This window comes from Gopherus evgoodei, chromosome 6, assembly GCF_007399415.2.
Source record: "Gopherus evgoodei ecotype Sinaloan lineage chromosome 6, rGopEvg1_v1.p, whole genome shotgun sequence".
NCBI classification, from domain to species: Eukaryota; Metazoa; Chordata; order Testudines; family Testudinidae; genus Gopherus; species Gopherus evgoodei.
The window spans coordinates 10,362,081-10,506,259 of record NC_044327.1 but is presented as its reverse complement, the minus strand read 5'-3'; the positions used below and the strand labels follow the sequence as shown (position 1 = coordinate 10,506,259).

The 144,179-nt window shown below is 44.9% G+C and overlaps 1 long non-coding RNA gene across 1 annotated transcript; it reads left to right on the top strand.

Annotated features, from left to right (window-relative positions):
• The first annotated feature begins 26,932 nt into the window (after positions 1-26,932).
• On the top strand, positions 26,933-28,405 carry LOC115653283. Its single transcript, XR_004000898.1, has 3 exons — positions 26,933-27,031; positions 28,152-28,159; positions 28,395-28,405. It is a non-coding gene; the product is annotated as an uncharacterized LOC115653283 (long non-coding RNA).
• Positions 28,406-144,179: the final 115,774 nt, after the last annotated feature.

The following is a 144,179-nucleotide window of genomic DNA, read 5'->3' as shown; positions in this document are numbered from 1 at the left end:
TCTCGTTGCTTTTTGTGGGGAGGAGGGACTTGACTCCTGAATTTTGGATACATGATGTTGGCAATAGTGCAGCTGTGACCTTGTAACCTGGGGCGCCAGTTCATAGCGTCATGATGTGCAAGACCTGTGAATGGTCCCTGTTAGCCTTCACTCAACCTAATTAAATAATCGACCATCGCTACTTTTCTTAGGAAACACAGAGAAAGCACTTGGCCAGGCAAAGCGGAATCTCTTGACAGTTCAGAGTGCTTCATCCTGTGAAAAGCCTTCTCTAAGAATCCCTGCTGCCAGAGACTTTGATTTTGGGGGCAAGGAGCTGCCTCGTCTCCATTATTATTTTCTATCCATCCCGAAACACCTGCTGTCAGGATTCACACTGGACAATAACATGAGAGGTTTCTCAGCCTGGACCAGAACAAAGCTCAAACTGAGCCCAGTCCTGCTTATCAATGAAAGCTTTGCCACTAGCTTCAATGAAAACGAGATCAGGCCATGTAGGGAGACAGTGGGCTAAATTCTGCATTACATGCAACTCTCCCAGTGAGCCACCTGCCTCATTCCCAGTTCAGGGCCCAATCCTGCAAGCCTTGACTCACCTGACCATTCCTGATTCCTGGAAGCAGTCTCGTTGTCGGTGTGGGCTAATAATCAGCAGGGAGATACCTATTAGATGGCAGCATGGTCTAGGCTAGGGGACTCTAGGTTGTATCCCTGGCTCTTAAATTGTTCTTAATGACTATTATTATTATGTGAATACCGGTGTGTGGAATCCAGCTGACAGAATGGACGGGGGCACGAGATACTAGTTTTCAAGCATCCTAAATGAAGCAATATCTTACTCTATTAAAAGTGAACCATGAACAGGGGGAAAATGGGCTTGTTTTTTTTTAAATGATGTATAAAGAACCAAATTATTATTTTTCTGCTTAGAATTCTCAGAACTGGCAAGCCCATTGCTCTCGGAACTTGCTCAGGTTCTCCAAAGCTGTGTGCTACTAATGCTCACACCTGAATTGGGGTGAGAATGTTAAACGTTGAAGTTCAGGCATCCAAAGTAAATTAAAAAATAAAGAGTTACAGAATCCCTTTCTCACTCATTTGCACTCTCTTGACTCGGGTGATGTCCCTAGCTGTCTGGGCATCATAGAATCTTCCAGGGAAGACAAGAGGTGAATCTCTAATGTAAAAAACAAGCAGGAAAAGATATTGGGGGGTGGCGGGATCTCTTTCAGGCCTTTTTTACATCATATATCAAAAAGGGGCATAAGTCTGATTTTTTAAAAAGTACCTTTAGCACATCCTGAGGTGTCATTATTGCTATTAAGATTAAATCAATTAAACAAAGGGAAAAAATTATTGCAGATGTTTTGCATCTCAATGGGATTCTAAAGGCTATGACTTACGATCACTATGACTTGGACTTTTGTAAACACCCTTTTATATTAAAAAATAAACGGCATTAGTTATTTGAGAAATTAGGTGGGGGGCAGGGGTTCTAGCTGCATTAACAGTAGACTTTACAAAGGAAAAGTATTTAAATGTGTTTCTATTGATGACAAAACACATCAACCAGCTCCAAATTTGACGCATGGATTCCCTGAGGAAACTGATCATGTGATTACTATCTAAAGGCACTGAGCCAACTCCAAAAGCAGACGCTGTTTTGCTAAGGCTTCTAAAACGACTGCAACTAACGCTTCTGTTCTTCTTTGAGGAGCATTGCAGTGTACAACACAGGAACTGCCTCTCTTACTTGCTTTACAACTGTCTCAACCTCAAAGAGTGAAAATATTTAAGGTCAGTTGAAACATTCATCAAAATAAAAGGCCTCACTCTCGTTTTGTGCAAATAAAAATCAGGGTATCTGGGGAGGAACATAAATCCTCAGAGCCCTCTAGTTGCACACCAAACATTAAAAAGGGCTCCTTCTGTGACTGAAGGCAAGGAGAGCGCTGCCCTGATGCATCAATTTTTGTGGAGCTGGAGAGAGGCGGGCTTAGCCATCTCATTTACACATACACCCACTGATGCATGAGGCTGCCATGGCATCACCTAGTAAGTTTGCAAGCTGATAAGAGAAAAGGCACTAGCCATGTGGCAACGGAATGACAGGGACAGTAATCAGAGGTGGCCACTTTATGTTAACCCACATCTTTTCTGGCACGCCTCATTTCCCCAATACGAAACTGCTAGTCTCTTTATTGTTGTTGCTGTCAGTTAGCCCTTGCATCCCAACTCTACAAGCTGCAGTCTGCTTTGTTCTCCCCCTTATCTGATGCTGATTTCTCTCTCACCTTTGCACAGTTGTAAACAGTGGGGAAATTTGCTCCATTGTGTGGGTTTAAGGCTGAAGCCAAGAGTAAGAAAAAGATCTGTATTTGTTTACTTAGATGCTCTAAGGTGCTCCTGTCCCCGTGCTCCAGGCATGCCTGGCATAATGTCAACTTCCATCCAGAGTGCTGTAGTACAATACAACGTAACACAACCCGCCACCAGCGAGCCAGGCAAAGAGGCCTTGTCTTCACTGCCAAATAAAGCTGCGCTTTTTACCTTGGGGTAACTAATGTGCACAAATTACCCCCAGGTAGAAACACTGAAGACCTGGAACCTGAGTTTTTACCTCTCAGCAAAACTCACTCTAGCCAAAGCCAGGAAGGGATGTTGGGCTGCCCTTGGCAAATTTACTGTATGGTTAGACTCAAGAGCTTGGTCTTCGCTGTTTTCACCTCAGGATAGCGCATGTGTCTGAGGTAAAACACAACACCCTTCTTGGCAGTAAAGCCATGGCCTTAGACACCCAAATCCTCCTCCCCTCCCTTACAACCTTCCTCCACCCCTCAAAAAAATGTCTGTGGGGGGGGAAAGCTGAGCTTTGCAGCATACCCTCAGGGGCATTCATCTGGGGCTATTTCTGAGCAAGGGAAGGGGTGAATTCCAACATGGGGCCAAGCAGGCCCTTCTCATGTATGCCAACTGCACTCCAGCTCAAGCACCCAGCTGATCTAATGTGTGGTGGAACAGCACAGAGAGAGAGGCCTATCTCAGGTAGGCAGGTTAAAAGCCACCTAGGGCTTTCATGGTCCAACCCAGCACGTTAGACTCCGCCTAGAAGCCAGGGGGAGCCAGTGCAGATCCCAGAGCTCTGGGCTCTTACACTCAGGGTGACACACTCCACTTACCATGCATCCAGTCCACACTGGCTTCAGTTTTCACTCTCCACACTAATGGCCCATTGACTTCAATTGAAAGCTTCCCACTGAGTTCAGTGGGGTTTGGATAAGGCCCTAAATAATTGTCCTCAGATAGCATTTCCTCCTGCTACAACAGAAGAGACGATGGAGGGTCCAACATTGGTCTCTCTCTGGCAGGACCATGAGCAACCTGGGAATTCAGCAACAAATCAACAAAATGCTTTTGACTCTCTGCTAGGAGTTGAGCAAACTGCTACGTCACTTTATTTCACAGAGTACATATAACCATGCAACTATTATTGAATTGAATTGCAAATACTGTGCATAGTAATTGCTTGTCCCTGCAATTTACTTTACAATTACAATTTACATTACTAAGGAAACCAAAGCTTATTTACCATGTATCTTGCATTTTTCAGATCTCATAATCCTCTACTTTACAAGACAGCAATAACTGCACAATGAATTATCCTGAGAATGCATGGTAATCACCATGTACTTACATGGTTAGTACCAAATAATATAATTCCAAACAGATCTATTTATCAGTGCTGTAAAATGCATGGCTCTTACTAGGAGTATAATATGTAGCATTAAAGAAGTTTAAGGAGCCTAGATAACTACGGACACACATCTAACTTAGATTCAGTAATTGTTCTACACGAGTTTATTGAAAAATTATCTACTCTCTGTCTTCTTAATGTGCACAATTGGTACACACAAATACACCCCTTATCCTAAGATCTTATAACAACAACGATCATGGCACTTGGTGAAATGTGGCTGAATTTATATTACTGAACTTTAAAAGGAAAATTGTTCAATTTAAAAAAAAAAAAAGAATCTTTCTAAAATTGGAGGTTTTTTCCTGGAAAAAACACTTTTAACCCATTATAAAGTTCTTGATTTTTTCATTATTGTTAGAAACACGCAGCCTGTTCAAATTCGTATTCCTATAACAGAAGGGGGCAATGATTACAAAGGGGACATGAGATGCTGACTGCAGGGAGAAGATAGGAAGCCTTGAGATGCTGGGGGTAATAAATTATTAGAATCAGAAGCCAAGGCAGGGGCAACAGCAGTCTCCAGAGAGCTATCATTTGGTTTCTGTGAAGCGAGGTGAAATGACAGTTCCTAATACATTAGTGAATAGGAGTCCCGCATATTTTCCAGCTGGGCCTGATTTCCAGCTGATCAGCAGCGAGAATGGCAGCAAAGGTAATTGTGCTTTAACCCAGTATATTGCACATGTCCATGCTTGTATTTCCTTTCTAAATTCACTTCTATTCCATGGTGGTGGATTTTCATTACTCCTCAGAACGAGTGTCCCAGTGAACAATATATGTTTTTGACTTATCACTAGCATAGCCTTCTTTATTCTAATGGGATGGAACTTGAGATCACTGAGCGTCCTTGTGTTTGAGGCCTTGTCAGAAGACCTGACAAATAGCTATTACACCTGAGACTGGGTTTTTGCCTGATTGCTGACTGACAGTGACTTCTGCCAACTTGCAATAGATATGTTGATGCATCACATACCGCTGTTGATGCAGCTGTTTTAGACGTTGATGTATCAGGTTCAGTAGTTAATGTAGCAAGCTTGTCTTCCTGGATATTTGTTTCTGTAAACTTTACACCACCTTTGGCACTGGCCGTTATGCTTCACCTGGTCCCACATAAAGATAGTGAGGACATATATACCTATACCCCAGAGTGACTGAAGAATGTCCAGCTGCATTGATACAGCAGGTACACTTCTGGGCTTTGCTATAGGTAACAGACTCTACTCCGGCATTGGCCGGCGTGCTTCTTTGGATGCTGACAGAGGGAAAAATTAAAGAAGTGGCCACAGATAGCTGGCATTGTGATGCTATGTCCTCCTTATATGCTCTAGCCCAACAAGTTATGGGACTGACGCAGGAATCACTATGGCTTGTGTTAAGCAGGTGATCAAAATATTCCCTGCTGGCCTTAGAATTCATGGGTGAAATTTTGACCCTTGAAGTCATTGGCAAAACTCCCATTGTCTTGAATGGAGACAAGATTTCACCCTACACAAACATGGAAATGAAAAAAAAGAGCTGAAGATGGCAGAGCTTGCAGATCGGAGATACAGGATGGTACCAATTTTTGTGTTCCAAAAGATGGACTGTCTAGGCTACTAATGTTAGTATCCTGAAATTCTTTTCAAGTCTGATAAAAAGCCACGTATCTCACATTGATTCTTTTCATCAAACCCATCAGTGGGAAGGTCAGGCAGAATACTGAAGAGTTCTTTGCACTGTCTGGGGCTGATGTGACATGGAGGGGTAGATATCCATTGTATCACTGGTCTGCAATAACTGGTCTGGTGGAAAATATATTTCTTTCAGGGACAGTGTAGCAACTGTGATCTAATATTAGAAATAATTGGTTGCACAGATGCTATATTTCTTAGCGTGAGGGAAGAATTTATTTCAAGAGGTAGTTAACTATTGCAGCATATTACCCATAGGAAACCCAGTATGCAGAGATTCAATGTGTTTTATGAAGGGTATGAATCATGGAGTGGATCAGTCATATATAAAAAATAATATATTCACTTCAGTGAATAACGAAACTTCCAAATCATTCTGCATTATCCGTCAGATTCTGAAGGGGTGGGTAAGGTTCTTACTGTACATGTCCTCTCATTAAGGTGCCATTGCTTGTTCTAAAGCACAACAAGGAACAGGTCATGGTACAAACTGAGAGGTGGGGCTATCATTTAGAGTGCTTTGTTAGCATTGCAAGTCAATAAAAATATGCCAGAAGAAAATTCACAGAGAGACACACAGAGACAATTTAAATTAAAATAGTTTGCCATAATTTACATTTTTAATTAAAAGCTTTTAAGGTTTAATTAAAAACTTTAATGCGTTTGCTTTATTGAAAATGCATTTGTGCTTGCATGATAAACCCAGTAAGCTCTGTATTTAACTAGCTCCTCTCCCTTTCCCATACAACTCCCTTGACCCTCCAGTTAAAACTGGAGAAGAGGCTCAAATGAACATTGTAAAATGGCATCAAGACATTCTAAACTTTTTATCTATCATCAGCTCTGGCAATAACATCTCCTAGCACCACTGGCTGGAAATGTAGCATTTCTGGAAAAAACAGGATTACGGGCTTGACTACATTACCACACCCACAGAGCCCCCTAAGTGCGATGCAATTTATCCCAGCATAAGGCAATCTTTTGTTGGCAGAGTTAACACATCACCACAAACACAGAGTCCTGTCTGTAACGGTCTTGGGGTTCATTAAATAACAAACCAGTGAATGATAAAAGAATAAAACTTTCATAGAACAAACTGGAGAGCCGTTGCTCCCAACCCCCACCTCCAGGGCACATCTCCCATTTCCAATGTTCATAATACTGTCCCTTATGAGGGAGCATCTCTAAATTATAATCTCTACAAACATATCTCTACCTCTTCCCTCTTAAAGAAAAACAAATGAACTCTTACATACATACATATATATAAACAGCTAACGACTATTTAATAACACATGCATTAAATTCTCAACCCATGTTGTACATTTTCATAAACCCAATGTCTCAACTACCTAGTAAGGAGAGGTTACCAGCATATCACTCTCGATTGAGTCTTTACCACTCACTTTCCTCAAATATCCATTCTCCAGGCAGGTTAGCAAGTCTCTGAGTCTTTCCGGGTGTTTAATCTCCCACTCTGATCTTTCATTAGAGTTGTTCTCTTGTTCCCTGACAGTTTCTTCTTTGTGCACTGATGAAAAAGGATCAGTCAGATGGGAAAGGCCAGAGTCCACTCTACTGTCAATGTGTTACTCATAAATACCTTTGATTACATCAAAATGTGTCCTTCTGGACTACATAATACCTTAGATGTACCTGTTCTTTAATGGTACCCCTTCAGCCCCAAGTATTAGAGGTATGATTCCTCCAGCACACTCTATTACCTAGGCTAAGAGATGGGAGATCATGGGCCCATTTGTCAAAATAATATTTCTACTTCCGCTTCTGATTTTCCTTCATCTACTGTATGGTTTTATTGTTATGAGATTTCAGCAAGTTATCACTAATTGGTAAATTACATCAGATTCTTCTTCCCATTACCAGCTGAGCTAGAGAAAAGCCATTCTCCAGAGGTGTGCTTTGGTAAACCAGTAACACTTCATACAAATCAACCCATACTGTCAAAAGTCTTTCATAAGGTTCTTTACTGTCCATAGTAACCATTCCACAAGTCCATTTGATTGGAGGTAATATGGACTTGGGGTTTTGTGATGAAAATCCCAATCTATGGCAAATTGCCTAAATCTGCAGCTAATTATCACTAAAGACTTCATCTGGAATTCCATGTCCAGAGAAGATTCCCTTCATGCCGGCTATCACTGACTTACTATTAGCATTGTGCGGTGTACAAATTTCTGGATACAGAGAATAATCTGTGACTATTAAATAATCCTTTGATTGCCAGGTAAATAAGTCAGTGTTGACCTTCTCATAAGGCCTTTGTGGAACTGGGTGAGGTCTCAGTGGCTCTGCCTGCTGGCATGGCTTGTATCTCAAGCATGAAAAGCAGTTTCCTACCACATTAGTAATGTCATGATTGATCTGTGGCCAATACAGAACTTTTCGTGCTCATTGTTTGCACTTCTCAATTCCTAAATGACCCCTGTGGATCTTCTGTAGCATTTCTTTTCAGAGGCTCATTGGAATTACAACCTTACTGCCCTTGAAAACCACCCCATCTATCACAGTAAGTTCATGTCTGCAGTTCCAATAGTCTCTTATACTAGGAGAGCAACTGTTTATTTCTTCAGGCCACTCTTTAATTATCACTTCTTTAAGGATTCCCAACGATTCATCTTTTTCACTTCCTCTCTCATATGTTGCAGTTTCCTGTTAGCTATGGGTATTGACTTTACAATCAAATCTAGATAGGCTTGCATCTGTGTCTCTAAAGTCTTCTCCGGTTTTGTAGTGGGAGTCACTGCTCTGGAAAGAGCATCTACAGTGAACATGAATGTACAGGGCAGGTAGGTCACAACCAAATCATACTTTTGCAGCTTTATCATTCTTTGAAGTTAAAATGCCTTCATGGAGCAGTCTCTCTTAACACGTTGTCTTTAATGACACAAATGATTCTACCTCTGGCCAGAGGCTCTGTCAGCTCACCAAAGTCAGAGGTTTTACTGAGTTTCCTTAATTCTGTGACATTCTGTCCTATGCTGTCTTCAGTTTTTTGCATACATGTAAAAAATTTGTCTCTCTCAAAGGTTTCATTCCTTGTTGGCACGCAATGTTCCTCAAATTTAGTCAGTATTTTACTTAACTTCAAGTTTTCTCCTCCTTCAAACTTACAGGTGTCATAAATATCCAGTGCTTTCTCCCCAATAACATGCAAAAAGATCGATGATTTCACGTCATCATTTTTCTCCTCTGCCCCTGTGGTTGCTAAATACAATTCAAATCTCTGTCTGAATTCTTTCCAGTTCTCTGCAATCTTGCCTGACAATTGCAGACTGGATGGAGGTTGCAACACACCCATTTTTGGCCCCATCCCCTTCTTAAGCTAGTCAAGCTGCTCTTGTGCTCACCAAATACTTGCAAAAGCCTCTGTGCCTGGTGCTTCATGTGCTTCTCTGCTGTCTCCCTTTGTCTCTGCTTTCAATAGCAAACACAGGAATTACCACCAAAATGACTGCAGTTTCCTTCTCATTTAACACTTCTGACACCATGTAATGATCATAGGGTTCATTAAATAACAAACCAGTGAATGAGAAAGGAATAAAACTTTAATCAAACAAACTGGCAAGCATCTCTGGTGAACTGCTGCCCACAACCAGGGGGTGTTCCCAACCCCTGCCTTCAGGGCACATCTCCAAATTCCTATGTTCATTATACTGTTCCTTATGAGGGAGCCTCTCTAAATTATAATCATCTACAAACTTATATCAACACTTTCACCAATATAGCTGCATCTCCACAGGTGCTTCTGCCAGCGACTTGGCTTTAGTTGGGCTCAATTCTCCTTTCCTTACTCAGGTGAAGCTCCAATTCAGTGGAAATTTTGTCTGAGGGCTTGTCTACATGCAGAATTGTACTGGTTTCACCAAAGGTGTTATTTTAAATCAATTTAGTTTAACCGGTGCAAGAGACTGCATGGATATTATCGATATAAACCTGACATATCGATTTAGCTTAAGTCAATTAAGGACAGGTTTAAGCTTTATGGCGGAAGCATCAGCACTCTTCAGTAACACCTCCGTAACAACTGCCCTGACTGCTGATCTGCCAAACAGGTTAGCTACTAAGTGATCACAATCAGGAGTAGTGAACTTCTGGATCACTTCTGGACCTGGTGGAGGGGAGCTCTCATGTAGGGCAGCTCCAGGGTGGGCACCACACAGATTTCTAGGAAAGTGGTCTTTGTCCTCCTACGGTTCTGTCACTACTGCTGGTTATCCCAGGTCTGCAGCACTTCCCTGTCCCACCAGTCATTGCTAGCTGGCCAAGCCCAGAAGCAGCATGTAAAGCCACTCCAGGAAAAGTCAGCTGTTACGGGCAGCAGTGGGTGTTTTATTTCAGTGTGAACACATGCTCTAGTCCTTGGCTCCAGCTGTCTGGCTTAGAGCAGCAGGTAATCCCTCTGCTGCTCCTTCTGCCTCCAGCCATCCCCCACATCCCAAACATACAGTCTCTGGCAGCCCCCCATGACTCAGGCAGCTCTGATTCTCCAGCTCACTGGATCTCTTCTAACTCACTGGGTCTCTCCCTGGATCTGATTCTCTCTCGTGCTTTAGAGCCTCAGGTGCTGACCCACCCTCTTAACTGGCCAAATGGGAGCACCTGTCCTGCCACAAGTGTGCTGGACCTACTTTGGACCCTGTGCCAGACCACCTTTGCACGCCACAATGCCTCCAGTTGCAATTGCCTTCCTGTGTAATTTAGAGCAACCTTTGGACAGCTCCAACTTGTGACAGCTTTCAACTGCACAAGGGGAACCCTCAACAGCCTGTTCAGAGCACCGTTAAGGCGGGAGAGGCCTCTGCATGAGCCAGAATCTGGCGAGATGAGTTTTTATTTCATCCTGCCTTTCGATTAGAGAATGGCTTTCTGGTGGCCAGGATAACTGGCTTTCTGGCTCAGTGTAAAGCCACTTCCCCAGTACAAGAGCACGACAAGGCAGCGTTTCGTTAGCATAACAGATCTAGTATTGATGTTTGTTGAGGGCTGCGTGGATCTGCGATCTAGCTGACACCCACCTCCTCTTCCCCTTCCCCTCACCCAGGAATAGCTTTCAGAACACTTTTACCCATGGCCAGGCTAATTTTAACTTCCACTCGCATTCGAGCAAAACTCCCAGATAAGCCCTTATGAATGCAAAATGGACTATAGAATGAATCCTTGCCTAGCCACGTGGAGAAGCCATTTAAAGCTTTCAGCACCATTCTTCTAACCAGCTTTCTTTGTCTTATCCTATCAGCAACGCTGGCTACACCTGCTCAGAAAATGGGGTTCATTGACAAGCCCAAGGTTTAAAGATGAGTATGTTGAAGGAGGAATTTCCTTGACTGAATGGTAAATATTTCGAGCCCAGCTTTCACTCCCTGTTGCACAGGTCCAACTCGAGTGAAGCCAATAGGTCTTCAGCAGTGTCAAGGAGAGCTGTACTTGTCTCTTGGGGACACTTTTGGGGGGGCAATATTCATGGTGAGCACACAGCTACTGCCTATCAGGAGTGGAATGGTCCCTTGGGCTGATGGAGACACAAGCTTAGTAGTGGGACAAAACTAGCTTTAATTTTCTTTTGTTGGCTTGAGGATGAATGTGGGATAAACACAGCTGGATGACCAAAACTCAAAGGGAAGATATTGGCAAGCTTGTGCCTCTGAGGACCGGTGCACACTGTAAGCTGCTTACCCTGGAAGGTGAATTTTGACACCTAAAACTTGCACATGCTGCATGCTCCTGGCACTGTTATCAGAGAGGAAACAGAAACCTCAGCTTCTGCAATGCACAGGACTGTACATTGTCTGCATCTATCGATAGGTTTTGTTTAGCTGACGTCTTCCGACGCCTTTGCCAGAGATTTGTTTAGGCTGCCACATAGTTTGAGAGGATGCAGTAAGCAGGAGATAATGCAGTGCTCAGCATCATGTCAGTGACTGAGGAAATTGCATCAGCACCTGTATCTTATGCAGCTTGATCTAGTGGATCGGGCACTGGAATGGGAGTCTGGAGACCTGGGTTCTATCCTGGGTTTTTTGCCATTGACCTGCTGTTGACTTTGCATGAGTCGCTTCATCTCCCTGGGACACTTTCCTCTCCCAAGCTTTGTCGGTATTCCAGTGCCAGGCGCTTCAGAGGGAATAAATAGAACAGGGTAATTCCAGGATCGGCGCCAGGGTTTCTGGCACCCTAGGCAGAATTCAGGGGGCAGCATTTTGTGCGCTCCCCACGGGGCACGCGGGAGCTTCCGATTCCACTCCCATCGCTCTGCCGAAGAAGGTCCCTCTGCCGAAATGCCGCAGGCGACAGTGGCAGTCATTGAGCTGCTCAATTGCCTGCCACTGTTTTCCGCAGCATGTCGGCAGAAGGTCCTTCTTCGGCAGCACAACGGGAGCAGAACTGGAAGCTCTCGTGCACCCCGTGGGGAGCACACAAAATGCTGCCCCTGAATCCTGGTGCCCCAGGCGAACACCTAGGGTCACCTAATGGAACTGCCAGCCCTGGGTAATTCCATCCAGTCCCAGTTTCTGGCAGTCAGAGGCTTATAGGAACCCAGAACATGGGGTAGCATCCTTGAACATCTTGGCTAATACCCATTGCCCTAGCCTCTATGAATTTATCTAATTCTTTTTTGAACCTAGTTATGATTTTGGCCTTCACAACATCCCGTGGGGATGAGTTCCACAGATTGACTGTGTTTTGTATGAAGAAGTACTTCCTTTTGTTTGTTTTAAACCTGCTGACTATTAATTTAATCAGGTGACCCCTGGGTCTTGTGTTATGTGACGGGGTAAATAACACTTCCCTATTTACTGTCTCCACATCATTCATGATTTTATAGATTTCTATCATATCTCCATCTCCCCTCCCCAAGTCATCAGTTTTCTAAGCTAAACAGTCCAAATCTTTTAAATCTCTCTTTGTACGTGTGACGGGTTGGATCACAGAAACTCCCTTGGGAGCTGCCACCTGATGTGCCAAAACTACTTCTACCTCTGCCTTCCCTGCCAGCTCGGGACCCCAACACCCTGTCCTGCTGAGCCAGACATTCCTGTCTGCTCCAACAAAGACCCAGGGTCTGAATTACCTGTCCCAAAGCTGCAGGTTTACTGAAAGCAGCTGACAGAAGTGTTCCTGCCTTTAACACTCAGATGCCTAACTCCCAATGGGGTCTAAACGCAAATAAATCCGTTTTACCCTGTATAAAGTTTATGCAGGGTAAACTTATAAATTGTTCGCCCTCTCCAACACTAATAGAGAGATATGCACGGCTGTTTGCTCCCCCGGATATTAATACATACTCTGAGTTAATTAAGAAGTAAAAAGTGATTTTATTAAATACAGAAAGTAGGATTTAAGTGGTTCCAAGTAGTAACTGACAGAACAAAGTAAGTCACCAAGAAAAATAAAATAAAATGCACAAATCTATGGCTAATCGAACTGAATACAGATAATCTCACCCTCAGAGATGCTTCAGTAAATTTTGTCCTCAGACTGGACCTCTTCCAGGCCTGGGCACAATCCTTTCCCCTGGTACAGCTCTTGTTCCAGCTCAGGTGGTAGCTATGGGATTCTTCATGATGGCTCCTCCCCCTGTGTTCTGTTCCACCCCTTTGTTTATCTTTTGCATAATGAAGGATTCCTTTGTCCCCCTCTGGGTTTCCACCCCCTTCTTCTCAATGGAAAGACACCAGGTTAAAGATGGATTCCAGTTCGGGTGACATGATCACATGTCACTGCAAGACTTCATTGCCCACTTGCCAGCACACACATATACAGGAAGACTTACAGGTAAAACACACCCATCTGCAGTCAATTGTCCTGGTTAATGGGTGTTAATGGGTGTTAATGGGTTTAATGATTCCAAACCACCATTAATGGCCCACACTTTGCATATGTACAATAGGCCCTCAGAGTTATATTTCATATTTCTAGTTTCAGATACAAGAGTGGTAAATTTATACAAATAGGATGACCATACTCAGTAGATTATAAGCTTTGTAATGATACCTTACAAGAGACCTTTTGCATGAAGCATATTCCAGTTACATTATATTCACTCACTAGCATATTTTTATAAAACCATATAGACTGTAACGTCACAGTATGGAAGCTGTTCCATACCTCTGATCATTGTTGTTGTCGTCCTTCTCTCTGTCTCTTCCAATTCTAATATATCTTTTTTGAGATGGGGTGACTAGAACTGTACACAGTATTCAAGGCGTGGGCATTGTGACGGGTGCCACCTGGAACTGGGGTACCACTGAGCCCCTTTGACCCACCAGCCTGTGCTCTGTTTTACACTGTACTGCTTTGACAAACTGCCTCCAGCCTACACTTTCATCAGCATACATACAGGTAGGGACACATCCAGTTGCAGTTACATGCACACTCCCTGACTAGCCCCTGCATAGGAAGGCTACAGCCAAGGCAACTCCCAGCTCCCCAGGCACGCGCCCCTTCTGGAGTGTAAACCTAAAATTATACCATCTTGTGCAGCACAGGGAACTGTACAGCGTAAGCTCATAAAATTCACCCCCTCCGTCAATGTGGAGAGGAATATGCAACAGCCTTTTGCCCCTGAGTTATGATTCCCGTGCACTGGTTCAGATTAAGCAAAAACAAATTTATTAACTACAAAAGATAGACTTAAGTGATTATAAGTGATAGCAAACAGATCAAAGCAGACTACCTAGTAAATAAACAAAAACACAAACTAAGCTTAATATACTAAAGAGATTGGATATGAATAGCAGATTCTCTCCCTAAGTGATGATACAATCAGGCTGCAGATTCTTAAGGGCACAGAATGATCAGACACATAGATGAACATAATTTGGGGAACAGTCAACATGGGAGTGTGACAGAGGTCTATAAAATATGACTGGTGTGGAGAAAGTAAATAAGGAAGTGTTATTTACTCCTTCTCATAACACAAGAACTAGGGGTCACCAAATGAAATTAATAGGCAGCAGGTTTTAAACAAACAAAAGGAAGTATTTTTTCACATAACGCACAGTCAACCTGTGGAACTCTTTGCCAGAGGATCTTGTTAAGGCCAAGACTATAAGAGGGTTCAAAAAAGAACTAGATAAGTTCATGAAGGATAGGTCCATCAATGATTATTAGCCAGAATGGGCCGGAATGATGTCCCTACCCTTTGTTTGCCAGAAGCTGGGAATGGGCAACATGGGATGGATCACTTGATGATTACCTGTTCTGTTCATTCCCTCTGGGGCACCTAGCATTAGCCACTGTTGGAAGACAGGATACTGGGCTAGATGGACCTTTGGTCTGACCCAATATGGCCATTCATATGTTCTTATTGTCTAAATTTTTGGACTTAAAAATTTTCCTATCAAAATGTACCCCATGAACTGTTTGCTAGTGACCTTTCTGGAGATGGTCAGTAGCCAATATAAATAGTGAGTTTGATTCCCCAGCCCTCACTTGCTCTTCAGTTACCTATGATGTAAAACTGAGCATATGGCTACATATATTTATTGACTAATAACTAGAAATAAAGGGTCAAACCTAGTACATTACTATTAGGCAAGGGGGGGTTGGGGATTTCCTCCAATGCTCTCCACTCCCATTCTCCGTCCATTTTATTGTAGTTTAAATAAATTACCAAAATAATTGAAATCAGAGTAATTATATTGCATTATTTTGACAAATAAAATATTTAGAATTTTGCAGAATTTTAAAATATTGTCTGCAGAATTTTTAATTTTTTGGCACAGAAGTTCCCCAGGAGTAAAGTGTGGGGTAGATTTACATCCCAGCTTGCCACAAACTAAATGTTCATGTAGACAAGCCCTAAGCTACTGAGGAGTTCTGCTAGTGCCCAGGCCCTAGCAAATTCACAAACTTTTTAATGTGATTAAGCCACTAATGGAGGAAACACAGACCCAGACTATGTTGCAGTGGCTGATGTTATTTGGAGAACTGGTCGAAAAATGAGGAAACAATTTGGCAAAAATTTCAAAGCTGCTTTCATTTTCCTGGGGTCAAGGTGCACTCCTTTTCCATTTGTTCGCAAAGGTTTCTGCAATGTATTTTAACCCACATTTTACCATTTTACTTTAATGTGTTTTCAGTCAGAAAACATGGTTTTCAGTAAATTAAAATGTCCATAATAATTATGGTAAACATTTCAGTAAAAACCACTGTGAAAATGTCTTATGCTGACTTTTTGTGTGAAAATTTTAGGTTGGTTTCTTTTTAAAGGCTATTTTTCTGTGAAAACACTTTTCATGTGAAAAATGTCAATCTCCTTTGTGCCAATTTATATCACAATATTTTTTGACCTTCAGATGGATTTGAGTGGTGCATGATCTGCAATGAAACTACATTCTTTTCTTTCTTTACTCAGACCCTATGCCACCAGCACTCCCAGCTAATTCTGTGACACCACTGATTTTCTGAGAAAACTACAATGCATTGGTGACCTTCCAGACAATACCATCCTAACCACCATGGATGTGGAGGCTCTCTACACAAACATCCCACACACAGATGGAATATAAGCTGTCAGGAACAGTATCCCTGATGATGCCACAGCACAACTGGTTGCTAAGCTCTGTGCCTTTATCCTCATACACAACTATTTCAAATCTGATGACAATATATACCTCCAGATCAGTGGCACTGCTATAGGCACCTGCATGGCCTCACAATATGCCAACATTTTTATGGCTGACCTGGAACAATGCTTCCTCAGCTCTCATCCACTCACGCCCCTTCTCTACCTATGCTACATTGATGACATCTTCATCATCTGGACCCATGAGAAGGAGACTCTGGAAAAATTCCACCATGATTTCAACAGCTTCCTCCCCACCATCAACCTCAGCCTGGACCAATCTACAAAGGAGGTCACTTCCTAGACACCACAGTTCAAATAAGTGATGGTCACGTTAATACCACCCTATACCGAAAACCCACTGACTTCTATGCCTAACTTCATGCCTCCAGCTTCCATCCGGAACACACCACAGGATCCATTATCTGCAGCCAAGCACTGAGATACAACTGCATCTGCTCTAACCCCTCAGACAGAGACCAACACCTACAAAATCTTCACCAAGCATTCTCAAAACTATGATACTCACATGAGGAAATAAGGAAACAGATCAACAGAGCCAGATGTGTACCCAGAAGCCTCCTACTGCAAGACAAACCCAGGAAAGAAACCAATGGAACTCCACTGGCCATCACATACAGTCTCCAGCTAAAATCCCTTCAACGCATCATCAGGGATCTACAATTCATTCTGGACAATGATCTCTCACTTTCACAGACCTTAGGTGGCAGGCCAGTCTTTATCCACAGACAACCTGCCAACCTGAAGCATATTCTCACCAGTAACTACACACCGCACCATAGTAACTCTAACTCAGAAACCAATCCATGCAACAAACCTCGATGCCAACTCTGCCCACATATCTACACCAACACCACCATCACAGGACCTAACAAGATCAGCCACACCATCACCGGTTCATTCACCTGCATGTCCACCAATGTAATATACGCCATCCTATGCTAAGAATGCCCCTCTGCTATGTACATCGACCAAACTGGATAGTCCCTACGGAAAAGGATAAATGAACACAAATCAGATATTAGGAATGGCAATATACAAAAACCTGTAGAAGAATACTTCAAGCTCCCTGGCCACACTATAGCAGATTTAAAGATAGCCATCCTGCAGCAAAAAAACTTCAGGACCAGACTTCAAAGAGAAACTGCTGAGCTTCAGTTCATCTGCAAATTTGACACCAATAGCTCAGGATTAAACAAAGACTGTGAATGGCTTGCCAACTACAAAAGCAGTTTCTCCTCCCTTGGTGTTCACACCTCAACTGCTAGAAGAGGGCCTCATCCTCCCTGATTGAACTAATCTCGTTATCTCCAGCCTGATTCTTGCTTACATATATATACCTGCCTCTAGAAATTTCCGCTACATGCATACGACGAAGTGAATATTCACCCACAAAAGCTCATGCTCCAATACATCTGTTAGTCTGTAAGGTGCCACAGGACTCTTTGCTGCTTTTACATTCTTTTGAATTTGCATTGATGATGATGATGGTGTGACTTCCTCCCTATTGGGAAATTCACCAGTAAACCATGACATGAACATCCTGCCTTCCCCCAATGCTCCTGGTATCACCCTTCCCTCCACCATTTAAACTCCAGTATAAAGAAGTCTGATCCCCCACTCCCCAAGCCTTTGGCAGCATCTTCCACCAAGGTAAGCAGAGATTCTGTTTCTCATTAATGTAAATGTGCTGCCCGTTTACTTCCTAGGTGGAGGAGAAATGGGGAGTCTTTTTGCCTTCCATTTAGATCCCCAAAGTTCATTGTCTGTCTGTCCTGAAGGACAGTAAAATCCCACATCACTTGTTTTTGTATGTGTCCTACTGATTTCATCTCCCCCTGTTGACTTTGTATGTAGATGTATAACCATCATGTTGGCTTACAATGCTTAATCTCCATGTCAAACCTCTTTTGTCTAACAGTAAACCTGCTTCTCCACCCCTGCTATACCACAGAATTAAGAACAACATATTTTCAGTAGACATACATCACTCCTCATACAGTGTCTGTACATAGACTCACACTGTTGGTTAATATCGTTGTGAGCGTTTCATTGAAGACCTCACATGACAATCTTTGATGAATGGGATTGTCCATACTAGGATCAGGATATTCTTGTCATCCCCTTGCCAGCTGGCATGGAGGTGTTTTTAGGTCACATCCAGCCAGGGACATAATACAAGGACAGACATCCTGACCCTGCAGGGGCTCTGGCTATTACCACAGCAGGGTTCTCCATCAACACGACGTGGCTTGTTTTCTGCAGGACATGAGTGGAAAACAGAACCGTAGCATTTCTGCATGGTGCTTGTGATGTGGGGCCTGAGAAACCATGGCCCCCTTTGGCAGCAGGATCTGGACCAATCTTGGTGAGAGCAACAGCCGCTGTATAGTCTGCCTGGAACATGGCAATGCATAACCGCTCTCCCCTGAGAGCAGCCCTGAGGACATATGATGACTCGGAGTCACAATTCCTCCCCTGCTAGTGCCTTTGCTCTGGGAGGGCAGAGTCTTTCATCCTTCCCCGTGGGGCAATTTCCTCCTCCCAGTATGTGCCTAGCAGCTGCTGTGCATGTGGAGCAGCTGTGGTGGACAGATGCAGGTGTGAGGCCAGAGTGGGGATTGGAAGGCAGGGCCTGGGGATGCCAGCAGAGGGACAGTGAGCGGCTGGCTGCAGCGAAGAGCCGGCTCTGGTTTCTGTGGGGTTACGTAACTTTTCAATGCAGTTGTTCAATATGAGCTCTGTCAGGAAGCAGGGCCTGCAGCAGAGCCAGGCTCCGGAGAACCTAACAAGCATAGAGGGCCTGTTGTGGGCTGCCTGGTTGGTTACCCCACCAGATTGGCTGGAAAAGTCAGCAGATCGGCTCTTAAGCCCAGCAGCAGCAGTTTGGCAGCTGCTCAAAGAAAGGCTGCAATAGCTCCTGCAACTGCTTGTCCCCAGCCCTGCTGCTGTCTTGCCTCACTCCAGGTAAACCAGTCCTGAGCCTTGGTTCCAGTTGCTGACCCTTGGCTCTAACCACGGGGCCCTGGCCCCAGCTCTAATCACTGGGCATGACCATCCACATCCTGGTCACTACACCCTCGTAGCAATGAACAGCACACTCTGCCCAGTGTATAGGAGTGGGTGGGGCAGAGCCCAGCTCCACCCATTCCTACCCCCACCCATCTACCTCCCTACCATGGGGAGAATCAGGGAAGCCACCCTTGCTCTCACCCAGGGCCAGAGTCTTACTCTGAGCAGAGCTCAACAGAGGCTGTGCTCCCTTAACTGCCCAGCACAGCTAAAAAGGGGCCATGACCATCTGGCCCAAAGGGAGAAACTCAAGTAACAAGAGGAGGTGGAAGAGAGGTGTAGGTTGTCTCTCCAATGTCACATTTCTCCCATGGCAGATGGTGTCCAACATAAGATGAAGGCAGAGGAGCCCCTGGGATTCCCAGGCTGCTGGGGCTTTTCCTTAATACTCTAGGTTATTAATAAACCGCCTTTTCCCATCCACGTCAGTCTAGTAACTTTTCCCCTAGTGAAACATAATCAGTGTGATTTCCAAGGCCTCTGATCCCCACAGGCTGCAGCATTCCCAGCCCTCTCTCGGCAGCCACACACTGCCCGCAGTGTTTGCTAACAGAGTGACTACACAGCCCGGACACACAATAAAAACCGTTTGCAGGAAGGGTCAGTCACAAAAGGCTTTACTCAGGTTTCATGGGCTCCTCTAAAGCCCTCAATTCAAGGATTTGTCTTTTGTTCCCATTTTATTTTATGTGGAGCAGAAGGAAATAAACACCTTGGTTGGGAAACAAAACACTGAAGGAGCCAGCGGGAACAATAACCCGAATTAAAGGTTCCATTCCCCCCAGAGAGGGGTGAAGTGCGTCGTGTAGAAAGGCGAAGGGCTACCTTCATCCCTGGTACAACTCCACCACAGTCAGTGAGGTTACACCACTGATGGGCTTGCCTCAGGCTCTCCGTTCAGTCCCCAGCACAATGCCAAATTGTGTGATCTCAGAGCTAGGTATCGAGCTTCTGACCCCATAGGGGAGCTGTGCTGCCCAGCACCAGCAGACCGAAAGGTGCCGTTTGGCTGCCTTCTGTGACCTTCTATGGCACTCCATAACAAATAACCTAGCTCTTATATAGCGCTGTTCACCAGAGCTCTCCAAGTGCTTTTCAAAGGACGTCAGTCCCATCCGCCCTATTTTACAGATGGAGAAACTTAGGCACAGAGCAGGGCAGTGACTCACCCAAAGTCACTCAACAGGCCATGGTCCATGCCAGAAATAGAGCCCAGGTCTCCTGAATCCCAGTCCAATGCTCTGCCCACTAGGACACAGAGCTGCAGTTTTTTAGTAAAGGTGACACATACAGCAGTGCTCTACCAAATGCAGAATTCAGTGTGGGAAGGGGAGCCATTAAAGGGCCTTTGCAGACATGGTAACAGCGCACATCACTGCAACTGTGGGGCTGAGCAGGGGTTAATGCTGGCAATGGCAGATCCCCCTTCTACACACACAGCGAATGATAGTTAGAGATTCAAGACGAGATTGCAGCAATGGGAGAAGAGCCAGAGACTCCACGAAGTCCTCTAGGGACTTTGGGAATAGCAATTTTATTAAAGTAGAAGGCGCCCAGATGCTATGATGAGGGGCAGAAGTACAAAACCATATGACTAAGCACGAGGACCCTATAATTCCTGAGTGCGAATACTGCTCTGATGGTCCCATGAGTGTAAGGCTGTAGCTAACAATGGTGCTAAGCTGGCAAGTCACCCCAGCTGCCCTCCACACTGGCCATGGGGACTGGCCCCAAATGGATCAGAACACTCACTATGATAAGGAGCAGCAGAGCCCACCTTCTGCAGTGTTTGCCTCAAGCCCCTACTTGCCTTCCTTAACTTATGCAGAACTTTCTGCCCAGGTGTTTAAACTGAGCTGTGATGTAATTAAGCTCCATGAGGTTTTGCTGAATCAGGCATGTGAAGGGAGCTGGGAAATTGAAGGAAAGCAGCGTGAAGAGCTTTACTGAAAGGCTAGTTCTGACAGGGGGAGAAGTAAAGAAACAGGCAGGGGAAGGCACTTGTCTGAAGGGGAAATAAATGGCACACGCAGTAGCTGTGGTTTGAACTGAGGTGGAAGAGATGATAATCATAATGAGGAGCAGTCATGGACCTGCAGGACAAGGTGATTAAAGCAAGTCAGTTAATGGTTATGCAAATAATGGAGAAGCCTTTCAAAGGTTACAACACGGCTCTGTAGGACTTCAGAAGCTCTAATGAGGACATAAATGAATAGCTAAGAAAGGGAGATCATTCCTGGAGGCAATACAGGGCTGTTTGCAAAAAAATGTAGTACAGCAGCTAAGAAAATTTAGAAAATATTATATCTTAGCTGGTAAGCTAACAATTACCTAACCGAGGGCTTCCCAACTGCTGCGCCATCAGATGTGCCGTGGAATTTTGGAAAAGTCACTTGTGAGGGGGGAAAAAAAATCTCATTTATTTTAGTGTCAGAACCAAATGGCATTTTGTGTTGTTGCTCTTCAGGTGTAGGTGTGAGAGACAGACGTTACACCAGGCTACGCTCAAATGTCCTTGCCGGTCGAATGGTCTTACATGTCTTCTTGTCAACCGTTAAGTTAGAGTGGTGAATTTTGAACTGAAGACTCAAAAATGGACAAATATTTAAAGAAAGAGATTCTGGAACCTCCACATCTACATTCATTGATGAAGCAGAATGTGAACTCAGAACAGTCAAAGCGGTGAGCTGATGTTCCTGTGAGAGTTATTTGCAGCTTGGATTGTCATTAATAGGTGATGCCATCTTGTCATCTTCCCCTGTCTTGTGTGCAAGGAGAAACTCTCAAACCATGCAGTGGTGCCAAGTAAGTTCAAATGACACCTTACAAGCAAGCATCCATATCCCTTGCCGATAAGGAGAAATATTTTTTTCCTGCGTTTGAAGGATCAGAATGAAAAATAAGTGCAAATGATGAAAGACTGTGCAACTGTTTCTGATAAAGTGCTGGAAGCAAGCTACTTGGTCGCTAAGCTTGTAATGAAGGCAAAAACGCTGCATATAATTGCAGAGACATTAATTTTACCACCGTGCAAAGAAATGGTGAGGGTAAGGTTACATCAATGAAATCGCAACAGTTCCCCTTTCAGATCATAGTGTTACCTGGCAACCTTCCAGAAAGAGAAAAAACTATAGACACTCTAACTTCAGTCCGTATGCTGTGAGCATACCAGCATCAAAACTAGAAATGAAGGCAAAGCTCTAACAAATATATTAGCTCACAAGATAAGGGTTTAAAGTTCAGCTATATTTATTTTCACTTTTAATTCGCCTTTCTAGTGAGTATAGTGACATTCATAGCTGCATGTGTCTCCATCACGAGAACTTCTTTCTAACCTGGAAATACTCTAACCTCACCAAATCATATGCAACCAAGGCACATGGCCAGACAGCTAGTGTGCGGAGATCGCTTCTTATTATACCAGACATGATTTGTGGAGAATTCTCCCCATTTAAGTGGACTGCAGTACTTCTCCACAGTGGGCCTCAAGGCCTTTTGGAAAAGAAAGGGATACAACAACACAAAAACTTGGGGACACTTGGGCTGTAGACACAAACCAATATGCTGGGTGTATATTATCTAGCAGCAATGTTAGAGTTAAAAAAACAAACCCACCTAAAATACTAGAAATCCTGGAAATCTGGGAGTAAGGTCACACCCTCACAACACATTACCAAGAACACTCAAATAATCACCATCGCTTTAACTCTACCCTAGCACAAACTGCAAAACCCAAAATAAACCTAGCATTCCAGTAAACGGGGATCAGGAAAAGCAAGAGAAGTGGCTGGGCATTTCTGCACATCTTGCTCACCTGGCTCCATTAAGGAGATCCAAGCCATTGACTCCAATGGATATTGATTCATGATCCTGGTGAGCAAAGTTCCCCTCCCCACAGTCACTTCCTGTTTGCAAAAAGGAGAACTTTAAGGCTCTAAATATGTGATTTTTACATAGTGAGAAAAAGGCATAGGAATTTGTAAGGTGGAGACATGCCTATGCTCCTTATAACAATAAGGATGAGGAGAGTCTTGCTTACTGGAAATGCAATACCTGAATAGTTAATCACAATCTCTCTAGGCTGTTGGAAACCCAGGTCATTCTGAGCTATTGTCAAAAATAGATTGCAGAACAATTGGTTTTCTTTCCATCTACATTTACAAATTAAGCAGAGAATTCTCCCTGAGGTACATAAGAACTTAAGTTTCATTAATGCTAACAGGCACACATGGAGGGAGCGAGAGTTTAACTGTAGACTTGCAGAAGCATAAAATGAGGCCTGAGAAGGTGTGGGCATCTTTTAGAAGGAAGAAGTGAGAGCAGAGACTTCTTTAGAGAGTGATGGGCACTGGTGAGCAGGCTCGCCAACTCTTGCAATTTTATTGTGAGTCTTATGACACTCAATGTTTTTCTCAAAGCCCCAGCTCCTGTAGTCTTGTGATTACAAGAAACCCTCAGCTTCCATTTCTTTACAAAAGTAAGTGATTATGGAGAAGAGCTTGAAAATATGAACACTGAAGGCTCAAAATCCAGAAAGCAAATAAATGCTTTCAACATTTCTTTTTTTTTTTTAAATCCTATGATTTCTACAATGCTTGAGGTTGGCAATACCGTGTAACTTCCGTTTGGATCAGCATCTCAGAGTGCAAATATTTATCTCAAGTTTCTCCAAATGTATCTGAACGTCTTTGGTTTGCATGTGAAGCTAGAAATCCTGTGAGATCAGGTTATCTCAGGAGACTTCTTGATTTGAACCAGTTCTGAAATTGCCAAGAAAAGTTTTTATAGCGGATTTCTGTACCCTTTTCTTCATTGCTGCTGAAAGCAGGAAGTTATTGAAGGAGAAGAACTATTAATGAGCTAGTCCTTCCCCCCTTCCAAAGGCCTGTTCTTTTAAATGTTGTCATAAAATGTGAAAAAGGAACATACTTTTTCAAACTTCAAAAATAGTTCAGTTCTGGGTTGGCTGTCATTTGATCTGAATCAGTTTTTGCCTAGCCCTAATCATAAGCTCATTAATGTTTAAAATTGAAAAGGTGCTATGAATAGAAAATGCACTTCCAAGTGTGCTAAAAGAAGTGGGAGTAGAAAGTGGAGCAGCTTAAAGAGTAATTGTTGCAAGCTCACTCAGCTTGGGAGAGATCTTTGCAAACTTAAAAGCAGGCAGCATTACATTATTCTTTTTAAATGACCTCGAGGACCCACCTGGAAAGCTACAGTCCAGTTAGTCAGTCAGAAAGAACATTAAAAGTGCAAATAGGCAAACATTTGAAAAAAAGCCGCATTTAATTAAAAAGCACGTGGTTTCAGGGAAAGTAGGTTGAGCCCTAATTGCGTTTTGGAATCCTCAAGGCTGTCACGGCTACTGTAGAAGACAGAGATTCAGTGGGAATCATGAAACCCTTAGGTTTTCTGAGAGCTTTCAACATTTTGTACTAGGAGGGTAATGTCAAAGGTGGAACATGACAGAGCTAAGTGCCAAAATTTGCAAATGGTTGTTAAAATCAGACTAAAGGGAAAGTAACACAGGATAGCCAAATGGGAGTCTTTGCAAGCCAGACTGATATTTTCAAGACCATAGCAGTCCACTCCAATCTATGTAGAAATCCTTACAATCAATTCCACTCTGATCATGGCAACCTCAGGAACATGTGGTGAGCCCCACCTGAGGGGACGCAAAGCAGCTTTGAATGGTAACCAAGGGAAAAGTATAAAAGCATGAGGCCGTGAAGAGGAAAAATCTCTGCTCCTGAAAATGTTTCTGTAGCTCAGGCAAGGCTAATGTCACTCACTGTGCAATGTGCAGTTGACAGTAAAGAAAGCAAAGTGGACGTTGGTTTGGATAGCTCAGAGCATAGGGATGGTACAGATCAAATCAACAGAGGTACTGCAGCACACTGAAAAGCTCCAATTACCTTTCCCTTTGAGCTCTGGAAGCTCACGCCTGCCCCATTTCATGGACATACAAGCCTTTAAAATCAGCCTCTGTGCACATGCGGCTGCGGCCCTGGAAATTCACTCTGGTGCGGCAGCCACAAAACCCAGTGCGCCATTAAAACCTCCCAGTGGGAGAGATGCAAGTGGAAGAGAGCTTCACCACGATTAAGTGACTCCGGTAGGCAAGTGGAGGGGAAGGGATGTTGCCACGATACCACACTGTACCTGCCTCCTGCCTCTAGGCAGGGCACGTGGATTTACCAGTTCTGCTAGGGCCCTTCTGTGGGTGGCATGAATAGCGGCCTGGCTGCTTTGACAGCTGACTGACTGACTGTCTGTGACTCCCCACCTCAGTGAAGAGGAGCTCCCTCAGTCTGGGTGGCAGGGCAGATGCAATGGCTTTGTTTTCTCCTCGTAAAAAAAAGCCAGAATCCCCCCTCCCCTTAGCATGATATCAGGGGACCCCACAGTCTCACAATAGGGCAGTGCCATGATCCTCACTGGTCAGCTGGGGAACTGAACACAGAGAGGGTAAGGGTCAGATTTTTAATGCTATTTAGGAACCTAAGGGAATTAAGCACCTAAATGCCTTCAAAATCTGTCCCTAAAGGACTTGCCCAAGGTCAGGCAAGGAATAGAAGCCAAGGGCCCACTCTACCCACTGGGCCCCTTATACTCTCTGCTAAAATGAGGGGGAAAGCAGGAGTGACTTGGGCTTGTTCTCAGGACAAATCAAACGCCTCTTTTGGAGGAAATCTCTGTTCTGAAGGCTTGCAATGAATCCCAAGGGCAGTTAAATCAAATGCAGGCACCATCAGATATCACACAGGCTGGAATGTTGCATGCATGCAGCACCCAACAACCACATCCCTGCAGCGGGTCAGGCTGGTGGCTGACTGGCCTAAAGGTCAGGCAGTGGCTGCACAGTTCTTTTCAGTCTGTTCATTCTAGAGGGGTCCTGCCAGGGCATATACAGCTGGCCTGTCCCTGCTTCTCCCCTTGGGGTTCTGTCGGGAGGGGGAACAGGGGAGAGGGACCTGGGCTCTCCCACTCCACTAGCTCCCCACCGAGGACCCTAAGTCATTGTGCTACCCCAAGTTACACTCCCCCCGTGTGGCTTCCTACCAGGATCTGCCTCCTGCGTTTGCAGCATAGTCACCATCTTTGCAGTGTCCATGTCTCCTCCCTCAGGGCTTCTCCTGGGTTCCCAACTCAAAACAGGGGGTGGGGAATTTGGATCATCACTTCTAGAGTGGCCTTACCAGTGCTGAAGTAACTCTCCCCACATCCCCAGGCATCGGCCTCACTCCCTGGTGCAGCTGGCACCTCTTCCTCTGCCCCTGGGCTACCAGTTACTCTTTAAAGCCACTCTCCTCCTGGTGCATGCGGCTGAGAGGTGGGTGTGACAGATTGTCACCCCTGGGGTGCAATTTGGGAGCTGTGGGAGCCACTGCACCCCTTTAACCTGCCAGCGGGGCTGGCCTTTCCTACACTGCTCTGTTGGTGACTCACAACCTCTTGAGGCCCTGTCATCGCCCAACACAACAGCAGGTGGTGCCACACATCCAGACTGAGCTACCTGAGTGCCTTACGCAAAGACAAGCAGGAGACAACAGCCAACTTCCCAGCTCCTCCCCCCTGCACCCTTGCTGGAGTATAAACCCAAAATTGTACCGTCTTGCACTGCACAGGGATCTGTACAATGTAAGCTCCTAAAGTTCAATGGGGGAAGGATATGCACAATACGCTTGTGTTAACCAAGCTGAGATTTTTCCCCAGACACTTCACTCAGAGGTACCCTGGTTTAGATAAAGCAAAAACAAGTTTATTGACTACAAAAGGATAGATTTTAAGTGATTACAAGTGATAGCACACAGATCAAAGCAGATTTCCTAGTAAATAAACAAAACCTCAAATTAAGCCTAAAATAATAGAAAGATTGGATATGAATCAGCAATTTCTCACCCTGACTGATGATACAAGCAGGTTTGCAGATTTTCACGGCACAAGCTGCACTTGCTTTGCAGCTTGGGATCCCCACCCCCATTCCAAGTCCTTTTCTTTTGGAGCTTCTCTCCGGTGTTGAGTTGTGAGGGAGTGAAAAACAGCCGATGACCTCACTCCCGGCCTTACATAGCTTTTCCATAGGGCGGGAACCCTTTGTTTCAAACTTGGTTCCCAGAACAGTTTGTGGAACAATACAGGTACCCAAAATGGAGTTCAGAGTCATGTGGTTTGGTCACATGCCCTTGCGGAGTCAGAGCAGCCATTACTTACAGGCTGTCTGAAACATTTACAAGAAGGCTAAGTAATTCCGCAGCTCATTGTCCTTGTTGACGAGCCATTCAAACTAAAGATAGTTGGCAGTTTTTCAAAGAGACGTTATTAAGGGCACAAGAGCAAACTATTCCACTGCGCAGGAAAGATAGGAAGTATGGCAAGAAACCACTGTGGCTTGACTGGGAGATCTTCAATGATCTAAAAATAAAAAAAGAGTCCTACAAAAAGTGCAAATGTGTTCAAATTACAAAGGATGAATATAAACAAATAACACAAGTAGGGACAAAATTAGAAAGGCCAAGGCACAAATTGAAATCAAACTAGCTAGAGACATAAAGGGTAACAAGAAAACATTCTACAAATACATGAGAAGCAAGAGGAAGGCCAAGGAGAGGGTAGGCCCCTTACTCAATGAGTGGGGGGAAAAATAACAGAAAATGTGGAAATGGCAGAGGTCCACTGACTTCAATGAAGCGACTCTGATGACACTAGCTGAGGACCTGGCCCTCTGTGTTGACAAGTGGGGTCAGGTACTAAGGCAGTTAAAGCATCCTTCACAAGTGAAGGCGATATCATCTAATGGCACAGAGTTCACAGGACTCTTTGCCACTTTTACAGATCCAGACTAACACAGCTACCCCTCTGATACTTTTCATTTGGTTTGCCAGAGAAGCTTGTTGCAGGTTATTCTGTCCTTTCCATATTAGGAGATTCTCCACCCACTTCCATTGTCACTGTTCTTTACCTCAGTTTGAAATTCCTCTTTCACGGGTGAATCTAGCTTCATAGAATCATAGAATATCAGGGTTGGAAGGGACCTCAAGAGGTCACCTAGTCCAACCCCCTGCTCAAAGCAGGACCAATTCCCAACTAAATCATCCCAGCCAGGGTTTTGTCAAGCCTGACCTTAAAAACCTCTAAGGAAGGAGATTCCACCACCTCCCTAGGTAACCCATTCCAGTGCTTCACCACTCTCTGAGTGAAAAAGTTTTTCTTAATATCCAACCTAAACCTGCCCCACTGCAACTTGAGACCATTACTCCTTGTTCTGTCATCAGGTATCACTGAGAACAGTCTAGATCCATCCTCTTTGGAACCCCCTTTCAGGTAGTTGAAAGCAGCTATCAAATCTCCCCTCATTCTTCTCTTCTGCACACTAAAAAAGCCCTGTTCCCTCAGCCTCTCCTCATAAGTCATGTGTTCTAGCTCCCTAATCATTTTTGTTGCCCTTCACTGGACTCTTTCAAAGTTTTCCACATCCTTCTTGTAGTATGGGGCCCAAAATTGGACACAATACTCCAGATGAGGCCTCACCAATGTCGAATAGAGGGTATGATCACATCCCTCGATCTGCTGGCAATGCTCCTATTTATACAGACCAAAATGCCGTTAGCCTTCTTGGCAACAAGGGCACACTGTTAACTCATATCCAGCTTCTCGTCCACTGTAACCCCTAGGTCCTTTTCTGCAGAACTGCTTCCTAGCCATTCAGTCCCTAGTCTGTAACAGTGAATGGGATTCTTCTGTCCTAAGTGCAGGACTCTGCACTTGTCCTTGTTGAACCTCATCAGGTTACTTTTGGCCCAGTCCTCTAATTTGTCTAGGTCCCTCTGTATCCTATCCCTACCCTCCAGCGATCTACTACTCCTCCAAGTTTACTATCATCTGCAGACTTGCTGAGGATGCAGTCCATGCCATCCTCCAGATCATTAATGAAGATATTGAACAAAACTGGCCCCAGGACCGACCCTTGGGGCACTCCACTTGAAACCGGCTGCCAACTAGACATCGAGCCGTTGATCACTACCCGTTGAGCCCAACAATCTAGCCAGCTTTCTATCCACCTTGTAGTCCATTCATCCAGCCCATACTTCTTTAACTTGCTGGCAAGACTACCATGGGAGACCGTATCAAAAGCTTTGCTAAAGTCATCCAGGACCTCCCCCATTCGCCATGAGTTTTCAAAGATAATAGCCAATGGCTTTGCAATCACATCCGCCAACTCCTTTAGCACCCTTGGATGCAGCGCATCCGGCCCCATGGACTTGTGCTAGTCCAGTTTTTCTAAATAGTCCTGAACCACTTCTTTTTCCACAGAGGGCTGGTCACCTTCTCCCCATACTGTGCTGCCCAGTGCAGCAGTCTGGGAGCTGACCTTGTCTGTGAAAACAGAGGCAAAAAAAGCATTGAGTACATTAGCTTTTTCCACATCATCTGTCACTAGGTTGCCTCCCTCATTCAGTAAGGGGCCCACACTTTCCTTGACTTTCTTCTTGTTGCTAACATACCTGAAGAAACCCTTCTTGTTACTCTTAACGTCTCTTGCTAGCTGCAACTCCAAGCGTGTTTTGGCCTTCCTGATTTCACTCCTGCATGCCTGAGCCATATTTTTATACTCCTCCCTGGTCACAGGGTCTCAGGTTGTGACTACGAGGGGGAATCCAATCTTTATTCTGGAAGCTCTCCCATTCCCTTCAGTGAGAATCCAGGTGTGAGAGACTTGAAAGAAGGGTCAGATCCAAAGTCCATTGAGGTCAGGGAGAAGATTTCTACTGACTTCAATAGGCTTTGGATCAGGCTTTACGTTTTTGCAGGATCAGGGCCGTATTTTTTTTTTTTAATGGAAGCTGAGAGTTTCCTCCACAAGGCCCAAAGGTCAGCTCTGCTAACAAGGGGCTCACACGAGCCCCCACAATTCATTAGCAATCAGTCTCTGGGTTTACCAAGATTTCCACTGAGATCAAATTGCCTGTAAAGGCAGAACAGAAAAAGACTCAAACCTTTTGATGAAGACAAACAGGAAGGCATCTTCGCTCTCCATTTCAGCTGGAATTTGGGTCTGGTGGTTTTGGGGGGGAAGGTGACGGGTTTAAAAGGAGGGCCAGCAAAAGATGTAGCCTCTAAGGATGAGTTGCTGTTAATAGCAGTGAATTTTTAAGCCACGACTAAAAAAAAATTCTCTGACTTCACCTTGCACTCGCAGCTCCGCAGGGAGTGATAAATTCATTAACCTTCTACAGTACCCAAACATCTCTGCAATTAGAAACATACTCAGCACCTTGAGAAAGCACCTTGATGTAGAAATGATCTAACATTCACAACCACATTCAGCCATAATCCAGAGACAAGGGGCTGGCAATTTATACATTTCTATCTCCCCAGAACACTGTTTCTCAGAGTTGCCAGTAGTTTTCTCAGCTGAGGAGAGGTGTACAGCAGTCATTTTAGTTTGCATTAACGAGCAACTGACAGACATGCATTAGTTTTCACTGATGACACGATGGACCAAATTCACTCCTTGTGACCCCACTGGAGTTGTGCATTCTTACACTGCAGCTGAATTTGGCCCAAGCTACCTAATTAATTAAAATTAAAGCTAATTTCAGGCAGAAACATTCTCCATTTCAAACACTCTTTTATTTGCCTTTCATGTCTAATATAATGCAGCCACTCTGAAGAGCTGGCAAACACATGCACAAGTACAGCAAATTTCTGCAGTAGCATCTTTATTAAGGAAACCAAAGAAAGGGCATATCTTCCTCTGGACGAAATTCTGACCAGCACTGTGACAGTGAGAATGTTTCCCAGCCCAGTGTAGGCTGAGTGCTAATGCTGCATCAAATATCTGAAAATCAGGTAAGGAATGAACATACAAGTCAAATTAGTTACAGTGTTATGGTTGATTCAACATTATCATCAGGTCTCATGATTTCCTTGTCCTTCTTCCTCTGCTTCCAGACATGTCTGCTCTAAGATAAAAAGGCTTCAGGAAATACAAGGTTGATTATTTGAGGTAATAGCATGTTTTTATGTCCTCTGGCAATAGCATCTGAATGTCCTAGTCATACAATTTTTTCTATCAGCTCTGATATCAGCAAAATTCTCTGAGCCTCATGCTCTATAAACTGCATGTAATAGCTTTAGGACAACATAAAGATAGTTACAAAATAGATATTGATTCAGCAGTCCGTCCCTATTCAGTAAAGCAGGTACTTTATTTTAGGCACATGCTTTCCAATGGGACTTAAGAGCATGCTTAAAATTAAGTGCTTTGAGGAATAGGAATGGATTTAAGCATGTGCTTAAATGCTTTCTTCAATGGGGGCCTAGATGAATCATTTGCAGGGGATAACCTAGTCAAGGAATTTCATCACTTTTTCTGTTCGCAAATTGTCTGCAAACACCTTCCAGTTTTCTTCTATTTGCTGATTATTCACTGACTAATTTTGTGACTAGTTCTTTGGTCTGTAAGTCACCTGAGAGAGGTTCATTGTGGGCATTTGGAATTCAAACTCTGTTGGTTAGTTTTGATTGGTTATTTAGGTCCCATGCAAGGTTTATTCCCTGAGTGGATGAGCGTAACTCTAACGCTCAGGACTCCAGTGCAAATATTCCCATTTATAAATTCAATCTTCTCTTTCCCCAAGCAGTCACCAACATTTCCTTAAAATTTACTTTTTCCTTGAATGATCCCGAGAGTAAAATTGTCAGCTAGATTATTTGTGGAAAGTGAATTCAAAAGGGCTATAAATAGAATCAAAGTGACTGTGTTTAAATCTGCCATAGAATATTTATTTAAAAACTTGTTTTGCAATATCCACCCAGTCTGACTTATATCATCCTTTGGATTTGATTTGCAGACTACCATGAATGGCATTTGGCGCTCAACACCTATTATTAACAGAGAAAGCTGTTCTCCTAATTCCCCAATCACTGTGTTAATTGGTACATTAAAGTTAGAGGTATATAATTGAGGCCTAGATCAGGATCAGGACCATATTCTGCTGGAAATCACTAGTGTTTCAGTAATAAAAGAGAATCTCACTGGGCCAGATCCTCAGCTGGTGAATAGCTCCATTGACTTCAGTGGTATTGTCACAGTAATGATGCTATGGTGCTGCAGGATAGTTCAGGTTGAGAGGTCTTTTTTATTTCTAAACTCAGGTTCTTTCCAACACATTTTTTTAAAAGGAGGAGAAGGGGCTGAAATTTATTGTGGTTTCTTAGCAGCTAAATAGATTTTTTTAATATAATACAAATCTGTTCAGCTCTTATCTAAATGTGAAGAAAGATATTCGTCACCTGATATTTTTCAAATGCAGTTTGTTTGTTTTTTTGAGCTCAGGTAACTAAAAAACAGCTTTCTGTGAAGACTTTCAGAGTGGCATGTAGTACATCCCCTCCTGAATGGAGTAGATATCTTTTTTCCTTTGTTTCAAGAAATTTGGCCCATTGCAGGATCTTTGCTGTGACGCGCTCTGTTTGCCTGACATGAACAATGAATGATTGACTTCAGGCAGACACAAAATGGCAGTTTTCTATGACCAAAGCCTGCTTTGCAAATGTGCTCACTGAGGTTTGTGATATGCTCTCTGTGGTTGATGTGTGACACACAGGGTGCCTAAGACAGTGCAAACAGCCCACCAGCCTTCCATGGGATACTCAGCTTGTGTGCTAGAGTGAGTGATGTCAAACAAGGGAATTCATTATGGAGTTAGATGCTTCAGAGGGAGTGAACAGAACAGGGGAATTTACACTGATCCATCCCCTATTGTCCAGCACCAGCTTCTGGCAATCAGAGGTTTAGGGACGCCACTGACCATCTTGGCTAATAGCCATTGATGGACCTGTTTTCCATGAATTTAGCTAATTCTTTCTGAACCCTGTTATACTTTTGGCCATCACAGTATTCCCTGGTAACAAGTTCTCTGGTTGACTGTGTGTTGTGTGAAGAAGTACTTCCTTCTGTTTATTGTCAACCTGCTGCCTGTTCATTTTATTGGGTGACCCCTGGTTCTTGTGTAATGTGAAGGGGTAAATAACACTCCCCTATTAGCTTTTTCCACACCATTTGTGATATTATAGACCTCTATCATAACCCATCTTGGTCATCTCTTTTCCAAGCTGAAAAGTCTCAGTCTTATTAATCTATCCTCAGATGGAAACTGTTCCATGCTGCTAATCATTTTTGTTGCCCTTCTCTGTACCTTTTCCAATTCTAATATATCTTTTTTTGAGACAGGACAACCAGAACTGCATGCAGTAGTCAAGGTGTGGGCATACCATCGATTTATATAGTGGCCTGATGCTATTTTGTTTTAATATCTATCCCTTTCCTAAGGGTTCCTAGCATTCTTTTCACTTTTTGACTGCCACTGCACACTGAGCGGATGTTTTCAGAGAACGATTCACAATGACTCTAAGATCTTTTTTGAGTAGTAACAGCTAAGTTAGATCCTATCATTTTGTATGTATAGTTGGGAATATGTTTTCTAATATGCATTACTTTGCACCTATCAACGTTTAATTTCATCTGCCATTTTGTTGCCCAGACACCCAGTTTAGTGGGATCTCTTTGTAACTCTTTGTGGTCTGTTTTGTACTTAACTATCTTGAGTAATTTTGTGTCATCTGCAGATTTTGCCACCTCACTGTTCAACCCCTTTTCCAATCAGGTTCCAGTACAGATCCTTGGGAGACCCCACTATTTACCTCTCTTCATTATGAAAATGAACCATTTATTCTTACCTTTTATCCTGTCTTTTAACCAGTTATTGATCTATGAAAGGACCTTTGCTTCTACCCCATGACTGCTTACTTTGCTTAAAAGCCTTTGGTGTGGGTCCTTGTCAAAGGCTTTCTGATCACGCTTGTTCACATGCTTCTTGACTTCCTCAAGGAATTCTAAAAGATTGGCGAGGCATGATTTCCTTTTACAAAAGCCATGTCGACTCTTCCCTTGCAATTTGTGTTTATCTAGGTGTCTGATAATTTTGTCCTTTAGTATAATTTCAACCATTTTGCCTGAAGTTAATCTTACCAGCCTATAATTGCCAGGATCACCTCTGGAGCCTTTTAAAAAAAAATTGCATTACATTAGCTACCTTCCAGTCATCTGGTACAGAGGCTGATTTAAGCGATAGGTTACATGCCACATTCATAATTATTAAAGTGAGCCCCATCTATGTACAGAGCACAGATGAAAACATGATTCCTGCCTGAGAGCAAGCAGTACAATTCACACTTGTGACACAGAGGGCCTGAGCCAATGCCTAAGGAAGTCAATGGAAAGGCTCCTGGGAACTTCAATGGGTTTTGGATGACACAATCATGCCCCAGAAGCTTCATTAATTTGTACTGGAAATGTATTATTCATCATTCACCCTTCACTAACTTGCATTTTAATCAGGGAACAGAAAATATCCCATGTGATCAATCACATGCCAGGAATAGCCAATAATGAAAGCAAACAGTCTGCACACTGAAAGTTCAGCAGCCTGAAAATTATGTGCTGAGCTCTTTAGCCAATACTTAGGAGTACCGAATACATTCACAAATCAGAAGAGCTTAGAGAATGATTCATAAGCCCAAAATAAGGCTAAATTCATCACATTTTGGATTCACTGAATATTATTTACCCTACTTGATTCTCAAGAACACATAAAAGCAGCAAAGAGTCCTGTGGCACCTTATAGACTAACAGACGAATTGAAGCATGAGCTTTCTTGGGTGAATGCCTACTTTGTCGGATGCATGTAGTGGAAATTTCCAGAGGCAGGTATAAATATGCAAGTAAGAATCAGCATGAAGTTGATGGATTTCCACTCCATACGGCTAAATGTTTAGTAAGCTCCACATTGCAACACTCAACAACCACTCCCCACAGACAGTGATAGTTGTCCAGTGAACAGGATACTTTCATTTGGTGCATTGTTAAGCTCAACCAGTACTTCAAAACCTCTCACGTAGTGTGGCCCAGGACTGCAATGCCAACAGACCCCGGTTGTCGGCAGGCAGGATCGAACCGGGGACCTCTGCGGCTTAGTGCATGAGTCTCTACCACATGAGCTAAAAGCCACCTGGCCAGTAGCTGAGGCTGTAGAGCAGACTCATTTTCTCTCTCTCTCTAAGTGGTCTCTGTGCCACTAGATGGGACAGAACCCCACACCCAGAAGGTGTGTGGGTTATACAACTATATTACAAGAAATTCACTTAATCTTTTGGAATCTCCATATTTATATAGATTAGTTGTGAGCATGACTGGTGAACCAAGGATGACATACATTTCTAGACTGGCCTACACAGACTTTCTAACTCTTTTGAGATGCCCTTATCAGGACCAGGGTTCAGCAGTATATTTTCTCCACTTACTTTTCTTATGATCATACTGCTATTGAAATTATCTCCAGCACACTCTGCCATTTGAACAGATGTTTCATCAGTTTAAACTCTCAACATTTTTAACAGATGACATGTATTTTATGGTGCCATTTAGAGATGCTGTATTCTTAAACATAATCAGAGTGATTAACTGTTGTTTCTTTTGTGAGCCTTTATTTTTTTAAGTTTGACATTTGAATAAATATTCTCTTTCACACCATAAAGTAATAATGAATGCAGAACAGAGCATCTCTAATTGGATTATGTGGCATATAAACCAATATTGGATCACCTATGTAGTCTAAATAAAACCAATAAAATATGCCTCCGGACATAAAAAGAGCAAACGTACACTTGTGTGCTAATCACTGACTCTGCATAGTCCCTGTAGGTTCTGATCCTGCAGCGTGAGTAGCTTCTCCTGCTCCTCCAAAAATTCTCAGCATCCTTGAGGAGACTCACCTGGCTGTGAGCCTTCGAAAGGATCTCAAAATATATGTTGCGCTCCTTCTTCAACACCTTGTCTTTCTGAAGGGGTGTCTGAACATTCCTGGGGTTCAGATGTGCTGGGAAATACTGAATCCACTCTGCTTTACTGTGTTCATTGTCCCCAAGCGGTGATTTATAACATCGATGCTCCCTCCCTTGTGCCTGGGACATCAGGGACAGAGACGGCTTGGCCAATTTCCTAAATCCACAAGCACCATCAGCCAGCAAACAAGCTCGACTAGGGCAAAATCCGAACACTTTCACGTGATCACCCAAAAAGCAGTGAGTGCTGGATCCTACCCACAGTCGCTCAGACCTCACTCAGCTGCTCAGCACCCATGACTGGAGTCAGATTTTTAGAAGAGCTCAGCACCTAACATACTAAACGCTTTTGAAAATCTGGCCTAGGGCCTTGTCTCCAACAGGGGGAAAGCGGTGTTCCTAACATGAGTTAGCTAGCTTGAGGGAAAATTCCAGCAAAGATGAAGTACTAGGTGGCCTTAAAGACAAAGGATATGGCTTCACTGCACTGTTAACTCAGACTTTTATCAAGGAATTACCGGTCCCTGCCTGCTTTCCAACCACACACAAAACCCCCTCACATCGGTGTGTGGTGCTTTCAGCCTGGGCTAGCTGGTCCATCTGGGGCTTATTCTTATGCTTATGCTCAGGCTGGTAACCTGCAACCCCTGCTGCGTGAATGCAGGCTAAACGACCGGAGTGCTGATAGTCCTCCAATGCCTTCCCACAATTCCCCTGTTTGCTGAGAAGGACAGACAAATTCTCCCACTATTCACTGGGAAAGAATCATCGAGCAGCTCAGCTTAGTGCAGTGCTGAGAAACATGGTATATGTCCCCAGAAGTCCTAGCAACACACACAGGGGAGAGCAGCACCATCGGGTCTGTCTACTCAGCAATTAGACACCCACAGCTGGCCTGTGCCAGCCGACTCAGGCTCACACTGCAGGGCTGTTTCATTGCTGTGCAGCTGTCTGGGCTCAAACTGAGGTCTAGGCTCTAGGACCCTGCAAGATGGGAGAGTCCCAGAGTTTGGACTGCAGCGCAGACCCAGATGTCTGCACAGCAATGGAACAGGCCCACAGCCCATGCCCCTGAGCTCAAGTCGGCTAGCACAGGCCAGCTCCAGGTGTTCCTTTGCTGCGTAGACATACCCAGTGAGGACACCCTAACTCAGCACTGGCTCTGTGGTGTGGCTGTTCACACCTTTGCTCGGCCTATCCAAGTGCTCAGACCCAGGGGCAGATCACCCAAGTTAATTCTGCAGTGAAAACAGACTCTAAGGGGGAGCCTGGCGCTTACCTACACTTGCAAACATATGAAAACTAAAATCTGCCTTGTCTTCACTAGGATTTTATCTTGAGTTAGCAAATATGAGTTAAGAAGACATCTTTTTCATTAGTGAAAACAAGAGCTTAGGACATGTCTAAATTAGAGTTTGTGGCACTTTTGGGGCTCAAGTGAACTGACTGACAATTAACTAACGTCTTTGTAAATGCCAGTCTAGACATTGCTGAAATATTTGTCCCTAGATACAAACGTTTCTGGTTTACCCCAGGCTTCTGATCTCACTTGATTCTAAAGATGGCCACAGTTTTAGGGCAGAGCGATCTCATTTCAGCTGAACCAGTCTTCCTATCCATAATAACCATAATACACTGGCGACAGTACTAGGGTGACCAGACGTTAAGGGGAAAATATCGGGACCGCCGCAGGAGGGGGCATTTTTTTGTTGTTTATTTTTTACACTCACCCGCCCGGGAGTTCAGTGGCAATTCAGCAGAGAGCCCTTCAGTCGCGGACGGCCTTCAGTGGTATTTCGGCAGCAGGTACTAAACCTTGGTGCCAAAGACAGAAGCACCCGCTGCCGAAATACCGCCAAAGACTGTCCACGACTGAAGGACTCTACGCCAAATTGCTGCCGAAGACCAGAAAACAAAATATCGCCACAAATGGCTTCCTGACCGTACTTTAGTCGGGATGTGGGACAAACTCCTCAAAATCAGGACAGTCCCGATTTTATCGGGACGTCTGGTCACCCCTGATAGTACTTAGCACACAGTCATGACATTTCATTTGAAAGGAATGGCTGCTGTAGTGTGATATTAGAGCCAGAAACTAAACCAGTTTATGATTGTTTACTTGTATCACTTTAGTGCCTAGAAGCTCGCATCATGGAACAAGACCCCACTGTGCTAGGTGCTGTACTAGCAGAGAACAAAATCACATCCATGTCCCACAGGGTTTATAACTGAAGTATATGAAAAAAGGCAACCGGTGGCTAGAGACAGACAGGTGGGAGAGAGTTTAGAGTTTAGATAAAAGAGGAGGTTGCGCTGTTTATGGTAGATACTGAATTTCAGCACCCCTAAACCTAATGCCCACAACCTTGGGGTGGGAAAATGTGAATACAAAGTTTGGGGGCACCAAGTGCATTTATGAGGGCCAAATGGGTCACTCTGCACCCAGTGGCTCAGTCTGCACACACAGTTACTGTCCACAGACATACCCTATGCTTTGTGCATGAGAAAAAAATGTACCCGTGAAAGAAGCATAGGTGGAGTGAGGCAGAACTATAGCTCCCCCTTCTCCCCATCCCGAGGGGAGGAGCTGTTATTCTGACTGGCTCTTACACAGGAGAGAAGGGGTCTGTGGGTTCCTTACCGCAAAAGGATGCTAACCTGTGACTGGTAAATTACACTGAATAAACCTGCAAGGAAAAAGTAAAAGCACATACACAGAGTGGAAATACATGTCTTGTGGGCCTTTTATGGCTAGTTAAGATGAAGGTCAAAAAATATAATGAAGGAAAACACTATACCTCGCCCTGCATGTCCATGCGGATGAGTGAGAGGGGTGCAAGGTACCCCTGCCTCCCCTGTGCAGACTACCCACCCAGGAGGGCCCCCAGTCTCTGTGGAACTGCCAGGTCCCCTATTGCACTGGTTGATTAGGAGTGAGCAGGGCCTCTCAAAGCTCCAGGCAGCACAGCTGAGCTGGCAATCTGCTGCTAGCAGAGACCAGAGGCAGCTTATTTCCCCCAGATCAAAGAGGGAGCCGAGGAGAAAATTCTGACTGTTAGAGGAGAGTCACCAATCCCTCTCTGTTCTGCTCCTTGGGCAGCATAGTTCAACACTGCCCCATGCTCAGAGCAGGTTACAAAGTAACAGTTGAACCCAAAGTTAGGATAAAGAATGATCATTTATTCCACTGAGTTAGGATACCATGGAAACAGAATTTTTATAATTGAAGGTATCTCATCGCTCACCCTGGCTTCCCGACGCCACAGGTTTAAAAGCAGGTGTTTTTGTAAAACAGACGGCATGTGTTAAATATATATAAAAATCCAGTTGCAAAGTAAAATGGCGAGTTCCTCTCAATGTTGTTGGCCGGTCTCTGATGATGAAAAGCAAGACACTGCTGTCTAACCTTCCACAGTCAGGTGATCTAACTGAAAACATCGGTCCAAGGAAGCATGTGAAAAAACAAATGTTTTTTGCCACTTTGGCAAAAAATACAAACTTTTTTTTTAATGCAAATAACAGAGGCGGAAATAACCTTTTGGCATGTGATCTTTAGAAGAAGTCACTCCACATCAAACTCCCCTGGGCTTTGTCATACGGTAAGACACTGAAAAGTCCAGTTATTTAATTTATGGGTTTTGCCCTCAAGGTTCTCAATCAGATCTGAACTGAATGCAATCCACTCTGTGAAAACCAGCGCATAAGTTCAACAAGATGAGAGAATACTGCTTCAGAGACAGAACTCTGCTATTAGAACTGCGACCTGTCTGTAATCTGAGTTGTATTGTACGTGTAAATTCTGTGAGCGCAGATCTGACATCAGGCCTCACTTGACAATCTGCCAGAACTCTGATGCCTTCCAAACCGTGCATCTCTGTGGGTCCACTCGTTATCTGTGTTTGTAGCAGATCTCCAAAAAAAGGAGCATAGCTTGACCCAAAACAGGTCAAATTACCAAAATGTCGAGAACCTGATATTGATAGTTCAGTGTAAACTCAGGAGCCACGCCATTGGAATCAATGCAGTTGCATCAATTTAAAACTAGTGTGAGTGTCAGGGAACAATGAAACCCACAGCTTACCAGATGTTGCCAGTTCCCAATGGGGCAATTAGGTGCTATTGTAGATCAATAAATGGCAACTAACTTTTGATGAAACAGTGTCTGTCTCTGAGCCTCCTTAAAACTATTGTCAATTGTTGTCTAAGTACACATACGTGTGTTTTTAAAGTCCACGGGGTCTGATTTGCATCTGATATCTGCTTGATACTGGAGGCCATTAACTTCAGTGGAGTTCTCCCTGATTTACACTGGTGTAAGTGAGATCAGAATCAGGCCCTTTGGGCTATATGTATAGCTTAAGAGCTACTTTATTGACTACACCATCTTTCTAAGGGCTGTAGCATTGGGAGTGCGTCCAAGAAGGAACCCATCCAAATGGCTGGCATCCACTATTATGCATGTGGGATTGGGCAGAAGACAGAATTATAGAGGAAGGATGCCACCAGAGCAGGTATCAGAGGCATAGCCGTGTTAGTCTAGATCTGTAAAAGTGGCAAAGAGTCCTGTGGCACCTTATAGACTAACAAACATATTGGAGCATGAGCTTTGGTGGGTCAATACCCACTTCGTCGGATGCACCAGAGCAGGGACTTCCGAATGGAACGGGTGACGAGAAGGCCAGCTGCAGAGGGAGATACCCATTCCACATCTCCAGTTGAAGGGATTGAAAAGATGTCATTGAAAACAAACAAAAGCCTTTTTTTTATGAGAATTTTCCATGAAAATTTTTGTTTCTTTCAAAACTTCATTTTTTTCAATTAACACCCGTCTCCCCCAGTATTGGTTTCTGATTCAAATATTCAAAATGTTTTGCTTTCTGGTTTTTCACCTTTCTCTCTCCTTTTTTCCTGTTTCCATATGGCCACCAGAAAAAAATGGGAAAGGAGGAAGAGGGAGGGCACAGAGAGAGACGGGGAAAAAAAACAGAAACATTTGAGGGTTGGGGGGGGTTCTTTTGTTTTTCCTTGAAAAACTGAAAAATTTCCACAGAAATTTGTGAAAGTAAAACTGAATTTAAAAAAATCCCACGAAGGGAAAAAAATCTGGTTGAGCAGCTCTGCTTTTTCAGAGATGGTGCAATGGCCGCGCTCCACGGATCTCTCTGAAGCCACTCTTGATACCTTCTGCCACCACCTTCATCTCTTCACACCCTCCACTCAGGTCAGCACCTGATACGCACGATCTAGCTCCAAGAGGGAGAAGCCAGGAAGACACAGGAAAGGGGCCCAAATTTGGAGCTGGGTTGATTCTGAAATGCCGGCTTGCCTCTCTCCCAACAAAATTTCACTGGTGCTCATTTCTGGGATTTTGGGGCAAGTCCATTTTTAGAAGACACCGCAGGGCAACTCAGCACTGCGAGGAGCAAGACTGAAATGTAATGCACCCAAGAAATACATATGAAAGAGTAAGCAAGGTGCCACAGTACAAACAAATGGACGGAGAACATAAAGTAGGATATTGTAAGGCTAATTTGGGAGAAGAGAAATAAGAAAAACATGGAGAAGAAAGATAAGCATAAATTATTCATTGACTGTGTTTCTTAATACTCCCCTGTACAGTAGGACTTCAGTGCTGATCATATATTTGAATGCTGAGAAGTAGAGATATGTAGTCTTCAGTCGTTTTTATGGCAGTATTTATAGTGATCTCGTCACACCACTCGCTTTACTTTGCATTTTCATAAGAACCATTTTATACCTCTGTCATCAAAAAGTGCCCCCAAATTAAAATGTAGCTGATGAGGTCTTAGCCAAGCCAGAGTACATTTCTAGTTAGGAAATTTGGAAACAATCAATTTGGATGTTGTTGAGTTAAAATTCTGAGCTATTTATTTGGGATTTGTATATTATTTTTAATATGGGCTTAAATCCTTTAAAAAAGAAGTCTATATTCAGAAACTGCAGGTAGGAGCTGTCCCTGGCTGAGCAGGGGCTGGCGTGGGTTAATGCCCCGGTGCGCCCCCCCACCCCACAGTAATCAGGTTTTGGGGGAGCAGGGATGCCACAGAACAGGGTGACACACATTTACTAGGCCCTCTTGCACCATTCTAGCAGTGTACAAAAGCCTGAAAATAGATTTAGGTGTAATTTCAGGAGACCTTGTTCTGCCACAGATTTCTTGTCTGACCCGTTAGCCTTTCTGGGCCTCAGTTCCCCATCTGTACAATGGGGATAATAGCACTGCCAGACCTTGTGAGGATAAATACATTAAAGATTGAGGATCTCAGAGACCATGGTAATGGCATCTAGATAAATACCACCAAGAGAACCTGGCTCAGGGGGGTGTGATTCTCCATTGCGCTGCCATTCATCCCAGAGCAATGCTGCCATTTAGAGCTGGTAGCCTTTCCCCACCCATTTTCCACAGGTGTGACAACAACAGGAGTTGCCTCAGACCCAAATTATTCATTTCTCCTTGTGTAGCCATTTACACTGGCTCTTTTCTATAATCTGCTGCTAGACCGAAGCGTGTGTCATTTATTAGAAAAATTCATTTTTAGAGTCTTATCGGGTTATATTCTGAGTACTGAGCTCACTTGTTAGTATTGGTTCGTTGCCCACGTTCTATCTGGTGTTGCTGGAAAAGACATGTATGGCTGTGTAGTTAGCACCGCGTGTGTCATGACACTGATTCTAAAGCTACTACCAACAGCTTTTGAATTGGGTGCAGGTGCAAAGCAACACATTGCAGGGAGAAAAGTTTTTAAAAGGAAAATAGGTGGGTGGTAGGGGACCTGGGTCTTGAATCCAGCCCCAGGGGGGGTTTAAGGAAGCAGCTTTAACCACCATGACACATGAATGCATTAGGTTACCTGGGAATGCACAGACTTGGGTGGGCCAATTTCTAGGCTCCCATGACCTGCTTCCTGATTGGCCACATGGTCTTGACCTTGATTGGCTGGTGACTATATATAAACTTCCTGCTTCTTTTCTGGTACCATACCTGATCCTTCCAGCCCCCTCGCTGTACTTTCCCCTGGGATTGGCTCTCCGGGCAATTAGACCCTTTGTGTGAACTCTGACCACCTGAGTCCATGGGTAAGCATGGTGACAGATTTAATCAAGATCCTTCACCCATATTGCTCAGGCAGCTACAGAGCTAGCAAAATAATAGATGTTTGAGTCATTGGAAATTCTGAAAAGTCAGGAAAAAATTGTGATTTTATTTTAATTTTCAGAGGATCAAAATGACAGCAATTTTTTTGTTTCAGGTCAAACAAAATGTTTTGTTCCACTGAAACAAAACACTGAAATTTGAGTTCAAGTGGATTTTTTTTTCAATTTCTTTAATGAATTTTAATGAAATTTTGAAACAGTCATTTCAAACTGAAAAAAAAACCAAAAAATATTTTTTGAAAATATCAAAATGAAGATTTACTGGCATTTTTGTTTGTTTGACAAGAAGAATTTGTTGAAAGTGACACACATTCATGAAGTGGTTGAGTGTTGGTGAATCTGCAACTTTTGCCTAAAAAACTTTCATCAGAAAAATTTCGCCCAATTGTAGGCAGCAGGATCTTTTCCCCTGAGCTCTGGGAGAGATTGGGATTCCCTGTTTGCCTCCTCACGAGTTACACGAGTGCAAATCCAAAGTACCAATTCACCAACACAGCAGTCAAGGTTAGACAAGATTAGGGAGGAGTCCCCTAAACCAAAGAGCCGAATCGCAGTTATACCAGGATATCCCTGCAGTAAGTCCACCAACTCTGAATCTGACCCTTTGGTTATACAGGAGTCCTCCACTGGTCCCCTTTGTCCGGTCTAAACTGCAGAGGCAGCTCTGTAGGTCCAGGGCCCACCCACCACTTTTATGTAGGACCCATAATACCAGATAGACTCACCTCTTGACTTTCATTTTACCAAAGAAGAAGCAGATATACATGGCATGCTGGCCAATATTAATTTTCTTAACTATTTTTGCAGAGGGAAGTGCCATCAGAGAAATTCACTCTTCCAACCTTCTTTGGCACTTGATTTTCTTTCCTATTTTATTGGGTTTTACATGGTTTTGTTAGTTTTTTGATTGCTTGTTTTAACGCTGAGTCTTATGTAAAATGCCTTGAATTAGAGATGGGGCTGGACTGAAAAGTTTGGATGTAGATCCAGGACTTTGGTTTGAGCCTATTTCTTCCTAGAACACCAATAATGGACAGGCACCAGGGGCCAATTTCAGGACTTTAATGCATGCTGACAGTAGCTACAACAGGTTCTGCACATGTGCATTCAAAGCAGAATTGGGATCCATTCAGAGAAAGGGCCAGGTGCTCAGCTGGCATAAACTGGTGTAACTCCACAGATGTCAATAACACTACTGTGATTTACACAAGCTAAGGATCAAAATGGGCTAAATGATTTCACATCTAATTCTTCAGACAGTACTAGCAGTGGTACTCTGGAGATTTACCTTGTCATTTCTGGACAGACACATTCTTGCTGTTACCAGTTTTCAAGGTGAGAAATGTAGCTTGCTTTTAGAGCAGCATTTCAAAAGAAAAGTGAGGGGAAAACAAATGGCAAATATTCGTCCCCAAGGTTCACTGTATTTACTAAAAAGCAGGGCAGAGCAACCTTCACGCCATGACAATATCATCAGAACTTGGGTTTTAATCACTTGTATTTTTATTGATTTGAAAACCAGATGCTAAATGTTAATTTCTACAAGCCTCCCAGCCATATGGGGATTTAAGAAATTTTTTAAAATAAGCTGGAGCTTTCATATTTGAGAACATGGTTTCCGAATGTGCGTGGCTGGATGATTTTTCATGTATTCAATGAAATTCTTCTTTTAATAAAATTGAATTCCAATTATTTTAAAAGCAAGCCCCATCCAGACACAAGCTGACTTCCCTTTCCTATGCTCATCATGCCTCGAAATCAGGAGAAGAAAAGACAAAACTTTTGTTTTTGTAAAATTTGCAGCTCAAAATCACAATCCTCATTCCCTTGGACAGTGTCAGCTGAATCCAATGATGGCTCTGGCCTGGAATCTTGATATTGATGATACATGTTGCTCTCCCCAATACTTGGAAAAGCAGATCTCTTACTCATTCTCGAGATGTCAAATCCCATCTCCTATCAGCTGAAGATGCAAGCCTCCAATGCTCAAACAAGCCCCTTTGTGCTTTCTCCCATGATGCCCCGCACACTTGGGAGGAGCTCCATGTAAACATTGGGAAAGTCAACTTATTGTCCTCCTTCAAAGTCTCCTTTGCTGTAATGCCTACACAACCTTGAGAATGGTTTGGCTGCTGGTGTGTTGACACCCTTGGCTGTCATGCTGACCAACAGAGTCTCATTGTGTCTTTGTACCCCCCCATCTGTCTGCATCCATGTGTTGTTTCTTGTAGACAGTCAGCTCTTTGAGTCAGGGACTGACTTTCTGTTCCGTATTTGTACAGCACCTAGCACAACAGGGTCATGGTCCATGGATGGGGCTCATAAGCACAGCCACACTATAAATAAATAAACAACAACAATAACAACTTCAACTTGCATGATCTCTGCAGTCCATTACTGCGTTTCAGGACTTACACGCAATCGGGTGACTTCTGCTCTTTTATAAATGTCCCATCTTGGTGATCTCAGCTGAGAGCAGACTCTGGCTGTGTGCTCAAAAAATTTAACAAGCATTTCAGCTCCATTCTACCCAACCCTAAAATTAGGGAGGATACAGGTCGATAACAAGGGGAAGAGAAAACTGAGTATTTTGAGATGTCTTATTTGTTCTGCATTGACTGCTTTAAATGTCATGCCAGTACTGGCCTCCTGGATGACCTCGGAAATGTCACTTCACCTCTGTAATCCTTCTTTTCCCCATCTGTAACCTGGGGACAAAGACACTGACCTCCTTGGTGACGCACTTTGAGATCTGTCAATGAAGCGTGCTATATAAGAGCTAGGGATTTATTATTTGTTATTATTAGCATTGCCTGTAACTCTGTGACAACGCTTTGTGGTCCTGCTACCCAATGACTCTTCATCCTGGTGCTGTGAGTCTTTTTATTACTCGTACCACAATACAAATGTTTTAAAAAATAGAATTTTGGCATTCTCCTTATGACCCCCCTCTTCCTACCACCTGCCCCCCAAAAACAGGCAAAAGAAAGTTGCTCACTAATCATTGCATCCATTGTAGCCTCCTCTTCCATGGTCCTACAACAGACCAGTCGAGGCAGTTGAGTTTATTGCTCCACTTACCAGACAAGAGTTGTGAGTGTGACTCTCTCTCCAAGTGCTTCAGTGCACTTCCCCTCTATCCAGCTAACAAAATTTAGAACACGAGCAGACTAGAGGAACAGAAATGTTGCAAGAAGCAGCTTTTCTAGAGCAGGTGAAGGTGGTACATCGCATGTGAGGAGAGATGGTCACCTGTGAGCAAACTTTCCTTGCTGTTCTATTTCTCTTCTCCCTTCCAATGACAGGGACAGCTGGCAGGGCTGGCAAGCGGTACCCCAAGGAAGTGAGTTGACCTAACTGTGGTGCTTGCAAAACCATAGGGCCAGAGAAAGCACCTTGCACAGCAGGGACTCCAACTCATAGTGCTTTACGAATGTGAGGGCACACCTCTGAGATGCCTACAGACACCTCACTACTCACTCCTTAGGAAGCAGAAACACTTCCAGTGTGCAGGCTGCATTGCACAAGGACCCAGGGACGTGGGTGATGTCTGTAAGAGCACTCAGAGCCACACAGTCGGGTTTGGAGAGAGGGGATACCAAGGAGGACAACTAGGGCTGTTTGGGGCTCAAAAGTCCAATGTCTAGTGATTCTTTGTGTGATTTGTCATAGGCCCTGAGAAAGGTCAGCCCTGGATTCCTGTCAGTGATGCCGGGTGGGCAGAACACCAAGTCGGAAGGGACAGCGTCCTTCGATACTGAGCTACAAAACATTGACCTGAGAGACAGGAAATGTTCTGTCTGGGTCTTCAGGAAATCTGTGAGATATAGGAGGCCTTGGCCCATAGGCCTCTACCCCTCACACACTGTTCCAAGGATGGCTGAGTGTAAATGGGAGACAGTCTGAGGTTTAGCCAAAGAGAGGGTGAGGGTATGTTGGAGACAGAGTTCCTTGGTTGGGCCTTTGGGGCCCAGATTGATGAGAGACAGAAGGGCAAAGGATTCTTGTCAGGAGATGGCTCTAAGACCTGATCTGCGTCTTGGCCAACTCCAAGAGGGAGATAAGTCTAGATCATGATCATGACAGCCCAAATCTGAGATCTCAGAAGAAGGGGTTAATTCTGAGGGAGAGCCAAGAGGACTCAAAGGAAGACAGCGCTTTCAGGGAGTAGGGGGTCCCATAGGAGGCTGAGCTCAAGCAGGCCATATGCCAGGCAGAGCCACCAAATCAGCAGCAGGCCTGCATTTCAGGGGCTGCAAAAGCAGGAAGGAGAGGTTTATTCTAGATCTGCCTGAAAGATTTTCATTGAACACAACATTGATGAAAAATGGTGTTTTAAAGCAATCATAATGGTTTGTGAAACATTACTTTAGCGTGCTGATCATCTGTTTTGACCTCCTGCATAGCACAAACCAGAGAACCTAGCGCTATAATCTCCGAAGCATCCAGCCCATAACTTCTGGTAGAATGACATTCAGTCTTGGCTTAATGTCTGAAGTGATGGAGAATCCACCATGTCCTTAGGGAAGGTATTCCAATGGCTAACTATCCTCACTGTTAAAAAATTACCCCTTATTTATGTTCTGGATTTGTCTATCTTCACCTTCCAAACATTACCTGTCATTGTGTCTTTTTGTGTTAGATTAAAGGCCTGTCTACTATCAGAAATCTCTCTTCCATGTGGATACTTATAAGCCATGATCAAGTCATTTCTTAACTTTTTCTTTGATAAACAAAATAGCTTGAGCTGTTTTAGTCTCTCCCTATAAGACAGGTTTTCCAAACCTCTGATCATTCTTGTATCTCTTTTTCTGAACCCTTCCAAATTTGTCATAGAATCACAGGATTAGAAGGGACTACAAGGGTCATCAGGTCTAACCCCCTGCCAAGATTCAGGATTTGTTGTATCTAAACCATCCAAGGCAGGTGGCTCCAGCCTCCTTTTGAAAGCCTTTAGGGAAGGAGCTTCCACAACCTCCCTAGGTCTGTTCCATTGTCCTACTTTTCTTACAGTTCGGAATTTTTTCCTGAGATTTAATCTAAATCTGTTGTGCTGTAGTTTGAACCCACTGCCTCTTGTCCTGTCCTCTGTGGCAAGAGAAAACAACTTTTCTCCATCTTTTTATGGCAGCCTTTCAAGTAACTGAAGACCGCTATCATGTTCCCCCTTAATCTCTTCTTTTCCAAACTAAACCTACCCAGTTCCTTCAGCCTTTGCTCATCTGGCTTGCATTCCATCCTTTGATCAACTTTGTTGCTTACCTCTGGGTCCTTTCTAGTTTCTCTACATCCTTTCTATACATCAGTGACCAAAACTGGACACACTACTCCAGTGGAGGCGTAACCAGCTCTGAGTAGACCAGTATAATCATCTCCTGTGACTTTCATGCTATGCCTCTGTTAATGCAACGTACAATTGCATTGGCTTTTTTTGCAACAGCATCGCATTGCTGACTCATGTTGAGGTTGTGATCCACCATAACTCCCACATCCCTCTCATCAGTGCTGCTCCCAAGCCAGCTATCCCCCATCTTGTAATTGTGCGTGTGGTTATTCTTCCCTAAGAGTAGCACCTTATGTTTGTCTTTGCTGAATTGCATTTAGTTGTTTGTAATTTAGTTCTCTAATTTATCAAGATCCCTCTGAATTTTAGCTCTGTCCTATTACTGTTTTAAAGCAACTGCATTTAGGACCAACTTCCAAATTGGTGAAAACTGCTGCAACTGTTAGTGAGGTCTATGGGAGTTAGCCCAATCTACACGAGAGCTGAATGGGGACCTTTGTCTTTGTGTGTAGACAGGGCCCTGTTGAAGATCAATCAGTTCCTGCTGCTAGCCTAAGCAGCGCCCTGGAGCTCAGTAAGGGGCTTATCAGCAAAGGCTGCACCATCTTGGCACCTTTTCTCCTCTCCCCCAACCCCTCCCAGAGAAAGGAGGGCAGAATGCCTCAAAGAGGTGCCCTGTATCCAGCTATGAATGTGTTGTGGAATAGTGCCTATGCCAAACAGGAAGTGAGCAGACACATGAAGACATACCAAGCTTTGGAGAATGCAAGTAAGACACTGTATCCTGTTTAATTCATTATGCTGATGATATAATCGATGAAGAAAAGCCCACTAATTCCAAATAGAGACTGAACACCTTTATTATTGCCCATTTAGTTGAGGTGCTGCAGTCAGCTTACAGTGCTCTCACTAATCATGCTTGCCAGTTTTCCTTCATCAAGGACACCAGGAAGTTGATGGCCAAGTGAATTTTTTAGGTTAGTTTATCCTCATGCCTGACTGTCACATCTAGACAAAGCACCTTCTTCATTTGAAACTTGATGTTCTTAGGTTAACCCCTCCCCTAGCTTTACGTCATCTGCAAATTTGCTCAGCACGCTCTCTATTCCTGTATCCAGGTGATTAATAAGCATAATAAACAACACCGGACCCAGAACAGATCCCACTTGAGACCTCTGTCCAATCCAACATCAATCCATTAATGGTTACTTGCTGTTTGCAGTTGTTTAACCAATTATGTATGCATTTAAGGATAGTTCTGCCGAGCCTGCATTTCTCTAGCTTACCTATTGGAATGTTGTGGGATTGTCAACAATCTCCTTGAAGTGTGAACTCCGGAACGGTACCGACTATTCCAGGAATGGTCTCAGCAGTGATGAACATAGAGGTAGTACAACTTTCCTACTTTACTTGATTTACCCCTGCGTGTTCCTCCCAGGATCGCATTCACACAAGGATCACACTGGGATCCAATGTTCAATCAGCTCTCTGCCATGACCCCTAAGTCCTTTTCAGCCTCACTGCTTTCCAAGATACAGTCCTCCACCTTATAAATGTGGCCTATGTTCTTTGTTCCTTTTTTGTATACAGCTGCAGAAGTGAATTACAGCCCCAGCCAGCAGCCAAACGTGATTAACATTTCCCTACAAATAACATACCGCTAATAGAATCAGTTCTGAGAAGGGACATCATAATTCTGCTGAACATATTGACAGTACCGAAGGGATGACCAGATTACAAAGGAAAGAGTTCCAGACTCTAGGATGTACCATCCTCAGTTAGTGTAAATCAACATAGCTCCATTTACTTCAGTGTTAATAAGCCAATTTATAACAGCTGACGATCAGGCCCAATGCATTTTCAATGCAGAATGCAAGGGTTTATCTATAGCACTCCCATTATAACATCAGTGTGAGTAACTGCTAAATTCCTGTGTGCTGCTTTGGGAATACATCCCTAGGTTATAAGTTATAACACCAGCAACATATTACAGGAGATAGCAACGCAAAGAAAACACAAACAGATTTGGCATTTAAATCCTCAGAAGAAGAACCAGTGAATAAGGCTGACATCTGTTAACAAGAAAAGAAACATAAGGAACTTTTCTAAGGATTTATATATTTATATCTGGCTGGCATCATTCTCATTCCAGTCATGTTCATCTTCAGTCTGCTCCGGTGAGAGTCTCACATATGCCCCCATGATGGTGAATCTGTTTCCTCTGAGTACTGGGGTGCATCAGTTGCTATTACTCACTGCTTGTCTGTTGGAAGGTCCCAGCTGAGATCAACGACCCATTTTACCAGGCACTATATGCAAATGCATAGTTCACTTTCTGTATAGAGACTCTTGCATTTTTGTCCCAGGTGACATGTTTCTGTCTCTACACCAATACCCCTGGCTTTTGAGATGTTGGGGTATTCTTGTGTGTGCATAGGTGGATGTGACCATCATAGCTGGAAAACTCAGGCAGGCTGCATACTGCAAAAAAAGCATTCACAAGCATTCTTTGGAACACTAAACAGCTGTTTGGTTTAACCATCGTCCTACCTCTTCTTCACCCACTGAAGGGGTCAGCAACCTTTCAGAAGTAGTGAGCCGAATCTTCATTTATTCACTCTAATTTAAGGTTTTGCATGCCGGTAATACATTTTAACATTTTTAGAAGGTCTCTTTCTATAAGTCTATAATATATAACTAAACCATTGTTGTATGTAAAGTAAATAAGGTTTTTAAAATGTTTAAGAAGCTTCATTTAAAATTAAATTAAAATGCAGAGCCCCCCGGACCGGTGGCCAGGACCCAGGCAGTGTGAGTGTCACTGAAAATCGGCTCGTGTGCTGCCTTCAGCACGCGTGCTATAGGTTGCCTACCCCTGACTCACTGTTTGCATAAGGCTGTTTGTTCATGCAAATATTTGGGGGTGCCTGTGTACTGTGATTATTTATATTACAGTAGCACCTAGAGGTCTCATGCAAGACCAGTGCCCCACAGGCCTGAATGCTCTACACAGTCCCTGCCTCTAAGAGTTTGCAATCTAAATCGGCAAAGGGAAAACAGAGAGGTGAAGTGACTTATCCGCACAGCAGGGCAATGGCAAAGAACATAGGTCTCCTGAGTCCCACTGGACCACGCTGCTCCCACAGCAGCAGTGAGTAAAATTGAACCATGTGAACAGCGACCACTCATAGTTATGGTTTCAACCCTGCTGAGCAGGCACGGGGTAGAGATTCTAAATGGCTTTACCGCGTTATTGAATGGCTCCAGGGGCTTCTCAAAGGCTGGGTGAGAAATCGACCCCGGTATCAGTGGAGCTATAACTAATAGGTTCCTGTTCCTAGCAATGAAAATATGGGTCTCTAGGAAGGTGATTCACATGTTGTCTTCTCCCTATTCCCTTCATTGTGGGGCAATCCCTGCCTGCCGCACTGGTGGCTTCCTTCTGATCTGACTAAGGGCGCAGGGAAGGTTTCCGTGGCTGGCACCCTGCACCAAACCCATCTCACCTGGCAAAGTGGGAGCTCTAGGGAAGGAAACAAAGACATCCCCCTTCCGCCTCACATCCAGCAAGAAAGCACAGGCAAGTGCATGAGCGTCAGGGATCCCTTTCCTCATTCGGTGGGAGCCTGGAGGGAGGAGCCAGAGGAAAGAGAGATGGGGAAAGATCACAGACACAAGGCAACTCCACCCATCTTCTGGGGCTTCTCCTGTGGCCATGTGGGAAATGAGGGTGACTAAAGTCAGGCGGGGAACACACACACATGCACACACAAAAGAGTGTCAGCATTTTCTTCCCCTGGCATTCTAGAGGGTCTGTTCCAGAGCCAAGGTATCTTTCAGCATGTGTAGTGGATTCCAGGAGGAATGGGCTGTTACTAGCATGGGGTGAACAAAGCATCACATTGTTCTCTCAGTGCTAAGCCACCTCTTTTTCTCTCCTCCCTGACCCAATATTTCTGTGCTGCCCTGGAAGGATGCAGAAAGAAAGTCTGCCCGCTGGAAGCAGAGGAGAAAAGGGAGCTTGGAGTATCTGCAGAGGACTTTGCCCAGGGTTCCATGTACTCCCAGCCCTGGTTACACACAGCAAAGAACAGCATGTCAGAGATGTTTTCCTTTGGGTGATAAAAATGAATCAAACATTCCTTCAAATGATCACAACACGCAATGGAATCTGCACCCTGAAAAGAAAGCCAAAACCCAGGGTTGTCCCAAACCTGAGATGGTATGTTTTGGGGAAGAGGGGAAATAAGTGTACTGCCTCATTGGTGTGAAGATGACTTGAAAGCTGAGAAAGAGGGAAGTAAATATTTCCTCTCTAGCTCCCTGTGATAGGATGTACCAGGCCTTCATGGCCCCCTGCTGGAGGCCTCGTAGTCTTACCACACCCTGCCCCAGGAAAGGAGCAGTGAAGGTAGGTCCTCCAGGCTTGCCTAGAGAGGCAGCATAAAAGCAGCCAATCAGAGACCAGCAGGCTCAGATAAAAGGAGCTGCCAGGCCTGAACAGGTCAGTTCCTGACTGGGACCAGAGGACAAGGGAGGATGTTCCTTGTTTGTCACAGGAGTGTGAGAGAGAACCAGATGACATGTTCTGATGGCATTTGTCTCCGGTGAGGAGGAAGAGAATCTGACAACTTCAGCCCTGAGGTCAAGGTGAAGAGAAAGGGGCTATGTGGGGAAAGTCCCAGAGAATAGCAGCAGCAAACTGGAGGCAGTGGTATGTGCTGCTGTTTATAGTGGAGTAGTGGGTGAGCCCGGGTTTCCTTAGGTCACTGGCAAAATGGCCAAAGCCCCCAGAATATGAAAAGGCTCTATTAGGAAGCTCAAGTGAAGGGCTGGATATAAAGGGCCGAGAGGTGGGGCTGTAGACCCTGGTGAGGGTTGAATGTGTTGAACTCTTTGCAACCGCAGAGAAGATTCATCCATTTGACTGTGTGGCTTGACTGGAGGGCTGAGCCAGTGAAGACCTACCAAGCAAGGCTGACAACCTACAGCTGATGCCAGGGGCAGGAAAGATTGAAGTACCATGCCCAGCCAATAGGAGACACTCAGGAGGTGAATGCGGCTCCATCACATTCCCACATAATGGAAATCTTGGGGTGGGGCTACCCGGGCTAATATGGGCACTTGAATTTATCTTCACAAGTGAGCTGTACTAAAATGAGAGCATAAGAAGCTGGGCTAAGAACTTTGCTGTATTTGAAAACAGGACAAGCCAACTTTGACAAAATTGTTGCAGTAACTGGTGTCTGACAGTGAAACTGATTTTGTTCATAATTTCCTCCAAATTAACTCTACTAGTAAACTATTATTATTTGTATTACTCTAGCACAGTGATTCCCAAGCTTGTTCTGCCACTTGTGCAGGGAAAGCCCTTGGCGGGCCGGGCTGGTGTGTTTACCTGCTGCGTCTGCAGGTTTGGCCGATTGCAGCTCCGAGTGGCCACTGTTCGCTGCTCCAGGCCAATGGGAGCTGCTGGAAGCGGCAACCAGTATGTCCCTCAACCCACACCACTTCCAGCAGCTCCCATTGGCCTGGAGCAGCGAACTGCGGCCACTGGGAGCCACAATCAGCCAAACGTGCAAACACGGCAGGTAAACAAACCGTCCCGGCCCGCCAGGGGCTTTCCCTGCACAAGCAGTGGAACAAGTTTGGGAACCGCTGCTCTAGTACATACGTGCCCTAGTCATGGACAAGGATCCACAAGGTCATAGGATGCAAGAAAATTGATAGACATCAGACCAGTTCCTGGGTTTATGCTATGGACAGACTCAGTAATGGGCTTGTCAATATAGACTGTGATGCAAATTATGCAGCTGAGACAAAAATCCATCTAACCCTCAAATCAAAATATAGACCTTGAGAAAGCATGTGTGGAGATTAAGGAAACATGAGCAAGTAGGCTATCTGCATCTGCCTCCCATAGTTCAACACAAGGGGTTCATAGTGCAATACGAATAACGAAGGGCTAGAAATTGTTGATGCACAAGTGTTTCAGAGAGTGTATTAACCATTTGAAGGCAATTAATTGTGATCTGGGGAAATCCAGTGAGGGCACCATTCAGGATGAATGTTTTTTAGCAGAGAGAATGAAAGCTGTCCAGGAAATCCAAAGGAGAGAGGACCAAGGCCTTTGCTATTTTAGGACTGTTACAATATCTGTCGTGTAGACTAGAGGAATAGTATCTATAGAATCACGGGTACTGATTTCATATAAAAAACAAGTGGAAGTTAAGCTAAAGGACTGGGTAAATGGAGGCAACCACATGGGCTTTTATATAAAGGAAAGAGTTGGAATATTTTTTATTTGCCTGAACTCAGGAAAAGAGAGGAGTGTACAAGTTTTCCACCTACTTAATGATGCCAAGTTTCATTTGATGAAGGATGACAAACATATGTTTCCACTTCATCCCATCAAACACCTTCTGTTCTTGGCATCCAGAGATGAAGCCAGTAATGGATGAGAGCAGGTATTAGCCCAGTTTATAACTTCAAAGTAAATCTCTGGGTGTTGTCAGGAAGATAACAATTATGTATGAAGACCATTTGATCAGGCTGAATAAGCTTAGTTACAGCTTTGTCAAGTCTTTCAGACACAATCTTCATGAGAATATTAAAATCAACATTGAGCAATGAAGTAAAGTGAAGAGAAGCATATTCTTCAGCTGCTTTTTCCTCTTTTCAGGGAATAAATTAGGGAGAGGATAGAGAAATGAAATGAATTATGAAAGGATCAAGAGAGTTACTTCAGCTGCTCTGTTGAAGCAGGCACTCATCGTGGATTGCTCTGGGATGAGGCTTAGCAGCATACAGGGACACTTTCAGAAAGGTTTGAAGTTAGTCAGTCATGGTCGACCAGAACCAAAGCCGCCTAAGTCAGAGGAGCCTTTCCATTGGCTTCAATGGACTTTGGATCAGGCCCACTGCCAGTTCTTTCACTGGGATACGGTTCTGCAAGAAAAATGCTTTGTGAGCCCTCAGAAAATGCTATTTCTTTAGCACTGTGGTGTATTCCCTGGAGGAAAGGAAATGGAAATGATGGCCCTAGCACGTTCCTTCTTTTTGCTTGGGCAAAAAAACCTTCCATCTAACTTGACTCAGCTGGTCCTTGGACATCTGGTGAACCTTTAATGTGGAATCCATCTGCCTCGAGAGTTTTCTTACATCACAAATCTACAATACCCTCATTTATCTCCTTGGTAGTGAAACTCCTGGATCCTGTAAAGTGTATCCATTTGGAACTGCTTTATGACTTCCAGGAAAGCTGGGTTTTTTTAATTAAAAAGTTGATCTGTTTGTTTCTATTGCCATTTTAGTAGTTAGTTCTTGGGCATCAAAAGAAGACATCCATTTGGGGCACGATCCTACATCTGCTGAAATCAGTGGCAAAACTCTGACTTCAGTGGGTCAGAATCAGGTCATTAGACCTTTCTATCTTCTCCTTTTACCAGTGAGATTACACTAAAACATGGTAGACCTGATTCTAACTCCCTCTTCAGCAGTGTAAATGGTCTTTAAAGTGCATGCAAATGTAGTTCACACCTATTTTAAGTGCCCTTTTCACTGCCAGAATGGTGTAAGTGGGAATTAGGTACTCTTTGTTTCTCGGCCTGACTACACAACATCAAAAATGGTTGGGAGCCATTCCTGAAATATATGCGTCTTGCTTAATGGACCAGATAACCCAAATATGCTCCAGTGTTCAATACAGCAATTTTAATAGTTAAAAATCCTTCATTTTGATCTTGTTGATAAATGCAAAGGGTAATGCACATTGCAAAATATGATCCTAAAATACATGCAAAAAATCAGGTCTGAGCAAATAGTTGCTAGATCTGCTGCGTACCAGACTTCTGAGACCAAGTTCCTGTCTCCTCACCTTATTCCTGCTCCTGTTACCACACCTTGTTCTTGCTTCCTCGCCATAATTCCAGCAACTGACTCCAGCTTGACCTTTGGTGTGACTTGCGACTCTGATTCTGGCTTAATCCGTGGCATGCTTCCAACTCCAAACCTGGCATTGACCCTTGGCGTGTTTCTGACTCTGGCTTTGACTTTTGGCATGACTTCTGACTGCTATCCTAACTTTGCCCTGGCTCTGACCACTAGGTAAGACTGCCCCGATAACCAGACCTGACAGCTTGCTCTGACCATCTCTGTCTCCCCTGGAACTGGTTGCTGAACCCTCAGCTAAGTATGGAAGCCACCAGGACTCTCGCTCTGCTGTCACCTCAGGGCCTTTGAGACCACTGGAGCAGATTGCTGCTTTCCAGGAAGAAAGCCACAAGCTGAGTATCAAGCACTGCAGCAACAGGTGACAAATCACTGCTTGCAGGAGCAATCTAAACCACAGGAGACCAGTCCCCAAGTCGCTCTGCCAGAGGGATATAATGGCACCTGCAGTAAGTTTCATGGGTTACTTATCCAATGTAGGCTCCTGTTTATGCTCTGCCCTCAGGAGTATGTCACAGATTGAGTTAAAGTGAGACTATTACTGAGCCTGCTTATCAGGGAGGCCTTGGTGTGAGCCTGTCCCTTTCTAGAGCAGGATCACACAGTGTTCACCAACCGGGACTCATTCTTACAAGCCTTTGCCACTGTTGACCATGACCCTCCCGAAGCCCACATAGCAGAGACTGCCTTACGATAGCTTCAGCAAGCCCTGGGGTCAACCCCTTCTTATGTCACCCAGTTCAGCCATATGGCCATAGACACTGCCTGGAACAATGCTGCACTACTCCAGCAGTTTCCGTCTTGTCTTTGTGAAGAACTAAAAGATGATCTGGCATGGATAGACCCCCACACACACCAGTTTAGAAGCTCTAGCAGCCTCCTGCACTTATCGAAAGCTCAGCTCTCAGGCCCAAGTGAGCTTGACTTCAATCAAGCCCAGGGGCGGCTCTAGGCCCCAGCACGCCAAGCGCGTGCTTGGGGCGGCATGCCACAGGGGGCGCTCTGCCAGTTTCCGGGAGGGCGGCAGGCAGGTAGCCTTCGGCAGCATGCCTGCGAAGGGTCCGCTGGTCCCGAGGCTTTGGTGGAGCTGCAGGACCAGCGGACCCACCGCAGGCACGCCTGCAGGAGGTCCACCGTAGCCACGAGACTGGCGACCGGCAGAGAGCCCCCCGCGGCATGACACAGCGCTTGGGGCAGCGAAATGTCTAGAGCTGCCCCTGATCAAGCCCATGCAGACTGATGCGGTATGGCCCCAACTATTTCCAGCTGAGCAAGAGTGCTAAAGGCAAGAGAATCACTGCTTCTATTGTGGAGAAGTAAGCTATGCAGTATCCAGTTGTCCTGTCAAAACCCCTGCTAACCGATGACAAGGAGAAGATTACCCCCACACTCAGTCAGGGTCCTGAGCCTGGGCACCACCTTGGAGAAATCCCAAGATTATGTTAAACCAGGAGTTTCTCTTCCACCTCCCTTTTGCAGATTCCTCTGCAACTGTGGGTCCCACAGATCAAGCAGGCATTTCCCATACAATGGACCTCGACTGATTCAGGAGTGGGGGACATTTTATGGATTTTTCCATGACCCAGGTCCTCAATCTTCCAGTATGACCCAAAGTTACCCCAAATCCGGAAGAAACAGTAGATGATTTCCAGTGGCTTCGGGTCTGGTTACACAGGAGATTATACTGCTGGAAGTGGTGACTGGGGAACACTGGGAAGTCCTACAGATTACCCTTATTTCCTCTTCACATGTCACGTCACACTGATTTTAGGAGCACCCTGGCTAATCTGTCATGACCTCCATATTCTATGGTCCCAATGCCCCAATGCCCCATTTCCTTCCTGTCAAGCTTCTATAGGAAGAACTGCCTTCCCATTCGAGAATTCGGATCTCTAGAAACAAAGGCAGAGGATCCCACTCCAAGAACCCAATGTTTCCCCAAATGACAGCAACCCTATCAGAGCAGAAATGTCAATCCTGCACGATAAACCATGTATTCCAGTGAAATAGAAAGACTACTGGGATGTCTTTGAAAAAGGCAACACAGGTTCACAACCCGCCATATCATGTGCACAATTTCCCCATCGACCAACAGCCTGGAGCCACAGTTCCATTTGCGCACATGTATCCTATGTCAGAACCAGAGCGAACAGTATTACAAGAATATCTTCAGGAAAACCTAGATAAAGGTTTCATCTGCTGCTCTACCTCCCCCTCAGGTGCCTTAGTACTCTTTGTAAAACAGGATGGCTCTCTGAGACTTTGCATGGACTACAGGACACATAATCACATAATCGGATGCAACCAGTACCCCTTACTGTTAACCTCAGGGCTCTTGGACTGAATACAGTCCGCTCTGATGTTCACCAAAATGCAACTTAGAAGAACATATAATTTCGTTTGAGTCAGGGTGGGGGACGAGTGGAAGACAGCCTTTAGAACTAAGTGTGAACACTGAATATTTGGTAATGCCCTTTGGACTCACCAGTGTGCCTGCCACTTTCCAGCATCTGATCAACCACATATTTCAAGATATCTTAAGCCAGTTTGTGGTGGCATAATTAGACAATATATTAATCTGTTCCACTAATCAAGCAATCCATGACCACCATGTCCATGAAGTTCTCACACAATTGTGCCAGCACAGCAAAACTGGAAAAATGCATATTTGAGCAAATCTCTGTTGGATATTTGGGGTTCATCCTGTCACCAGATGGAGGACACTAGATGGAGTACAGATTGACCCTCAGAAGGTATCCACAATTCAGGAGTGGGAAGAACCCTAGAGGATCCAAGACATACAAAGGTTCATGGATTTGCCCATTTTTACAGGAAGTCTGTTTCAGACTTTTCAAAGGTCACAGCCCCTATAAATGCCACCCTTCATAAACCTGCAAGGTTTCACTGGTCATCCAGGCCTACCAAGCCTTCAAACAGCTGAAGATAGCCAGCGTGCACTACCTCCACCCCAGGTTCAAGAACAAGGCCATGAGGAGTACATCATCCACAACATTCTGAACTCACACATGCATAGAGGGACCCTCTATTATCTGATTGATTGGGCGGGTTATGGGCCCAAAGAACACTCGTGGAAGCTGGCTTGATATGTACACACCCCTGACAAAGTTCAGGCCTTCTGCAGGAATCATCCAGAGAAGCAAGGCTGCCCAGAGTGGGGGGCAAGTGGGGTAATTTGCCCCAGGCCCTGGGCTCCACAGGGGCCCCCACGAGAATGGCTGATGCTTCCTCCCCGGCCCCACCCAACCCCACCTCAGCAGTCAGGGGACGGGGAGCAGGGGTGGGGTCCTGGGGTGGTGGTTGGGGGTGGGGTCTCTGGGGGACGGTGAAGGTACAAGGAGCAGGATGGGTCGGGGATTCTGAGAGGAGGTGGGCAGGCGGGGGGGCAGGAAGTGGGTGGAGGTCAGATAGGGGGCAGGGCCAGGCTGTTTGGGAGGCACAGCCTTCCCTACCCTAAAGCTCATTCAGCAGTTTGAGGCTTGCAGAAGAGCCAAGCTGTTAGTTTTTGCATTAGGGCTACCGTTCCTTTCACGTCTTAAATGCCAAATTATAGTCTATATTTAATTTCAGTGCCACAGGGAGATTCATGTCAGGGGAGAGTAGCTTCATTTAAAATTAGCCCCGGAGAAGGGATCACATGAGAAGAGCAATATCCTTCCCAACCCTACCAAGGGAGACCCCCCTCCCTGCGTTCCCTGAGACTTCAGAGGGGTTAATTCAGTGGTTCTCAGACTTTTATACTGGTGACTCCTTTCACAAAGCAAACCTCAGAGTGCAACCCCCCCCTTATAAATTAAAAACACTTCTTTATATATTTAGCACTATTATAAATGCTGGAGACAAAGCAGGGTTTGAGGTGGAGGCTGACAGCTTGCGACCCCGAGTAATAACCTCGCTGACCCCCTGAGGGGTCCCAACCCCCAGTTTGAGAACCCCTGGGGTAATTTAATTTTAGCACCCTGTGTCCATTCACATGCATTTGCTATTTTGAGCATTTCAGTTTTCACAACATAGGCTCATCCCAGATTCTGGAACAAGCTCAAATGCTCAGTTCATGGAGTATGTACATAAGCTATACTAAAGACAAACCCACAGTAACTGTCTCCAGTTTGTGAGGGACCTGGTAGAGCCAGTCTCCAGGAAACAGATAAATGCATGGAAGTTAAGTCCATTAATGGCTATTAGCCAGGATGGGTAAGGAATGGTGTCCCTAGCCTCTGTTTGTCGGAGGGTGGAAATGGATGGCAGGAGAGAGATCATTTGATCATTACCTGTTAAGTTTACTCCCTCTGGGGCACTTGGCATTTCCCATTGTCGGTAGACAGGATACTGGGTTGGATGGACCTTTGGTTTGACCCAGTATGGCCATTCTTATGTTCTAAGCTAAATGAACCCAAAGTTATGGAGACAGATACGATTCAAGAAAGCCAGCAGAATATCAGAAACCTGGAAAAATCTCTGACTGGATGGGCTCAGGCGTTTGGTCACAAGCTGAGGTGGTTCAAAAGTTTTGAATTTTTTTTAAGCAGAATTTTTTTATTGTTTCTTTAAACAAACACACACAGCTAGCAGCAGATATTTGGCCACACACTTCTGAAACCCCAAACTATATTCAGGTTTTGGCAGACTAATTTCAGCTTTTCAATTAAAAAACCCACAACAAATTTTGAAGGAAAGCAGACATTGTCTGTGATTTTTTTCTGCTTTTTAAAAACTCCTAGTTTTCGATCCTGAAACAGTTTTGATGGAAAATATTTGTCCAACCCTTCTAATGAGCTTTAGTGCCTTTTAGCACTAGCAGATGCTAAGAACCAGTGATAGCTTGTAAAGAATTTTTCTCAAAACTGGGTTTGTGCTGAGATGCAGAAGGTTTATTTTTCCCAAAGCCGCACGTGGGTGCGGAGTCAGTGGGGCAATTCGCACCGAGCCCCACAGGGGCCCCCATGAGAGTACGGCATTGTATAGTACTGAATTTTTTTTATGGAAGGGGCCCCCGAAATTGCTTTGCCCCTGCCCCCTGAATCCTCTGGGCAGCCCTGCTGAGAAGCCTGGGCCCATGGCATTTAGGGATCACCCTGGGGGTGAGTAGGTGTCAGGTGTCACAGCTCTCAAACCCAGGCTTATGGGGCTGTCACAGCACCACCAGGTCAGATGAGGGAACTGCACCTAATTGCACCGCCAGAGGCTGGACCCACTGATTCCGCTGGGTCAGGTGACTAGCTGCAGAGTGCTGATTGAACACCACCAGGCATGAGACTTTCTGTGCATGTCCCACTCCTTGTCTGAGAAACTCTTTGCTAGGCCTCCTGCTGACCAGACCCCTTAGACCACGTTCCTGCCTCCTCTCTTGGTTCCTGCTCCTTGCTCCTGTTACCGCACCTTATTCCTGCTTCCTCACCCTAATGCCAGCATCTGCCACCAGCTCGACCCTTGGCGTGACTTGTGACTCTAACCCTGGCACTGGCCTTGGCTTGACTTCTGACTCTGGCTTAAACTGTGGCATATTTCCAACTCCAGCCCTGGCACTGAGTGTTGACAGGGCTCCTGATTGACTCTGGATTGACCCTTGGTGTGGCTCCTGACTCTGATGCTGGTTTTGCCCTTTGGTGTGACGTCTAACTGTGACCACCCCCTGGCTCTGACCACTAGGTAAGACTGCCCTGTTACGGGCCCTGCCAGATGCACAGAGGAGAATGGTAGCTATGTAGAATGCGCACACACTCACACATGTACATCACACAGCTGGCTCTCTTCCCTCCCCTCTCCCTGAGTGCTGCAGGGTAATCCTTCATGCAGGGACAGGGGAAGGAGTCAGAGAACAGCTGCTGTATGTGTCACACTCCCCTGTAAGACCTCCAGTACCTACAATGGTTAAAGCATTGCTAGAAGCAGCAGTAACCCCCCCCCCCGTGCCTTTTTAGCACAACACACAGAGGTTCTCTGGCACGAGGAGCTGAGAGAAACACGTAGCAATACTATCAAGGCATGGAGGTGGGTTTCTACAGTGCCACAGGCCAGGGATACCTGGGGTTATCCTACTAAATCCACTCCCCAATTGCCCTAGAGAGAACAATGCAATGGGGCACCAGCAGCCCAGGAGCCATGGGGCAGTCCTTCCTTTCCATTCCTCTTCATGTGTAAAAAGCAGGATTTGGTCCTAAGTGCTGTTGCAAATGAAATATGCCATCTAATTTGCAGGTCTCTCTTTTCCATGTTCAGAATCTTTGAAGGTGTGTTACCAGCAATGGCCTCCCTAATTAAAATCTTGGCATGGTGCATAAACCTGGTTGTTCTCCATTAAGGTTAGAAAAGCGTGGTTAAGAAATAATCCAGCTGGTATTGAAAACATGTAAAGATGCCTTTGAAAATGAGTGTGTTTGCCAGTATACAGGTTAAATCTACTAGCTGTATTTGATCTACTCATAATGGAACTGCCCTTGCAAAGTAAGATGTCAATCCAATTAAAAGGGAAATGTCTGGCTGATCCATCTCCTAAACAATTTAGCATGTTTCTTTGAAACTAAACAGGCCTCCTGGAGAACAGCCATGTGTCCTTAACTCAGGGTTGTATTGTACCTCACTGGTAGCAGGATTAACCCCACTGATGTTCCAGGCCAAGAAACCAATTGATGGGGCATTTGTCTAAATATCTCTGGTACAATGACAATTATCCTGCTTCATCACCAACACTAGCTGATAGTTCAGCGTTTCTCATCCCTCTGTGGGATGTTTTCACTAACTTCTAATTATCTAGCAAACTTAATAAATGACATAAGTCTCCATGAAAGAACAGAAGTCACAAAATCTGGGCTATTCTGTTCAGCAACGTAAGATGCTTTTTCTTCCCTGAATATAAGTACTTGAGCGAAACTCCTGCCTGTGAATGCCACCATGACTTTAGATTCTTTGCTTCAATAGTTACATGCTGACGTTTTGTGTGTATAAAACTTAAGACTTGGTTAAAAAAGCCTTAAGGTTGCTGTGATATTGTTACGGTTCAGAGTGTTTCAATGGTGTCCAATCTAAAGCAAAAATATTATTAAACTCTCTTTACTGAACATCTACAACTTAAAGGAAAAAAACAAAAAATCTGGAAACTTAGCAGTTCCTGGATCCAGCCAGTGTTTCATTGCCATGTAATTCTTCATTACCCATTATCATCCCACCCCATCTCATCCCCAGCCTTACCCTGACCTCCTGGTTTTGTTCTGTAATGGGAAATATGATGTTGGCTTTATACATTGGGGGAGGGCAGGTTAAATGTGGGGTAAAGATTTCCAAAGGACTCTAGTCCCAAGTCCATTAAGAAGTGTAAAGTTGCTTACATTTTCTCAAAGTGTGATGCGTGGCTGAAGGAGAAGGATATTTTTACCAAAGGAAATGGAATGACTTGTGTTACAAGGCATGTTGATTATATGGTGTTGGAAGGGTGGGTATGGGAAAGGCTGCGCGGCTTTCAAGATTTTATTTTTATCTCTGTTAACTATAATGTGTGGGAACAAATGTTGTGTTTTGTACTGAGCAATGGGGTGTGTGTAAGTGTTCTAGCACGGTGGAAATAAATCCCTTGATTAGGAACAGGGCTAGTACTATGTTGTTTTAAACTTTGCATATATTTTTGCACATTTTAGGGGGCGAAGTTAGGTTTGGTAGGAGCCACTGAAGAAAGCTGTCTGTAGCTGTCAAATCCCACAAGGGGATTGACATTAGCTCATGAGCAGCTGGACCATCCATGGAAAGGACCCCCGTCACGTCAATGTGCATTGGATTGGGCCGAAAATCAGCAAGGTGTCCTGATTATTTATTGGTTTAGGGTTGTCTGCACCACAGTGGGAGGAGTGATTGCAGCTCATGTAGACACAGTCGTGCTAACTTTAATCTAGCTAGCACAGCTAAAACTAGCAGTAAAGACATGCACTTCATCATGAGTTTCAGCACGGGCATTCAAGCACACCCAGCACCCTGGGTATGTTCTTGCATCCCCAGCCCACACCAGGGTCCATGCCACTGCATCTTCACTGCTATTTGTAGCCGTGCTAGCTAAATTGAAGCTAGCAAAGGCAGGCCTACCCCAGCTACAGTCATGCCTCTGACTGTAGTGCATTTCGTCTCATTGAAATAACGGGTTGTTTTTATTACTTTTATCATTTTAAAAGCAGTTACCTATAAATAAATGTCTGAATCCCGGAAAAAAATCAGACCAAATCTCACTATAAAAATTAAAAAGGACCATTCACTTAATAACCTTATGGAAAAGTCTGATAGAATCTACTAGTGATTATACCAATATATTCTATAGAAATTACTCAACCTCTAGGATTTAATATATTTGCTATGAAATTTTTAAATCACCATCTAGAATTTAATGGAGAATCATATATCTCTGCTATAGAACTGTATTGCTTAGATTGAAAACCGCACAGAGAAGTTACCATTCCCTATGAACTGAAGTAGGAGTTTCCCATAAGAGGAAGATAGCGTCAAAACTGGGAAATGGCAAGTAACCTCAAGAAACACAGCAGCAATAATACATCAAAAAAGTCTTTGGACTGAATTCTTCTCTTGGATTGTGACTGCAACTCCTGTTGACTTGAATGGCAGCCCCATGCACTCATCCAAGGACAGAATTTGGCCCTTTATAAGGTCAGACTGGATCTAGTGTGCCACGGTGCATTTAAGATGGGATACAAAAAACCCTCCCAGACAGTTACATGATTTTTTAAATGCCAATCATGGTTCAAATTCTTCCTTCACTCGTGCTGGTGCAGCCCAACTGAAGCTGATGGACCTACACAGGTAGAATTGATCACTGTAGCTGTATTTCCTTTCCTAAGCAGATGCAGATTCACTTCCCATTCCCTCAAACTCTTCAGAGGTTTGGATCCAAATTTAGATCTGGATTCAAGCTGAATCGTTCAGAACCTGTCTCCATAAATTGGCTCAAACAGGAACTCCTTGGGGCAGATTCTCAGCTGGTGCAAACTGGCATAGCTTCATTGATATGCTAGGAAAATTGACACTCATTATATATAGTCACCCCAAATCTTTGGAAAGCTGTGATTCAGATCTGACTCCAGATCCAAACTCTATGACTTGTGCCTATTGCTAGTCCTAAATATCATCTTCAATCTACCTAAGAACATATATACAGAATGGGTCTTTATGATCAGAGACATGCGCCCAATCTGCGACCAACAACTACTACGAGAGAAAGACGTTTGAAATGAGGTGATTTCTTTCTTTTGTTCTTACAAATTGCCTCATAGCTGGATTTATTGTTATGACTATTTGTATTGCAGGAGTGCCTAGGAATCCAGTCATGCTAGGTGCTGTACAAACGCAGTTTGTGCTAGGTGCTGTACAAACGCAGAAGAAAAAGATGGTCCCTGTCTCCAAGAGATAGCAATGTAAGTATGGGTCAGCATTTGGTGTAAAGTGCTGCCAGCCACAGTCAGTAGGCTGATACCAGGTCTGGGTAACACAATGGGAAACCTAGCTCTGAAATGAGATGAAGAGGAAGATGTGAGTTTGGACATCAAGAACGCTCCTGGGACTATCCAAGGAGCAGCCTAAGAAGCTGCTCACCTTCCCTAAGTAATCCCAAACCAGGAAATGAACCGTATTATTTCATTTAATAATGTTACATTAAATTATTTTAGGGTTTACTCTCTTTATTACTCGCAAAGCCGCACCAGTCTGACTTTAAAATAAAGTAGCTGAACTCTACACACAGAAAGCAGAATGAGTTTCCCTAGCAACAAAAACCATGGGAAAATTCTGAACCCGGCTCCTGCATGCTCAGGTTTCCATTCATTGCAGTGTGTTTTGTATACTGGCTTGCCTGAGAAAAACTGGAAACCTGGCATCCAGCACAACCTCAGCAGAAAATCTAGAGCAGAGCAAACAGCTGTGCGAGCCACTCTCTTTGTGCCATGAGGCACAGGCGATGCTGTTGTATTGACTGTGGTGCTGTGTGTTATGTTTCTGTCACAGTTGGTCTGCTTTTCACCTGGAAGACAACTGTTAGCTAAGTGAAAAGATCTGAAGCTGAAGTGGACCCTGTGTTGTAAGAAGCAGAGCTAGGAGCCTCTTCAAAAACAATGCAAAAAAAAAAGAAACCCCTTAGCACTTCTTGTTTGTGGTGTAGCTCTGCCCTTTCGTACACAGGAAAAGCATAGGGACTGCTAATCCAGTCTGGCAGTGCTTCGTGCTGTAGACAGCATGCTGTGGCCCTTTCTGGGACCTATGAGCTTTAGGGATGGGGGATTGTTTATAGAATGTTTCAGGGCTAGATTTTCAAAGCAGCTGAACACCCAAGAGTTCCCAGTTAGGCACATTCTTCTTTCTTCTAGCTCTTATAACATGAGTTCTATTTCAGCTTCAGATCTTCTCAGTTAAAGAAGAGTCCAGATTCCAGTGTAGGCACCTAACTCTGAAGCAAGCAGCACCCATGGAGAACAATGGAGGATCGCCTCCCCTGTCCCTCCCACAACCCAGCTGAGAACAATGAGAGCTGTTTGGTTGTTGGGCTTTTTTGAAAATGTGGCCAGCACTGTCTCTTCTGTTTTGGTTTTGGCTTTTATTACCTCTAATACACAAGTAAAAGAGAAGATATAGTTTCACAGAACAAGATCCAATGATGAAAGGAAGAAATCTAATATAAATATATTTGTATTGAACACCTTATAGTACAATGATAAATCCTTTATGCCTGTTTTGCATTGCTTAATTCTATTTCTTGCACCTTCTGTATAAGGAAGAAGTAGGGCCCCTTCTTATGTGACCTGACGTTAATTAGTTATCTTCAAGATTTAATAGTTTCCAAAAGGGACTTGGATTATCTTCAGATGTCTGAACCATTTGGTAGCCGCTGCTTCTGGTAAAGCTGTAATCCATTTCTCTGCTGTAGAATTCTTCCCTTATCGTCTCAACATCTGAGCAAATTGGTTTCGTGATCACAATGCACATCGCTTCTAAAGTGCAGTATAAAGGGGAGCAAGTATGTTCTCCCTTTCATAGTTCTAGACATCTGAGAGAGGACCAGTATGAGATTCAAGTAGCTTGCAGCCCTCTCCATTTATACTCAGCTCCTAGATTTTGCAGTACATAAGCTTTACAACTCTTTGCAACGCCCAGATTCTGTTGGTGCCAGAGGGGCCAGTTCAGTCCCAACATAAATCACAGCATCCTGGGGACTGATCTGATTTATGGTGCCCCCAAAAAGCTGCCTGCAGTGTTCTGCAACCCAGAATGGCCATAATGCTGAATGCTATGACCCCGCCCCCTCTGCCTCCCTGCCTCAGTTTGGCGCACTGCTTCTGCTGAGGGCAGTGATGTGGGGTGCTTATACTGGATCTATGCAGCATCTGCATTGGGGGAATTCACACCCAGTCCTTTGTAGTCCTGTTACGGCCCCTATACACTGCTGCAGATTAATATAGGGCCCAGCCTCCTGCTCTGTACTGAATACCAGTGTGCAGGTGCACATAAAATTTCACACATATATTTGTATTGAAGTGTTACATATCCAGAGCCAGTGTCTCCCTCTCTCACCCCTTCTCTTGTCACCCTCCGTGGAGCTGTTGCCTTTGAAGGCACAGCAGCATTACCAAGGCTAAGCAGCAGTGCAATAGCTAAGAGCCAAACCGTGAGTAAGAAGGGCAGAGTTTGGCCCCAGGAAGCCCGCGGCCTGGGAAGTAGGCTGCAGTGCAGCTGAGCTGTTGGAATACAATGCTTCTCCTTCAGCTTTTCAAGTTATCATGAGCTTCTGGGGCTGGAAGGCCCAGGTCAGTGTAATTATTACCAGTCAAAGGGCCTGGCTTCTGCCTTGGACAGGAAAGGACAATGTTCACAAAAAGGCAAGATCAGCCCCACTAGTGGGGGTTAGTGTAACCCCACTGCTGGATGTGCGTCACATGTCCCCTTCTGTGCCCGATTCGCTACGGAGGTGTGTTACAGCTACTAGAACAAGAGCTTGGCTTTTTAGCTCATGCTGTAGTAATTCAGGATCCCAGTTCAAACCCGTGTCATCCGAGATGGTGGTCGCCGCCACTGCCCACAGCCTAACATTGGAAATTTGTCCATGGGGCAATTCATGCTCACATTCCTTACTCGCTGTGCCAGTGCCTTTCTCTCTTCCTGGCCCTCCATCCTACCCAACATGTCATCAGGAAACAGGGGGTTCTCTTTTCTCCCTCCCCCTGAGAAATGCATGGTGGGAAAAAAGAGGGGGCACAGTGGTGGTCCATTTCTCTCTGATGTCCCCACAAAGTCAAAAAACAGAAGAGGGAAGGCAGAGCAGGAGCCTGTTCCCTGTATGACAAAGCCAGCCAAAGTAGCTCACAAAGTACTAGCCTGTCTGGAGAGACCAGGCTGTTTCCAAATCCAGGCAGCTCAGCTCCAGAAGGAAGCAAGAATCTAATCACTATAAAGTAACATGAACCAATAAAAACAAAAAGAGAGAGGGAGAGAATCAAAGAGTAAGTATCCCAGGAGATGAAATCATCAAAGGAGCAGATTTATAGGTGAGTCATTTTCCCTTCTACAATCATGTATCCTGTTCGTAAGCAAAGGCAGGGCCCCGTGCCATTATTACAATGGAATCATCTCAGATGATATAGTTTGCAATAGGAAATATCCTCTTAGCTTCTCTCTGATTGTAGGTTGTGTAAAAGCACAGAGAAATACGGCGTTAATTGTTTAATGTCTTTTTGTCCTGTAGTGTTAATGATGCGAATTTCCCCTTTGTGTATTTAGAAGAGTTATTGTCCAATCACAGGTAATCAGATCCACATCTATGGGTCTATGCCTCAGCAAGCAGAATGTAGAATTATTTGGCATGCCCACCCTGGAGAATGGATTGCCTGCAGGCATCTATCTTGCATTATAATAAAGGGTGCATTCACAAATGCTTAAGAGTAAATTAAGATTCTGTAATTTAGAAAAAAAGAAATGTTACCTGTCAATTCTGAACCTCAGCAGACAAAAAAAGAGTCAGAATAGATAGGACTTCAGGCAATTCAGGGACCCTTTTAATTTGCTGCTGAGAAAATCTCCCCTGCCCACCCCTGAAGCATCTAATAAGCAGTCAGAGTGACCTGCAAAGAAATACTCTGTACCTCTCTCTCTGTGTCTATTATATTTCTGGGGTGCTTGTCATCACAGGACCCCTGCACTATCCAGATCAGCTTATTTAGCATTCAGCATATCCTCATCTTTCCATGGTTCCAAATTTGGAGGATTTTTTTTGGTGGGGAGGAGGACTTTCTCTCTAATCCTCCATCTTCTTTTCTCTGCTGCTCTCTTCCTCCACTGCTCATTATTCTTTTAAGTCCTGCTGCCCTTGTAGGGTTTTTGATCTTGGTGACATTATCAAGGAGGACTTTAGCAAAGAGTTGAGTCTTGCAACTAGATGTGAGTCAGGCAGTGGGTGGGTGAGAGGGAGGGGCTGGGGTCAATGGGGCAGGTGGAGGAGTTAGAGAAGGATAGGTGAGAAACCACTCTCATTGCGGGAAAAGGAGGGGGGTGGGAGGGAGATCCCAACAGATCATGTCTGCCTTTGAAGAATCTAGGGAGGGGGAGAAGGCTGCAGGGCTGGGAGCCTGCAAAGAAGTAAAGCTGTTCTCATTTTAGCTTTGTTTTGAATTGAAATGTCCATTCTGCTTTGGTTTTCAAAACCCCAAAATATTTTGCTATCCCGATTCTGAGTTTTTTCTCTTTCTCTTCCTTTTCTCCTGCTTTGCCCCTTTTCCATGGGGAAAAATAAACCAAAATGTCAAGTGAAGGAGCTGAGGAGGAGAAAGCAGGTGGGCAATGCAGGCAGTGGCAATGGGCTGAGGTCAGGATCTCAAAGACTGGCAGATTGGAGGAGGAGCAGTGTTTTCTGAAGGCAATGAGTGAAATCTTGGCCTCATTGAAGTCAATGGCAAAATTTCCATTGGCTCGAATGGTATCAGGATTTTACCCAGTGTTGGGTCAATGGCCATTGTGATGAGTAGGAGAGTAATCCAGGACTGGAGGTCAAGGAGGGAAATGAGGGCAAGAAGCTGATGGGACATCAATGAGGAGGTTGAAGCCACCCAGGATGAGGGTTAGGGATCACGTCGAGCAGAAGTGGAAAAGTCAGCTGCCTACATCAGAGCGGGATGTGGTGGGGGAGAAGCTGAGAGAATAGAAGGTGACAGCTACACAAAATTGTATTTCAAAATCAGAGATGCTTCTCGACCATGTTACAATACATGAACTCTGCTATTGCGATGCACAGACATTTCACAGACTTTAACCTAGCAAATGTCTATTTGAAAAATGATACCTTGATCCCAGCTTCAGACTTGTCTAGTAGCTTCGAGCACAAAACAAGTTGTAAACTCCTGAAAACTAGATCTTGTCCTGTAAATGATGATCTTAACTATGTGCAACTTCTGCAACCTCAAGGCATATGGAGCAGACCCATTTATTTCATTGGAACTATTTGCATGAGTAGAAATCACTCGTGTGAGTAAGCGTGTTAGAATTAGGCCCTCAGATCTAGATCTTCAAAAGGTATTTAGGTGCCTGACTCCTAAATAACTTTGAGGATATGGGCCGAAGTCTACAGCGCAATTGCAAGAATATTTTATTAAACAAGCAACATATACTATGTAAAGGTTTTTCCTAAGCCTCTGGTTTCTTGTCCAGGTTAATATCAAAATCAAAATGACCTTCTGTCATAACTTAGTCCCAGATTTGGACCTTAGCGTCCAAAATATGGGGGTTAGCATGAAAACTTCCAAGCTTAGTTACCAGCTTGGACCTGGTATTTGCTGCCACCACCCAAAAAATTAGAGTGTTTTGGGGCACTCTGGTCCCCCTGAAAAACCTTCCCTGGGGACCCCAAGACCCAAATCCCTTGAGTCTCACAACAAAGGGAAATAATCCTTTTTCCCTTCCCCCCTCCAGGTGCTCCTGGAGAGATACACAGAAGCAACCTCCATGAATCTAAGCAGAAGGAGTCCACCCTCTGTAATTCCAATCCTGGAAACAAAAGCACTTTCCTCTTCACCCAGAGGGAATGCAAAATCAGCTTCCCCCTGACTTCTTCCTCCCACCAATTCCCTGAAGTTCCCCGCTAACGAAAAACTCCAACAGGTCTTAAAAGAAAGCTTTATATAAAAAGAAAGAAAATACATACAAATGGTCTCTCTGTATTAAGGTGACAAATACAGGGTCAATTGCTTAAAAGAAATATTAAAATAAACAGCCTTATTCAAAAAGAATACAAATCAAAGCACTCCAGCACTATATTCATGTAAATACAAAAGAAACAAACTCTTTGGTACTCACAACTTGGAAACAGAAGATTAGAAAGCAGAAATACTTCTCCAAAGCTCAGAGAAAGCAGGCAGAAGACAAAGACTCAGCCACAAACTTCCCTCCATCCAGAGTTGAAAAAAAAATCCTGTTTCCTGATTGGTCCTCTGGTCAGGTGCTTCAGGTGAAAGAGACATTAACCCTTAGCTATCTGTTTATGACACCTTCTTAGTGTCATCACTAATTTCCTTAGAATAGATCCTCCCAGCACAGGGTCTGAGCAATGGCCCTTGGTTTGAGTGGGAGAAGAGCTGGTCAAAATATATATATATATATATATATATATATATATATATATATATATATATATATATTTGTTCAAAATTTTCTCTGGATTATTTTTGTGGGAAATTTTCTTAACAGATTTGCTTTTTGTTTTGGGGCAGGGGGAGGAACACTTCTAAACTTTTTTCCACTGGAAAAATTGAGGACTGGAGTAAAGTGCTAGAAGGAAATGAGGGTTAGGTTGGGTTTTTTTCCCACCAAAACAATTTTTTTTGAGAATCTTTAGCCAAAAATGTTTGACTTGCCTGCAGTATGTTCTTGGTCTGAAAAAAAATGTTAATGGCAATTTTTTTTTTTTTTAGCAACTCTGCGGCTACCTCTACACTGGTGCTTGAGGTGCAATTTCCAGCTCAGCTTCACATACACACACCCTAGCTCTGATCAACCAAGCACACTAAAACTAGCAACGTAGCTACCGCAGTGCAGGCAGTGGGACAGTGTAGCCCCCCTCAGTCCAATCCTGCCTGGGACCCTCAGTACGTACTAGGGGGACTAGCGCAAGCTGCTGTTTTTAGCATGCTAGCTCAACCAAAGCTAGCACATACGTCTACCTGCTCTGGAAATTACACCTCCAGCTTCAGTGTAGATACCCCCTTAGCAGAAGTTTCTTGTCCCCCTTTGCAAGGGGCAGGGCTGTTATAAATAAAACTGGTATCTCCTGCATAGCAACCTGACAGTCCCAGTGTGCTGATTGGGATCGTTGGGGTGAGACATGTTCCCATGCCAGCCAGGAAAGGGTTAACAAGCTCCTGTGGGCATCATCAGCTCAAACCAGCACCGGTGGGGCTTGCTCTGCCTGCAGAAGTGTGGATCCTTATAAGGAAGGATCCAAACCCCGGGAGGAGCAGCAGCCAGAGGGAAGTAAAGGTAGAGCGCATAGCGGCTAGAACCCACAGCATGGAGACATCTGACAAATAAAGCTGCTGAGGAACCTCTGCCACCTGGACTCTCGATAAGGAGAGGGACCATCTTTACTTTATTTCTTTTTTCTTTGAGTCAGGGATGCTTCCCCGGACTTACACCCTGCTCAGAGATTTGTTCTCCATATGCCGTACAAGAGTAGCGGGGTGAACACAGACTGATTAAGGGCAACAATACTGTTCTCCTTTCCATGTAGATTACCAAAAAGACCTCAGAAGACATGGAGGGAATTGATCAGAGACTTGTAGCCTGAGAAACATGCTCCCATAGCGAACCAACTCTGTAGTAACTTGGAAAGTGTTAGGGACGGAGTCAGTGCATAGCTGCACCCCCAGGGAGCGCTCTAGAGGCACGGCCTATGACAGGCCATATAAAAGGACAGCAAAAATACTAAGACACATGACTACTAGAAAATACAGTCCATAGCTTAACGCCTGCTAAAAGAAGAATAATGCAGTGCTACACAATTGTCACATTTAGTTGGGGCAAAAGAGGCTGTTGTTTTCCACTGAAAAATCATAGACTCATAGACTTAAGGTCAGAAGGGACCATTAAGGTTGACCTGAGATCGGCAAAGGACGTTGGACTTGTCACTCTAGTGTGACAAATACAATTTTTGAACACTTCAATCTACCTCGTATATCATGTGCCCATCCTGGTAGCACCTGATAAAACCTTCCTACGTGCCAGATCTTTTATACAATGGAAATTGTCCTTGAAGTTCTTTCCCCCAAGATCTTACAGTGAGAGGCACCTCTCGTCTCACAGACGTGTGCTGCGCTACTCTAGTTTATGGTAATTGCAGGTTTCCATATTCAGAAGTACATTGTGGGGAGTAGGGGAAGGGGGCGATTTCCTTGTAATTGAAACTTGTAAAATGACACGTTCCATTTCCAAGGGCTACTTATTGGCAACAGCAAACAAAAGACATCATCCTGCACATTTTGTCCTGTGTCATCTCTCTGACTGCAGCCTGACATGCAATCCTCCCCTCCCCCATTGCTCTCCTTCACTGCCAGCCCCCAGCACTGCAACCAGCTGCTATGGCCAGTCACGAGGTGAGCGTGGCAGTAGCCTTAGCCAGTTGTCAAGCCATGGAATGTATTTTTCTAGTACAGACATCTGTATCTTGGTATCTTCCTTGCCCTTTTGTGATGCTTCTTCTCTGGATGGGTCCTAGCAGCTAGTTAGCTCACATGAACTGCTTGGAAGGGAAACGGAGAAGAGGAATGAGGCAAGGTCACTTTGTCTCACCTAATCCTCCTGGAGCCAATTTGCTTCCAGTCACCTGGTGCTCAAGGGCAGTTTTTCATGTCAGAGTTGTGAGCATAGGGCTGTAAAGCTCGCATGGACCATGTTTAGATGTTCCAGGCTACTGGTGCTCATCTGTTTTTGGTATAAATCTGCATCTGATAGCCTTGGAGCTGTGACTGCATCTGGGCCAGGTCATGCTTCTATTTCATGGGGAACCAGGTGCTTCGGTGGCATGAGCTAAGAGGAAGTCCCTTTTTTCTTTCCTTTAGAAAGGCTTGGATGAGGCTTATCCAAGTCTTTCCCTCTTGGATGATGTATGAAAACTACAGGCAGGGGTGGGGAGGGGAGGGAGTCCATACGGTTAGATGATTTACTAAGGAAAAAGGAAGCTGGTATTTAGGAACAAGACCCACTGAGTTAGCAGACAATGGCCAACTTCACAAAAGCTTGGCATTTACTGTACATCGTAGGGACAAAATCCTAGGGACCAGAACCTCAACTAGTGAAAATCAGCACAGCTCCACTGGCATCATTAGAGGACATTTATACCACCCGAGGATCTGGCCCTAGGAGTTCACAGGCAAGCTTCAAAGAGAAATTCTGGCTTTCACTGTTTGACCCCAAGCCTCTCCATATGTACCAGCCCCTCTCCTGGAGCCAGTGTTGTGTGAAGATCCTTGACTCTCTTTCTTTCACCCCTGTGGACAGGAGCGGGGGTGCCACTGTTCCCCCCACAAGCAAAATCTCTCCTGACCCTCTTCTGTCACTGTACTTGCGATATCTTTGGGGCAGAGGGGGGCCAGTGGCATAGAGGCCCCACTGCACAAACGCATAGGAATGGACAGCGTCTGCCGCAAGTGGACACAGCAGACAGGAAAGATTGTTATGCTCATTTTACAGCTAGGGAACAAAGAGATCAATGGGCCTTCCCACAATTGCACAGGAAGGCTGCTGTAGCACCAGGAGGAGTAGAGCCCAGGTTGCCAGCATCCTGGTCCACCACCTTAACCACAAAACCAGAGCTCCTCGGAGCCATTGTTTTTTGGGGTGGAAAACTGCTCCTTCCTCATCTGCTGTCACTGAGGAGCCAGCATGGAGGCTGTTCCCCCACCACATCCAAAGACAGAGACTTGTGGGACCAGGAGGGGAGTCTTGGTGGTGGCTTTGTCCTGTTTTAATAAACTTCATAGTTTTAAAAGTAAAACTCCCATCTCTCCCAACTCACCGGTATCACAACACCGTAGGCAGGACACCCACCCAGAGGGGGACACCACTGCCATTCACATCAGTGGCTCTGGCACTGCTGTGGGGCACAGGCATGCTGTGGTTTCACTGAGTGAAGGGGAAGTTGTGTTCCCAGTGGAATCCTTCTCAGCTCTGTCTAGAAGCAGGGCTTCAGGACCGTGCCCTCTCACTGGCACAGATCGCCCCCTTCAGGTCATTGTGCACTGGCCATTGTGGAAGCAGGGGCCCACAATGGCCAGCGCAGTGCTAGATGGAGGTTCTGCCTGGGTGCAGAGCAAGTTGTGGCACATAGCATGGAGCTAGCCCCCTGGGGTCCTTTTTATGAGGTGGTTGTGGTTCACCTACACTTTGATGAACATTTCGCAGTGACTCAAACAAACCTGAAATCCATACCATATTTGACACATCAATGCTCTCATATGAAGAAGCGAGTATTGATGTTTCATTTAGTGACCATCACGAATTACTGGGTCAATACCATAACCCGATGATTGCTTCCCAACATGCAGGACACTCAGTGACCAAATGAAGCTGTGGTGTAAACAGGAGCAATTCCACTGATTTCAAATCAGTAACATTTACAACAGCTTACAGGATTTCAGGGGCATCACACTCCCTTGCACCAGAGCTACCTCTCAGCTGAAAGAAACGTGTTTGATTGTACATTCTTTCCCCCCAAAAGGAGATTCCAGAGGAGTAATGCAGAGGTAGAGGGGATGACTAAGGTCCTGTCTGCATCGGAAAGTTTATCTGGTGTAAGCTAAGATGTGAATTTAAACCACTCTAATGATACCTGTATGACCCCTCCCCACCACATCTATGTGGACACTGCTATTCCAGGTTAGCTGATATCCCTTGGGAAGGTTTAAGCTAACCCAAAAAAAGACACTCCAATACTGTAGTAAGTATGTCCACACAGGGGGGTTATACTGATATATCTGTATAACTATATTTGGTTTACTGGTTAAACTTCACTATGCAAGTAAGCCTTGTGGTCTGTCGCCCTACAGCTGTGGTTTTCAGCCTGTGGCCTGCAGACCCCGGGGGTCCAGAAACTATGTTTAGGATTTCCAAAGGGATCTGCATCTCCATTTGAAATTTTTTAGGCATCTGCAAATAAAAGATTGAAAATCACTGCCCTAAAGAGTCGTGTAATGAGGCAGCTGCCCAATGCCTGGAGAACAGGGGTTAAAAGCAGCCAAGCTAGGCTGATTGGGGAAACAGCTACAGCTGTGGCCAAGCCAGTCAGGGCCCAGCTGGCCCTAATGAAAGGGCTATGGGGCCAGGAAAGAGGAGTCTCTCTCCAGCCCTGGAGGGAGAAGGGCTAGTTGCCTCAGAGGAAGGTACCTGAAGTAGAGCAGTATTGAGGAAGGACAAGAGGCACTGGGGAGTGCCAGCCTGGTAAAATCCCAGCCCACCTTGTTGAAGGCCTACAGGGGTACTGAGGCTACAGCGATACGGCCCGGGAATAGGCAAAGGCAGCAGGTCCTAACCCCTTGCCAATGATGAGTGGCAATTACAGACTGCAGTCTGCCCCAGTGAGAGGGGGCTAGAGGGTGACTGGCAGTAGCCACTGAGGCAAGGTGGGCTTATTGGGTTGGGGGTTCCCCAGGGAGGGGAGACCCAGTGTCTGGGGGTACTGCAGTGGGGTAGAACCCCAAGATAAAGGGGCACCAGGGTCCAGGAGGGACACTGGGCCTGAGGCAGGTGAGACACTGGCCAGCAGAGGGTGCTCTGAAGCTGGTGACGGTTTAATTCCAAAGATGACCAGCAGGAGGCACTGCACCAGTGAGTCTTTGCTTCCCTACAAGTAGAACGCTCACTACTGACCTCTATTGGTGGACAGGTAGAAGAGCAGGGCTCCCTGGGGTGGGAACTCTCTGCTGTCCCCTGTTGGTGAGCAACAGCAAATGCCTGCATGGGCTAGGACAATGCCTGAAGTCAGGGGTCACCTATGGTGAACAGAAAAGGTGTTTCCTCCCTTCTGTGGGGAATGGCTGTTTAGTGGGGATCATTAACATGTTCTATATGTGTCTGGGCTTTCTCAAAACTCAGAATAGACTCAGCTTTGAGACAGTTGACCGCTTTGAGGTGGTCAGGGGAGCTGAGACAGGTGGAGGCCCTGAGGGGGATTTGGCTGAAGCCTCAGGGTTTTTTCCCGCTGCAATTACACACTTGTGGCTGGCCAGTGCTAGCTGGCTTGGGCTCACCAGGCTTGGGCTGAAAGCAGGGCTGTCCTTAGCCATAGGAAGAATAGGCAGCCGCCTAGGGCACCACTAGGTCTGGGGGCACCGCTCTGCCAGACAGATGGGAAGCAGTGGAACATTTAAGAGCAGGGCTGCTGGGTCCTAGAGAGAGCCGAATGCAGCACAGTCTGAGGGAGGGGATTGGCTGCTGGGGTCTCTGGGAAGGGGTGGGGGAAGGAACTCACCTGCAGTGTGACTCTTTCCCCCAGTGTGGTGTGAGGTGAGTCAGGCTCGGCAGCTCTGGCAGTATCCTTTGTTGTCCCCCATAACATCCATTCTTTTCCCCCCTGCCCCATGGAGCACCCCCTCCTTTCTCCCTCCCTCCATGGAGCACCCCTCTCTCCCCGCTTCTCATCCCTCGCTGCCTACTGAGGAATGAAAGTGAAAGTAACTCACTTCCTTGGCAGGCAGCCAGGATTGGAATGGTCACACAGGGCTGGGTTGGGGATAGCCAGAGAGCACGTGCAAAAAATCAGAACAGGGGGTTGCGGTAGGGTGAGCAGATGCCCACTTTTATAGGGACAGTCCCAATTTTGGGGTCTTTTTCTTATATAGGCTCATGGTGCCTATATAAGACAAAGCCCCAAATATCGGCACTGGCCCTATAAAATCTCTGCCTGGCAGAGCTGCACAGGGCAGGATGAGCTGCTGTGGCTCTATGGGTGCCCTGTCCCTGAGATCAGATGCTGTGCTAACTTCGCCATGGTCCATTGGGCTGGCAGTGGTGCCCATTGGCATGTGATCAGACCTGAGGGTTTGCTGCTACTGTTGCCACTCTGCACCCCAAGAGGTGGATTTTGGGGTCCTGTAGTTTTCCACCTATCTCCTTCTCTACTACAGCTGTTGGACCAGCAGGCTGGGGGGTCAGCCAAGCATGAAAGCAATGCTGTGTTGCCATTTAGATTGTCATTTAACAAATTTTTTGCCAAAAATGCTTGCTAACCTGCTAATCCTGAATTCAATTTAAAAAAAAAATCAGTATCTTAGCCAAAACAGAAAATTAAGTTGTTGACAATTATTTGTGACAAGTTTGGTATGGGGAAGAGAGTGGGCCAGTTTTCATCAGAGAAACAAAAAATGTTAACTGACTTTCCTATACCCTGTTACTGCTAAATAGAGCCCTTCAGCAACTGTAATATGCTCATCTCCTTACTAGTATATGGAGCAGTGGTTCCCAAACTTTAACAGCCCGCGAACCCCTTTCACTAAATTGTGAAACGTCATGAACCCCCACCCCCTAAAATGAATATTTTCAGGGTTTTAAGTTTAAATTTCCTCAGTGTGATGGATGCCCAACTGCCCGTCTCGCTCTTCCTGGGGCTCAGGCTGGGGTTCGGGCTGCCAGCTCCCCCACTGATGGGGGCAGGGCTCAGGCTGCCAGCCCCAACTGCCCAGCCCCTCTCTTCCTGTTACTCGGACTGCCAGCCCCGCACAGAATACGGGGGTTCAGGCTGCCAGCTCCCTTGCTGACCGCCGGGACTCGGGCTGCCAGCTCCAACTGCCCGGCCCCACTTTCCCTGGGGCTTGGGCTACCAGCCCCACACAGAGCACAGGAGTTTGGGCTGCCGGCTCCCGCGCTGTCCACCAGAACTCGGGCTGCCAGCCCAAACTGCCCGGTCCTGCTCTCCCTGGGGCTCGGGGTGTCTGCCCTGCAACCGAGTCCCACCTGCTGTCTCCAATACCCAGGGTCCTCTGGCCGCCACTAGTGAAATTTTTCTGGCGAACACCTTGTAACATTCTGCTAACCCCCAGGGATTCGCGAACCCCAGTTTGGGAACCACTGGTATAGAGCAGGGGTCAGCAACCTACGGCACACGTGCCAAAGGGGGCATGCCAGCGGATTTTTGATGCTCTGGGGTTCCGGCTGCTGCTCCATTGCCAGCTGGGGTCCTGGCCGCTGGCCCCACTCAGCACCCACTGCTGGCCTGGGGACCCCCAAGGAACCCCAGGCTGGCAGGGGGCTAAGCAGGCCGGCAGTTGAGACCCCGGCTGAGCCACTCAACCCGCTGTCGGCCTGGAGTTCCATTCGCTCAGCTGGTAGCAGGCTGAGTGGGACTAAATTCAACAAAATAGGAAAACAAGAGCAACTAATGACAAAGTGCAAGAACCTAGAGAGCCACCTGAAGCACAGCGATAATTTTGATTTAAATGGACTTGAACTGTAGGAAGAGTTGAGTACACTGTCATCAATGTTGCCACATGCAAAATCAGTGATGGACATTGTACAGTTTATTCATACCAGCAAACTTGTTGAGATATACATATATATATATCCTAATGTGTACATTGCCACTCGTATTCTACTGACAATTCCTGTAATAGTAACATCAAGAGAACGGAGTTTCTCAAAACTGAAGCTCATTAAAAACTATCTCCACTCTACAATGAGTCAGGAACACTTGACTGGTCTTGCTATTCTTGCAGTCGAACACGACATCACTCTGTCTTTGTCATACGATGATATTATTACTGATTTTGCAGCCAAAAAAGCCAGAAAGATTGCTTTAAATTAAAAACAAATCTTTGTTTCAATACCTCTTCATAGAAATTTCCAATAAAATGTTGACAAATTTTAAAAATTATATTATTTGCTTCATTCTGTCGAATCAGAATTTTTTCTATAGTGCTACCTCTTTAGTGCTAGTCCATCAGCATTACAGTGTGCTTAATTAAGTTAAACTGGTTTTAATAACATGCATGTGGCAAGTTTTCCAATAGTGTAAGCTTATGTTTGTGTTGCTAAGAGCAAGTCAGGCACAGGGGCACCAGTTTAATAATCCCGCCTAGGGCACCATAAATCCTAAGGACGGCCCTGGCTGAGAGGCTGTTTAATTGTGGCGTAGGTATTCAGACTCTGGCTGAAGCTCAAGCTCACAGGGTTGGAGCCCAAGGTCCAGCCTGAGCCCAAATGTCTACACTGCAATTAAACAGCCCTGCAACCCAAGCCCTGCGAGCCTGAGTGTTTAATTGCAGTGTAGCTATACCCACGGAGAACAGCAGCCTACCTGAGAGACTCTGACTACCCAGTAATCAAAGCTGAAATCAGCTGGGTCAGGTGGTGGAGCCCCGCAAACTGCCAGGGCAGTAGTTCCCACAGGGGAATGGGAGACTGACCTGCCAGACAATAAACTATAAAGGAAGTGGCTAGACTGCATCAGCCACTCACAGCTGCTAAAGGAGGATGGAGGTTGGAGCTATTATCAAGACATCTGGGGGGAGCTTTTTGGCTAATTACTTGCTGGCTTTCCCAAGCCTCTCCTGCTGTCCCCTCTCATTAACTTCTCTTTGTTTAAACCCCTGGACTCTCTGCTCCCCCATGGAGAGGTATTGACTACCAAGGTTTCTGGATGGGGGCTCGAGCTGGTGTTTCACTTTTCAGAAGGAACACCTAGAAAACAGAACCCAGCCCCTTTCTGCTGGCAGAAGGTCTACAACTGTGTAGATAAGGCCTAAAGCACCTTGGAAAAGATCTGTGTGCCCAGACCTCGTGTTCCCAGACTGCTTCCAAAGCAGTGCTGTCCTATCCTGCAGTGTGTGACTAGGGCTGGCAGAGCTTTCCTCAAGAATGCGCCTTTCAAAGGATTCAGGCTGGGATTGCCAAAGAAGCCAAAAGCGATTAGGCAGCCAGCTCTCTTTGAAAAATCTGAGCTGGCAGCTTTTAATATGAACAATAGGTGTGGTGTATGAAAACAATATTAAAATTAAAAGGAGTCACTTTTAAAATGAAAAGGCCTGCGAATGGGTTGGGTTGGGTTGTGGCACATTTTTCTGGGAGCAGCTTGCTTTCTGTCTGTCCACCTGCCTTTGGGTTCTTGTATTAGGGTTCTGGATTCTAAGAACTAACGTAGTGTTACACTACAAGCTTCCATCAAGAGTGCTTTAGTGTGTGCACCTGTATCCGTTCTCTCCCCCCCACCCTGGGAAAGATACACTCTACCCATGTCTGAGCTTTGCACAGTGGCTCTTTTCTTTGCCTGCTTTAGAAAAAAGAACCCAAATTGAGAGGGGTCTTAAATACCAGACAGTGGGTCCTGGCCTGAAAATTCTGATATGGAGTTTGAACACCCTGAGGCTTCTTTAGGTCTGGGATTTGGAATTTCAAGCCAATTTCTAAGAAATATAGGGAGAAGGAGAAAAGACAGGGAATTCCCCATGACGAACTTTCACCATTTGAGAATTCATTATAAGAAATGTTCTTCTCATGCATGAGATTGTCATTATCTGTATGGATAAAGGGCACATCAGACCAAATCCCTGCAGTCCTTACCCAACCCAAACTCCCACTGATGAAGTGAGAGATCTGCTTGAGTGTTAGAGAGTACTGCCTAAGGGTTAGAGCCGGCAGGACTTGTCCTGTGATTTCATCCTTAGGGATCTGTTCTGTCTAAGGTGACCAGAAGCAAGTGTGAAAAATCAGGGTGGGGCTGGGGGGTAATAGGTGCCTATATAAGTCAAAGCTCCTAATCTAGGGACTGTTGCTATAAAATCAGGACCTCTGGTCACCCTTGCTCTGTCCTAGTTTACCCTGTGTTTCTCTGTAATGTTGTATTAAACACAAGGAGCCAGTCTCCACCCTCATGCATAAGTTGTGCAAGGCCAGTGACACTGACCATCCCAGGGGTACATCCTAAATCAGATTTATGCACAGAATCAAAACCTGTAACCTGCCTGGATAAATGTGAGACATGGTGATTCTGCTGGGGAAAGAAATGAACAAAGAGGAGCTCTGTGTAAGTTGTCTCACTTGCCAACAGAAGTGGGTCCAATAAAAGAGATTACCTCCCCCACCTTGTAGCCGTGTCGGTCCCAGGATATTAGAGAGATACAACAACACTGCAAAGGACAAAGTGAGTTCTGTCGAGCATTTCAGTCCCATGGCAGGTCACACAGTAATTGACATCAACGGGTGTGGCCAGAGGCTGTCACTTTCTTTGCCTGTGTAGAGTGAGGCTCAGCTGGCTATGGCATCCTTTGCTCCCTTTGCAAACATCACAGACAATGAAATATTTTCTATTGTTATTCTCGGTGATCATTACCAACCTGGTCTTGCTCCCGCTGAAAGAAGCAGTGAAAATCCCATTGACGGTGCAGGATCAGACCTTTAGAAACAAATGGCAAACACATCAGCCCCAGTAGGAAATGGCTTCAGGAAGCTTAGATTTGAGTTATGGAGCTGAATAATCTGCCTACATGGGAACAGCTACAGTTGAACTCTACTGTACATACAGGATAATAATGCTAAACTACTCATTTCCCTTCCCTAGGGTAATTCCCCTATAAAATAGAAACCTTTTGTTATTCCATATTAGCAGCTGGGACTTCAGAGTATTATGTTAATGAGGCTTTTTGGAACGTGAAAACAGGAGCTCCAGTATATTGTTGGATTAAAACAAACAATGGCACCTTGATCCAGCACACAAAATATGAGGAGATTGAGGCTGGATCTCTGGCTGCTCCTGTCCAGTGCCCTGGTGCAGTACAGTCGACTTGTTACAACGATTGCTGTCAAAGGTCTTTGCCAAACGATTGGGAAATAATGTACTATGATCTTTAACTAAGAAAAAGATCTCCCCTGTATTGTGTTTGAGGGGGTTCTGTACCCAACGCTGGAGAGAGACAGAAAGGAAAACGGTGTTTGGTATTTCTTGATAGCGTCTCTTTTTTTATATAATTCTCCCACTTCCCAGCAGGAGGATGGATTAAAAGGACAGCTATATTAAGTAACAATTACTTGAAGGAAGCCTGAGTTACAATTGTGTGATCCAAGGTGTTGTCACTTTTAGATGTCAAGGAGTGTGTCTGTGTCTGTGTCTGCGTCTGTGTGTGTTACACTTCAGATCAGCCTGTCAAAACAGAGCAATATTGCAGAACTGACTTGGCTTATAAATTTGCCTTGGTATCACGCTAATACAAGCTCAGATGTGGCGGGAGCTGAGCTGGATGCTTTGCACCAGTCTAACAACATGACTAATAAAGGTTTATCAATATCTCCAGTTATTGGGCTGTGCGTGGAGACCCTGAGAGTTCCTCATTAGATTTCCTGTTTGCCCTAGCAGACTGAACAGGTTTCAGGCCCGTCCTTAATAACAATATGAACTATCCCGTCCCATCCCATTCGTTTTGGGGTTTTTTTGTCTTGAGACGTAGGAGAAATTAAAAGGACTTCTCTGATCTGTGCCCAGGAATATCTGAGTACAGTAAGAAAGCCATGGGGACAATCAGGCCAACAATTATATTTTACTAAACTTCATTCAAATGCCATGTCCTTTACTTGCTTCCTTTCCTGTCAGTGTTCGTTACTGAGAGGCTGTATTTGTATGGAAACAGATGCTCTCTTTTTTTCTAATCAGCCTAGTACAGTCAGCATTGCCACCCACCATACAGCCTCTGTTGCAAGTTCCACTCTGCTATAACAATGTGAAGGAAGATTGATAAATACAAAAAGGAAAGGGGAGGATGGCATGGTGGCTTGAGCATTGGCCTGCTAAACCCAGGGTTGTGAGTTCAGTCCTTGAGGGGACTACTTAGGGATCTGGGGCAAAATCGGTATTTAGTCCTGCTAGTGAAGGTAGGGAGCTGGACTCAACAATCTTTCAGGGTCCCTTCTGGTTCTATGATAGGTATATCTCCTTATATTATATTATATTATTTTGGGCCAGATTCTGCTGCCCTTAGTCACATTTTATAGCAATGTACTCCACAAGTGCTAATCAAATCAACTGGACTTTTCTGGAATAAGGTGCTACTCAGTGTGAGTAAGAATACTAGGATCAAGCCCTTCACATGTATGTAAGTTTGGAATCAGTGCTGCAGTTTTCAATAACGCTGTGACCAGAGTTGGTTAGAAAACCGGCAAACTTTATTTTTAAAAAAATATTTTGCCAAAAATTTTCCATAGAAATGTTTAGAATTTTCAGCCCAAACAAAAAATTTTTAAAGCCAGTTGTTGGCTGAAAACTGAGCACTTCTATTTGGAAATGCTACTGCATTGCCTCATAGGCATTGGACTTCAGGTGCCTATGCTCCTCTATGGGCTAAACTGTCTGCCCCCACCCTTCTAATTTTGGCATCAAAACCATTGAAAATGAAACTTTCTGCGTGATTTTGATGGATATTTGCTCCAAAATATGCCAGGTTCAACCATGGGCGTAGTTTGGGGAGTGCAGAGGTGGCATTCCCCCTCCCCCGCAAAACTGAGAGCCTCAGGCAGATGTGAAATTTCCCACTCCACACGTGGCCCCATTGGCCTGAATGAAGCTGCCCGCCCTTCAACCCCAAGTCATTGGGTCTGACAGTGTCACTCACACCTCTGTGAACAATAATTCCCCCTTTTTCTGCAGGAATCACTGAGTGACCGCCATGAGCTGTGTTATGTGAGATTATCAGAGTGACCCTCTGGCCTTCAAATCCATGAATCAATTTTGCTGGGGGGGAGGTGTCATAAACAGATAGCTAAGGGTTAATGTTCTTTTACCTGTAAAGGGGTAACACCAGTAACCTGAAACACCTGACCAGAGGACCAATCAGGAAACAAGACTTTTTCAAATCTAGGTGGAGGGAAGTTTGTGTGTGAGTTCTTTGTTCTTTGTCTTGTGTCTGTCCCTCTCGGCTATGGGAAGGATTTTTCTGTCTCCTGCTTTCTAATCTTCTGTTTCCAAGTTGTAAGTATAAAGATAGGTAAGACAATAAGGTTTATATTGTTTTCTTTTGTATTTACATGTGTGTAGTTGCTGGAATGTGTTAAATTGTATTCTTTTTGGATAAGGCTGTTTATTCATTTTTTTCTTTTAAGCAAATGACCCTGTATTTGTCACCTTAATACAGAGAGACCATTTTTATGTATTTTTCTTTTTTTATATAAAGCTTTCTTTTTAAGACCTGTTGGAGTTTTCTTTAGTGGGAATTCCAGGGAATTGAGCCTGTAGCTCACCAGGGAATTGGTGGGGGGAAGAAGTCAGGGGGAAAAATCTCTGTGTGTTAGATTTACGAGCCTGACTTTGCATACCCTCTGGGTGAGGGAGGAAGAGGAGAGATTAGCTCTCTCTCGGTACTTGTGTTTTCCAGGACTGGAAATAGGGAGGGTGGAGTCCCTCTGTTTAGATTCACGGAGCTTGCTTCTGTGTATCTCTCCAGGGAGGGAACACCTGGAAGGAGGAGGGGGAAGGGAAATGGTTTATTCCCCTTTGTGTGAGACTCAAGGAATTTGGGTCTTGGGGTCCCCAGGGAAGGTTTTTAGGGGGACCAGAGTGCCCCAAAACACTCTAATTTTTTGGGTGGTGGCAGCTTTACCAGGTCCAAGCTGGTAACTAAGCTTGGAGGTTTTCATGCTAACACCCATATTTTGGACGCTAAGGGGGAATGTTCATATCTTAGCAAAAAATGTTGTGCTAAATGGGCTCATTTATGAGTCTGTAATTAAACTTGAAAAATCCAGTTTTCAAGTAGTTTTGAATTTGATTGCAAATACTTCACGCGTAACTGCTCTGCGTCTGTCTTCCTCTTTCACAGCCAAACATGTGTATTTCTCTTTTACTTTGTTAAAGACAGGGCTGTCCAGCGATTTAAAGAAAATAATTGCAATTAATTGTAAGATTTTTTTTAAAATGGTGGCAATTAATCACCCTTCTAGTTGCACTGCTTTATATTTTTTATTACAGATATTTGCACCATAAAAAAGACAAACAAAAGAAATAGCATTTTTCAATTCACCTCAAGTACTCTAGTGCAATCTTTGTATTGTGAAAGTGCAACTTTGTTGAATTTTTTTATATACATAACGGTTTTGGTTTTGAGTGCAATGTAAAACTTTAGAGCCTACAAATCGAAGCATCAAGGGGCATAGAAATCTTTAGCATACCTGGCATGTAAATATCTTACAAGACTGGCTACAACAGTGCCATGCGAATGCCTGTTCTCACTTTTGTAAATAAGAACTTATCTCCTGTAAATGTAAACAAACTTGTTTGTCTGAGCAATTGGCAGAACAAGAAGTAGGACTGAGTGGACCTGTAGGCACTCAGATTTTGCCTTGTTTTGATTTTGAGTGAAATTAGATAAAACATAGAATTTTTTATTTCTGTTTCACTTTCATGATAGTGTACCACAGTACTCGTATTTGTCAATTCACCTCATACTATTGTTTTACAGTGCAAATATTTGTAATTAAAATATAAAGTGAGCATTGTACACTCTGCATTCTATGTAATTGAAATCAATATATTTGAAAATGTAGAAAAACATCCACAAATATTTAATTGCTATTCTATTGAACAGTGTGATTAAAACCACAATTGTGACTATTTTAATCTAGTTAATGCAAGTGATTAATGCAACACAAATTAACTGCATTAATTGACAGCCCTAATTAAAGAGAGATGGTCTGAGACTCAGCCCAGTTTGATAGTACAGTAAACAAAAAACAAAGAATCTGTGCCTGCTTTTTAATGGTATAGTCTCAGGTATCAGTGATGTGAAATACCTGAGGAGCCATCTAGAATGAGATGCAAAAAAAGACTGCATTCTTGTCTGTGTTAAAATCAGCACAACTGTGTCAACAGCATGGCTCAAACCCTGGCCCTTCAGTGTTGAAAGCATAAGCCTCTTCCACCTATATTACTGTTACCCAAAATTGGGCCAGCTCGTAAGCTTGGGGAGGACTAATGACCCACCAGAGTTTAGCAGAAAGCAGCACATTTATTATACTGACAGCTAAGCTCAAAAGAAGGGGTGTATGGGGGGTGTCACACTCACACTCGCATAGTCACACTCCCAGGACAGGCACGGCACTGGAGATGTCAGGATCCTTCATGGTAAGTGTCCCACAGCGCAGCGATGGACGATGTAATGAAGGTAAGTCTTCCTAAGGCACGATGGAATGCAACGCCGCGAATCATTGGCCAGGCAGTCTGGGCAAAGGGCCTTCACGGAAGGTACAAGCTTGTGAGTGCTCTGCCGAGCACACGGCCCCTTCCCCTTTTAAGGACCTGCTCCTCATGGCCTGCAGCTAGAGATGACTTGGCTACTTCTGGTTGGTCACACTCCATCTCGGGCAGTGTCCATGCACTGGGCGGGTGATCGCTGCCTAATCAGAGTGCCAGACACCTTGTTTACCTGGGAGCTCTTCTGATCTTCCAGCTGTTCAAGCAGCCCATTCATCCCACAAGCATTCCAGGAAGGATAGGGAGGGAAAAAGCCACTTCATAGGTATTTAAAGAGAGAGAGGAGACAAAAGGGGGGGAAGGTGTAACAGACCTTTTGAGCATATAAGTTATACAGATCACTGCTGCTCCTACAACATAGAGGAGTGAGTTTTTTAGCTGGCAGCTGTAACAGGCTCATTAACCTTTTCTGTGCACCAGCCATTAGGGGAGGACAAAGACCCACAATCTCCTAGTGTACAGTATACACCCAAGTTTCATGTAAATGCGCACGCCTCCTTGACTTCACACTAGGGAACAGACATGCATGAAGCTGGAGCTTGTGATGCAGAAATGAAATCTCTACCCAGTGGCACATGACAGCAGACAGAACTATAAAAGGAAAAATATTTCTTCCTCACTTCATATGTCTTTCATGGTGAATGTGCTGTCAGTGCAGCTGGCAGTGCTGAAGTGCTGGTGGTGACTATTTTCCTAGGAACCTGTACACCACTGTATCTCATTAAGAGTTACATTGAAATAGCCTTTACTCAGCCAGGCAGGGGAGTCTGGGGAAAGAAAGTCCCTCTTGCAATATGGTGAGTGGAACTGGAAAAAGAGGGTCAAGTTTCAGGAGGGACTTCCTTGGGTGAGCCGCTAAGAACTCAGGTATATAAAGGGGGAGGAGGAGGGCCTCTGCATGCTCAGTACAGATTTCTCTCCTGTAAGTCTGCTTGCCAGCTACATTGGTTATTGCTAAGGAGGCAGCTCCCCTACTCCACTGCTCAGGTTGTGACTAGCTGCAGAGGGGAAGGAGAGCCAGGGCTACTCATCTGAAACTACACACACACACACACACACACACACACACACACACACACACACACACACACACACACACACACAATGAGCAAGTGGATGAGGTGAGGGCAGAGAGGAGCAATGAATGGGAGGACCTCTGGCTGCACCTGACATCTGCAGGAATACGTCCAACCAAAATTGGCATCCTGAGCCACACCCCTTTACTAGCCTAGTAGAGCTGGCCTGGCACAAGGAAGCTCCCTACGGAGTGGCGAAGTAATTTACATGTGCACCCCCAACGCTGGGGCTAGCAGCAGAGGAATTGCAACTCTTGAGTCACTCTGTGTTCTCCAGGTTGCTCCAGCAGCAGTTTGGCTGTGCACCACCCCTCAGGGCAGATAGATGGTCAAGTTACTGCGTAGCCCCAAGACAAGCCTGGTTCTTCCCCAGCAGAGTGTAAAAATTTCCACAGCTTGGACAGAAACAAACTGCAGGGTCACAGTTAGAATGAGCCACAGTGGCACACTGGTTTAAAAGGGTTAATGTTGTTAGTCTGTCAGGTGAGAGACAAATTCAACTGACTTGGTATTGGTAGGCTGATATGGCAAAGAAAGTAACTTTTTCCAGGAATGGGGGAAGCTTTAGCTAAACTTTTCCAGGATGTAACTATAGTTTTGGATTTGTAGTCCCATTCAATGAGTGGCTTGGATAATCTATAATGTCACACATCACTAAGGCCTCGCTGCTCAGATTAGCCAACAGATAAAACATCAGAATGAGCCTTGGACTTTCTCTCCATTTTTTCAAATCAAAGGGTTCTGAGAACGCACCTCTGTGTGTGGTGTCCAATGTGTCGAAAGCAGATTTGCAAGGCCACATTGCGCTACTGCTTTTGTGACAGGTGGCCTTCCAGATGAATTTTATAGAATTTCTTCAGCCCAATTGGTCTCTTGCCAAAGGTGCATAGGAACATCTTGTCCCTACATGAATTACTAGAGGCTTTTAGTAGAGTGGCATCTCTTTGATCATTTTTTTCCTTAAAGAAACTAGGATTATTCCACAAATTAATAGATGTCTTTTTTAAAATCTGGATTTGCATATATTCCAACCTAGAAAGAAATTCTACCAAAGATGGTTTACACCATTGTGTGTAATGTTTAGTCAACATCTCAAGGGCAAGTTGCCTGAGGGAAACAACAATACGTTGTTAGTTGCATGAACACTCAGCTCAGGCTTGTGGAAACATCAAATTCACATTGGGCTTGCTCACAGGGTTAACTGAGATTAGCCCAGGGATTCCCATACTATAGTTAACGTCATCTCATTTGCATAGTTACTGTGGTAACTTGATACCCATTCTTAGACTGGCCAGGTAGGCACTCAGAAGGACTCTGCATATAGTATATTCTAGTATTTGTGTTACTGTAACACCTGGGAGCTTAGCCATGGGCCAGGACCCCTGGTTGTAGGTGCTGTGCAAACATAACACAAAGATCATTCCTGCCCCAAGAGGTTTACAGTCTAAATATGTCAGGAGATGGATATAGATAGGTGTTAGGGAGGGGGAGTACAAGGAGAACAACGAGACAACACCGATCAGCATGATGGGTGGTGATCTCTGCACACCAGCTGCCTAAACTGTTGGCATTCCAGCAAAGCCGGGTTTTGAGAGGATTATAATATTGATAAATTCTTAAGAGTAAGAAAAGTTGCAAAGTTTTGCAGTGGGAAGAATTAGCTGCTAACTTTGGGAGCTCCAAGTGTTTTCTGATAGAACTAAATGACTTCTCGTCTGCTCTTTTGTGTAAAATAGACCTTACTGGTCCTTTTATCCTATTGCACAGACTGTTTGCAGTCATGTCTGGCTTAAGCACTCAGGAGCATTCTGCATACACTGTATGATACTCAACTCTCCAGAGGTACTTCTCTAAGTTGCGCACTTTTCACTTAGGGTGACCAGATGTCCCAATTTTATAGGGACATTCCTGATATTTGGGGGCTTTTTTATATGGGCTCCTATTACCCCCAACACCACCACCTGTCCCAGTTTTTCACACTTGCTATCTGGTTACCCTATTTCCACTTCACTCTTCTATCTGATTATAGAGCCCCCTAGCCATTATGGTCTGTACACACCCCAACAATGAAGGGTTTCAAGCGGGAGGAGTAGGTCATCACAATTCACCATATGCTGCTGCAGATCTGACCTTCATGTCATCCCCACAAGCCACTTGAAGACTGATACTTCCTGGGCACTGTTTCCTGGAAAAAAAATCAAGCTTCATTTTAGAAACCTTCAGGCTTCACCAATAGGCAGAGCCTATAGAAAGAGAGTCAAAGGAGGAGCGTTAGCTATTGGGAGTTTGAGTCTCTAAATGGACTGCTTTGTCTCAGCTCAGTCATAAGCCCATTCTTTCAGAGGCTTCTGCTGGAGCCTGTCACACTACCTGCTCTCTCTTTCTTTGAGTTTCAGATCATTGTGCAAGAGATCTGAGCTGGAAACTGTGCACAAGAGAGTGTTTTAATTGCAGGGTGTCTCCATGCAGGGCCATGCAATGGTACTTAAGTCACAATGTAAGGCTTCTGCTAAGCTACAGATAGCACTAGGAAAGAGCCTGCTCCACTCTTTAGTCATCACATGGGAAGCAAAACCTTTCTGGGGAAGGGTTTCCAGGGCATTCTCTACTCTGCTGGTGCTTGCTGTTGAATAAGACTCCAACACTCGCTCTGCCTCTGGCACCTGCAGAGAGCTGCACACCTGCAGAAAATAAACCACTGTCTTGACTCCCGGCTTGTGCCAAGAAACTTATCTTAACGTAAAGCACTGGAGGGATAGCAGCTGCCCTGTGATTTCTGAATGGCATCAGGAAATCAGCAGCTTTGTGTTGACAGAAAGGATCATTTATAATGACATGAGAAGCCCAGACGTTTTCTAGCCTGTGCGGCAAATTTCCATTAACATAATGGGATGTCATAGCCCTCCAGGTTATGGATCCTTTGAAGTTTACATATTTGCAGGGAAGGGGATGTCAGTTTGTTATTGATTGTTTCTGTTGGGGTGAAATTGATCCCAGGGGTAGAGTGTTAGCATAAGTCCTAAGCCCCACGTAGTCCTTGCGTGGAGGCTCTGCACAGAAGAGGGAATTTCAACACTGGTCCCCGTCACACCCTTTTAAAAAGTTTGCACCAACCTCTTTCCTGTAAATTCCTCTCTAACTGGTAACATGACCCCCTCTCCCTATGTCTCCATTCCCTTGTCAAATCAGGATCCTGCTGCATCTTCATTGTCAACGATTTGACTGTTTGAATAAGGAGTGCAATGATACAATAGCAGCACTATAACTGTGCCAGAAGGTGATAAGTGATTGGGCAGTTAATGACGGCTTGCTCAAGGGACAGATGGGGACAGCTGATACTTTATAAATTCTACCTATTTATTCCTTTGTCCCTAACTTTTTATGTTTGTTGCTTGTCTGCATTGTCCCTTTTGGCCAATATTTGGGGCCTTGTAGGTTTGTTTCCATTAAGAGGAGAAATGGGGTATTGTGGGGTGAAATACTATTTATTTCTGAAGGATGTGTTTGCCTGAACACAGGAATAACAAACAGCAAATAGTTTCCTTGCTCACAATTTCCAACCCTGCTCCTCCAGTCAGTCCTGGGTCCCAAGAAGCTGTCTCTAGTCCCTTTCAGGGCCACACTCACCACTGCCTCCTTCCCTGTCAGCTGGCTTTTTCCTGGTTTTCTTTTGCCTTTCTTCTCTCTCACACACACACGCAGCTAGCCAAACAATCCCTAGCCTCTGTGTTTGCAAGTAGGGAACTTCTCAGCCTTAGCATCTAATCACATCTTGCCATGAACCCCATTGCTTTGGATGGTAGCTCCTGTTTCCAGCTATCTCACTACATAAAGGGACTTAATTGCTCCTTCTGTTTAGCCTGAAAGAAGGATGGTTAGCACATACCATGTTTTTTAACCAGATCTGTGATTGTCTATAGATCAAGACTCTCTTGACAGAAGCCGTTAACATTTTCCAGCATAACATTGCTCAGATTGCAGGCTCTGTATTTGTATAGTGCTTAGCCCCGTGGGGGTCTGATCCCGGTTGGTCCCTATATAGACATTACTGCAATATAAATACTAAATTGAACAACAGCAATCAATAATAAGTAATAAATGCACTCAGAATCTTCTAAAGACAGTCATTGCCCCAAAAAGGCACTACCTCATCATGGCAAATCCCAAAGCGTGAGGCCTCCTTACAGTGGTCTGACTGTATATTCAATTTATGTCCACCACTGGCAATCTTGTCACGCCACCGGAGCTTTTGGTGTCCATGTAATCACTGGCCTGGCAGCCGCATTCCTTGGAACACATGCTTCACGATTCGTTGGTCTTTCATTCTAATAATATGTCCACACCAAGAAAACTGCTGAAACTGAACCAGTGCTGATGCCGGGGCAGCTTCTGGGTTTGGCTTCGACTATCCTCATTTCTGATCTTGCCCTGCCATTTGTTATGGTGCAGCTGATGGAGATCACGAGAATCCAAACGGTCAGTCTGGTGTTCTTCAGTCTTCCTCAGTCCCACATCTCTCTTCCATACAATAGAGTTGGTATAACTGTGGTTCTATAGATGAGCGGCTTTGTAGCAAGCTTGATGCACTGCATAAAGGGGCTTAATTGCTACTTTCTTTTAGCCTGGAAGAAGGGTTTCACTTGTGCAGCCACCCATGGAGGCTAGAAACTAACTTTTTTGGTCTTTAAAGAAAGCTGAGATTCAGCCATGTCTTGATTCCAGGAGTTGGGGCTTTAAGAAAAACACCCAATATTGCAAGATTTGGAAACCCTGGAAGGACCAACTGGGCCTGGAAATCTGAAGCTCTGTCCTCTCTGCCCCACCCCACCCCCCCACAGGAGGGGATGTGGCAGAGGATTCTGTGGATTTAAGGAAGTCAGGATTGAGGCAGCCATTTGTACTGGTTTGGATGTATGCATAGCTTGAAGCCAGGCTTCAGCCTGTACTTGGAGGACATGCAAAAGGCTACCCCAGCAGCTAGAGTGGTGGCCTGTGACTCAGAAAACCCAGGATCAATTTCCTGCTTTGCCATTGACTTCCAGTATGATACTGGCGAGGGCACTTAGTGTCTCTGTGGCTCAGTCCTCCAGCTGTAAAATGGAGATGATAACCCTGACCTGCCTTCCTAGGGTGCTGTGAGGTTGAACACAATACACATGCACAAACACAGTGATCATGAGATGCTCAGATACAGTGCTAATGGAGACCATATAGGTAGCTGAGCTAGGTGGGGGGACCAGGTTTTCCAAAATGCTCTGCATCCAACAACTCCCACTAAGGAACCTGAAACAAGCAGACAGATTTTATAAGAGCTCCATTCCCAGGCATGGCTGGTCTGTGGAATTTTATGGTGCATATAAATCTGTCTATTAACCTAAATTGCTGAACCATATTTTTTTCTATTTCTGTGCTACGCAGGGGTGCTGGAACAGATTTTATACAGGGGATGCTGAAGGCAGAAACCATGTTTTTGGGTTGTTATTACTACTTCAAGCCGGGAGTGCGGCAGCACCTCAGTTCCAGCATCTATGGTGGTACGGTGAAAAGTCCAATAGCATGATTCTGTACAGAAGAGATGCAGACTATCTCCTGATGGAAAATTTATTGGCCATGTGTGCCTCTCTACCGTGTGTGTGTTGGGGGGGGGGTTAGGGTGACCAGACAGCAAGTGTGAAAAATCAGGACGGGGGTGGGGGGGTAATAGGACCCTATACAAGAACGATCCAAAAATCGGGACTGTCCCTATAAAATCGGGACATCTGGTCACCCCGGTATATGGGAGCTGGAAGTGGGGTTTAGCCCACGAAAGCTTATGCCCAAATAAATTTGTTAGTCTCTAAGGTGCCACAAGGACTCCTCATTATTTTTCTATTGATTATAATGGCTTTGACCTCTGGGCTCCTTTCTAGAGGCCAGTATCTGAGCATTCATATTTTGTGGTTTATCACTGAAGTGTCACTTACACCTGGACAAAGCCAAGGCCTTGTGGGTGTGGAGTTCTACTATGGTGGTCTGGAAGCATGTCGCATATGGGTGTAATTGACGACACAAAGTGCAGGGCAGTGGAGAATCAGATCACCTGTTCCTACTCCAGTGGGACCTTTTCTGTAGGACCAAGGAAACACAGGGTCAGGAGTTCAGGATCTGTCCTGCAGTTAGTGTGAAAGTGTGTGATGTCACAGTTGTGTTAATACGTCTCTTCAAGCTGCTCAAGTTTAAAGCCAAACTCAATGGAAGATTTTTAGAAAGGTATAAATAGAAAATCTCACGCAGAGTATGTTCTAAGGAGCCGCTATGTGAGTGTGAATGCTGCTCTGTTCTGCTAACAACTTCGATTTGTTGATGGAAACAGAAAGCGCACACACACAGAGAATCACAACCATCTGCCTTTGACCAGCCTGCATGCTAGAGGATTTGCTAGGCCCTGCAGTAAAGATGGGGCTCACTTTCGGGTTTCCTGTCTTCTGAACCTGGGATCCTCCTCCAAACCTCAGACCTTTTTTCTTACTTAAAAACAAACAGGAAGGTCTGTTGATTTTATAGAAAGTGTGGAAGCTACTTGGACACCAGGCCCCTCTTTCTTATTCTTTGCTTTTAAAATTCAGCCTGAGTTTGCTCATCAGGGGCTCAGTTGTTTTCAGGTTCTTTGCCAATGGAGTGGAGCACTGGAGCCTGGCTTTTACCCATTTGCATGGCCACTTTAGACACATGCATTGCAGCTTGACTTCAGCAAGAGCGCAAGTGGGCTAACACTGTGTGCTCTTGAAAATCCCCCCCTAAAGTATTAGCGCATCTTTTATCCTCCAGGAGTGAGCCCATTCTGAGCACAAAGATGCCCTGATTACTGCTGCAAATAGGTATATCTGCCTGTTAGATCTATGTATGCCCATGAGCTTGATTTGCACATGCACTCCTGACTTGCCTGCCACCATCTTTGAAAATCAGGCCCATCTGTTTGAGCTGTCACATCTGAGTTAAAGGAATAGGAACACTTATTTGTGCCCAGAAGCTACATCAGGACACAGCCCAGCTTCTTAATAGGGTCCTTGGTTACCTAGACAAAGCTGGAACTCTCTGGGCTGAATATCTCCACTGTCTCTATCTGCCTGTGTCCAGATTCCTCCAGGTCTCCTGCAGGTCAAACCATGGTGGAATGCACCCAGTGATGATGAGTCTCCTCAATTCCTGCCTGATACTGAACTAAGCAAAGTTGTGATGGAAATTTCTGGGCTGTGTAAGACATAACCCTCAGCCCGCTTTCACCCACAAGTTAGGCAGTAGAGGAAGTCTTGGAGGGGAGATGGCTTGTCTTGGGTGGGGAGATGACCATCACACACTCACCTCCTTTCTCTGAGCATCTCCTACTCTTTGCCTCAAAATATATAGGCCTGCTTCTGGCTGACCCAATGCACCCCACCCCTCGGTGCTGTCTTTAACTTAACTGGTTTACATGAAGATAAAATCAAAGGCTGAATACTTTCCAAGACAGTTGAATGGTGGCAGCATACAGCGCTCTTTCTCCTTCTGAAAAAGTCATTGGCTGTTCAATAAACTTAGAGAAATAAGTGGTTACCTTTAAGAATGTTGCTGGTAGGATTGTTGGTTCGTTAATATTTACCATGGTCCTTAATCTCCTATTTCCTCCCATGCCTGTGTGTCTGCTTAGCTTATCGCAACCTTGGGAACAGTGCCAGAATTTGCACTTACCCTGACCCTGTGAAATCTCTCTACATACTTGCCTTGCTCATTGCAAATTCCCTCTTTCATGTTCTTCCCGCATCCCAACTTTCCAAACAGCACAAGGCCAGAATATTCTAGGCAGAGCTGACAGTGACACCCATTGTAACTTGGCCACATTTAACCATTTGGGTGGAAATTTTTCCATCCTGGGTGTCTGCCTCAGACTGATTTCCCCCGCCCTTCCCCCACAAGAAGGCCAGGGGAAAATGCATTTTTTTACCCATGTTAAATTCTTCCAACCATTTCATTGAAGCATTAGCCCCTCCATCTTTGAAGCAGATACTTGAAATTTGGTAGTGGGTGCTGCACGAAGCTCAGAGAGGTGCCTCTTGCTGTCCCTGTGAAAATTCTCTTTGGCTGAATGATAAGCCTCTGAACTTTTCCCTTTGCACGTGCTCCGTGCAGTTGGTTAGATGCTTGCTGCTAAAATGTTTGGCCATGCTGTCCGCTCTGAGCATGCTCCAGCCCCAAAGTGCCACCAGACTGCCAGCTGCACTGAGTATGTTCCTCACCTTTGCTGAGCTCCTGACAGGAAATGCACAGGAGCAGAACTCCAGATGTGGAGGCACAATCACACCTTTGGCCTGGGGAATGTGCTCGGGGTTCAGAGCCAGAAGGAGACCATGAATTCTCATCTCACGTCCTCTAGTGGTTGGTGTTAATTCTGTACGCTTCACAGGTTTTATTACTGAGTAAGGCCCCACAGCTGTTCTTTAGGAGACAATCAACTATCATTGGCTTATTTTACAAACAAGGTAATGGAGAGTCTCATTCACTCAGCCACCTTCCCTTTCAGCATGAGTGTGGCAAATGTATGTGCTTAGCTGTGCCACCACTTTCTATAACCCACTCCCCTTTGCAGCCAATAGTAGAACCCAGGACTCCTGATTCCCAGTTGTCTTCTGCTGTCAAAGTATATTACATTGCCCTCTAGTGGCTGGTCCACAAAGAGGATAACACCTTTTACTACTACCATTTACTCTTAACTCAAATGATAGGTCTGTGCTGTGAATCAAAAGGTCCCTATAGAGGGGGGTCACTGTGGTTCTATATGATGCAATTTCTGTTTTTCTAGTTCTCTGCTTTTAAAAAAAAGTATTAAAAGAACATTAAGGCTGCCAAGTGAAGTATTCCAAAGTTACCCGTGCACCCTGAACTTCGTCCTTTAGTGCACTTGCACTATGCTACAGTCTTTAATTATATGATCACATACTGTTTAGTCAACAGGACCCTCTGCCTCACTCAGTACCCAGGATGGACAGTGAATGAGGCAGCTGGTTTCAAGAAGAGAAAAGATGTGGTCTTGCAACTGAAGCACTGGCCTTGAACCCACCCATCATTCTCCCAATATTGTTGAGGGTCCTTTCTTCACATATGCAGGCTCATCTTGCAGATTCCTTTCCCTATGCATTAGTAAGTCATTTCCACTCTTTAAATCCCACTTTACAGCCTTCCACTTGTCTTTTATTTTATTACTGTCTTTCACAGTCCTTTGTGGCTGCTCCCCCTGCAGAGTGTGTATATACATTTATTTTTTTATATGCTGGACCAAGTTTGTCGGAGCTAAATGAGTCATGGGTAAAGTAAGTTACTGTAAGTCCCATGCAATCGGGCGTTTATTGAACAATTTGGAATGTCTTTGTTTCAAAGTGAACAATAAACAAAACTCAAATTTCAGGCAAAGCTCTTATTCAATCCAAACACCAGACTTGCTGCTCTGAAAATGACCATGGGAATTTTATCAAAGAACGTCTACGCGTTAACTTTCTTTAGCTGCATCTCTTTGCATTTGGCTGGGCAGAGATGTAAAACAAGGATATTTCAGACTCTTCATAATATTGTGCAGATTTGCAAAACTGGACACCTAAACTGCAGCTCTAAACTCTATCTGTGTGTGCAAACAGTTATTTGCATGTGCAAAATGGGTAATTGAGCATCTAACTGCCTATTTCTATACACAAGTACCTGTTTGCATGTACAAATGGGTGTTTGGTGGGTGAAATTTTGCTGTCCATTTCGGAAAACCTTAGTCTGTGAATTTGTACAGGGGAAGGAATCAGGTGAAGAGTGTTGCCACACCAAGGTATATCAAATATTATGTGTTGACCCAGCCTGCCTGGACAAACATCCTCATAAAGAGAGACACCGAGCTGTTGACTGTCTCATCCATTGCATCATTATACTATTGGAACTTGGTTCTTATTGCAGTTGCATGAGTGTAAACCTGTGTAACTCCATTATACTTTACAGACTTACTCCAGATTTATACCGGTGCAACTGAGATTAGCATTTGGCTCCTGCTATACTCAACACAAAGCAAACCCTTTGAGTCTCTGTTAGAGGCAATCTCCTTTAAGTGAGATCACCCACCCCCTGCTCATTAAATAAATATGAATCTGTTGATGGCGGTAGGAGGATTATACCTATTTTATTCCTGTGAGGCAGGGTTCTGCAGCAAATAGAAGGTGAGATGTGACAGAAAAGGCCGTGGCTCGTGGCTGGCTCCCTTGAACTATTGACAATAGCAAAAGAGCTGATTTTCTTAACACTGGCTCTCCCATCCCCTCACTGAGCAACCATATGAAAATTAGCTAAGTGACAACCCAAGGAGGGACACAATGTGAGGAATGAGCCCTAACAAAGTGTGGGAAAATATCTTTTCTGAAAATCAGTTTTGTTCCTTTGTTTAACACTCAAACATTTCCCCTGTCAATGATTTATAGGGCAAGGAAGGGGAAACAATGGGAGGTCTGTCTCTGGGCATGGAAAGGAAGCAGCTCACTCATCATGAAGGACTCTGGAAATCACAGAGAAGCTAGAAAGCACAGTTGTTCCGTTGATCATGGCCGAGTCCACAGAACGGGATGAGGTAATTAAAAACACCAACAAAATGGATGTTTTTCATCTCTGAAAATATATTTTAATAGCTGACAACATGACCTCAGAGCCATATATAAAACCTGGACCCATGAACACAAGCCAGCCTGAAATTTCCATTTTAAACGAGGGAAAATTACTATGACATAATACCAATACGCCACCCAAGCAATACTTTTTTCCTTAGTCTCAAATATCATATTTCCATGAGGTTTAGTTCAAACTGACCCCAAAATTACCTCCTTAGGATCTTGATTTATTTCACATACTTACTATATAATTGAATCCTCCATGTTTTGTTCACAGAAAACAAAGATATCTTTGTCTGGAGGTTTTTGCAATGAGACTTAGATGGGCCTTACTTATGATGGAAAAACAGTGGTGCTTTAACACTATTTCTTAAAAATAAAACTAAGAGGCTGACGAGGAAATTGCATTTTAAATATAAATACTTGGGGTTAAAGATTTATTCAAACCCCAGTCAGTAGCAAGGGTATTAGGAACTGAGAGCTGTTTTAGTCCCAGTATTCCCAAAACACAGACATATCAGCATTTCAAATGGGAGAGAGGTGGGAGAAATGGACATACAAGCATGTCTCTCTTCCTCAGTCACACAATTCAAAGACTTTCATATTCTGCAGCAGCTTTCCAGTTGCAGGTCAGACTAAGGCAGAGTCTGTCAGGACACTACCCCAACATTAACCCAGAGAGTACGAGCCTTCTGTTTTTGTAGATTTAGAGATTCGGGTTTTTTAATGAAGTTTCTAGCCTTACTGAACCCTCTGCATAAATTAATAGAAAAAAATAGGTCTGATGGGGTGTTTACTCTGAAACATAATGATGATTTAAACATCATTATCACCACACCCTAGCATTTAAAAATCATGACTAAGGCCACCCAAAATCATTTGATTTGCGTAAGAATCATGCAACTTTAAACAATAACAAAGCTTGGGTTCTTTTTATGGGTTTTGAGCCTTCAGGGAGGCTTTTACATTTCAAGCTTTCCTCTGTAACCACGAGGGTGAGAAACTTACTTTTTTCCCCACCCAAAGAAATCTGAGATTCTCATGCAATCCCAAGACTCCAGGAGCTGGTGCTTTGAGGGGAAAACCAACAACTATCGCAAGGCTCCAAATAAAATAGTGAGAGTTGGCAACACCAAAAAATGAATGTTGTTAACTATTGCTGTGCTGATCATTTCAGCAAAATCATCCAGTTATTCTGGAGTCATGGGAAGAGCTTCAATAAACTGATACACTTTCTTTTTCCCCTCAATCTGACCAATGTGCACAGTTTATGATCAAAGAAGAGGTCCCTCTCAAGATACTTTTGGGTGAGATCCTCCTTTGCCAGAAGGTGGGGACAGGGGCAGAGGGAGAAGATGTGCATTTTCCTCAGTACCTTCTATAATGAGTATGGGGGGTTTTGCAAAATCAACCAAATTCCTCTGCAATGTCTGAGGGCTTGTCTAGGTGAGGAAGCTAGACCAGTATAAGGTAAAGCGTGAATTTAACCGGCTATAATTCTACTGGTATAACTCACTGGGTGGACACTCTCCTTTTGGTGTAAGAGTGACCTTTTTTGGTTTTGCTTATGTCACTTTGAAAGGGGTTTAAACTAAACCAAAATTAGCCATTTTTCTTCCAGAATAAGTCTGTTCACATTGGGAGTTATAACCAGCATAACTGTATCAGTTTCACTATACCAATATTACTGGTAGACCAGCGCTGATTCTTGAGATTTGAGATCGGTAACACACCACTGGGCTTGGTTTTGATCGCATTTTCCCACCCTGCCTTTGCTTCTGCAACACTTTAATTAAGGCCTTTCTAAAAAGATAGCTGGTTATACTAATGTGGAAAGCCCAATGGGAGTCTGAAAAGGAGAGTGGTGAATAGAGGTGGGTGAAATTTTGGGGACAAAACTTTTTCGTGACTGAAAAATGCAGATTTGGATTGACTGAAACATTTCACAAATTCATGTCAAATTTGCCAAATTGTCTTGGTCCAAAAACAAAAAAAACCCTAAAAAATATTGAAATCTGTCATTCTGACATTTTCTAAATGAAACATTTTGACTTTTTTCATTTTAAAATATTTTTAAATTTCATTTAAAAAATAAACACCTTTAAAATCACTTAGGGTTGAATAAAACATTTTTGTCTGACCCAAAAACAATTTTTGTTTTGGTTTCTTGGCCGCATGGAATTTAAAAAAAAAGTCGGTTATTTGTACGGCTCCGCTGGTGCATAACAGGCCGGTCCATGATTACTCATGTCAGGTTCACCCTTGCAACAAAAGCCAGCATGAACTTTAAATGGTCCTATAGGCACTGAATAAAATCCACTAGAGCTTATTTTAAGGACAACTCTAGGCCTCGAGACAGCTCATTCCCAATGGACTGTAGTTCATAGGAAATAAATGGGAATCCATCTACATAATAACTCTATTGAGTGCTTTGCCTCAGGACTGACCAAGCCTGGAAACTGAAGCATGTGTCATTGCTAAAAGGGGTATTTTCTGGGTCAGGGTAGAGGTCAGTGATGCAGAAGCTCGAAGAGTAGCTCCCACTGTCCTCCCCGGCTTGTCTATAAACCAGATATCCGCTTCTAGAGCTGCTTTCAAGCAAAGCAAAGGAGTGATGCAGTCACAGCCTCCTTCAACCCATGGGGCTATGACAGGTTTTATGGTACAAGGAAAGGGCGTAATAGGCTTTAATGTGATCTGATTTGTGTCAAAGCAGATTTACGGGAAATTGTGTATGGGAGCAGAAAGCCAGGCATCGGGTTAACATTGGTTAAAGATTCCTATCCTGGGCCTTCAGACAGGAAAGCTCTAACCTGCAAGTTACTAGGAACGATAATGGCTGATCTGGATCTGCCAAGTCAGTCTAGACTGTGACTGTAAGATCCTCTGGGCAGGCACTGGGAGCAGATTTTTAAAGGCATTTAGGTGCCTAATTCCCACGAATAACTGCCTTTTAAAAATCTGGCCCTGGGTCGTCTCTGTATTGCACAGCACTGTGTATGCTGCTGCCACATAACAAAATGGTGCTAATCGTTCACTAATACATTACTAGTACACTAATAAAAATAATTAGAATTTTTCAAACTCCAATTTTATTTTCATTTTGATTCCAGATTCCCAGGAGGAACCAGGCCAGTACCTATTGGCCCTGAGCTTTAAACAGGCAGGGTACATTATTGCATGCCTCATTTGTGTGTTCAATTACTATAATTGAGCAAACACACTGGGAAATTGTCTGCAAATTATCATAGTCAGCCATTTGCATGTACTGGAGAAATGCCTGATTGGCCTACCTAGGCTCACTGATTGTTTAAAAATCAGGCCCATAATATGCCAAGTGTTTAGCATGTGAGGTAAATGTGGAATAAACCATGTCTGGATTACCCATATATAATTGAACCTAAGGAGCATATGATGTATCCTACAACAGTAGGCTCAAAGCAAACCCCTTCCTGACCACCATCTCCCTTTCTATCACTCATAGTTCATCGTGCTATGTTCCGTGTCACTGCATTTACCTACAGGTCCATTGCACAGATCATTTTTGGCCACATAACCCTACGAGGAAAGCTGCTCTATACCAATGGTAAACCACAACTATCCGTGGCTTGAGGCAAATCTTCATCTTACTGAGAATACTGTACACAGAAGCCTGTGGTTTATCCCAGTTTTGTCTTTGCTGATAAGAAAGATTTACCATAAACCACAAGCAGTTGTGAGCCTTGAATATTGCAGCTGTCACATACAGACATTAATCAACTAAGCTTCATAACACTCATGTGAGGTAGAAACTGTGAGCATAATTATCCCCATTTTACAGATGAAGGGATTGTGCCAGCAAGAGGTTACTAATATACCTAGCTCTTATGGAGCTCTTTGCTTCAGCAGATCTCAAAGCAATTTACAAAGCCAATCAATAGAATTACCCAGTTTTTACTCATGGGGAAACTGAGGCAATTTGTCTTGCTGTGTGACTACTAGCTAAGCTGGGACTAGAACCCAGCACTTCAGAATTCACTCCAGTGTCCTCCTATCTCCTAAGCAGCTCTTCTGGGGACTTGCACAGCCCCTGACAGCAAGTCCACAAGAAAGTGCAAAATAGAAACTGGGTCTCTCAAATTACAATGTGTTTGTGTAGCTAATCTGGTTCCTCTGGATGAATAGTACTTTTGCTTCAGTTTCTCATACAATAACATTTAATTACCAAGGGTCCTGTGCTACCATACGAGCAGCTCCCACTAAAGTCAATAGGCCATTGAAGCCCAGTGTACAGTAGTTACTAGTTTCCTGCAGTGGAAGAGTGGAGCCCCTGCAATTTCCTTATGAAATTGACACTGAGTAGTTCTAACTTGTGGCAAGCCATGAATAGAAATAAATACAGAAAAGGACAAACTCACTGCTGGCATCGCTCCATTGGCTTCCTTAGAGTTAGGCTCCTAGCAAAAGATCTGTTCACTAGTAATTGTGAGCAAATGTAGAATGCTACACACGCTAATCCGTGTGATGACCATATAGTAACCACACTGGAGCTGTCCTGTGCTATGCTCCAACAGCAACAACCTGGCTTCGTTGACATAAATAGCAAAACTTCTAGTGATTCCAACAGAGCCAAGATTTCACCCCAAATATTTAAAGGATATCACAAGGGTTTTTTAACCAGAGAAAGATGATTTTATAAAGGGCCACATAAAATGTTATACATGCCTTCATATTTATCATTCAGATTTTGTAGAGAAAGAGGAAACCCTGGTTTACCCCCAAACCAGGTCCGTCTCTGAACTGAATGAACAAGGTCCTGTGGAAAACAGAGCATTTGATCGTGTAATTAAAGACTGCATCATAGTGCATACACACGGTGTAGGGGGCAACTTAAGGTCACACAGGCAATCTTAATTCTGGCTTTTCCTAACTTTTGAGTGTTTGACTTTGTGTCTTTAATAATGTTTTTAATATAGTTTTTGTGTGCGTGATTGTACATATATAGTGCTTTACATTTTCCACAGCAGCTTACAAACATTAACCATGTTAATTAATGTTATTAATGTCTTTTGTTAGAGCTAGTTAAAGCATAGTTTATAGGGCATGTAAGCAGCTAACTATATTCATGTTGCACTAAATTGGCCCACAGAGAGAGAAGGAAAATATTTAAAACTCATAAACAGTTCAAACAAAAACAAAACCCCTCCAGTAATCGCTTCCTTTACAATCTCCAAATTCTGTAAATTGGCCAAGGCTGTCTGGAGGAGGGGGGGGGGGAGTGTAAAATCTTCCAGCAGTAGAGCAGAGCACATCTGGTGCTTCTTGGGACAGCCAGGGCTGAGAGTCACCTCATTGCCACCTGCATCTACAGTGAGGGCGTCTTGTCGGTGTTAACTCTTAACACAACCAGCCTGCAAGGCTCTCAAGCGACCTCCTGGTCTGTATCAGCCTGGCCTTTGTCCTGCAGGTTGAGAATAAATTCACCTCAACAGGGCCAGCTCTACTGTTTTTGCCTCTGCAAGCAGTGCACCGAATTGCTGCCGCAGTCGGCAGGAGCAGTCCGTATGCCCTTAGGGCGGCTCACACGTTTCTGTGGTGGTGGCAATTTGGCCGCAGCTTCTGTCTTCAGCGGAAGACAGAAGCCACAGAACTGCCGCCGCAGGCAGCTGAACATAGAAGCTGCTGTGCCGCCGGGGAAATGCGCCTGCCGCCCTAACAGCACAGGGTCTGCCCCCGCTGTCCGTGGCAGCAATTCGGTGCACTGCTTGGAGCCGCAAAAACACACGGGCTGCTGCCCCTTGCAGATTGCCGCCCCAAGCACCTGCTTGTAGTGCTGGTGCCTGGAGCCGGCCCTGCACCTCAACTCCCAAGTCCCTTCCAAGTGTTCCCCAGTGGTTCCCAGCCCCTGATTCTCTGGTGACTCACTTTCACTCCCAAACCATATGGGCATCATTTTCAGTGTAGCTACATTATTCCTTCAGTATTACCCATATGCCCATGTCACCATCTTTATGCACCTATGTCCCATGGAAAGTCAACAAGATTTAGGCTCTGAAGTGCCTATGGGTTTATCTACATGGTGCATTGATGTGCACCAGTTGGGGTGTAAATTCTAGTCCTCCCCAGCGTGTTACACATCAGTTGTCTGTATGAACCCTGCCGGCACACGCTGTAGTTCCCTAGTGCACGTTGACGTTGTACTGCTGGGGCTATGTCAACGCATACTGGGAATGCATGCCAGCAATTTCCCCATGGCTAGTTGGTGCATGACATGCCGGTATGCACTAGAATTTGCACCACAGCTGCTGCACACTGCCCCCGTCGTATAGACGAGCCCTAAATCACTTTTGAAAAGGGGACTTAGGATCCTTGGTCATACAGGTGCTTTTGAAAAATTTACCCCAGGTTATAACTTCTTTCTGTAGAACATTATGTAGTGACAGACTGTGCTGCTCCTACTCCGCACACTGGACTACTTGTGGAGTTATTATAATTATTCATTATTAGCTATTAATTTAACATTTATATTGAGGTAGGCCAACCTCGTCAGAGCCCCAGTCTACTAAGTACTGTACAGACATATAGAGTAAATGCTAGTCCCTGAGCTGAAAACCTATACTCTAAAACAGGCGTAACAGGGAGAAACCAACAAGTAGGTGGGAGAATATAGGATAACAAAAACAATGTGATGTGCACAATTCTTGGCCAATCAGTGTCCGTTGTCCTGTAAGATACTATTTAACATGAGTAAGGATCTCAGTCTACCCTTCGTTTTTACTCAGCCAAACACCCATTGAGACCAATAGGAATTTGCCTTTCAAAGGACTGAGTAAAAGTGAGTGTGACCCTCCAGAATTTGTATAAGTTAAAATATTATCACATGTGTTGTGCCATAGCTGGCTGCAGATCTGAGTCACCGTATCGCCCAGCCCCAAGTGTTTAATAGTTGTGAGTCAGCCCCCCGAAATCATGAGTGGCTTTAAAATCATGAGTTTTGAAAAGGAAGAAAAAAAAAACCTGTTGGTTTCTTTTTCTTTGCCTGTTGGATTTGAGCCGTCAGGGTTCACTCGGATCACGGTCAGAAGCTTTTCTCCACAGCCCTGCAGACTAGAACTTATCTTCTGAAGTATTTCTCCCGGTGGGAGAGGAGCAATTTCAAACACTGAGATGAGCCAAAAGGGGGTGACTGAAAATAGCCCTTTTGTTCTGCCCGTGGTGAGCTGTTACTCACTCTAATGAGGAAAGAGGGAAGACCACCGAGGATGCAGCAGCACTGCCATGACTAGCTCCATGAAAACTGGTGGGCCTCCCCATCCAGAGAACAGTGAAGTCAGTGCCAAAGAACTTCACTTTGTAGACATTAATAAGCTTATCCTTGTAAATTAAGGGATTGATCCGGCAACATGCTGAGCACCTCATCTCCAATGGGAGCTGCAGGAGACTCGCAGCATCAGGCCCTTAAAAAACTGGGCTTCTCCAGTTCATACCAGCTGAAGATTTCGGTCACGGTTATTAGGAGTGGACCCCAAGATGCAGTGTTTTGATTTAGTTTTCAAATCTCCGAGTGTGGGAATGTTCAGACCTGGAAGTTTGGTTCATCCCATTACAGAGCTAAGGATCAGCTGTAAAACTGAAATCCAGACCCAGGTTCAGATTCCAACACCCTCCAGTGTCTGGAGATGATGAGTTTTGGTTCAATCCCATCTTTAATTAATAAGAATCTTAAAATTATCCACTCGTTATCCATCTACAGTATTTAACTCTACGACCTAATGAATTCACAAGCTGACTACTCACAGTGCAAAGGAGTATTTTCTGTTATTTAATTGAAATTTACATACCATTAACTTCATTGAATGAACCAACATTCTTGTAATATGGGCCAGTGTGAAAAGGAGGGACGGATTCATTTTTACTGTCCCCGTCATAGGCTCATACTCCCACCCAACAATCTTCTATAGATACAGGTTAAAACAATGTTAACAGACTATTATAGTTTGAGGTAGGGTGGGGGGACCTCAGGACATTTGTGCTATCCCTTTCAAAATTGTAAAGTCCCAGGTAACTTTGAGATGGATTTAAGATAGAGAATATGGAAAGTTTTTTATAGTAAATATAAAGGATAGAAATGAAGGACATTCACAGTTAATGTTGAAGGTCTCATCTTCACTCTACTTGCCCCCCACCTACAGTTAGAAAACCTCACCAGTTACAAAGCGCAAGACCCCAAACGAGATTGCACTAATTGTTGTACACACACATGAGCCGAGCTAGTCCCTGCCCCCAAAGACTTTGAGATCAAAATAGACAAGACAGAAACAGAGCAGGGAAATGACTTATCCAGCAGCAGAGCTTGGAATGAGGTGCCTGATACATTGGACCACACTGAATTTCCTCCATGGCCCCTAAGGGTTTGATACAAAGCCCATCAAACTCAATGGGGAATGTTCCGCTGAGTTCATTTGGCTTTGGCTCCAGTCCTAGATGAATCCCAACAGTATGCTTACTAGTTATATGGTGAGAGAAACTGCACCCAGCCATCACAGCAGGAAAGTACTTAACTTTCATCCAGTTGCCTGCATTTCCATCCATGACTTAGGGCGTATGGTGGATTTGCCATTTTAAAAATCTCCACCATGCTGCTTTAAGCCTCTGAAATAATTCTGTGTGTAAGACTAGAGACAAGCCAGGAATAGGATGCTAGCAGCTAGTGAATTTCCTCAATGTTCAGGGTGGTACTTCCATTTCAACAATAACTTGCCTGGGAGAAGGAAATAACTATGTGCATATATTTTTTGCCAGACCTTCTTGTATCTTTTTTTAGTGTTATTTTCCTTTCTACAGTAGAATTTGTAACGGGATGCAAAACCTACATGCAAAAACAGTATTTGAAAAGTGTAGCAACGCAATTGAAACATCCTTGTAAAGCTGGTCTTACTAAATAGCTCTGAAACTTGGAGACTTAAGGCCTTACTATCTAACCCCCAGGTTTTCATCAACAGCTGCCTTAGAGAAATCCTCAGTATCAGATGGCCAGAAAAATAAAAATCACAAATGAAAAACACTGGAGGACGAAACAAAAACCAGTAGGACAGGAAATTACAGAATGAAAATGGTGATGGCTAAGGCATACATGGAAGAAATATCTGAACAACATAATAAGACAGACATTAGACTGGACCCCCCAGGGCAACTAGCAACAAGGTCAGCCAAGAATATCATGGAAACACACAACAGAAGCAGAACTGAAAGCTAAAACTGCTGCAGGAGACTGGCAAAGATGGAAAGCAGTGGTGAAGGCCCTATCCTCCACATGGAAGAGAGGCATGAGAGAGAAGAGAGTAGCCACAGCTGGAGTTTGCCACTGGAATGGCTTTTTTAGCCCAGATCCATATTACTGAATATAATAATCTGCCCCAGAACTACAATAGAAGATAAAAGGGATGTCAAGTGACAGTGTTGGTGTTTAAATTGCCTGGTTTCAGAGCAGAGTGTCTCATAGGGTGCATATTCAGATTTTGGGTGTTTCATTGTTTCCTGAGCTCAGAGTGCAATCCCACTGGTTAGTAAAGACTTATGCAAAATAAATAAATATACAAAGTACTAAATGATATTTTTAATTTCACATCCAATTCTTAAAATGTTAGGGCCAGATCCCCTGCTTGTATAAATCGGCAGAGCTCCATTGAAGTCCCTAGAGTTGCGTTGCTGCTCTACCTGAGGACGTGACCCTTAATATTTATATTACCATAGCACCAGTACCCACCGGAGACCCATTTAGATACAGATACTTGAAGAGGTTCCACTGAAGTGCTCACCATTTAGGAAGGTAGCTTACTGCATGCTACTAATATAGGAGTATAGATTAGCTACAAAGTCTAAGGGAGTAACATGAGATCACAAATTTAGGAGGAGGAAGGTGTTGTTACCTGTAACAGGTGTTCTCTGAAGGGATAAGTTGTAATAAATCTGTCCTCTGTAGTATGTTCTCTCAGTGCCTGCTTGGCAGGAACTCCCATGACATCAGAGTTTGGAGGCCAACTCCTGTCCTTTCTGTCCACAACAGCAGCATGTGTTTCACTGCTCCCCAGGAGTCTAGCAGCCATTAGCGTCCCCAGCTGTCAGTTCGTTAGCGAGAGTGTTAATGAATGTAAACATGTATCTCCAAATCTATAGGGAAGGTGCAATACTTGGACAACTTGTATCTTTGGAGAACAACAATTACAGATAAGCAACTACTTCTTCTCCAAAGGTGCCGATTGTAATAGAACCCTGCTCCAGACCAGAGAGGTCTCCCTAGCAGAAGAGGGACATGCAGAAGGTTGGACCAAAGAGAAATCTCCAGACATGGCTCTTAAGCTGCATACTGATAACGCAGACCCCTGTGTGCCAAGTATCACAACCCAATGAGCTAATGAGAGAGATGTTCCTCAGCCTTGAGGCATGTGAAGGCAGGAGAGCTGGGCACACAGCCTGAGCATTTGCTGAGGAAACCAAAAGGGCAGCCTGGACTGGATCCATAGGGACATGTCTGGATAAAAGAGAAGGGTCTGTCTGACGTCATTTTATAGCACAGCATTCTATCCAGGAATAACAGCACATGCTGACTCGGGAACTGACGGGATGTGATTTGCACCTGCTGGGGCCTGGATTGGTCCCTGGAACAGGCTAGGATAGCCCTGAGAACATCCCTTCTTCTGGAGTTTGCAGCAGCTTGCCGATACCATAGTACAGAATACCTTTTCCTAATCCAGCATTGCCCCCCGTCCACCACAGACCTCCCCTGACATAAGGGCTGCAGTGGGGGTGTCCCCCGCACTGGTGGTGTTCTCCAGGCAGGACTCTCACCCACAGGACTCCAGGGCTGTCAGAAAAACACCCATCATATGACTCATGAGAACTGGTAACTCTCCAGCCCATCCCAAGCCCTGCTCCTAGAAAGCAAACCCCAATAACCTTCTCCAACCTTCAGCTGTCTTGGTCTCCTTTTGCTTGGTCCCCCTTTATTTTCTCTATGGACCATCTTGTATCCATTTCTCACACTCCTGCCCCTGCCCTGCTCTGCTCCCCTTGTTCCCATCCTCTCACTGGGAATTGGTTTATTTCCCCTAGAGCTGGGCTTGAACCAAAACCTCCAAACTATTTAGAGGAAGATTGGGCAAGCCAGAATCCAAACTTAAATCTGGATCCAGTTTGCACCAGGCCCCTATTATTATAGAAACCTCCTGATCTGAACATGCACAGGCTTGAAAGCTAGCTCCAGATTTTGTGATTTGGGCACAACCCTCCCTTTTCCAAAGCTGATCTTTGTTTTCCTTTGTGATCTTCCTTTTATCTTTTTCCAGCCTTGGCCCTTTAACCTTCCTACGCTGTTGCCTTGCAGTCTTGTAATATTGTATCTTTGCTCATTAGTAATATTTCAAATACCTTTTTCTTTGCCTCTTGTATTACTTATGGTCTTATCCTGTCCGTTTAGGACTAGAGGAACAGCAAAGCATCCAGAATTCTCCTTTCCCCTCTTGTTGGCTGAGTGAGCTGGGAAAATAAGTAAAGTGGTCCAGAGTTTTTTCCTTCACTTGCAGCCTTACTGATTCCAAAGGACGGTGATTTCAGGAAGTGCCTCTTAAGGGACTGACCAAATTGTAGCAGCGATGCCAAAGTTGCACTGGCTGTCAGGAGATCTATAAATATTATAGAGGCCATGCGCTGCAAGTCACAGAACGTAGGATCTGGCACTAACAGCTAGGCACCTGACAGAAATTAGAGCAGCGAAAGATAATGTCACACTTCATTAATCCAACCTCTTTAGAACTTTGAGATCGGAATCTTATGAGCCTCCCAAGGTAAATCCTTAAAATGAAACTAAGGTTCAAGGTTCTTATCCCTCTTCCTTGCCTTCTTTCCATTACAGTTGGATCTGCAAGGACAGACTCATGCAGTTGCACCTCTTCAATGGGGGTCCAGGCTGATGAGGATGCCATGTACGTGACCCCATATCAGGACCAGGACTGAGCAGGAGATAGTTTTCCCATCCCCTGAATGTTTTCAAGAGTTTGAAATCTTTTTCCACCTCAAATTGAGGGAAAAGGTTGAAATCTTGAAAACTTTGCAAACTAAAAAATGATTTGTCTGTTTCACGTCAATTGAAACATTCGTTTTGATTTTGACCTTTTTTCTTTTTTAATCTCATTTTACTCTAAGTGGCTTAAATTTTGAAACAAAAAGTCATTTTGAACAGGAAAAGCAGAATTTTAGTTTTTAAAATGTCAAAACCATTTCAAAAGAAATATTTTGACAATTTTGAAACTTTTTTTCTGTTTTTTCCAATTCAGAAATTCATTGAAACCAAATCTGTTTTGCAAACAGTTTTAGTTTCAACAAATCAGCGCATTTAGATGAAAAAATGATTTGCTGAAAAATTCCAAACCAGCTGTCATCAGGATCAGAGTCTTAAATGATATTTTCCAGTTATAGGCGATTGGTGATTGATTAGTTTTGACTAAGATGGCTGAGTCATGTGAGATGACAAGAACAAGTAGTCGCAGGACAAAGACCACAAGGGCGACCTAGAAAAAGGTGGTTCGCGGTACTGAAGGAGGACATGAGAAAGGCTAGTGTCAGCTTGGAAGACACACTTGGCAAGAACTCTTGGAGGCAAAGAACAAGAGCCACTGAGCCCGGTTGACATGACAAGCTGAAGAAGTGTGGTGATAAGTTTCACAAGGAGTCCTAGTCGATGCTGTTGGTGGCTCATCACTTGGGATTTTCAAATGCCTCTAAGCAATTAGGAGCACAAGTCCCACCAAAAGTCAGAAACTTGTGCTCCTAAATCCCATAGGACATTTTGAAAATCCCACCTACAGTCACATAAGTAATAATTAGAATAATAAGGTCAGGTTCTGATCCTCTGACTCATCTTGAATAGCACCTTCCTCAAAGTCAATGGGACTGATGCAGGGTGAGGGACTTGTGACCTGGTGTACCTGGGGCAGCCCTCCGTGGAAATGCCAAGGTCAGGGCAGTCTGCAAAAGGGAGAGCAGATATTCCCAAGACTGGTGGGTAACGCTGTAGTTAAACTCCCCAACCAGTCACAAACTGTGCTTCTGATGCCCACCTTGGTTATCAAGAAGCAAAAATAAAGGAATCGCACAGCCCCCTTCTTGCATTCCAGTTCTCTGGCTCTCAGTCAGCACAAAGCTCCAGTACAGTGAGAAGTTATTTTAAAACTCTGCTCGCTATACAAAATGTTCTTCTGACTCCAAAGGGCCAGCCACATTGCCAGGTCAGTATGAGATTGGAAATACCACCCAAAGTACTATGCTGCCAGCCAATCCTTTAGTGTCTAAAACTAAAGGTTTATTATAAAGAAAAAAGAAAGAATAAGAAGAGTTGTTGAATGGTAAAGCGGTCACATGCATACAAAGACCTCAAAGTGCGTATGTATCAGGTTCTTAGCAGTATTAGTGAGTTTGCTGGCTTGGAAGTCCCTCTGGAACACATCCACAGCTTGGATGGGTCAGTCAGTCCCATGCGAGCTTGTCCAGAGCTTTGGTTTGTAGAAAAGTTATTCCAGAGGTAAGAAGCAGGACTGAGGACAAAATGGCGATGATGCAGCTGCCTTTTATAGTCTTTTTCCATTTGGCTTGTACTTCCTGTGTCCCAAACACACGCTTCACAGCCCACGGCATGGAAAAACCTTAGGCCCTGTCTGCACTGCCACCTTACAGCGCTGCAACTTTCTTGCTAGGGGGTGTGAAAAAACACCCCCCTGAGCGCTGCATATTTCAGCGCTGTAAAGTGGCTGCATTAGTAGCTACTCCCCTTGTGGGGGGGTGTAGTTGTGCCATGACTACACAGCCATGTTAAGCGGTGCCAAGATATGCCCTTAGAGTTCTGTCCACCGGCATGCCCCTACAAGGCCTGCTGACTCATAAGGTGTAGCCCCTGGCATCTTTCAATGGGTTCTTTGTACAGCTGAGGGCCCTTGATGGGCCATCGACCAGGTTAGGCAGTGCTGATGCCAATCTGTCTGGGGGTGTCATCCAGAAACAGCACAAGTTTGGAAATACAGATATACCCTACATAACTATAACTCACAATACAAAGGTGATACAAACATATTAACAAGATCATCATACTTGGCAAATCGTAACATTTTCACAGATATCTCACATGGCATATCTGGCACGATTCATTGCAATTTTATAATATTGGTATCAAGAATATCGCCTCACATATTCCATACAGCATCACAGGGTTATCCAGTCTGAGTAGGGGGAATCCGAATCTGGCCCCTAGTTTTTAATGGAAAATGCCAAGATCCATTCAGAAGGCTAAATCTCACACTTGATCCCTGATGTAATTTGACCTCCTCTTCTGCCCATCTCTTTTCAATGTGATTTATTTTCCTGTATACTAAGTTTGATGATCCTAAGAGTAAGTGCCTGCACTCAGCAAATCCCATTACTTGGATTTCACTTTTTAATGTCCACCTTTAATTTTCTATGGATGACTTTTCTATTTGCACATGCTTGTAAATCTTGCTCGTTTCTGAGTAGCCTTCTGTCACATTTGAAGTTAAATTGGGTTTAGATCATCTCCGCTGCTGGATGAACTGCGGCCAGTTCAGTGACTCTAGCAAATTAGCAAGATCTTATTAGTACGCTCAGTTGCACTTTGTTTTAATCATGTTTATGCTCTAATATGTGTAAAATTTGCTGGCCCCTGTCCCTGAATATCAGTGATATCTGCAACTACTTTAGCTTAACATTAGTTCTGTTTGCACATATTAAATTCTAATGTATTTTCCTAGTGTGTTTTCACATTTCGATTACTGCCTACACTGTGCTATATTGCTTTGGCTGTAGCTAAGATGTCTTTATAAATGACACAAGTGATTGCCGAGCAGAGCTCTGATTTCTGAGAATTTTTACTGCAGAAACATGTCAAAACAGAATAAACCAGTCATTTTATATTGTAAAAAAACCCTCAACATTCTGTTATTTACTTGTTTCTCCTGTATTATTAAGTTCAGGAGAGAAACAAACAGAGTTAGAATTGTTAAATAGTCTATTAAGGACTCCTTGGCAATGTTTCCTCCAGAGTCAGGGCTTGAAACCTGAGGTTTGGACCAAATTCCAGTTGGAATGGATTACATTCTGCCTGTGTGAATCCCCCCCCCCCCCCAGTGTCGATGGGATGAGATAGCCCTGCACTTCCTGCCCGAAGTTGTTTGGCTAGGCTGATGTGCATAATTAAACAGCTGCCAAATTCCACTGCAGGCCACATTTCAGCTGACGAGATCCTTCCATTCTGTAGCGGGCAATGGAAAGTTCATCATTACGAAGTCAACATTTGTCACCAGTCACCATGCAGTGATACCTCAAATCACTCAAGTTGATTTTCCAGCTACATCTATGCTACAAGCGTAGGATGTGATTCCCAGGCTCATGCACACATGCTCATGGTAACTGTCCTTGAAATAGGGTGAGTATAAATAGCCATGTAGTCACAGTAGCAGGGGCAGCCGCAGAAGAGGCATGGCTTAGAGGGGTTACATACCCATCAGTTTCAGGTGGGTTTTTCAGCATGTGGAGCATTGTGGGATGGCTTCTGAAAGCCAGCAATAGTCAATGTAAGCAACGCGGTGTCTGCACTGATACTGCATTGACCTAACTACATCATGACGGTGGAGTTATGAAGTCAGCATAACAGGCGAGTTACATTGGCAAGAGTGAAATTTTAGTGTAGACGCTTACACAGTTAGGTTGTCATAAGCTGCCTTACGTTAATCTAACTCTGTAGTCAGGGCCGGTCCTAGACCAAATGGTGCCCCAGGCAAAGAATATCTTCAGTACACTTCCATTTGTTAAATTTTGGGATACCTTATAGCACCCTAAGCCCAGCGCCCCCCAAGCCTGGCACCTTAGACGGTCACCTGGATCGCCTGACCCTAAATACAGCCCTGTCTGTCATGTAGACCAGAGCTTCTACTCAAGCTAGCTATACTCATTGATCGCTAGCATGAGTTATGAGTACGTGAGCAGGAGAATCCCACCCCTAGTTCATAGTACAGACATAGCCTTTCATAGAAGCTATGCATTCTACCTGCTGATAACCTCAGATAGCTGATGGCTTTTTATTAAAACTGGACAAATAAATGATTTTTCCATTCAGGAGCTGAACTGAAAAACCAAAACAAACACATTTCAGTTCAGTTCAAACAAAAATGGGACTTTTTCAAATTTTCTCACAGAAATTAACCCTACTCCCTCCAAAAAAAAAAAATCATGTGAGGTTGAATTAAATTTTTCAGTTGACCCAAAATAAATCTTTAAATATTGCTGAATTTCTAAACAAAACATTGTTTCAAAATGAAAAGTCAAACATTTTATTTCAAAGTGATCAAAACAAACCATTTTGACTTTTTTGTTTTTTGCAGGGAAACAAAAATGTTTTGTTATCAGCCAAAACTCTGCCAAATTTGACCCAAATTCACTGCTCCCCAAAATGCATTTTTGGGGTAACTTACCATTTGCCAAAAAAAAAAATTCACTCAGCTTTACTTTTTACTGGCTTTTGGGGTAACGTGTAAGCATGTTGGGATTGCCGTGGGTGAAAAGTGCTAAATAATTGCAAAATCATCACATCCATATGTTTCCCTATCTATGTTAATTAGTGTGACAAATAAGATATTTTAGGCATCCATAGATATTTTATTTCTACAGCAAGGCAAGAAGTCCATTTAGAACCATGTGCTCTTTTGAACTGGCACTTGTTCCTCTGGGTACAGTATATGTAAGTCTTCTTAAAATCTGCTTAGGTGGCTTGGCCCTTTTATTCCATAAAATACCTACTCTGCACTTAAGGAAATTTCACGTAAATTCCTCTTCAGACTGACCCTGACATACTGTAGCTTAAGTGCTTGTAACTGACAGACGCTTAAATAGGCTTGTAGCATGTACAGCTCATTCGCTCTTCCTTTCAGGATATTAAGTATTTCAATAATCTCCACCTTGGTGAAGAATGCAGACGTGGTTTCAGTAACCTTTACAAATAGCTCAGATCCTTGACTGCCTGCTCTTTGCTGTATCTTCCCTGACTTTTTAGGTAATGGTTTTCTCTTTTGTGAGCAGAATATATACACAATATTCCAAATATAGACTCATATGTCCTGTGTACAGGACTGGGATATTTCTGAGGGTTTTCTAGGGTCATTCTGGTTTCCCCCAATCAATGCTTAGTGTCACATTAAAAGCTGTATGTCCCGGTGTGGCCTGGTACCTACCTTCCTTGGACACTTTTCAAAATCCCAGCCCTCCAGATCCTATCCTGAAGGGGGTTATTTTTAGGGCAAGCTGTGTCTCCTTCACCCTTACATTGGTATGTTGACTTGTAACGTGAGCCCATTGTAGTCAATGAAGGTTCTTCCGTTAATTTAACTGGGTGTTGGTTACCACTATTGCCTAGCTCTGACATAGCCCTTTTCATCAGCAGGATGTAAAGGCTTTACAAAGATCAATATCATTATCTCTATTTTATAGATGGGGAAACTGAGTCACGGGGTGGGGAAGTGACTTGCCCAAGGTCACCCAGCAGCCCAGTGGCAGAGCCGGGAACAGAACCAGCATCTTCTGGCTTCCAGTTTAGTGATCTCTTCACTAGACAAAACTGCTTCTAATCCCAGACTCTAGCACAACCAAGAGAGATAAAATTACTCTGACCCATAGCAAGCTAAGCTCTCCTCCCCGCCCACCCCACTAGTAACAGAGGCAGGTTCAGGTTGGTTTAGGGATGAAGAGTGGATTTAGCTCTCACTTTATCCAAACCATCTCTGCCTAATTCCCTCATAAATATATGTATTAAATGTACAGCCTTTGCTTTGTTTTGCAATCTTTTGTAACTGACTTAATTAACAATAGCATACATAAAAGGCACTGAGGAAATAATCAGATAAACATCAATAAACAATAGAATTTAATGTAGCTTATGTGGAGGAATCATCAAGGTGAGAACATTTAATACTATCTCAAACTGAGCTAACTGAGTGTGAAAGATAATTATGATGAAAGGGGTGATGGCACTGAGCAACGATCATTATCCATATAGCTTCAAAAACATGTTTTTAAAAGGATAAATACCAAATGAAACCCAGTTGGAGAGTCTAAGGGCCCATCAGGAACTAATCCCAAAATTAAATCTCTTTCTCAAGATAAAGTATCTGGGAATTTGATTATTAAGGGTAGACTGGACCCTGGTCTTCTACAACTGAGTAAAGGCAACCCCTAGCTTGTTTGGTCTATCTGGATTTTGGCTCCAAGACTGGTGTAGAACACAGCCCTGTCTTTCGGGACAACCTGCCCTCTGTGTGGAAAGTGGGCGGGGAGAGAACAGGTAGTGGGTGAGGCTGGGCTCCGCCCCCTTACTGGCTAGAACTGGTGGCTAGGTGTCAAGTTACATTTCTTTGTTGTTGTTCTGCAGATCTAAAGGGAATCTTGGGCGTGTTCGCTTCTGAACCACTATGGATCTGAGGCCAGCTCTGTGGGCTTTCCTTTGGATGCCCACATTCACCCAAGAGGGATAGAGATCCACCCTTTACATAAGACAGCCATAGCACAGAATCCAGAGGATGTTGGCTTTAGTCCTCTTAAGCTTATAAAACCTCCCTGGATTTTACAGAGTGCAAAAGAGAAGATTTTTTCTTACATATTACAAGCACCAAGAAGAAGAAATAAATGAAGGAAATGCCTGATATAAATTTAGATTAGATAATGTAGGTAGATGGGGGTGAGTAGATAGATATTCGGTATGGATAGAAGGTAAGGTGCTGCTCCTGCATTTCACTGTGCTCTGTGGACTTCAGTGCTCCGTCTCTGGGTTGCTCACTGCATAGAGTAAGGCTGGCAAGATCAGACTCCAAGTTCCATATCTATAAAATTACAGGGCACGTTGCAATTTGGAAATACAAATTGTTCTCGTCCACCTCGGTCTTCCCAGGACACTGCGTAGTCACAGATGTTTCCAGTTGATTATTCCTCTAGCATATAAGATTTCACATTTGAATGTCAAGTAGGAAATTTGTCCAGTGATCAATATTTAATGGGGAGAGGTGCCCCTAGTGCTGTAGAATGCTTTTTATAGCCGTTTGTGAGCTATGAAATATTTTGTGCTTTTATTTACTTCTTCTGCAACACTTGATGAATTGAAGCCAGATTCTGCCACCTTTACTTGTGTTGAGTAGCATCTTACTCCACAAGGTGCTACTCAGTGTGAGTAAAGTTCGCATAATCTGAGCCTTAAATATTAATGAAGGCAGACACAATGTCAATGTTGCTGTGGTAATTATTCGGCATGCAATCTACTTCCATCCCCTTGTAGATAGGCAATAGTATTAGTAGTAATATGGTGATGCAGACTCCCCATCAAGACCCATTGTCCTAGGCACTGTCTAAACACATCATAAGAGACAAGCCCTTCCAGAAGGAGCTTACATTCTAAATAGGGCAGAGAAAAGATAAGTTAGACATTACAGAAAGGAAATTAATGTACCAGGAGGGGAAGAATAAATGTGAAACACAAATATTGATTGTGACTGCCATCCACTTGAAAACCATTAATGTTAAGAAAGATATAGGTGTGTTGAGGCAAAAAGGCATATGACAATGTGGGGTTCATTTACAAAAGACACACGACAGGCTAGAAGGTGACAGCTGAAACTATCTTCAAATAATAAAAAACATGCACCCCTAATACCACGTGTGAGCAAGAGCATCTACCAGGAGGCTGTACAAACACAGCCCAGTTGTGTAGGCTCCAAGGTCATTCACTTTCAGGGGGCTGGCTTTATCAACAAGGAAAACACCAAGAAAATATAAAGATCAGCTCAAACTTTCTCCTATGACTTGACTGCTCAGAGGGCTCCTACCAGAACACTTGTCAGCCCACTTCCTAGATCCTCTGTCCACATAGAGACACTCCCACCTCCCTTATATCCAAGAGGATTAATGAGCAGCCTGCATCAGTACAATCCACTTAATCCATTCCCAGTAAGATCGACAGGATGTGGGGAGGGGGAGAGTATGAGCCTGTTACAAGGAGTTATATAAAATAACAAATGGTCATGAGAAGGCAAATCAGACATTCCTGTTTCCTCCCACTCCTCTGCTGTGTCTGGTGTCATTTAGATTAAAAAATCTTTGGGGCATACACGCTGAGCTGTATCTTTGTACTGCGATGTGCCTAGCATGCTACCGGGCACTGTGAAATAGTCAGCAAGCAAAAGCATCCTTTGCAAGATGAAGTGAATGTGGCATTAGCACAGCACCTGATTGGGCAGCAGGTTACAGTGCACAATGTCTGTGTTAGGAGGAAGTGACTCCAGCAGAGAATTTGGCACAGGTTCATAATCATCCCAAGGCCCAAACTACATACTCTTCTGGCAGTTGTTTTACAGGCCTTTCTGCTGCTAGCTGCAGTTTCGTAGTGTGAGCTGGGGTTTGGCCTCAGTAGGCAGAGCTGCCTCAACCCTAGGATTCAGTGGCTTGGGTCTCCCAGTTCCTTGCTGATACACTCTCACACCTATCCCTAACCGCTTGTCTCTGGTGTGTGTGTAACCTTAGGGGAATGTTAGTGGGAGCTGAAGGAGGAGAAGCATATTGCAGCTGGGCCGGGGAGTTCTCGGGATGTTATTCCACTATATATTTGTGCATGCATATTTTAAAATGAACTCTGCACCTGGAGTTCTGGGTACCTGAGAGAGAGAGAGAAAGTTAATAGATGTTGTGTCGTGGTGCTCTCTGCTCCCATTGTCTTCACGCTCACACAGACTGCTCAGTGACCTTCCTTTTAAAGGTACCAGGGTATGTCTACATCTACAATTTTGCAGCGCTGGTTGTTACAGCTGTATTAGTACAGCTGTATAGGGCCAGCGCTGCAGAGTGGCCACACTTACAGCAACCAGCGCTGCAAGTGGTGTTAGATGTGGCCACACTGCAGCGCTGTTGGGCGGCTTCAAGGGGGGTTCGGGGAACGCGAGAGCAAACCGGGGAAGGAGACCAGCTTCGCCGCGGTTTGCTCTCGCATTCCCCGAACCCCCCTGCAAACTGCAGGGAAGGAGACCTGCTTGCTCGGGGATTTGGGGAACGCGAGAGCAAACCACAGGGAAGGAGACCTGCTTGCTCGGGGATTCGGGGAACACGAGAGCAAACCGGGGAAGGAGACCAGCTTCGCCGCGGTTTGCTCTTGCGTTCCCCGAACCCCCCTGCAAACCGCAGGGAAGGAGACCTGCTTGCTCGGGGATTCGGGGAACGCGAGAGCAAACCGCAGGGAAGGAGACCTGCTTGCACGGGGGTTCGGGGAACGCGAGAGCAAACCGGGGAAGGAGACCAGCTTCGCCGCGGTTTGCTCTCGCGTTCCCCGAACCCGCCTGCAAATCGCAGGGAAGGAGACCTGCTTGCTCGGGGATTCGGGGAACGGGAGAGCAAACCGCAGGGAAGGAGACCTGCTTGCTCGGGGATTCGGGGAACGCCAGAGCAAACCGCAGGGAAGGAGACCTGCTTGCTCGGGGGTTCGGGGAACGCGAGAACAAACCGGGGAAGGAGACCTGCTTGATTACCAGAGGCTTCCTCAGGTATGCTGGGATACCTGCTTATTCCACGGAGGTCAAGAAAAGTGCTGGTAAGTGTCTACACTTGATTACCAGCGCTGGATCACCAGCGCTGGATCCTCTACACCCAAGACAAAACGGGAGTACGGCCAGCACTGCAAACAGGGAGTTGCAGCGCTGGTGATGCCCTGCAGATGTGTACACCTCCTAAGTTGCAGCGCTGTAACCCCCTCACCAGCGCTGCAACTTTGTGATGTAGACAAGCCCCCAGTGTGTCGCATGCAGCCGTCCCATTCACACGGTCATTCAGCTTAATTACCCCTTCTCCCAAGGGGCATGGGGGGAAGTCTCTTTACACAAAGAGCTGCCTTTATCAGGCCTACCTACCCTCTCGCTCTCTACTGCTTCCTCCCTTGCCCGTCCTTCCTGTGCTCTTTTATCCAGTCCCCTTGTTAATGGACTAACTAGTTTATTAGCTACTCATTTACCCCAACCTGATCCGGTGACAAGAACTCCTCTCCTTATTCAGACCTTCCTCAGGGGCCTACCCGGTTAAACAGTGGCCAGAGTGCTGGGTCAGTTGCTGATTCCCAGCATCTCTGCCACAGACACGTTCTTCCAGTTCCATCCCCAGCACCTTCAATCCACATTATCTCATGAAGGAAAACAAGTGGCCTTGATAACGCAGCCACTTAACTCAAAGTCGCCAGAACACACACAAGACCTCATTCAGTAACTCCATCATTCGACACAAAGGGCCATGTGCCATGACCTACATACTGTGCAGCTCTTAGCATGCATTTGACACTAGGAACATGGACACTGCCAGACAGGATCAAACCTGGGGTCCACCTAGTCCAATACGCTTTATTTAACAGTGGCAACACCAGATGCTTCATAGAAAGGTGTGAGAAATCCTGCTGAAGCCAGTGATGGGTTAATCTGCCTACCGGAGAAGCTTCTTCCAAACCCTCAATAGTATAGGTTGTCTTAGGCCCTAAAACACAGGAGTTTGTGGTTGGGATTTTGAAAGGGGTCTAATAGAGGTCAAATCAATGAGAATTGGGTGCCTAACTCTTTAGGCTGGATTGCAAAGCCCAGCCAAGATCCCTCCCAAACATTATATTTTAAACCCCTATTATCATAATTCTGGATGGTTTCCATGTCCAAGCAAATCTTGGATCCTTTCTGCGGCAGGGAGGTCCCCTGTATAACTGAAACAACATGTTAGGGAAGACAGCAGATGCAGATCTTCATGCACTGTACATTGGCCTCCTGATAGAGACACTGCTGTTACAACATACCTTTATAAGACACCTACAAAGAGCACTAAGGGACAGCTTTTTAAAGGTATTTAATTCCCATGGGAGTTAGGAGCCTGAATGCCTTTAAAATTCTGGCCTTCTGTGTTAGCATTTGCTGCATCTGTTCATACATACCTTGCCCCCAGAAAACCAATAGTTCCACACCAGAGTGAGCGGAAACCCCTTCTGCACATCTCTGCCAACTCCCCAATGCACTGGAAATTTCATTGTTGCTAGTTCGGTGCATTGCTGCCTCTTCTAGAAATGGCTCCCCTTAGAAAATTTAAACAAATAATGCCTCGTTTTCTTTCTTCAGCTACAGGTAATCCTTCCGCAATATTAAAACCCATATAAAGCTGCAAATGTCCCAGGATTACACCACATTATGCGTGTTGAAGCCAGAGTCAATAACTGGTAAAGGCAAAGTGTCATACATGAAATCTGGAGACACACTGAGGCTAGTTTAATAAAGTTTGTGCAACAGCTTCGCTTGAGGAATTTCAAGATGCAACACATAAGCTGCTGCCTGCGGAGAGGGCCCGATATAAACAAGCCACTCCTCCCTCTGCAACTGAGCTTGTTAGCTTGGAGAGCTGTAGTCTAAGGAGCAAGAGAATATTTTTTGAATGCTCTCAATTAAGTGACAATCTAATAGCCTCAGACTCGCAGCAAACAGCAGGGAATGCTTCAAATGAAAAGCCCTCCTGATCATAAATGTATCATCAGGCAGTTCTATGGGCAGGTGGGCTTCATGGCTGACTCGATCACTGCTCTTTGAGTGGGCTCTACTAGACAATATGGTAATGATGTCTATGTTAACACTTATCAGAGTATAATCTTAGGGTCTGTGCTACCAGCAACAAGCAATTTCCAAACATGAATTGACATAGAAGATCCCAGACTGTGGGGCCTGTTCTTCCACTCTGTTGGTCTGGAAGAACAACCTGGCAGCCTGGCTCTAAGATGGGAAAGCTGAATCTGACCACGCGCACTCCAAAGCTCTGATTTTATGTGGGTGGAGTGGAATTCACCTATAGCAGGGAAAGCATTTCAGTCCCAAAGTGCATGTCGCTAAGGGACATTTGATTCTTTATTGCAATTACATTGGCCTTTGTGGCACATGATATGAAATCGCAGAAGAAACCGTAGGATCATTAGGATAAGAAATTGTCTTGGAATGGTCACGGAGTCTTAATTTTCTTGTGTTTTGGGCCAATGTTGGGCAGAATGTTTTGTGCCTGCTTTGGGGAAAGAGGGATGCATATGAACAAAATGTGATGCAACATACTTAATACACACACCTCCGGTGTTGGGCATGACCAAGTGTCTACTTCTCTATGACATCTTCACAGTAATCAGTAGCCACTAAATGATTCTGTATTTGACTGATGTGCCAGGTGATTTTCAGCTGCTAGGATTCAGGGCGTGTCGAGTTTCCTCGAAGTCTGTTTCTAAAGAAATGGACATCACTTAAACTAACACTATAATCACCTTTTTCTTTCTAGTAATTCTAGGAAAGTTATATGTGATTAGAGCTGGTCGGAATGTTTCATTCAAAATCCTTTAATGACAAAAATGGCTTTTTTGGCATAATGAATGTTTCTGTGGGAAATGTCTGACTTTTGACTAAATTTGAGGTGTTTTATTGAAAAATGAAAATAAATGTTTTTAAGAAGTAATTGAGCTTCAACAACTGAAAATCAAAAAAAATCTGTCAAATTAAAAAAATTTCATTTGCCAAAAACCAAAATAGTTTTTTCCAATAAAAACCTGAAAACTTTTGATAAAACCAAACCAAAACATTTTTCTTTTCCATATTTGTTCCCAGGGAACAAGAAACTTCCCTTGGCCAGATGTTTCCTTGATCTGTTTTCAGTTTCTGCTTTAATCAGAGTCAGAACTGGAGCACTAGCAGCAACAATAGAGGGTTTTGATGCATTTCCAGCTGTTGCTCACAACTTTCAGACATTTTCAGGCTGAAATTTTCAAGGCCTGGTCTCTGCTTGGGGGTGAATTTTGTCAGAAATTTGAGTAAAAATGCTTCATCCATCTTCGTGATCATGTAGAGTTACGAAAGAACAACAAAACCTTTCCATGCTAATAAAATCATTGTGATATTTTTGGACCAGCTCCGATGCTGGAATGGATGAGGCTAAAGAGTGAAATTTGGTAAGGGAATAGCTCCTGGATCGGACAGGTGCCTTGTGAGCTGGTGGAAATGAGTTTGGATTTAGCCAAGTTAAGAGCATTTGACAACCAAATTTGTGTAAAAGTGCAGTAGGTTTACTTTGAGGGCTGCACTGGGCATGCACTGCAGCATGTTGCCAATTCAGCCACAGATCAGGGATTCAGAAGTCCTGTAAACCGTACAAAGCTCTGCCTCATTCCTTGGCCACCTGCACTGTGCATTTAAATCTATTCAATCAATCAACTGGCTCCTGTGCAAATCGTAGCCTCCAAACTTGTCACTAAAGGCAGCCTAATGCACGGGCATGGGGGGGCAGCGTTGAGGTGACATGCAGCCTTGGCATTTCTTCATTTTGGTGTGCTTGGCTTTGCAGTCTTCCCCGTCTCTGTAGCTAGCCTTGTCTCTGAAATTAGATCAGCCTGAGACACGTTTCCTGTTCAGAGATAGTGGCCTTCTCCCCTTCTTCTCCTGCACAAAGCTTTGGAATGCTGGGGGGTTCTTCTCTTTGGGGCTGAGAATGGTGAATAGAAACCCTGGGCCGCATTTTCCGTTGTACTTAGGCCTTCTTGCACCATTCCAGCACCATAAAGGGGACTTAGAGAGTATGGAAGTAGCCCCTGAGAACTTCCCCAGTGCAGAGGGTCCCCCTACCCAGTGTAGGGCTAGTATTAAGGGTGCCCTGCTCCCACCTCAGCATATGGAGTTCTCTGTGGCATGTCAGAGATGGCTGGAGTGCATTGCTATAGCTCTTCTCTGCTTCCAGGGGAACCCAGGGCAGCAGAGGGCAGGGGTGAAAGTAACTTACAGGTTTCAACATCCATTTTAAAATAAGAAACATCCAGAACTGGATGCAGTTTTCCAAGATCTGGATGACCTTGTAAACTGGAGTAATAGTAATAGGATGAAATTTAATAGTGAAAAGTGCAAGGTCATGCTTTTAGGGATTAATAACAAGAACTATTGTTACAAACTGGGGACGCATCAATTGGAATTAACAGAGGACAAGAAGGACCTTGGGGTGTATTGGTTGATCACAGGATGACTATGAGCCGCCAATGTGATATGGCCGTTAAAAAATGCTAATGTGGTTTTAGGATGCATCAGGCAAGATATTACCAATAGAGATAAGGAGGTGTTAGTACCATTATACAAGGCATTGGTGAGACCTCATCTGGAATAGTGTGTGCAGTTCTGGTCTCCCATGTTTAAGAAGGATGAATTCAAACTGGAACAGGTGCAGAGAGGAGTTACAGGGATGATCCAAGGAATGGAAAACCTGTCTTATGAAAAGAGACTCAAAGAGCTTGGCTTGTTTAGCCTAACCAAAAGAAGGCCAAGGGGAGATATGATAGCCCTCTATAAAAATATCAGAGGAATAAATACCAGGGAGGAAGAAGACTTATTTAAGCTCAGTACCAGTGTGGACACAAGAACAAATGGATATAAACTGGCCATCAAGAAGTTTAGACTTGAAATTAGATGAAAGTTTCTAATCATCAAAGGAGTGAAGATCTGGAGCAGCCTTCCAAGGGGAGTAGTGGGGCAAAAGACATATCTGTCTTCCAGACTAAGCTTGATAAGTTTATGGAAGGGATGGTATAATGGGATAGCCTAATTTTGGCAATTATTTCGTCTTTGACTACTAGCAGTAAATATGCCCAATGGCCTGTGATGGGATGTTAGATGGGGTGGGATCTGAGTTACTACAGGGAATTCTTTCCTGGGTGTCTGGCTGGGGAGTCTTTCCCACATGCTCAGGGTTTAACTGATCGCCATATTTGGGGTCGGGAAGGAATTTTCCTCCAGGGCAGATTGGCAGAAGTCCTGGGGGGGTTTCACCTTCCTCTGCAGCATGGGCCACGGGTCACTTGCTGGAAGATTCTCTGCACCTTGAGGTCTTTAAACCACGATTTGAGGACTTCAATGGCTCAGACGCAGGTTTGATACATGAGTGGGTGAGTGAGATTCTGTGGCCTGCGTTGTGCAGGAGGTCAGACTAGATGATCATAATGATCCCTTCTGACCTTAAAGTCTATGAGTCTATGATTCTATGACTTACCGGTACTGCCAGAGTCCTGCGGGGGGCATGGCCTCAACCAGAAGAGGCGGGGACTCTCAAGATTTAAAGGCCCTGGGGCACCGGCTGTGGCGGGGAGCCCCAGGGCCTTTAAATTAACCTGGGGCTCCCAGATGCAGAGATGGCTGGGAGCCCCCAGGACTCAGGGGCAAATTAAAGGGCTGGGGCTCTGGCTGCCGTGGAGCCCCGAGCCCTTTAAATCCCCCCTGCAGCTCCGGCAGCTGGGCTTGGGCATGGATTTAAAGGTCCCGGAGCTCCTGCAGCTGCGGGGAGCCCGAGCCTTGCCGGGCTGGGGCCAGGATTTAAAAGGCCTGGAGCTCCTGCCGCTGCAGGGAGCCCAGAGCCCTTTAAATCCCAGCCGCGGAAGCCGGTGCGGTCCAGCGTGGAGTACAGGATCTTGCCAGTACGCCGGACCGGACCAGCTTACTTTCACCTCTGGCAGAGGGTAAAGCAGAGCAGTCCTGAGGCTGCTCTAACTTACACCAGGAGCAAGGTAGGCCTCAACCCAGCCCCAAAATACAAGATTGTAACAGTGTCTTTATGCCCCCCAGTGCGGGAGCAGAGGTCCTTAGAATCAGCCCCACTAGACTTTACCACCTCATGGTAGGCCACAACCAACCCAGGGCCTGGTAAGAAAGCAGCTTGGGAGAGTATTATGGAATAGTATTTGCAGGCGCCAGAGCTAAGCTTGAGTCAAATCAAATCAAGGTCCAGTGCCTCCTGGCACGGGACTGGAGCATGCCACAGGAGTTGCTGTGCAGAGGAGAGCTCCGCACACAAACCAGTGGGGACTGCCCCTTTCACACTCACAGGGGACTAGCAAAGGTGCCGTGTGGGGCCAGAGATCTGCAGGGAAGCAGAGCCACTGGAGACTCCCTGCATCCCTTGCCAGCTCTGTGGGTTCCACTGCTCCCAGCCCTGCCACCCTTCCTCGGGAGTGGAAAATCGCAGGGCTGGGGCCTGTCAGAACAGCTTTTTGGAGTCAGGTGACAGAACTGGGGCAGGGCTGGGGGGTCTCTGACAAGAGCCCTAGTCCCTGCGCATCAGCTGGTGCAAAGGGAGGAGAAGGCTCCATCCCTGCATGCAGTGATCTGGGGCAAGCCCTGGGAGAAGAAGCCAGTTGCCTTCTCCTCCCTCTGACTCCCCTACCCCCATGGTCAGGGCAGCAGGGCTCCACTGCGCTCATTAGCAACCCGTGAAATAGCTCCGTTACCGTCCCAGCAGTTACCACGCGCCTGCCACTTCCAAACCAGGCCGTCCGGGCTCAGCCAAGGAGCACAGTGGTCTCTCTATCCCAAGGGAGTTCTCCCACTGCCTTTGGATCAAGTCCCGAGTGAGTGGGCGCCTTTGCTTCAGAATCTGCTCTGTGCTGGAGCTGATCCCTCGGTCACATCTCTGAGGGTGCAATGGACAACTTCCCATCCTCCGTCAGTCGCCGCCTTGGGCAACTATGATTTCCTGTTAGCTTGAGACTTTGCAGCATGAGACTGGGCTCACTGCAGACTGGGCTGCACATGAGACGCTGTTGGCTTATGGTTCATATGGGATTATAGCACATAGCACAGTGCAGCACTCTACTCCCTAGGCGTGGGCCATTGGTTTTTCAGTGGCAGGGTTGGGGGAGGCTCACTCTCCTGCTAGCAAACCTCAGAGAGCAGTGCCAGTGATAGGGTTTTGAGGGGAGGAGGTTAAACATGGGAGTGATGCGTTGTTGGCCCGGTAGAGTTAACATAGGGACAAAGCTCATGCGGACCCTTAGGGCTGCCTTTCTTGTCTGGCTCGAGCGAGCGGTTTGCTCTGAAACCTCATTAGCAAAGAATAAATAACAATGAGAGATGACGCGGCAAAGGGATTTCATCTGCAGGCCACATCTCAGCACCAGCCAGCCCTCTTCACTGCTCCTCTGCCATGTGCCCTCAGGAATCAGATCGAGCCTTAGACGTAATGAGAGAGAGGGAGTCTCCCGAGGAGAAAGCCAGTAGTTGCCCCTGTGACTTCACAGGACTTATCCCCAGAGGCCCCGAAGCAGCAGCCAGCACTGCCTTAGAAGCTTGATGTGTTTCCTACTTACTCTGCTGGTGTTAAGTCCAGTGTCTGGAGGGGGATTGCAAATCTAACAACAACCAGTGAAGGACAAAAGGGTGTTGGTGCTCACTGCCAAGCCAAGTGAAGCAGCAATAAAGCATAGCAGTGGAGTGTCACATAGACAGTTGCTGTTTTGCTTCTGACAGCCACAATCTTGGCCAACACCAGGCATTGAACTGGGAACCTCCAAGATCTCTGCTAGGAGCTGGGCAGATAATGAACTGTCCAGTTCATTGGCAATTCCCCAAAATCCCACACCCTGCACCCCACAAAAGCAAGTTTTGGGTTGACCCAAAAATGAAAGTTTTCAAATTTTTCAGCAAATTGAAAAGTTGAAATTTCACCTTGGGGTGAACAAAACATTTCCCTTGGATTTTGAGCATTTTTAAGGGTTTGTTTTGGGGACGGGGGTTAAAAAAATTTAAAGAAAATTGAAAGAAATTTCCAAATGTTGTTTCCAAGTTGTTTCAAATGGAAAAATCCTCCTTTTCCTCTTCCCCCGCCCTACACCTACAGCCCCCCACTTCTCCTGTGCTCAATCAGGGTATTCTGGTTTGTCTGCTTCATCTGGGTCAGCCTGTGAGGTCTCTGCTCCCATTGGTGGGAGTGAGAGTTCGGTCTGGCCTGTTGGAAACACTCCTAATACTAAAGGTTACCCATGAAGTTAGACCATTGCTAGGGTTTTTGTGGCAGGGGACAAGCCGGTCACCATGTGGGATAAGAAAGGCATTTCCCTTCTGGGTGTGCACACATGATTCAGAGCCACCAAGCTATGCACAGAGCTAGCCTGTGTACATATGCCAACGTCTTCCCTTTCACCATCATTCTCCCCTCCCCCCCACTGCATGGTACACCTGGTTGTTGGGCAACTTACATTCGATTGTACCTTCCGATGTGATTATCCAGCACCAATACAATGGCGCGCCGAGCCTGATTTGGGCTTCAGGGTGCTCCCAGAATATAGATAATAAATCATAGGATAATATCTACAATTATTATTAATGATTTATTGTTAGTAATAGTATCATTGGTATGTTCATTACTGGAGGGGGTGGGTTTGCCTTCCTCCGGACAATCAGTTACTGGCCGCAGCTGCAGGAAGGATGCCAGACTCAATGGGTAAATTGCTCTGTGTTCCTCTGGCAAAAACTGGTGCTCTGGGGCTGAAAAGTGTCAGGTTCCAGCATTTGTTCCAGTGACTCCTCCGGTACTGCATTGAACTATTTCTAGCCCCCATTCCCTGCCTTTCTCCTCTGTTTTGGCTAAACACCTCCCCTTTCAGGTTCCCCCCTCTGGGGCGAATCTGCTGATTTCAGACCTGATGTGGGGTTGGTTGGAGGTACTCCCCACACAGTGCATTCAATAACTGGTGATGGATTTCTCAGGAGAGGCCAAAGGCCACGTCAGCAGTAATCCATTCCCTCCACGGCCCCAGCCCTAGTTACGGCAAATGACTTGGCAACCGATCGAAAGGCAGCTGATGATGACTAAAGAGACAGACAGTTACCACAGACTAGATGGTGTCCAGTTACAGAGCTGAATAGAGGTGATGAGTGCAACCGACATGAGGCTCTATAAAAAGAGGGGTTTAGGATGGGCCAGTCCCGGGGACCCTGACTCGATCAAAGTGAAAGAGCCAGGGAAAAAAGGAGCACGAAAAGCAACAATAAAAACCCTCAAGAGGATAACTAGGGCTGCTTCCCAAGGGAAAGTGACTTATTCTGCATGAATCCCTGACTCATCCTCCCCAACCGCTCCTTTCCTGATGATCTGAGGACTCTGGGGTCTTCAGCAATGCTCAGCTAAATATGCCAGTATATAGAAGATTTTAAATAAAGAATTAAAAGGTCTTTCTTTCTTTCTTTCTGTAGAAAAAGAATAAACGGGCCAAGGGAAGATGTGAAAGAAACCAGCTTTCTGAATGCAGAGAAACAGAGCAATTAGAACCTGTTCTTAGCCTAATATAAGGAGAAAGCATTGTGAAGGGGTTGTAAAAATCATTGCTCTCCTAACATTTTGGGTGGGGTTTTCCAAAGCACCTAAGGGATTTATAAGCACAAGACCCGTGACTTTAAATGGGATATGTGCTTCTAAGTCAATTAGGCCCTTTTGAAAATCCCACCTGGCTTTGTGTCTTTGTCCCTCAATCTCCACATCCAAGAGTGTGACGCCCCTGCAGTAGAGCTATAACAACAGCTACAAGAGTGATCGTCATGGTGTGACACTGTCTTCCTGCCAACCAGCTTGCCTCGGCTTCAGGCTAGTACAAGCTCCCTGACAGTTTCTTCTGCCGCTGGAAAAAAGAGATGTGAGGAGCAATGCAGGTCTTAAAACCCCATCTCAACACAACCTTGCCTGTCAATCTTTTGGCAACTGCACCAGGAACTTATTTGGGTGTGGGGGCACAAGCTGATGCCCATCTTCATCCTGCATGGCCCCCAAGTCCCTGCTGATTCCAATAGGGCTAAATTATGCCTCTGCATGAGCAAAGATGGCAGAATCTGACCCTTAATGTGCATATAATTTATCTCTTGCACGCCTGCCTTCTTCCGTAGTCCCCTCTTCCTCCCCGCCAACCCACAGTACCTATTGATTTTCCTGATTTGCTTGCCTGTGATTACATTATACTCTTTTCTTCTTCTTTCTTGGTCTGAAGGAGATAAATTAGACTCTATAAGCCAAATGAAACACAAGAGAATAGATGAAATAAAACCAAACAGAGAGTGGAAGGAAAATTATAGGCTTGTTTCTTTTCCTCTTGGTATACGTATGTTTTATTTCATTGTCCTTATTTACACAAGGCAGATATAGTCTCACTGCAGTGCACACAACAGTACAAATGGAGTGAACAATACTCACAAAATCCTTCCTGCAAAGCACCTGAAAGTCCTTGTCGGTTCTTTAGGGCATCTCAATGTGCTGTTAGTATCCACCCTAGACTCAGGTCACAGAGGATGCTGTAATTTTAGAGCTGGGGCAGGACTAAGCCCAAGTGACGTGACCTGCTGCACTAAAAGTGAGGGTTTGTTAAAGTATTGGGAGGTTCTGATAAAATCACAGCCAGCAATGGAACAAACAACGTCTGTCTCCCATATTCGAAACCAAGGCAGCTGGAATGTGAAAGAGAACTCACAGAAGACCTCCTGGGGTTGAGGGAGATGATCTTCTATCACTGAAATGCTACTCTTCCCAATATTAACTTAGACCTGCCAAAACATGGTGTATCACGTTTCTCTGGATCAAGGTGGGCCGAGGTGTTACAACAAGGTGCTGTCTAACAAATGTGAGAATGAAATGATGGTAAATTTACTATCCTGACTTCTGAGAGTTTACGGTTTTCATGTTTCCGTGTTGTTTCCTGATCACATCAGGAATCATAACATGGCCTCAGCAGGTTTCTCAGGCTAGTTCTTTAGCTGAACCCCTAGGGAACACATGGTCCAGTAACAAAGATGCGCACTAGATAATGCACAATGAGTTGCTCCTCTGGTTGCAGAGTGAATTGCACTCAAGTTGCCAGGAGCAATTTTCAGAGCAGTGTCAGTGGAGGGGCTGAGAAAGATAGATCTTAAAAAGATTCACAGGAAGAAATTCCGGAGCATGCACATTTGAAAAACAGAGCCTTCCAATCAGTGATATCTGCAGCAGGCCTGATTCTGCTCATATGTGCACCACTGTAAATCAGGACTCCATGAAGTGACACCTGGACACAGGGGATGGGGACTCCCAGGGACGGCATTTTTAACAGCCCCAAGTTCCCTGATATTGTGAGAAATTCTGACCAGGGACTAGTTTTGGGTCTGGAATGGGTAAGTGAGAGAGCCACAGAGAAGGGAGCTAGGTATATATCGCATATGTTCCTCACTTCATGTGTTTTCATCCCAAAGTTCCACTCAATTTTGGTTCCTCCTTCCTTTTAATGTTGACAATGACTTACTTACCCTTGCAATGCAGAATCATGGAGCAGAGGTTTGAGACAGAGTTATTTACATCAAAGGAAGGATTCCGGCATCACATGACATTCCCCGCAGGAATCGTTTTGTGTCCCCCTCATCTGGGGATTTTGTCACACCTTGGGTCTCACTCTGGGGCCTTGGCAGGGCAAGGTCACATTTGGGTCATGAACAGGCTGCAGGGACACCCTCACCATTGCAGTGTGAGGAGGCTGGGAGCAGGTGACTGATTTTTCATCACCCCGATATTCTCTTATGCAAGGGGAATCCTTGGCTGGCTCCTGAAGTGAGATTTTTGCCCACTTTTTGCCATAGAGTTAAGGACAGAAGAAACCAGTATGATCAATAAGTCTGACCTCCTGCATAATACAGCCCAGAGAATGTCATCTAGTGATTGTGCTAGAGCGTCCATTTCTGCATGCACCAATCATTTGGGTGTGCAGTTTGGTGCACTATCACTTATGCACCTAAATGATGGATTTTGCATGTGGAAAACACATTCATGTGCCTGCAAGTAAATTCTCATGCATATAAATCCTATTATTTGTATGCGCAAATAATAGTGCTCCGTAGCTACATATGTAAATGAGAGAGATTTGGCCCTAAACACCGTGATGATTTTCCAGATTAATACGTGGGTATGCAAGGTCGGTGTGCTGACATGTTGGTCGCTGCAAATCTATAATGTGGGGTTAAGCACATAGGGTCTGATGCTCCAATGCCCCGCACCTTCTGTGGTCATTTATAGCTGTGCAAGTTGGAGTAAAATGATACCAGAGCAGACCAGGAGCTCGCACCTACTATGAGAAGGTATAAGCAATTGTCCAAGGAGCAGAGGGGTGGAGAAGCAAAGTCCCTAAATTGGATTCATTAGAAACTAGACAACACCTTTTGAAAACATCCCATAATGAAAATGCAGAGCCCCAGCTATATCAAAGTACAGGTCTGTCACATCTTACACGCATTTAACGTGCGCGATTTCAGCTTTACGCAGTTGGCAAAAACAAAAAAGAGAAAAATAACAATTTAAATACTGTTTCTGTAGTGCAGACAATTCCGCCTGCCATTCAACTCAATGTAATTTTGACTATACACGGTTTTCGCTTTACCCGCTAACCGCGGAACGGAACCCTGCGTAAGATGAGACTCGCCTGTAAACCACGGTGACTCTGCTTGTGTCTCTGGCCAGTTTGTGGTGTGTGGTCAGTGGCACTGTTTTAAAGACATAAAGTTTCTATGTGATAGACTGAACAAGGAGTCTATGTAATCTAATATCTGTTAGACTGGAACTGACAGAAAGGCTTTAGGAAGTAAAGTAAAGGTAGTTTAAAGGATTAGAAATTTGTTTCCTCTAAATCAGGGCTGGGCAAACTATAGCCCGGGGGCCACATCTGGCCCGTCTGACTTTTTATCCAGCCTTCCAGCTCCTACTGGGGAGCGGGTTCCGGGGCTTGCCCCGCTGTGGTACTCCAGCTGGGGAGCAGGGTCGGGGGCTTGGCCCACTCTGCGTGGCTCCTGGAAGCAGCAGTGTGTCCCCCCTCCGGCTCCTACATTTAGGGGCAGCCAGGGGGCTCCGCACACTGGCCTCTCCCCAAGTGTCGCCCCCGCAGCTCCCATTGGCCAGGAACCGCGGCCAATGGGAGCTACGGGGAAGCGCCTGAGGACTGGGCAGCATGCAGAGCCCCCTGGCTGCCCCTACATGTAGGAGCCAGAGAGGGGATACACCGCTGCTTCTGGAAGTTGCTTGAGGTAAGCACTGCCTGACTCCTACATCCCTGACCACCTCCCATACCCCAACCCTCTGCCCCAGCCGCACCCCATCCCCAAGCCCACCTCAGAGCCCAAACCCCAAGCCAGAGCCCTCATCCCTTCCCACACCCTAATCCCCATTTCATGAGCATACAATTTCCATACCCAGATGTGGCCGTCGGGCCTTCAGGCCAAAAAGTTTGCCCACCTCTGCTCTAAATCATTTTCTACATACATTCATTTGAAAATGTTCTTTTTTTGTAATTTTTTGTGACAATTTTCAATTCTAATTTCAAAATATGCTGGCACTTTCCTCAGGTCACACACATTTTCCCCCTCTCATCTCAGTAAGGCCATAGGAGACAGGGAGATTAATCTTTTAATCATGGTATTGGCATGTTTTTACTGAAAGAGGGCTCACGCATGGGAGATTTATTGTAAACTTTTTGCTGGGCTTTAAGCGGCAATGCTTTGCTACTGAAGAAAATATAACCAAATGCAAACACAGAGTGTTAAAGAGAAATAACATCTTTGAAACCCATGTCGCCTTTCATCTAAAATCATCAGGAATGTGTCAAATTATAAAATAAAGCTTTTTATTTTATGTTCCCTGGACTCCTTTGCTCCTACAATATTCCAGTAGCTAAAATGCAGTCCTGCTGCTGACACTTGGAAGACTCATTAATAAGTCATATGAGGAATGTTGTTCAATGACTTCCAGTTTCTCATTAGTAAATCGGAATCTGGTGTTATTCTGCCTGGACAGAGGCTGGGGGAAGGGGGAGGGTATGTCGGAATAAGCAGCCTTTGGCACATAAATCAGGTCATAACTTCAAAATGAAACCTAGAACAGCAGTCACTCACATGATTAACATTCTTCTGTGCACTGGAGGCGTGAAAAAACATTAGGGCTCTAAGCATTAAGGTAGCCACACTGCGGATTTGCATTTTGCAAGGAAAAGCACCGTGCAGCCAAGTCCATATTTAATGAGGAGTGGGGGTGAGAAAGGTTGTGAGCTGCCGTGGGCAGAACGGACTTCTGTCCCGATTAACGGCAAATGTGGCTGCTCTTAGGCAAAAGCTGCTTTTAAAAAAAAAGAAGAAAGAAGAACACAATGTTATTCATGGTGGAAATTTAAGATCTTGTGAACGTTTTTCTCTGTTCACTAGGAAAGCCATGCAACTTATGGTGCTGCATATAACTCGCCCTCTTTCCAGCCTATTCAACGGAGGCTTGAGCAGGGCTAATAACACTGTTTTGGTGAGTTCCTCTGTTGGTTTACTCTGAGAACCCAAAAGGAGGTGCAGACAATGGGCCAGGTCCCCAGACGGCATATCTCAACACGGCTCCACATGCTTCAACCCTACCCCCACTTAGCTGTCCTCTACTATGCCTCACATGACTAGGCTGAAGCCTCTCCTTTTGCACTGTGCAGGACAGTTGGAAGAGAAGATCTCATCAGTTTCTTTGTCGTTAACAGCTTTACATTCCTACCTGGGCACACAGTGAGCATTTTGTTCTCAGATTTACTGCCATCTTCCCAAAGAGATGCTCAACAACTGCATTTTGTAATAGATATTACTTTTCTTCTTTCTTCCTCTCCTTTAAAATAATTTAGGGGCCTGCCTTGAGGAAGCGTAAAGGGACCAGGATTTCAAAGGGTGGATGCTCAGCACTCTCCCTGCAGATGGATTTGGTGCTCAGGAGTGCTTTTCTGGCTGCACAAATTCTTGCATTTATTTCCACTGTAGGGTTAGGCCCTTTTCATAGCTTCCTAGAGTCTAAGGCCAGAGGGAATGACAAGATCATCTACTCTGATCTCCTGTACAACACGGGCCATGGAATTTTTCCCTGTTCCTCCAGCAGGGTAGAATGACAGCAGTCTTCTGCTGTGGGGGAATGGTAGGGGCAGCCCCAGAACAGCAGATTTCAGAGCCAACAAACCATGAAGATGAATGGGATAGGCCACCTCTCAGAGCAATTGTCTCAGGCTCTCTACAGACTCAGGCAGTTGTTGCATTGCTGCATCAGTTACACTTGGGTCATGTTTCCAAGCTTTTCATACCACCCACAAGGGCTAGAAACAATCTTTAAATGTAAGCTGAGATTTTGTTGTTATCATGTAACTGCAGGAGTTAGGTCCCTAAGCATGGGCTGATAGAGCCTCTCCCTTAATCCAGCCAGAATGGAAAAGTCACCTGAGCATATACAGCAAGAAGACAAAAAGCCATCACTCTTGATAACTTTGCAAGCCTTTCTCTAGTTGATTGAAAAGCAAATTATTTTTTGCTATCCACTCCCCAGAGACACTTTCTGGTTTGGTTCCTTTACGGTATCACCCTTGCACCTTAAAATGCAGACTTGAATGTGTGAATTGTGCACTGATCTGTGTGTGTGAGAGACAGAGAAACAGAGATAGAGAGAGAGACACAGAGAGAGAGAGAGAGATCTCACTGATTTGATCCAATGGGCTAGTTTTTGAAAAGGACCTTTGTCTGGCTTCTCATTTGCAAGAATGAAGCATCCAAGAGATGCAGCTGCAATTACTGTAATGTAGATCTCTAATTACCAAACTATGCCCATAATTCAGGCAGTCGTCCTTCTGTTCTATGTACAGCCCCTAGCACAAGAGGGTCCTAGTCCATGCTGGCACTACTGCAATACAAATACATAAATGATACTAATAATGAATAAAGGACATCAGTGGTGCCGGTATTTGTATGTGCCCATAAAACTGCAGGCACAAAGTGAGATGACGCCTCTTCAAAACAAAAGCAAACCCTAGAGCTCTTTAGATATGCTGAAATTGCCACCAACCCAGGGGTTACTTATAACACAGGAAGATTTTTGAATGACTGTGAGAATTTTGGGGAAATTGAGGATCATGGACGGCTGTCACCGCTGCTGTTTTGGTTACAACCTGGTGAAGGGTCTGAGAAGCGTCTCAAGAGCATGATCAAGGAGTGTTTTAGTTTTACGAAAGCCTTTGGGCTTAATGTAGTGAGTGGTGTGAGGGTAAAAATTAGAGGCCTGTGCTATGCACTAGGTCAGACTAGCTGATATAATGGTCCCTTCTGGCCTTAAAAAAATCTGTGAAACTGAGTGGAACATGGACTATGGGGTCTGTGATCCATTGGCAGCAGATTTCACCATGAAACCATAGACCCACCCCAAATCTGATTATTTTGTTTATTTTTGAAGGTTGTCACAATCCCAAACTTATGGCATTTAAGTCTTCATTATGGGTGACAGAATGTGAAAACATTATTTATGGGATGTATATAGTACATCAGATGGGATTTCGTTTGTTCAGTGAGGAGGGATAGTTTTATGGTTCAGATGCTAGCTGGGATTCTGGGTCAAGTCCCATCTCTTCCACATAGTCACTGGCTAACCTTGAACGTGTCACTTAGGTCTAGATGTTTAGAGGTGTATTTAGGTGCCTAGCTTCCATTGAAACCAATGGCAGTTAGACACCTAATTACTTTTGAGGATCTGGGCCTTAATCTGTGTGTCTTCATTTTCCATCAGTTCTCCCGTCCTTAGTGTGTTTTATCTGGTTAGGTTGGATGGGCTTGAGGGCAGGGAGGGATTCGCTCTCACAATGCATCCGTCAGTGCCTAGCACGCTGGAGTCACTGCAATGCAAACAGGAACGGGAGAGCTCCCAGTGATCTTGTTGGTTTTGTAGTGGGCTTTGTCTTTCCCCCGCCTTTTCTCCATTGTCCCCACCAATCTGGGTCTAGCATGGATGGCAGACACCGGAAAGGAGACGGGGGTCATTATCATGTTCCGATGTGGTTGTGTTTGCCTTGTGCATTTCCCAGCGGCTGGGATCAGATTTTGCAGCCTACGTTGTCTTCAGAGATGTTCTCAGTATTTTAACTGAACAACCAAGACCTCCTGAAGGTAAATGTAAGGGGTGACACAGGCTTGTGAACTGGAGCAGCATTCCTATGCCCTGTCTGCTCTGTTTCAGGGAATGTTCGATCTCGCTGTCCTGTGTCTTCTTCCAAAGCTCTCCGTGGTTCAGCCCAGTGTGGGTTGCTGCTGTCAGGCCTGTTCTGAGGGGCACAACATTGTGGAGTGATTGTTGCTTATGCTGGGACTTATTCGCTGTTTGTCGTCCCAGCTGCTCCATGCGATGACAGGCTTCTCTCCAGGAACGCCTCCTTTTCCAGCACCCATCCCTGCTACTGAGCATTGGAGAGCCGCCTTTCCTTTATCTAACTCGCCCAGCGTGCCCCACTGCTGGGGAGGGGCACTTCTGCCTCGGGCCAGTGAGAAAGGGCAGTATCTTCATGACATTCAGTGTGGCAGGAGCTCCACTTTGAGTTCAAGGCAGGTCAGGAGCCTTCTATGAGCTTTGCCTCTCAATAGTGCAGCCCCCTGTTTCACTAGCTTCCTACCCTCTCCTAGTAGTGCCTGGCTTCAGGGCCGGCTTTAGGAAGTGCGGGGCCCAATTCGAACAGTTTTGACGGGGCCCCGACAGAGATGACTAAAAAAAAACAAAAAAAAAACAACAACAACAAAAAACACCTGTAAAAAAACACGTGGGACTTGTATTCACCGGGCGGTGCTCTGAGTCTTTGGCGGCACTTCGGCAGTGGGTCCTTCACTCACTCCAGGTCTTTGGTGGCACTGAAGGAGCCACCGCCGAAGTGCCGCAAAAGACCCGGAACAAGTGAAGGACCCACCGCCGAAGTGCCGCTAGAGACCCAAAGCACCGCCAGGTGAGTAAAAATTAAAAAGGCACCTCTAGCCAGGGAAGGGATTCTCACTGGGTGTGGGGCCCTCTTAGGCACGGGGCCCAATTCGGGGGAATTGGTGGAATTGACCTAAAGCCGGCCCTGCCTGGCTTGGCCAGCAGTTGAGCAGGTAGCAGTCAGCTCCCCGCCACATGTGGTTTGTGCTCACAGGTGTATTTGCTAACATAACAGAATTCTTATTTTCAAAGAGATTTTTAATCCATCAGTGTATTTTTAAAAGCAAAACAACAACCAACAGCACAAAATTACACACGCTGCTCTTGGCCTCCCTGGGCATGCTTCTGGCCATGCAACTGATCAGTTGCTCAGGCCAGACACTGGGGAGACAGCTGAGAGCTCAGGCCCCCACCGGGGTCTCTGATGCCTTTTCCTTCAGGGCCAGGACAAAAACCAAACCCACACATTATGTTTTGGCATTAAACCTCCCTGCAAAATGCATTAAACACATCGTGCAGTGTGGTGTATCCCCTCCCCAGCCACCCCCGTGTCTGTCTTGTCTCTTCAGACAATAGATAACGTCTTGTCTCCTTGCACTCCTCTTTCTGTCTGTATCTATCTATTGTCTTTTGACTTCTACTGAGATTGGCAACTCTTTGGGGCAGGGACTGTCTCTTTGTTCTGTGTCTGTTCAGCACCTTGACAGCAAATTGTGGATGCAAAAGTCTAGACTTTGTTTCCTAAGCCAAGCAATTAACCTCATGCCCTGTAGTGCTACTCTTCGGGCTGTTTTGCCTGTGTGGAAAGATAGGGTGTCCATCCTAATCCATTCTGGTTTCACCTTTGACCTTGCATGCATCCCCAGAGCAAGCAATCTGTGTGCATGAGCCCTAGAGATATGCCTGTTCATTTGTCTGCCTGATGGTCCAGAGAGTCAGGAACATCTGCGCTTCCTTGTCTGTATTTGTAAGGAGGAAGGGATAGCTCAGTGGTTTGAGCATTGGTCTACTAATCCCAGAGTTGTGAGTTCAATCCTTAAGGGAGCCACTTACAGATCTAGGGCAAAATCAGTACTTGGCCAAGGCAGGGGGCTGGACTCAATGACCCTCCCTTCCAGTTCTAGAAGATAGGATATCTCTATTATTTATGTCTCTAATAACTGAATTTCTTCTCCAGTCTAGTGACTGGGGTTCTGGCAGGACGGGGTGGCTTTTGGTTAGCAATGAGGACCTGAGTAAAGCAATTCCTGTTCCATTGCAGCTTCAAAATTAACATTCCTGTTTTATGAGCAGCACTCTCAGCCACTCTGAAACAGGGGCTCTCCTTGAGAGGGCAGATGCCAAAGATTGAGGGCGGGGAAGAGCTCTCCATGCTCTAAAGAGCTGCATGGAATCTGGGTCACAATCTAAGCAATGGACGCTCATTTCCCGTTTTAAATATGTCCCTTTTCCCAGCTTCATCACAGGACAAAGCCTTGTGAAATCAGGGAGTTTGATAACCCCGAGACTGCAGTGCCACTCTGCCTCAGCCAGACACGAGAGTGACACATGAGGTATGCGCTCCATTTCCCACCCACACCATCATGATCTCCAGGATTCTCCCAGCTGCTGCTGACACAAAATTAAATAGAAAGCCAGATCTCCCTTGTAGCTGTTTGATACTTCGGCCGACATTAACTACAGGCCGACGTGTTTAGTGATAAAACACACACACACACACATCCACTTTTTCCAACACTCTTGTGAACTTGTACACAGTGCCTAAGGTGGAAGAGTGGAATGAAGCTCTGCAATGACTAACAATATGCTTTTCTAGCCCATCAGTCAGTTGCCTGTCAAGCCATTCTGCCTTTATGGGTGCAAATTAGGGGGTTCACAAAAGCCCATGGAAAAGCTTTTAAACTCTTTTTTCTGCCAGCGATTTTCAAATTAAAGCATAAAAAGAGCTGATAAAGTCAGAAATGACATTTTGCTTTGTTATCTGCTGAGGAATCTATGTCCTTGGCTAGGCACCGTTCATCTGAGCCCAGCCAAGTGTCATGGAGAGGCCTCAGTAGAGAAAGACCAACAATTTAGTCAACTTAGTTTTGACAGTTACTCTTATTGCTGCCCTAAGGCATATGGGGCAAGCAACGGAGGATAGAGAAAATGTGGCATTGTTGTGACCTCATCCATCCAGAAAACCAAGCCCTCGGAGGGAGATCTGGCAGGGCCGCATTGGCTAGAAGATAGAGAGACACCCCAGGCAAGGTGAAATTATAATATAAATTAAAGTCAGTGTGGTACTGCAAGAGAAGGCATCTCTTCTCCGAGTCCAATTCTGCCACCTTTACTCAGGCTGAATAGCACCTGGCTCCATATGCAGTTTCACTGAAATCAATGGAGCTATTCACAGAGTCAGCTGTTACTTACTTTGATCCAGGGTGGTAGAATGTAGCCTGCCACCTGGCACACCATAGTTTCGTAATCGAGAGACATCTTTTACCCTCAAATATGAGCATGTGCACATTCGATAGATTTCATATCTATGCTATAGATAGACAGAGCCTTGTACACGCATTTCCAGTATGCCCATCACCATAATATGCAGAGGGCATGAGCCAGATCCTCAGCTGGTGTGAATCAGCCCAACTCCGCTGTAATTCATGCCCGTTTACCCCAGCTGAGGATGTGCCCCTCTCTACATCATTAAGGAATACAGCAGTTCCACCTGAAAATGGATCACTCCGCCTCTCTGCCTCTGTGATAGCTTGCTCTTTGTGCAATGGAGGCAAGTAAATTAGACTCCAGGACACACACACATGCTTGTAATCCATGTATGGGGCTATCAAGTAACTAATGACGAGGGGCCGGATCGAAAGCCTTGATAACAATGAGAGTGTCACAGGCTCTGCCTTGCCTGTGAGGATCAGCCACTCTCCGAGCTGAGCCTGACTGGCTGGGGAGCAGGTGGCCTTGGGGAATGACTGGACCCAGCTGAGAGAGCTCAGCGGCAGGAGCTGTAGGGGGGTGTCTACACCTGGGACTGGCCTGGGTGGGTGAGGGCAGCGGGGGCCGGGGAAGGAGGCCAATGAGAGAAGGCCACCCGTGGGTTGATGGGAGCTGAGGATCCAGAGTAGCAGGGGAGACTTGTGAAGGACTAAAGTTCAAGCCCAGGAGGGATGGAAGTGGTTCCAGTTTGTACTGCCTTTGGGGATTTGTTGGAACACTCCTGGGGGGGGGGGGGGGAAGGAGAGGGATCCTGTGAGCCATAGCCCTGAAGGAAGGGTGAAGCCTGATACCTTGGGGAGGCTGAGAGGAACATAGGTACATGGTGAGCCCAGGAAGGGGCTTTGGAAAAGGCCTGTGGACAGGTGGAGGTAGGGAGAACCCAGGGAGGAAGCAGGGAGCCTGAGTAGACAAACCTCAGCAGCTTACTACAGGGTCCCTGGGCTGGAACCCAGAGGAGAGGGCGGGCCAAGGTTCCCCTATTGGCCATTAGAAACGGTGGTGCAAAGACCCCAGAGAGCAGGGGTGAAAGGACCATTGGCTTGGGACTCAGGCCAAAGTCTTGGCATGAGGCTGTGGGACTATTGTGTGCTGGACTTTTTGGTTACCCTGGCGGGGGTGGAGGCAGAACATGGCCTGGCTGGAGGCTGGGTCACGAGACTAGGGAGGGAATGGTAGATGATGCCACAGCGAGCCACAAGGGGGTGCATGAGCAGTCAGTGCACACTTCTACAGGGAATCTTTCTATTGGTGGTAATGGACTTTGAGTCAGGCTGTGTGTGTGCTGGAAGTGTGCATGCTAGATATCCACAACACTCTTATGGTAGAAATGGACCTAACTTAGGTGCTTTTGGACACCCTCCATCCCCTATCATTATTGTGAGAGATGCACGCGTAGACTGTATCTGGCACCAGAATTTATACCAGTCATTGCAATAGGTACTCTTGGTTTGCATCTAAAGAAAATGACACAGATTTCCTTTCAACGCAAACACCTTTGCCAGATCACCATCGGCACTCCTGATGCTTCTCTTCCTGGAGAGATTAAAAAGGAAAGTTTAGGGAGGTTTTCTGCATCACCAAAGTGTGCGATCTCTGCCTGTCTATATGGCTCAATGACCTTTTTCACCAAAGTGACTCAATGTACTTTGTTGACTCAGCCCATTCACACCATCCAAGACAGTGTGATTTGAAATTGTTCGCTATAGGTCCTTCCTTTTATTAGTTAGCAGAGACGTTCACAAGCTCTCTCTGTGTTCTGCTCAAGGGATTCAGTAATATAAGCCGCATACATGGGTGAGCTCAGCATCATTGCTATGGTTTCTTAAAACTTCTTAAGACACACACTTTTTTGCCAATGGGATCAGAAAGGACCTCTGAGCTGTCCGTAGGGAATGCGATGTACTTTGCTATGATGGTCAGATAATAAGACACAGCCATTTTCCCCAAATATCAGTGGGCACTACAGCTGGTAGAATAGCATAAAATTCTGCTGGCAAACAGTTCACCATGTTAGAAACTGGATTCAGTGCAGAGTGGAGGGTTTTTCTCTACGGATATGTTTTCACTAGGAACAAGTTGTGATCTTAGCTTGTGTTAGCTAACGCCAGAGAAAATCCTCATTAAGACAAGGCTGTTTGTAGTTTTAATACATCACGTTGTCAAGGTAAAGAGTATGAGGGTGTCTTGGGTTTAACAGGACTTGCTCACTCATATTAAAACTACAAGTTGCCCATCGCACCGAATGTTCATTCCGCTGCTCTGTTTGTTCCAGATAAACAGAGCTAATTCTACTCAATGCTGCAACACGTCTTGAACAAGCATCTTGCAGCTATCAAAAAACCTTTTGACTGATTGAAATGAAACAATGGGGCAATTCAGATGACCTGAAAGACTTTCTGGGACACCATATAAAAACCAGGACTGCCCCAGTAAAACTAGGCATATGGTCACTTTATTTGGATGGCATACTCCTGTCAAAAACAAATCTCCCTGCTCCATATATCACAAGCCCAAGAGATTCCATGTACTTGGAATAAGCAATGAGCAGGGGCCTCCCAGATGACTGTCAATAAGGGGAGTATTTAATTGCTCTACTGAAATCCTTGCTCAGCAGATTCAATCAGGGAACACATTCAATGAA